General features: G+C 36.9%; 2 protein-coding genes across 6 annotated transcripts; one reads left to right on the top strand and one right to left on the bottom strand.

Annotated features, from left to right (window-relative positions):
* Window positions 1-768: 768 nt before the first annotated feature.
* AP5M1 (adaptor related protein complex 5 subunit mu 1) lies at window positions 769-24,757 on the bottom strand. Of its 5 annotated transcripts, XM_058567002.1 has the most exons (10): window positions 24,112-24,757; window positions 18,861-19,509; window positions 15,599-15,826; window positions 14,075-14,214; window positions 13,267-13,352; window positions 13,055-13,173; window positions 9,276-9,372; window positions 6,680-6,758; window positions 3,235-3,286; window positions 769-864 (listed from the first exon to the last, which is right to left on the bottom strand). In XM_058567002.1, the coding sequence occupies exons 1-10, from the start codon at window positions 24,183-24,185 to the stop codon at window positions 784-786; spliced, it is 1,605 nt and encodes a 534-aa protein (XP_058422985.1). In that variant the 5' UTR covers window positions 24,186-24,757; the 3' UTR covers window positions 769-783. The 5 variants fall into 5 exon arrangements, 3 of the variants coding, with proteins under 3 accessions (XP_058422985.1, XP_058422986.1, XP_058422987.1); XR_009223684.1 differs by lacking the exons at window positions 769-864; window positions 3,235-3,286 and adding an exon at window positions 7,477-7,646 and having other exon boundaries at window positions 6,694-6,758; XM_058567003.1 differs by lacking the exons at window positions 769-864; window positions 3,235-3,286 and having other exon boundaries at window positions 6,310-6,758.
* A 20-nt stretch (window positions 24,758-24,777) lies between these two features.
* EXOC5 (exocyst complex component 5) lies at window positions 24,778-76,932 on the top strand. The gene is made up of 18 exons (XM_058567006.1): window positions 24,778-24,882; window positions 42,551-42,645; window positions 43,285-43,432; window positions 45,289-45,483; window positions 49,408-49,472; window positions 51,533-51,561; window positions 52,723-52,832; window positions 54,129-54,173; window positions 54,282-54,422; window positions 55,442-55,524; window positions 56,556-56,765; window positions 58,025-58,172; window positions 64,988-65,096; window positions 69,038-69,158; window positions 70,385-70,471; window positions 73,077-73,185; window positions 73,378-73,593; window positions 74,664-76,932. The coding sequence occupies exons 1-18, from the start codon at window positions 24,856-24,858 to the stop codon at window positions 74,850-74,852; spliced, it is 2,127 nt and encodes a 708-aa protein (XP_058422989.1). The 5' UTR covers window positions 24,778-24,855; the 3' UTR covers window positions 74,853-76,932.
* Window positions 76,933-121,896: the final 44,964 nt, after the last annotated feature.

Here is a 121,896-nt window from a genome sequence, read left to right as displayed (position 1 = left end):
CTCTTCAAATAGAAGAAATATTCTTTCTAGTTAGAAGACCTATGCAACAAAAATACCAAAGCATTATATCTGTTCAATCCTTTGTTTAAATAAAGAAATTTTAAGAAGCCTTGTTTTTTAGCTTGAACACAAACATCACTCATATCACTCATCAACAAGATCGAAATAGAACTCTCATGTAATTTTAAAATTCTATATAATGCATACTGAAAAAGCAAGGCTTATTTCAAACATATAATATTCTAAAAATGTAATGGAAAATTATCAAGTTATTCTCCACGTTCAATAAATTTCAAAATAACTGAATGTTTTCCTAATCTCCTTTCTGTGAGGGAATGTGTATTAGCTCCAATGTGTATAGTTCCAACATTTAAAGCGCACCAGCTAAGTGATTTGGAAGATTCAATGGTATTACACTCTTCACACTAAACACAACTAAAAAACTGGCAAAGACAAGAAAACTCCTGTTTCAATCAGTTATATTGTTAATTGTTAACAAAGTTAACAATATAAATAAAATGGATCACATTTCCGCAGGCTATGCTTCTAAAAGGAAAAATCACAGGGTTTAAAAATGAAGATGGTCATTAATTATCTCTTTATAACCTGCAGAGGGCACTCAAGTCTCTTGAAAGAAAAAGTAAAAATTTTAAGCATGATCACAATAATTTTTTATTTTTCATTTTTATTATTAGTAATGTTAACCATACAATCATTTTTTTACAGACACTATCACTTAAAAAGAAGACATTTAAAAGAAACATACAGTTTGACTCTAAATGTTTAATGGGTTATTAAGATACACAAATTCTCACATGTCCTACTGGAAAAACAATTCAGCAGGTGGTTTCCATCCCAGGGCACCTGTCAATATATAAATGTTGTGCATCAGACATTAACACCACACTGTGAACAATCACACAGAAGAGCCAGGGCCTTAGAAAAATCAACCTGGACCTCAGAGTAACCTGCTTACAAAGCAGTAAACTAGTAATATGGAAAAGGCACTGCACTGCTCCAGGCTACATATGGACAATAATATCATCAATAGCCATAAAATAGTTGATGAAAAAAATTAGAAGCTAGCTGAAAAGCCTTCAGCTCAAAAGAGCTTTAACCATTTTGTAAGAGTAATCTCATGAGTTCTTTGGCAATTTTCATTTTAATGAACCTCTTCATTACAATTAACTAACATGGTGTTTGGAGGGAAGCTATTTGAATATTTGACTTTAAATATTCTTCTTCCTTTGACATGATACTGAAATATTTCATTAGGTAGCCCCCCAAGTCAGACACACTAACATTACATAAATACACACACGTACATATGTTTCATAGAGATTCTTTCTCTGATGGCATATTTCAAAATATATTGCAACATTTTATTAACTAAATATTTACCGCATAGAATAGCTATTTATAAAAAATATTAGTTTCCTGGAAACATAGCTGGGGGATCCTGCCTTCCATCTTGTATTTTTTCTGATCCTCAATTTTGCTGTGCTTAAGTAACTTGCTATCAAGAGATACTTAGCAACAGTTTTGGTTACTAAATTGAAACTAGAGAGGCTGGTTTCCCACCAACATAAGTTAGACATGCACTTCTTTGAGTCATTGTTTCAATTTAGAAATTGGATCACAAAAAGTTTGAGCCAAAAAAAATGTATAAAAAAATTATATAAATATGTAACTTGTACTGCAAACTGCTAATAGAATAATGAATAATTTTAAGCATTTAAAAAAATGCTTTATCTACAATAATAGAATTAATCATTAATAATAATTTAATATTTAAAAACAAATTTGTTTAGGAATCATTATGTTTCTTTTTTTAAAAGTATTGAAATATACTTAAAGAATAAATTCCCAAATTTGACATCTTGCAATTTAACATCGATATTGATAATAGTTTTTAAGAGAATTCTTTGAGAAACTTAGCATGAAACACATCTTAAAATTTTATTCTTAAAATATTATGCAAAATTCCATAGAATATTTCAAAGTTTAAAGTTATGGAAGACGTGGTACCCAGTTAAATGAGAAAAAAGCAGAAAAAATAGTAAACAATACTGTGGAAAATGGTTGTTTTGATAATTTAAAATAATTACTTTGAAGTATTTTTGTAATGGCATCATTTACCGTTATGAAAAAAACATTCATTCTAAAAATGAATGCAATTATTCTTATGATGGGAACATAACAAGCTCCTTTTCCTCAATAAAGGACAAAGTTAACAAATAAAGCTTTGAGATCAGAAGTCTTAAGATGAATAACTGTGTATTAGAACATGTTTTCCCCAATGGGATTTCTTCACTACATGGCATGACATTTTTTAATGGGGGGACGGTGGGGAGAAATCGTGCAGTTTAATAAAACAGAAGTTGGGGCCACTAGTTTGATTTTTAGGCTATCTCAGGGCCAATAAGTATACACTCTAGTATACAAAACAAAACTAGAAGATATACTTAGAATGTAGTCTTTTCTTTCTTCTTTCTTCAAAGCCTGTTTCCTAAAATCATTGTTCGGCAAAGCAAAAAGAAATGTTTGCTCTATTACGTAAGAAATAAACTTCATTTGGTATTCAATTGACTTTCTAACTTAGCAGACAGGACTTTACATCTTCAAATACTGAAAATAAATTGCATTCTTGGCCCTTGCTTTAAAAGGTTAGAGAGAAAAAACGCACACCCTGGTAGTGTTCTAGTGATCTCCCTAATCTCAGTTGCACTTTGTCAGAACGAGGTAACTGGTAGTTAAGTGAAATACCCTAGATCAAAGGGGGATTAATCACCAACTGAATCCTTGCTGAATAAACCTGTCATTCAAGAAAATTATTTCCACTGAACTTAGCAGAGGATTGAAGGTATTTGCATAACAGGGACCAATGTACTTCAGCCAGGTTAAAAGGTTCAGAATTCATCCCATGTTTAGCTTTTTGCCTCCTTTTCCTTTCAGCAGCCGGGTACAATGGTTTTTAATCTGATAATACAGCTAACTATCTAAATGATGTCAGAACAGGAAAGTATTGCAAAGTTTGGATGAGGGATGGATCAATTTCACTTTCAGTAACTCCTAAATCTGATTTGTTGGAATTTAAGATGTAATCCTAAAAAAGTCCCTTAAACCTGAGGACTGTTTATTAACATCCCTTTTCTGACCTTTGTCTTAGAAACAACCATTCTGCTGTGGCAGCAGTCCCTGCAGAGGCTTTGGATGATAACTTGACCTACCTACCTCTCTGGGGTGGTACGCGAGTCTATGAATGTCTATAAAGCAGTTTGAAACACTCTAACAGAAAATAGAAGAAAAATGTTAGCAGTTGTTACTATGTATAAAATTGTGCTTTGAAACATCTTAAAGCACACAATGTATAACCACAATAATTTTAACTCTTTATAAATATTGAGTTGGTGTGAAAAAATTAAATTTTATGAGACTAATGTTTAATCAAAAAAATTTTTTTAAACAAATAATCCTCTTAAGAATTCCTGACAAGGCTATTTACTTCAATCCTGACATTTGAATCAATTATTTAAAAAGTAAAAAGTATAAAACGCCCACCACTATAAAGGTATTGCCTTACACTGTAATGGTATTGCTGGCTTTAAAAAGTTTTAAAAATATTGTTTAGTAAAAAAATGAAGAAAGGAAGGGTTTTACCAAAATCATGAACCATTTTTCTGGAGTACATTTTCAGAAACCAAACACTTTTTGTACCTTTTGGGTCTACTAAAGTATAATTACCCATATGATAGACATCAGATTTCATAATCATACTTGGGCACTAAAAGGGAATTTAGCAATTTTGCATCTAGAGTAGGTCTGACACCATCCAAATCTTTAACTGGAAGTAGGTGCTCATATTCACTGCAAATGCAATGCATCTTTCAAGTTAAAAAATGCAAAGAATAGCTATCAAAGAAATGAATAAAATCCATAGTGAGATAATTTTTTAGAAAATGATTGAAGTTTTAACCCAAGAAAGGACTCTTAGAGTGTCTTATAGCTTAGAATAAGAACATGTCAATCACGATTAAGCTTCTGGAATCGGAATCCCTTTGAAATGCAGCTGTTTCTTCTTTAATTGTGGCAGCAGACTCTGAAGAAAAGAAAGGTCCAGCCTTAAAGATGAGTAAGGAATACAAAATAGCTCAGGATTAGTTGTGGAGTTCAAAGGTCGCTAATTACACTAAGGAGTTCCCAGACACAGGGAAAACATTAAACAGGTCACCTACCAAACGGGAAACAGACTTTGTCTTCAGAAATTATCCTGAAGTGACAGGTTTCTAGACAAAATCAAAAGCATCACAGTGTGCCCAGCTGATCTCAACGGGATGAAAACATGAGTTGGTTTTAGCTCTGTAGCGTTATGTTAGAATGGAATGGCAACAGATGGCAGCAGGTTCCCCATAGCCCCTATACTTTTCCAGTCGTCCCTAGATTTTCCTCAGGTTTCTAGAAATGTCAAATCAAAGATCCACTGGTTCTTCTGATTGCATATAAAGAAAGTTTCCCCTAAGGGATTATTATATGAATCTCTGCCTACTCACTAGATAAATTCCTCTTACCTATCCTTATGGTACTTTGCTAAACATTTATACAATCAAGATATCCAAATGGCTCCATTAAAATTAACATAAGTTAAATGTTAAGATTTCCTTGAGTTTAAGGGGCTGGCCCCGTGGCGTAGTGGTTAAGTGTGCACGCTCCGCTGCTGGTGGCCCGGGTTCAGATCCCGGGCGTGCACCGACGCACCACTTGTCAGGCCATGCTGTGGCGGCGACCCACATAAAGTGGAGGAAGATGGGCACAGATGTTATAGCTCAGGGCTGATCTTCCTCACACACACACACAAAAAAAGATTTCCTTGAGTTTAAGAGAGATCGAATAACTTAAGGTAAATGTTTTTTTCTTCTTTCAAAAGGAAAGTTTTTACTACTGATTATCTATGATTAAGCGAGAATAACAAGGTAAAGTCCTGGTCAGGCAGTTATTCAATTTTTTTTGTTACTCGGAAAAATTCTGAACGTAGAACATTATGCCATGATAATACCTTGCAGAAAGAGAGTTTATAATGAGTAGGACTGATCTGAATTAAAAAATCATATTTCAAATCCTAAATTTATATGCAACATCCCTTCAAACTATCATAGCTCTTTCAAAAGTTAGCAGCTTTTTCCAAGCTTTTCCTTAGGAGACTCATTAAAAAACAGAAACCAAGAGATAATTTAATTGAATATCAACCTGTAATGCATATTTCTGTAATACTTCTAATTCTGTTTTGTAAAAAGAAACTTGACATGGATTAAGTTTTGAGGATCTTGAGATTTCATCTTCTCTCTCTCTCTGTTTTTTTTTCGGTGAGGAAGAGTGGCCCTGAGCTAACATCCGCGGCCATCTTCCTCTATTTTGTATGTGGGATGCTGCCATCACAGCATGGCTTGATGAGTGGTGTAGGTCCGCACCCAGGATCCGAACCTGTGAACCCTGGGCTGCCGAAGCAGAGAGCGCCGAACTTAACCACTGTGCCACCGGGCTGGCCCCTCATCTTTTCTTGATGGTCGTTTAAAGTCTAACCTGACAATGAACTGCTTTGAAAACAGAATGAGAGATATAATTGTAAAGACAGGTAGAGAATAAAGAGTATGACTGGATGGCTCCTGAAGAAACCAAAAGAATGCTAATAAGAAAGTGTGAGTGACAAATTTAAAGAAAATATGCTACGTGAGACTGAAATAAAATTAAATGATACTCTCTAACCACAGAACGGCTTTTGAATTTTTACCTGAATTCATTCATTAATGAATTTCAATATAATACAGGAGAAAAGCAATATTACACCTAAGTTTATCTTTAAAAATTTGGCTGCAGACATTAAGTGATCACAAAACACTATGCTCATCTTCTGAAGGTATCCCACCCCTCTTAATATGCCTACTGACATCCTAAGCAAAATGTTATTGCGGCAGATTAATAAGGTCACCGGAAAAGTAACTCTAGAACAGAGATAAACACCTTAAATAGAACTATGCAGATTCTTTATTAGTCAATTCGATAGTTCTGATTAAGTACAAGTTACTATTTAAACAATTTTCCTTTGCTTTCATTGGCTGTTTTTTCAAGAGATTTACAAGAGATTTTTCAAGAGATGTTTCTAATGTGGTCTCTGGTATTCTGTAACAATATATTGTACCAGGAGCTTAGTACTTAGGTTTGGAAGAGCAAGTGGCTTTTTATCTTGTAAGCCATCCACAATGCACTGGGAGCGGCTGCTTGCAGCTCTGCCCTGAGAAGCAGCCCGAGCCAGCATCCAGGAGGAAGCAGTGGAGAAAGAGGGCTGTGACTGATTAGCCACGTCTGCCACAGGGGCAGGAAGGAACATGTGTGGCAGGATGACCCAGGACTAGTCCAAAATCAGCCTAAAGTGAATCACCTGTTTTATGCTCTAAATCACATTTGAGTAAAATCAAAGGGTAACAAAATTGGAGACATTAGTCTTCAAAATGTTGTTTCAAACTAAGTCAGACTAAAGACATTAAAAAAGAGCATTTTTATAATTAAATCATTCAATGATTTTTCATTCATAGGTTATATGCATACACATTAAAAAGGAAAGACTATGATTTAATTTAAGCTTTGTTACTATTGTATGAATCCCATTTAAACATGGGACAATTACAGTAATAATGATCCATATGTTACTGGAGCAGGAGCTTTAGAATTCCAGATGTAATAGTCAGAAGAGATTAGTTTCCGGTCTAAAAAAAAAAAAAAAAGAAAGAAAGAAATGATAAGACTATATTATCTTAACAAAAATTCAGTGAGAGAACAAAGTCATGATATTTTCAGATTGTAGAACACAATTATTTCAAGGAAGGCAGTAGTACTTTGAAATACTGATTTTAATTTGACTTTATCAAGGGATTATTATAACTTTTACCACTTTAAAAATACAGGTTTATTAAATATTTACAGAATCAATCTCTGAGCTTATTTATGCCCAATTTACACCAATATCCCTCATTTATGCCAAATCTGTTGATTTTTTCCCCTCACATTTTCCCTAAATTCTGTTTTTTATGGGCCATTACTTCAACTAAAGACATTAAAATTTCTTTTACTGGTTTCCCTTCTGTAACCTCTTCACCAGGTCCTGATTCTGATCTTGCTATTCTTTACCCATTCAAAGTTTCAGAGAGAGAAATAAACACCTGACTTTCCAGTAACGTTTTAAAAAGGTTGCTTTAGTGGTTTCTTATAGTTCTGATTAAATTTAGGCTTTTTGTTTTTAATAGCTTTGTACAAATGACAACCTCTTTGAACTAAAGTTTTCTGATATGTAAAATTCAGACAATAATGCTCATTTGGAGCTACACACATGTAAACTCTTATTATTACACACATCACTAGATAACCAATTCTGCCTTTTCTACCTTTCTTCTTCATAATGAAAAGGATAAAGGAAGGATATATTACCTTGCTGCCTTTTTTCTTTTTTTTCAGTTTGAGAACCTAGTAACATTGAAAGGCAACAGAGTAAACTAGTTAAGTGGGCAGAAGCCAGGCAGACTGCTTGGGTTTGATTCTCAGTTCTGCCATTTACCAGCTATGTGACTCTAATCTCTCTGTTCCGCCAGCATCCTCACCTGTAAGATGGACATAACAACACTTACCTAGGGTGCTGTGAGGATTAACGAGCTAACACACATAAAATACTTACAACTGTGCCTGGCACATACTAAGCAATAAATGCTAGCTATTATTATTTAAATTAACATTATTATTAGCATTACTAAACTATTTTCAGAACTAAGTTGTATATTGTGAATATAGATTTATTGTCAAGATAATGGCAAAATAAAGGTTTTACATAGTTGTACAAAGTGGTAGTCATGTTCTGAAACAGAGGAAGGAAATAAAAGACTGGTCATAATTATCCATTTAAAATGACCTCTTTCATTCAATATATTTTATATTAAGAAGCAGGTATACTACTGAAACATCCCATCCTGTATTATGCTCTCTGAGAATTACTACAATATGTTTAGTTAACATTAATAAGATACTTAAAATACTTTAGACATTATCTAAAGAGACAACATATTTCCTACAATCTAAAATAATGGTCTGTTTGCATTTGGACAAAACCACTGGTTTGTCCAAAATGACATAAGACTCTCCTATATATATGCACTTCTTTAAAAAGCAACCAGAAAAACGATGTCAGAGAAAACACAGGGAAAGCCCAGGGAGGTAAAGAATATGGCTTATTCTGGTTACATTAAATAGAATTTATTATTGCCATTCACAAGTAATTGCTTAGAATTCTGTAGTTCTGAGTTCTGTAATTCTTTTGAAACTTTCAAGTACAAAATCTAGTCCTATCCTACCTATTTTAGTTTAATCCTTAGTTTAAGAAATATTTATCTAAATATAATAGCTTTATTCTCCTTAATATATGAGGCAAAAGGTTTCTGCTTACGTTTAACTAACTCTACACCTCATTCTAGCTACTTTTCTGTTCTATCCACATATACATATTTGATCTGAATTAAATAATTTGAGTTCATTTATTAATTGCTTTTTATCTCTCTATATTTTCATATACACTATATATATATTTTTACAACCAAAAAACTCGCTGAAGGTAGGAAATCTTTCTATTGCCCTCCTATTCATAAAATAGAGGGGGGGGTTAATAACACTCATTGACTACAACATTTGCTAAAAATATTTAAAATTTTAAATAATAATTATATCTAACATTTATTGAATCCATGCTATATGCTAAGCATCATGCTAAGTGCTTGGTCCATATAATTTTTTTTAAACCTCATAACAATCTTGAGGTAAATAATACTATTATTTCCAGTTTATAGCTGAGGAAATTAAAACTTTGAGAAGTTCACTAACTTGCCCAGTTACATAGCTAATAAATTATAAACTGTCTGAGCCAGACTCAAACTCTTGTCTGTCTAACACCAAAGTCTCCGTGAACAACCTCTGAAAAAAAGAGTATATTATAACTAGAGCAAGACAAACCCAACTTTATACTAAAGCCCACCTCTATGCCAATCCTTGCTTGTCCAGACCATTTCATAAAGAAGGCAAAGGGCAATGTAAAGTACACAAACTGTTACACAGGACAAGATCAGGCCAGACTTTTTATAAATTGGGATTATTCTCTGACCTCTTTCTGTTACATTTTACCTTATGTAATAATTACATAACACCATTTTAATTCCCTCATGTTAGTTTGAATCTGTACAACTTACTTGTACTTATTTTTGGTTTTCCTGATGCAAAAACTTGAACTGAATGCTGATCCGCGTAACACCCAGTGAGCGTGTAATCTAAGATCTTAAAATGAAGCTAGAAAAGAAGAGAAATGTACCAAATTGAGGTGATCAGTTGGTAAAAATGATAGTCACATTTTTTTCCCTTGACACAGTTTGAGGAATTTTATTCCACATAGTTCACAAAATAAAAATCAGAAATATTAAACTTGAATATTGTGTGCATGTGTGTGTGTGCATATGTACACATATACACACACTTTTTCCCCTTTGCATTAGGGCCATTGCTTTGTAAGGTTGCCATTATGAAGTGCTTAACACATATCAGGCACTTCACTAATATGAACTCTAATCCATACTGCAAAGTCTCTCTGTTTACAAACAAGGGAACTGAGGTTCAGAGATGGAAGCAATTAGCATCCCAGCATGCAAGTAGCAGAGGTGGCATTTGAACTCAGACTCGACTGATTACAAGAGCTGGTGCTCCTTCCCCTATGGTGTCTGGTGTTCTATATATTCTCTTCTATCTCTTAAGGCTATGTGGTTGTGATATATTTCAGATCATAATTCTTTCTTTAACAGAAACATACACTTTCTAGCAAAACACAAGAATGCAATTACTAAAACAGAAACACCGGTTTCTGGTGTTTGGAATGAATGAGATGCTCTACTTAATTTTTCAGAAAACTAAAATTTAACTTTTATAGAACTAACCTTAAAAATCACCTGTTCTCTCATCTAAAAAACCTTTCTCAAATGTAATCCATAGTTCCCGGATTTAATTGATAATGTGGCGTCATCAGTATAAATGCCAATTATTACATTGTGCTATAATAGAGAGGGCCATTAGCACCTTGTCTGAAGGCATAGCGCAGGAGTATCTCTGAGCCCCAACGATATTCACATGAACAATGAAAGGTCTATGTCTTACAGAGCTCTAGTCTCCTTTTGCTGTGTTTCTCTTCATCTTAGCTGCTAAAGGCTCCCGGTTTTGCAATATCCTGATATCTTTTCTATACTTTTTTTCTTCTATCTCCCTTCCCTGCAAATTTCCCCTATTTCCTAACTTTCTCCTTTTGATTGCCAAACTAACTGATCACATGTATAGAATGTAATTTTTATGTCTTCTCAGCAATATTTTTCCTATTGCAATTCAAATTGTCTTTAATAGTATAGGGCTTTTGCTTGCTTGTTTGGGATAATTCTGGATGCAGGAAGTTATTACAAGGTTATTTCCATATAACTAGATATTGTAAGATTAAACCTATCCAGTTAACACAAATATTTATTACATGCTTTCAACGAGACTATAACTGGTTAGGTGATGGAAACAAAGCTTGTGGACACAGTTGAAGCCAAGACAGAAGAAATGAGTATCACTAGTATACTTCTGACTTCACCACCATTTCCCCTAATTGTTTTTTTTTTAATTTTAGTAATGTATTTTATATAACCCAATATATCCAAAATATTAGCATTTATTATTATTATTTTTTTATTGAAGAATAGTTGACATACAATATTGTACTAGTTTTAGGTGTACAACATAGTGATTTGACATTTATATACATTACAAAATGATCACCCTGATAAGACTAATAACCATCTGCCATCATACAAAGTTATTACAATATTGTTGACTATATTCCCTATGCTGTACATTACATCCCCATGACTTATTTATTTTATGACTGCAAGTCTGTACCTCTTAATCCCTGTACCTCTTAATCCCCTTCATCTATTTCACCCTTCCCTCTACCCCACCTCCTCCGGCAACCACCAATTTGTTCTCTGTATCTATCAGTTGGTTTCTGTTTTGTTTTGTTTGTTGTGTTTTTTTTTAGATTCCACATATAAGTGAAATCATATGGTATTCTTCGTTCTCTGACTTATTTCACTTAGGATAATACCCTCTAGATCTATCCATGTTGTCACAAACGGCAAGACTTCATTCTTTTTTACAGCTGAGTAATATCCCATTATATATATATACCACATCTTCTTTACCTGTCATCTACTGATGGACACTTAGCTTGCTTCCACACCTTGGTTATTGTAAATAATGCTGCAATGAACACAGGAGTGCATATATCTTTTCAAATTAGTGTTTTCATTTTTTTTGGATAAATATCCAGAAGTGGAATTGCTATGTATAGATTTCAATATCTCTTCTTTAATATCATTCTATTTAGCTTTTCCCACTAACTTTTTGATCACCTCTAATTTCCCTCATTGGTTCTTCTGAATCTTCTTCCTATTTTCTTTCCTGATCTTATTCATTTCCACTGCCTCAACTATTTCTTCTCCATGGATAACTCCTAAATCTTTATATACAGTTGAGCTCTCTCTCTTGAGAATCAGGTTTCAGGTTTTCAGCTACCAACCAGACACTTATACTGGGATATGTTGCTATCACCAGCAACATACATGAAGCCTACTTCCTCCCAACTTTCTCCATATCCGTACTTTCTTCTAGGTATATTCATCCATTAATGAAATATTTGTGGGCTAGGTACTAAACTAGATGTTAGTGATAAAACAATGAATGAATGAGATTCCCATGGTCTCTGTCCTCTTGTAGCTTTAAGTCTGGTTTTAAGAGACATTTTTTTAAATAAAACCATCTTTGACTTTTTTTTTTTTTTTTTTAGGAGGTGATGAGTTTTGGTTATTTCTTTCTTTTTTTTAAAATTAATTTTAAAAAATTTTTTGTTTATTGCAGTAACATTGGTTTATAACATTGTATAAATTTCAAGTGTACATCATTATACTTCTATTTCTGCATAGATTACATCATGTTCACCACCCAAATACTAATTACAACCCATCACCACACACATGTGCCGAATTATCCCTTTCACCCTCCTCCCTTCCCCCTTCCCCCATCTTTGACTTAAAACTATTTCTTGTCTCTATATTTAACTGGTGACCAAGGCCTTACCTTTATCACAGCTCTTACAGCAGTCTCTTCCTTTTTCTCTCTTCTTTTCTCTTTCTGTGACACTACACTAGCTCAGCATCATTAACTTTTTACCTTTCATGTGGAATACTAATATAGCTAAAAAGTAGTTTCTTTCTTTGTCTCTAGTTTTTTTTTTCACTCACCTTTCTCACATCCATTAGAGATTGAGCTTCATAAAGTATCGCTTTCTGGAAGACCACTCTCATACTCAAAAAAAGCATAACATTTTCTAACAAAGGAATAAAAATCAGATTCAAACTCTCTATGATCCAGACCTAAATCACTTATTCAGCTTTATGTATGTTTCTAGCATTGGTTCCTAACCATGCCTTGTTATCTTTCATTCCTGTGATTAAGTCATTTTTTTACCTATACAAATGTTAGTCACTCTTCAAGGCTTCATATTCATGCTTATATGGGCCTCAGAGTTTTGTTTAAACTCCATCTCTACTGCAAAGCTTTCCTTGACCATTGTGGTCAAGGAAAGACTACATCTTATATTTTTTGTATACAAATCTCAAATGTGATAACTAAAAACTAGAAGTAGGTTAAGTTGAAGTGTTTAAGTTATACTTAACTGTTCCACCTTAAAATTTTTTAAGTATTAAGTGAAATAGAAAGTGACTAATACTAAACAAAAACAGTCTCACAAAAATCTAAATAAGAACTTACCATGAACAAAAAGAACAGAAGCCCTTCCCCAAAAGACTAGAAAACATTAAAAATCAATTACATATGTGTAATTTAGAAACAAAGGAAAGGTTTCTAATGTGGTGAGCCACAAAAATATATTTACCTTTAAATATGCTGTACCTCCAATGCAAATCTGGTCAAATGGCTGCTTCTTGTGGCTCTTGGCTCCAAAAGTTACAGTTCCAGCAAGACTAATTTCCATTGATTTTGGGAACTTCTGTCCTAAAAACACAAACATGCCAATCAACTATTCTAAATTAAGTAGATTCTACAGCAAATAAATGAAAAAGATTCAATTAACAAAACCTAGCTCACCAATAATCCAGATCAATAAGCTTTTCTCTCGAAATACTTCAAGCTGGCCAAAACTAACTTTGTACTCCACATGTGTGACTGGACCTCTTTAAAAAAGAAAAGGACACGAAAGAAAAAATGATCACAGATTTAACAGTTTTAAGAGATCTAAGTCAAATCTTGCTACTGCTACTTAATACAAGACAGCATAAAAGCAGATCTGTATTCAAGTTTGAAGAATAGAGTAGAACAAATAATGAATATTACATCTCAAGAAACACCAGGAACACAATAAACATTTTTGGTGATGACATACATTTCATTATTAATTCTAAAGACAACTATAAAATCATATAGAATGTATTAATACAGCCACATGGACTGATATAACATTAAAACTGATTTTACTATATATTTAGGTTTTGAAAAGAAGTATGCTGTAGAACAAATTTAAAAGTAGAACTGATGAGGAAGTAATCTTATGACATTATTGGCTTAATTCACCAGGTAGTTGACAGTTGGGCTTGACTTGTATGTAGAGGACAGAGAAATTACCAGAAATAAAGCCAGGAGTGAAATAATCCCTGAGGAAGCTACATTGGCTTAAGTTTATATTTACTAGCAAGTTTAACCAGAAAAACAAAGACACATTTAAAGGTGAAGAGATTATTTTTATGACTATGTTTTAGTTCAGAATCAGTATTCATTTGAATACCATAAAATTTTTAGATCTTAAAAATAAGGTAAAAAACAAAGACAATTTATTGTAGCGCAGTGGGAAGGTACTAAGGAAGGCAGAAATCATGGCATCATGTTATTTTATTCCTACCTATTGTAAAAAGGTATATGAGCTTCACAGAATTCAAAATTATTTTTCACACTCTCATGAAGTTTTAAATTAACTGTTATTTTTAGTTGTACTTCTTCCTCTTTCACTTGATAAAAACCCAAAATTGGTGGGACAGGGACCTGGAAACAAACACAAACAAATTTTTATATAATTCTCAGGTTAATGGGTCTAAAATATCAATGGTGACTGAGAAAATAGCCTTGCAGTAATATAGTCACTATATACAGATGTCTTTAATGACTACTGGGTTACTCCAAGTTGTTCTGATAATAGATCATGGAGCTACATTTGTTCTAAGGGCAGGGATTCTCCCATCTTTGTTTCCAGAGATGAGAAAGGTGCCTTACAAAGGTGTGCAATCCATTCTTTTTCCTACTCTTGCTCGCCCAGGTTCCCTTCCTCCAGGTTCCCCATGACTGCAACATAGGACATGCACTAGACATAACACATCCATCACTGATGCCCTGCCCACAGTTCCTGCTGGCCCATTTGTATCTCGTGACTCCCCCACCCTCTGACTCAGCAGTAGTTTACTCAATTAGTTATCAATAACTGACTGAAGTGGAAACAATAGGTAGGCTGGTGTGAGCCAGTCACTCTTTCTGGTACATTTGAAGTAAGAAATAGAGAGACTCTACTTATACAGTACAGGTCCTAGAGGTGTAGGTCATGCGCAAGCAGAGAAAACCAGTTGGAAGAGGAGACTGAGAAGCAGAGAAGAAACAGACAGTGTAGACCTTGAGTACAGAGTGATTTTAATTTTAATTTTTTGGTTCTGGTCCCCGTACGGCCTGGGTCTACTTCTTATCCTTGAATGACAATCAGATTGCCTCTTGCATTCTCAAAAGAAATACTCTTTAGTTAAGCTAGCTTAAGTAGGTTTTTCTAAACTACTGATTCACAATTAGGACAAGAGATAAATGGTACAGTTGAAAAGAGGTTGGGTTTTTGAGTCTGGAAAATTTGGGTCCAAATCTAGGCCCTACTACTTATTGTTATATGACCTTGTACAAGTTATTTAACTTCTCTAAGACTCTCCTCATCTATAAAATGGGGCTAATAATATCTACCTGAAGTGTTCTGATAGTACTGGAGAAAATACATGTAAAGTGCTTAGGACAATGTCTGATAGACAGCAGTTATTCAATAAGCAATAAATAGCTATTAATAATATTACGTATTTGTAACCACAGTTGCTGGGATTAGAGGTATTTTATGTCCATGGTTCAAATCATGACTAAATCATACCAGGATCTACTCCTAATTAGCGAACATTAAAAAACAATAAATCCCATGTCTTTGAAAACCATTCAATGCTGATACAGACACCAGAGATAAGAAGCATCCTATTCAAAGAACTGAATCTTCATCTTTATTCATCAATTGTCTGGTAAATAACTCATGAAAAGTTTTCATTTGGACCAAAAGTATGAATGATTTGCTTACAATAGAATTCATAAATATGAAGATTAGCAAAGTGTCAACTTTTCCAAGGTTGTTTACCTGGGAAGTGTAGTAGCATAAGTTGAATGACTCTAAAGGTGGAGTGAATGGAAATTTATAAGGTCCACTAAATGCAGAATCATCCACTGCATCTATGCTACTAGAAGTCAGAATGGCAGAGTCAAGAGAAGTCACACAAGGATGAACTAGAATATCCTGAAGTGGAGATCCATTGGTGGGGAGACTCAAGCTGATGGTAACATTTGGCATGATTCCTTCTAAATCACACTGCAATACAAACAGAAACAGATATTAGATATTCCAAGATCTTAGAAGCGTATTCTTCTGGGTGAGGCTTTTCTGAATTTATCTGAGTCAATTTCCACAATGTCATTCACTTTTCTCTCAAAGTATTGCTCTCCTCGCTTTCTGTGTTCTGGTTAATGGTTCTATCATGCTCTCAGACACCCAAGCCAGAGACCAGGAGAGCCTTCCTAGAGCCCTCTGCTTACATCTAATACCCTTAAAAAGCTATTTTAAATCCACTAATTTCTCTCCATTCCTTTTGCAAACACATTGGTACAGGGCCTTACAATTACTGTTATAGCCCTCTACATGTATCTCGATTTGCTTTCCTCTAATCACTCTACCCTCCATCAATGTCAGAGCTATCTAATGAAACATAATTCTAATTATATTGTATCCATGCTCAACACCTTTCAATAGTTCCCCCTCGGTGTTGAATTACTTTTAAAAGCCTTTCATTGTTTGGCTTCCATCTACCTCTTTAATCGTTTTCTACCCTGCAACTTAGGTTGCAGACATATTGGATTCTTGAATTTCCCTGAATAAATCATAATGTCTTATACTGCCATGCTTTTGTATGTGTTAGTTTCTTCAGCTACAATCTTCTTTTCTCCTTGTAAACTCAGCTCATTTGATGCTTTGTGTAAAGCTTTACGTTCTGCATTGTCACCTCCACAGCCTACCTCTGCCATGTAGAGAAGCCCAGGATGTCCTTTCCCTATGTGGTCTGGGTTAGTTTCCCAATAAGAGGTACTCATCAGAGACATACAAGGTAGAAGGGAAAGGGAAGCAAGTATTCTTGGAAGGTCATGGAAGCTAGATATGACAGCTTCACAGACCTCTCTCTGAGCTCCTGCTTTACGGCTGTGGTGGCCAGATGCAGCACTTTCACAGACCTTTCCAGGCACTCCTGCTTTGAGGTTGTAACACAGATAGACGTAGAGGCTTCTCAGACTTCTCTGTGAACTCTGGCTTCTCTACCTACCTCTGTAAGTCATTAGTGACAATTTCTGGAAGGCCGCAGCCAGAGGATCAGAGACTTTTATTCTCTCAGCTCCTCCTACACTTGAGTAAGCCCTAATTCCTATATTAAACACCTTTACTCCCATAAATCTTGTAGTGGCTTCTGTGTGTGTGTGTGTGTGTGTGTGTGTGTGTCTGTGTGTGTGGTCAGGTTCTTCCTTTGTACCTCAACTCTAACTTGACATTTACCTCTATTAAAGCACCCAATTAAAACTAGTCAATTGAGCCATAAAATGCTTATTGGTATGTTTTGTTTGGCTAGACCTGCACAGTATTTTAAGTCAGTGGAACTCAGCAGGTATAATGCTTAGCTCCAAATGCAAGCAGTTAGTCTGACTATCATATATACAGTCTGGATCATGTAATAACTGTCCACCTCCATAGGTATTTCTCTGTGCCCCTGTTTGTTTCCCTCTTCAAGCTTTAAGTTCTTTGAAAGCAAGAATTGTTATATTTTTCTTTTTACTTCTAGTGCCCAGCACATTGCTATGTTTAAGAGACACTCAAAAAAATGGTTGCTGAATGGATATCTTTTTCTAATTATGGACCCTACCTTTGTTTTCCATTCTAATATGAAATGTTTCACTTTTTAATGTTTTATCTACTGCATGACATATTGTGTGAATTCAAGAATATATCCATTATACAATGTAAGCACTTAGAGAGCACGCAGGCATTATGTACAGTACCATGTATAATTAGTGCCTTATAAAGGTGCTTTGGTGAGTTACAATAAAGTCAATCACATTTGAAAATAAAAATGCCAAACACCCTGACTACAAAACTTAAAAATATTTTAGTGTTTCAACTTTTAAACCATCTGCTAATTCACTCCCACTATATGTGAACTAGTAAGAAAAAAAAGTTTTGGTTTTTTTTTTGTGAGGAAGATTGGCCATGAGCTAACATCCATTGCCAATCTTCTTCTTTTTTCTTTTTTTGGTGAGGAAGATTGGCCCAGGGCTAACATCTGTGCCCATCTTCCTCTGCTTTATATGTGGGATGCCGCCACAGCGTGGCTTGATGAGCGGTGCGTAGGTCCGCGCTGGGGATCTGAACCTGTGAACCCCGGGCCGACGAAGCGGAGCGTGCTAACTTAACCACTACGCCGCCGGGCTGGCCCCTTAAGTCACTTTTAAGGTTAAAAGGGAAAAGAAAGACCCAATTTGTCTGCCAGGACTGTTCTAATTCTCTGCTCTTAAAATCTACTTTTATCGATAGGATTTGTACACAGTCAATCAACATTAAGTTTGATACATAAAAAGTTTATATTCATAAGTGCACAGAGTAAAGGAAGATAGAAAAATAAAGACATCTGAGACTATTATTAACATGCACTTGTAGAAATTGTACTTGGAGGGTTTTTATTTTTGATCATTATTCAACATGGCTCTGATCACTGCTAACTGTATTGTTATTTCTATTGTCTTTTCCTATTTTCTAACCTTATTTCTCTCTCTCTCTCATCATTTGATCTACAAAAAGCCAGTCACCAAGTTGTGAGGCCATTCTTAAGCAGCTTGTTGAGAAGTCCACAAGGAAAGGAACCGAGGCCTCCCACCAATAACCAGCACCAACTTGCCAGCCACGTGAGTAAGCCACCTTGCAAGTGGATCTTCCAGCCCCAATCAAACTTTTAGGTGACTAAGGCTCCAGCTGAAATCCTGACTGTGATCTCATGAGAGACTTCACACTAGAAGTTCCCAGCTAAGCTGCTCCTCAAGTCCTGACCCACAGAAACTAGGAGAATAATAAATGTTTACTGCTGGAGTAATAAGGCAATTCATTATGCAGCAATATATAACCAATACAATTAGTAAGGAATGCACAAAGGTAATATTAAAAAATTTCACATGAATCTAACATCTAATGACTGCTGTTTATAATAAAAATCAAGAATGTCATAAAACAATGTAAAATAAAGTTAGCAAATTTTACTTTTCTCCATAGATGTTAACTGGAACAATAAAACAAGTACCAGAGAAAATCTCACCTTGCAAGTGACAGCACCATCGACTTGCCATGTATCTGCTACATCCTGTTTATCATATTGCATGGATTTTACCTTTTCAGTGATAGAAATAGAAACTTGTGGTTTTCCTTTGTATGTTCCAGCTTTCCAGGCTGGCTGTTTTTGTGGATGTTTTTGCACAGAAATAAAATTAATACTATCCAATGAATTCTGTAAGTTGGCATCTAACAAAGTTCCAAATGGACAAGCCTGTAGAAGCAAGTCAGGCAACTGGCTCAATTTTGTATTTAGCTCAGTGTCATTTTTTTGACCCGAATACAAAAAATCCTGTATTCCAAAAAGAAGTTCAAAGCCTTGTGAAATTCCACTAATGCTAATTAATGGTGGACGAGGGGATAAAGTTTGTTCAACTAGTGGAACACAAGCATATATCATGTCATTCTTCTGAAAAGCAACAACTGGCCAGAGTTCTCCACCTCCTCCTGGGAGTCCATAGATAGACGTTTTATTGATGCATGAACAGCTATCACGACTTTCCATGAAGTCCTTATCATCATCCAATAATCTAAGTTCGAAGAGTAGTGCTTTAAGAAAGGGATCATCTTCAGGAATAGGCACATAACTTGCTCCATTGAAGACCTTGGCTCGTTTTTCAACAGTTGGATACCGTCTGCATTATGGAAACAAAAACAGCGTAAACAATTCTTCCAAGTAAAATAAAAATGGAAGAATCCAAAAACAAAACAAACCCAAAACACAAGGCAAACAGTAATATCCACAAAACACACAATAACAAATATATACACATATCCACAAAAACCACAACCAAAAAAATACTACATTACATGTTAAATTCCTACTAAAGTAACTAACTGCTGCATACTTTGTATATTATCTCAAATAATAAAGTGTTATTATCTACTACTGAAAAAAATTCATTTTAGTTACTTTTTTAAATAGGTAGAGCACACAGTTCGAATTCAAAATCCTAGGCTCTTTGCCACTCAGATTCCTGCTTGGTTGGCAAGAAGTGTACACCTGAATACATTTTAGGCATCTTTCAGGACTTTATTTTCCTGATTCCATCTTAGTAGAGTAGGATCAAAAGAAGTGGCTCAATTTACCCTCCACAATTTTGGATTCACTAGTTGAGATGATACAGTTGTAAAAGGAATGTTTTATTCTACTCAACCTATAGTGAATAACAGGTACCCAGATCTTCTTGCCAACCCTTACAAAAATATGTACAATCATTTTAGTAATAATAGTTTATCTCTATGGCTCTGGAAAATATGATGAGGTAATAAAAAGAATAAAAGGTGAATAACTTTTTATGGTTTGCACGCTCTAGGCTGAATGGGAAGTTACTATTCACCTTTTTTTGGGGGAAACAGAATAGAAGATGCTTTTGCTTGTTTACAGAAATGTTAGATTACATTTTCTTAGTTCAAAAAAGTACTTTCCCTATTCCTTATCCCTCCACTCCAAAGTCCAGATCAAAGTCATCTATTGGCTATTAACTTCTGTGTAAATCACCTAACTTCCCTAAGTCTATTTTATTATTTGTAAAATAAAGAGGTGGCTGAAGACCATATCAGCAATTCTTATCAAGGATCAAGAACACACCTGGCCAAAATAATTTTTTTCACTAATATTACTAATACAATATTGATGTTTACTAATAATTTTTAAAAGAAAAATAAGAATATATTCAAAGTTACCTATGTATTAGTGAACCTCACTCATTTACATTCTGATGCATTTTCTTGATTGAGAAAGGGAAAGAATTACCTAGCACTTCAGTAATGGCCAGTAATTACCTAGTAATGGCCATTTCTTTGAATCTCTGGATAAGGATAGTTGAGAATTTTGGAGTAACCTCTAGTCTAGTATCTTTATTAATTATTTATTTATTTTTTCCCCCAAAGCCCCAGTAGATAGTTGTATGTCATAGCTGCACATCCTTCTAGTTGCTGTATGTGGGACACGGCCTCAGCATGGCCGGAGAAGCGGTGCGTGGGTGTGCGCCAGGGATCGAACCCCGGGCCGCCAGTAGCGGAGTGTGCACACTTAACCGCTAAGCCACGGGGCTGGCCCTCTAGTCTAGTGTCTTATTCTCGGGCCTCTAGTCTAGTGTCTTATTCTCTAGTTATCTACAGGATAATTAAAGTTCTTCTTAAGTGTCAGAATCTCATGATTGAATGTAAAGATAAGAAGTTAATCTGTGACCTTATACAATGCCTCAATATGTGCTCAATAAATATTTTTGTTGGATGACTCATCCTGTCATTTCAAATTTATTCTAGGCCTTTTCCAAAATAGGACTCAAACCTTAAATGGTCTGACAACTATGGGATACAATACCAACCTAAGCCAGACTTAAGCTGATGCTATTACTATCTATCCAACAGCAAATCTCTAAACCAGAATCTAAAACAAGTTTTGTTGTGGTGAATAAGTAGTTAGATACAGGAAAGATCATTTGCCTTTTTAAAATCTTAAATGATGGCCATTATCCTTTGGCATATATGTGGATAATATGATAGAGTGTATCTGTTTAGCCCTAACACCAGCCCCAAGAGGTCAGAAAACTGAAAATAATAAAACTTAACTAATTCATTTAATGATACAGAATTAATGTGACAAATGAATTATTTGAACCCAATTTTCTTGCTGTTTCCATAGAGATATTGAAAAGCCCACCCAAACATGTCTGAATTTTTCTTCTGAAATACATTCTGAGCACAGTGGGAAAAAATTCTGAAAACAAGCATGACTTCTTCAAGGGACTCATTTTTGTAAGCAGTAAAAAATCATACCCCTATGAGATAGTAAAATAAGTTACAAAGCCACAGATATAAATACAGTATGGTATTGTACAAGAACAGATAAATAAAGTAATAGAAGTGAGACATACCAATGTTTATATGGAAGACATAATAAACTAACAATAGCCCCACAAATCAATGAAGACAATATATACTGTTTGGAAGGTGATGTTAGGAAAACTGGCCCACGGTACAGAAAAAAACAAAATAGGATTCCTATATTAACACCACATCCAAAGATGGACTACAGATGGATTAAAGACCTAAATATAACAGATAAAACAATAAAGTTAAAAAAAGATAATGTAGGAAGCTATCTTTGGGAAATAACGGTAGGGAAAGACTTCAACAAATCCTCCAAAGTGCTAAGTACTTTGATTGCAATAAAAATCAGTGATTTCTGTTTAACCAAGGGCAACAGAAAGTTGACAATGATAAATTAGGAGAAAATATTTGTAATAGCTAAAAATGACATAGGACTAACATCAAGAATACACAATGAACTCCTGCAAATTAAAAGGAATAAACCACCAACTCTCAAAGAAAAAATGGAAATGAACAGGCAATTCACAGAAGGGGCAGCCCAAAGGGCTAACAATCATTGCTACGTAGAGAAAGGCAAATGAAAATAAGATCCCTTTACACCAATACTGGTAAAAATTGGAAATAAGTGTTAGGAAGAATGGAGATATAGGAACCCCGGCTCACTGCTGGTAAGAGTGTAGACTGGTAAAAGTATTCTGAGGAGCTCATTATTTGCCAATATTTAGTCAAAATGAGCAAAGATATGCCCCATGGACTTTTTGAAGACATCTGCAGCACTGTTCTGATGGTCGAGTTGAAGGCAACCTGGGATATCAGCACTAGGGGAAGAGGATAGGTAAAATTTGGAGGAGATAAACAAAGGAGTTACTACAGAGCAAGTAGAGGCAATGGCCTAGATCTGCACTATTCAATATAGCAGCCACTAGCCATATGCGGCTATCTAAACTTAAATTAAAATTATACACAATTGAGTTACAATAGCCACATTTCAAAAGCTCAATAGCTACATGTGGCTAGTGGCTACAATACTGGATAGAATAGATTTAGAACATTTCCCATGTCCCTGATTGCATGGATGCTTCTTAAAAACAGTGCTGAGAAATCTAACAAATGTAAGAAAGGGGAATGAAGTCTATAGCACACTTAATGACGTAATTTGAAAAATGCACACACCAACAGAAATAAAACGATAGTAATAATCATATGTTTGGGGGGAAGACAATGGCAGAAATAAAAAAATATATATATAAGGAAATATATAAGTAAAATGAGGAGTACCTTGGATGGACTAATGAGGCTGAAGAACCACACTAAAGAATATTATTAATCTCCTTACTTGAGGTACAACAACAACAACAGAAGCAAGCCAGGTATCCTGTGGGTAAATGGTCAACTCCAACTCTGATGCCCTCAGTAACAAAAATTGTTAGGTTGCAAAGAGGAAATTTTTCATATCCAACTACTTTTTATTTAAAATTACACTCATGTTTATCTGCCTCAATCTCAATTCAGAGCTATATTTCTTCACTATAGAGCTCTCCTCAGAGAAGAATGAATTTGTTGTCAAAAATGAACTGTCAATAGCCACTGAAAATAAAAGGTGAAACAGATTACTCAGTTACCATCCAAATTTTATAATCAGTTATTGTACTGTTCTCTTCACAGAGCTATTTCGATAAAATGTGGCAAATTCTACAAGTGGAACCAGATCAGCTTATGCAATCTAAGAAAAAGTGAAAACACTTTAATTTTTTGTACCTTTTCAATTTTCTTCAACAATTAGGAACTTTAAACTATTTGCAAATTGCTAGGAATGAAACATAAGATGAAAATAGTCTGATAGTGCTCAGCAAGGATTTTCCAGAAAAATGAGTTAAAATGTCCTTCAATGATTTTTATTAACGACAGCAGAGAAATCTGAAACGTGTTTAGTTCCTCCCTTTCCTTTCGTCATCTCCAGGGCAATCTTTTTTTGTGTGTGTGAGGAAGATCAGCCCTGAGCTAACATCCCTGCTAATCCTCCTCTTTTTGCTGAGGAAGACCGGCTCTGAGCTAACATCTATTGCCAATCTTCCTCCTCCCCCCCCCCCAAAGCCCCAGTTGTATGTCCTAGTTGCACATCCTTCCAGTTGTCCAGGGCAATCTTAGGCGAAGTTAATTTTAAGATAGAGTCACATTAATATCAGAAAACACATAATACGTAATATGTACCAGGCATCAACTCATTTAATTCTCACAACACTACGAGGTAGTATTATTAAAATCTCCATTTCACAGATGAAACAGAGGTTAAGCAACTTGCCCAAGATGACGGACCAGGGATACACCGCATCACAAAACTATGCTACACCATCCATCTCTCCGATCCATCATCCCCGAGGATTCAGACTTGCATTTACCTGGAGAATCTGACGGTGCCACACAGTGGAGTTCCCGGCTCGTGGCTGATGAGCCACACCGCCCGCTGGGCCATGCTAAGCCTCTAACGCATCAGCTCACTCTAAGGTCGCACCGAGGGAGAACACAGACTGGCTTTCTCAGATGGACTCTTCCGGAAGTCCCGAGGCTCGCTCACCCCGAGCCACCTTCCGCCTCACCGCAAACAGGTCGGGCTCAGAAGAGAAGCTAGCTCCTGCAGGGGAAGCGACTAAAACCTCCGAGTCTCTCCTGGCCAACACCTGCCACAAAGATTTCTGCGAATCCCCACCTAGACGCCCGAGAAACTTACTTATCCCCAGCAACCCCAGTACTTTCTTCCTCTAAAGTCTACTTCCGGGATGGTGGCCCGCAAGGATCACGGTTCCTCACTCGCCCGAGCGACGAGCCTCTCTGCGGTTCGCCCGCTGCTGGCTTCCCTCGCCGGCCCCTCCCCACAGCCAACCGTGCACGCGCAGGTCCACTTCCGGCGTGCGAGGCGGTGACAATGGGAGCGGCGCGGGCGGCGCCGGGAGGCAGCTGACAGGCGTCTGCGGCTTCCCTTCATGGCCGCTCTCCCGCCCCGCCTGGGCTCTGTGGGGAGCGGCGGAGCCCGCGGCGGCCCGGAGCCCGCGAGCCGAGCGGGGAGCTGTGCGCGCCGCCGCTGAGGCGCAGCATGTGAAGAGGCGGCGGCATCCAGCGCGAGGCGAGCCTCTCCGCCGGCCGGGATGGCTACGACGGCCGAGCTCTTCGAGGTGGGTCCGGCGGCTCTTCGGGGAGTGGCGGGCCCGGTGCAGGCGGCGGGGTGGGCGGGCAGAGGCGCGGGCGTCCGCCGGCTGCCCGGAGCAGCCCTCGGAAGAAAGGCGCGGACACGAAGGGGTGGGGTGGCGGCTCCGGTGTCGGCGCGGGCGGGGCGTGGAAGGGGGAGGGGAGGCTGAGGGACCCGGGTGGGGAGGTGGGCAGGGACGCGAGCCCGGGGCCCGGACGGGGAGGACTGGTGGTGTCCGCAGGGGTGGAGGGGCGCCCTGGGCGTCCGGGCGCAGGAAGATGCGCTCAGGGTGAGCGGTGGGAAGGGCTGACTCAGGGAGCGGAAAGAGGAGCGGGAGCCTCAGGTTGGGCGAGTCCCGTCTTGTCGTTTGGATCCTCGCGTGGTATTCTAAGGGGGGCCTCCTGAGATCGGGACGACTTGGGGGGCTCTCGATGTTGAGTAGTTCTTCCGTTAGTAAATGTCAGAAGTGGCACTCATATGCCTGCCAGTTAACTCTGACATTTGAGAAGCCTGAAGTATTTTTTAGGACAATAAAGGCCTACTTAGCTTTTCAGACTGAAGAGAGGCAAAACTAAAATTAACATTTGTGTTCGGGTCTTAAGAAATTTAAGTGTCTTGTGAAACCACCTCACTGCCAGCTGGAGAATCCTTGACGCGGGAGACAATGAGCATTCTCATGTGTTTCTTTGAGCGTTTTCAGTCTCTAAAACTTAAAATTTAATTTAGTAAAATGCGATGTAAGAAGCTGTGACGACTGAGGTAATAGAATAGGGAAATTCTAACTGGATCACCAAACAATGAAACGTGTAAAGGATCTTCTTTTGTGAAAGAAATGAAAACAGAGATGTGAAGAAAAAGGAAGGAAAGACCCTTTTTGTGTGTGCTTGTGTTTCATGATTAGTGACAGAAGTGTAATCACTGAGAAGACTGCAGTTGACAGAGAATTTCTCCATAAGTGAAAATTGGATCCTTTTTCTGCTTAAGATTCAGCAGGTTTTTTTTGGCTTAAAATTTGAATGCCTCAGTTTTTATAACAATTGGGAACTTTTCATTTGTTACTGTTTCTGTAGTTTGGGTTTCTCTCAGCTTTTGGATAGATAATGCTTTTGTTGAGAGTAATAACATATTGTTATAATAAATTGTAATAAAATAGTAATTTGTGAGTGAAGGATTACAATTACAAGAAAGAATTTGGAAATTGCATTTCCTTAGGTTTAAGTGTTGGGAGATATATTACATTGACTTCTCTAATTCCAACATTGCGCCATCTGGTTATTGATTGAGACAGGAGCAGGGAGACATTCGTTCTGCTAAAAGCTTTTGCTCTGTGTTCCTGGGCAAGACACTAAGTAGTTCTGTAGTTCCTTGTTTTCTTTTTCATATCTTATAAAGGTAGAAATCTGTCTATGAAGTTGAGATCTTTAATTTACTTAATGAAATACATGATTAGCCAGCTATTAAAAGCAAACTGTTATTTTGTCTTACAGTTCATAAGGCATTAACCTTTCAGTTAATCCTGCTCGACATTCCCAGTTGTATTTCGGACCATATTATGTCTGTTTTTCTTTAAATGTTTGACCACATGAGTCCACATAACTTATTTGAAAATATATTTGATTTCTCTTCCCCTCTCCCTAGGGGCATAGGGGAGGAGGTAGAGAAATATATATGTGTGTGTGTACATACATAGATGTATGTTTTGCTTTTGGGGTCCTGCCATTTAGTAAAGTAGTTAAACCAAATTAGGGTTTACCTTAAACTCAGTGACTCCAGTTATGTGATAGCAGTAATATTCATTTACTGACCAGTGATGATAGACTCAGACTATTCCTGTGGCCAGAGGGTTCATAGAGCAAGCTTAAACATGCTTATGGGTTTTAACTCATGTGACTTTCTCTTTCCTGACCATATGTAAATTGTTGCTTCATCAAAATTAAAACGATATTACATTAATAGTTACAATTAAATGTTAATAGTTATGATTAAGAAATGTCTTCATCTTTTCAGCCCTACAGTGGACTCTGTCTACTCTTGAGTAAGTTATCATCCCTAAGTGAAAAGTTGTTCTCTTTGCTTTAGAGGGAGGAGGGGAAAAAAAGCAAAAAATAAACCTCAGTCATCGCTGCCATTTCCTGTTGCTCCAGCCATATGATCTAGGTTGTAGGACAAGTCAGGGAGTGTCTTTTTCTTTTGCTTCCCTTTCTTAGTCACAGCTGGAGAACTGTGGGAAACAGAGGTCAGGATGTAGTCAAGGATATTTTGCTTTTATGCATCCTGGTTTTAATGCGCTATTAAATTGAATTGTGCTTTCGTTTTTCCACATTGAAAAAGAGGTTAAATCAATACAAAATTATGCTTTGAATCCATGAACTTTCATAAGTGTTTACTTCTTGTAAAATCTTATTAGTCCTACGAGACTTCATTTTTTAACATAAACACCTTCATCCAACAAAATCAAACTACAGGATATTTCCTTAGTTGACAAATGATTTAGTAGTAGATGAATCAGTTATTTTAATAGTGTGTATCCTGGAAATTGACCAGAATACCTTCTTAGTTTCAACCCTTGTTGACAAATCTTTCTAAAAGAATCTATCTGTAGTGTTTCTAAATAATCACCTCAGGATGAACATTCTAAACAGGAATTCCTATGTGGTTGGGATTAATTATGACCTCTACATATAAAAATTGACTGGGGTAGTAAATTCTTTTTCTGCTGTTGAAAATATTTCTTTTCTTACTGTACTGCTAAGGACTTTGTACTCCCTTCTCGCTTGCTCTTTTTCTCTCCTATCATTCTTCTGGAGTCTTTTCTTCTCTTTGGGCAAGCTACCTTTATGGGAGAGTTCTTTGTTAACTAGAGTCAATTACCCATTCATTCAGCAAATATTTGTTGAGTACCTATTAAGTTCAAGATAAGGTCCCAAAATTAATGAGGCTACATATCTCAAAACGGCATGACATAGAAATATTAATCCTATGAGATTAAAAGATTAAAAAGCCAAAACGGTAGAGAGGCCAAATAAGTTTTGGAAATGGGCGTTGTGTTTCATTAGAGATTTACAATATACCTTAGTATGTTCAAGATCCTGAGAAGTTCATTTCCCAAACTTTTTTGACCGTGAGACTTTTATTTTCTACTGCTTGTTAATTTTGTGAATTCCATGGAACATACTTTGGAAAATGTTGAATTATATATAGAACCTGCCATTTATTGTGAAATAGGGGGAGAGAAAATAGATATATAACTATGTACTCTTGAAATAAAGTTATGAATGGTGTCAGAGAGGTCTAGATAAAGTGCTGTAGGAGTTGAGAGGTTGGGAAGATTACCTCTAGAAGTGGGAGAGGATTAGGAGGTAGTATTTGAATGATATACAAAGGATAAGTTAGATTTGAGTTTGTGGAACTGGGTGGAGGGACTTGCCAGTAAAGCAGACAATGAAAGCCAAGGCATAAAGGGAGGTAAGTGTGGACCGTAGAGACAAGGGAAAGGTTCATTATAGCATGCATGAAGAGGAGTGGCCTGTAAGGTAAATTGGGGTTTAACAGTGGCCGTCCTAAAGCCAGGATTGGAAATTTGATTTTTTTCTTTCCTGTAAATAGGTTCCTTGATAATAGTGTTTGAGGTCAGGTAATTTGACTGTGGTGAACTGATGGCTGTTTGACTTCCAGATTAGAATTTGAATAGCCAAGAGCACATTTTTGCACACAAACACATTTCTGTCTCTTAGATTTTCAAACTGAGTTACAAAAACTATTTAAACTTATTGAGAAAGATCTCTCTTGTTCAATTACTAGCTAAATATGTATTAATGAATGTGAGATATACAAGGACCATTCCTTTACCTTTAAGGTGCTAAAATGCTACTTGTTTAGCCATTATTAGCTGTTAAATAAGTGTTTGTGGAAACTGGCTACCAATTACAGTATCATGTATAGGAGAAAGTGTATTCATTCAGCAAATATTTATTGAGTACCTTACCTACCCTAGGTCAGAAGTCATTCCATGTCCTGGAGTTAAAAGATGGTTTGAGTTAAAAATATAGGTGGGGGAGTGAAAGGAAAAGAACTGTTTCTTCTCTGGACACTCGACCGCTACTCTCAGTACTTCACTTCTGACACCAGATGTGTGGGGATTTTTCCCACAACAATTCATTTCAGTTTTCCAGCAGACACCAGCTGTGTCCTACAATTCAATTTAATTCTGACACTATTCACCTGGAATTGACATCAGATTCGCACAAATTGAGCTGCCCCAGCTGATGTCACATGGAGCAGAGACTAGGTTTCCCCCGAGTCCTGCCCAAATTGCAGATTTGTGAACAAAATAATTATTATTGTTATTTTAAGCCACTAATTTATTGTAGTGGTTGTTATGCAGCAGCAGATAACTGGAACAGGGGCTGATCAACTTCTTATCTGCACCAAGATCCAGTAGACTTCTACTATGCTTAGTAGAGTGGTGGAGGTAGAGGCAGATGCTTAGGAGTAATGGGTTTACGTTTAAGTATTTTGTATTCTGAGTTCTCCAGTCAAACCATCTGGGAAGTGAACTTTTGGAATAAGTCGTTAAATTGAGGATAATTTATTGGCTGCATGTGTGTGTAATTAGTGTAAAATATTGAGTCCCTGGCGTGCTCAGGAAATTGGATAGTGTGGTGTGTGTGTTAAAGAGTGATTTGAAAGATTGATTTGTACTGTTCTCTTAATAGCAGGTCTAAGTTTTATATAATATCCTCAAAAAACAAAAAACCCACAAGTTAGATGAAAGTTCTGGTTAATTGAGTGGTATATAGTTTAAAAGTTTTGATTGTTAAAAGTCTATATATATAAGATGTTTTAAAAACTTGAGCCAACTTTTCTGGTGCTATTTTCTTTCCTTGGAATTGAAATATGAAAATAATAATAAGAGAAAAGAGTTAGCTATAGAATATATACATCTTTGATCACTGAGGATATAATAAATCAAAAAAAGTGAGTGATTCCTTGGATTCGGTTGCTTAATTTTATCCCAGAGGCATTTATTAAGTGCCTGTAAATATATTTAATATGTAAATTTGTAAATACACTTAATTTAATTTGAAATGCTAATAGAAGGTTTTATTAGACATTTTAGGTGATAATTTTCATGGTCTTTATATAATTTTAAAAGACATCATAATAAAGTGGAAAAATCTCTGGATTAAAATACCGGTTTAGTGCCTTGAGAAGACTTAAATTTCGTTTCATCAGTTTTCTTGTATATAAAAATGAGATGAAAGGGCTGGGCTAAGATGATATTTAAAGACCATTCTAGTTTAAAAAATTTTAAATCTAATTCTATGATTTTGCTGAGACTGGTATAAAAAATACTGTAACGTTCTGTTACCTTTCTCTTTTGGGCATGGAAATCAGATATTACTTTATTGTCAGAAGTGAGATATAGTCTGTCCTGGAGAGAGATTTTGTTTAAGAGAATCTAAAATATTTTATAAAATTTTAAAGTACCACATTTAATAGTCTTCAAAACAATTTTGCTAATATGATTAATTGGCTAATTTTATCATAGTTTAAAGAGCTGGTGTCCCCTTCAAGACTGAATGTTAAAATTGACTTTAATTTAAAAAAGTAAAATTGTTCATCTCATAGTGTTGCAGGTAGTTTTCAAACATACTTTTTCAAAATTTGCATTAGTTGTGTTTAAGTGTCTTAATGTCCTTTATCTTTCTACCTTTCCATAGGTAGAATGAATCCTATTTTGCTAGCCTGAGACAAAATGAAACATTTTGTGGTGCTTTTCAAAAACATCAGTACTCAATAAATGTAATTCATTTATTAATCCACCATGAAACACATCGAGTCTCATGAAAACCAAATCAAATGGGGTTAAAAAGGAGAGGCCAAATGTAGTAAAATTCATTTAGTTCCAGTGCCAGAATTGCATAAGGCTCATATTTGGTTTCTATTAGGATCTTGGATTTATGGCACCATAGAATGCCTGTTCTTTATTTCTGAGGTGTGGGATGGTAATCTGCCTTTTTGGTTTTGGCTATATGGATCAAGGCTTGATTTTCAAGATCTTTTGCAGGGGATTTGGCCGTGGCTCCACCTAGCAAGTATTTTGATTTATTGTGCATCTGTGGTGTGCTCAACCTTATTCTGTTGACCACAGCTGGAAAGCAAGAGAAGTATATGACAGATCCTGCCCTTGCTTTCAATTTAAGTGTGGAGAAGAGTGAAATTTACAAAAGTTATTATAAAACGATAAATGACAAAATGACAGTAATATATTGTTCTGTGTTGGGATTTGAATTTTTAAACCTTATAGAGGTTTAAGAGTGAAGAAATTAGTGGAGATCATGTATGGGAGGAACTCTTCACTGAGCTGGGCTTTGAGTAATTTATAAAGGTGTTTGAATTGTTGGAGGAGAAAGAGTATCCTTGTGGGATGAGTTACCTGGTCATAGGTGAGGAAGCAGAAGTAGCATGGATTTGAAGAGAAGACTAGAATGGACTGATGATAATATGGCTGTCCATTTTGGGGTGCAAAGAAATTTAGGTAGGTTGTGTAAGATAAGAACCTTAAAGGATAGACATAAGAATGTGAACTTGGTAGTTTTAGAATTGCATAGGGAAGTTTCTGATTACACGGAAGCAATGTTTTAAAGATTAGTATGCCCAATAAATATAAGAAAAACACCTTATAGGTAGTACGTGAACCCATGGATTAGTTGGTTTAACAGGACACAGAAATACTTTTCTCTGAAGTCCTCTGAGCCTTTTACCTAGGCTATGGGAAAATATTATAGTTTCTTTGAGTTTGTGGGTGATTGTAACACATTGTATTGGATCTATTTTGGGGAAAGATGCTATAAGAAAATATAAAAGTTTAGTTTGATTTTCTCAAAGAAACAATGTTAAATTAGGGATTTATGTTTCTGTCCAAGGGCTTGATGTTTAATTTTTAATAAAGAAGACCACAAACCCCACGTTTTTCTTACAGTTGGTGGCATTTGTAGAGAATATGAAATCAGTTTAACAGAGCAACACGGTAATCAATTATGTAAAGTTGAATTTAATATGATAGTATCTTAGTCTATAGATAGTACATACTTGTTAGATTTTTGTTTTTGTTTTGGCAATTTTTGCTTTTAATTACTATAGTAAAACAGAAGGTAAAGATATACTTTTGTTAGGTTCATGAAATTCTAAAAGATTTTTTGGGGAATTGTTTATAAGTATCTTTGAGAATCCTCTTGGGGGCACTTGGTCATTTGGAGGTCTTAGAATTTGTTAATTTGGCTATCTTTTTCTCATTGTAAATGCCTTTGCAGCAAGGTTAAGTATTAGACAGCAAGTTATTGGGATTTGGTTTTATAAGCAGAAAGTTTTCTTTTTATTTTTTGCTTTTTTGGAACTTCCATTCCATTGAGTTTGGTAGTTGATTCATCTTAAACTTTTGTAAAAATTTGATTGCCTCTGAGGATGAAACCCGCACTTTGCTTCCAGGACGTGGTTCTCTCCTAGTTTTTCTTTCTCCGTCGCTGGTCTCTCCTGCTTTGTCTCTTTTGCCGGATCCTTTTCCTCCTTCATCTCCAAATGTTGGCGTATTCTTCTCCTTCCTAGATGATCTCATCCAGTTCTGAGGTTTTAAATCACTCTAAAATTATGTCTAGCTCCAATTTCTTCCCTTTAATACAAACTTATTTTTCTGACTATGTGCTCTACATTTTCGCTTGTATATCTGATAGGCATCTAAGAACAGATCATGTGCAGAACTGTTGTTTCCCCACTCCCTCTTCTGTCTGTCTTCTCAGTCTCAGTACATGGCACCACTCACCATTTACACAATTGTTCAGGCTGCAAACCTCTCTGAGTAATCATGATTCTCTTTTAAAATTTCTCTCCACATCCAATCCATCAGCAATTTGTATGGGTACAAATGTCACGAACCTGACCTTTAAAATGTCATGAACCTGACATTTCTCAGCACCCCCTCTGCTGCCACTTTCATCTCAGCCAATATCATCTCTTGAGTGGACTACTACAACATTTCAGGTTGAGTTCTCTGAGAAACAGACTTTGAGACAGAGTTTAGTGTTCAGAATATTTATTAGGAGTACCCTTGGGATGAATATCTGTGAAGGGGCAGGGTAAGGAAGCAAGGGCCTATGGAGTAGTAGAGCTTTATAATGCTGGCACAGTGACAGTGTTGATGGCCCCTCTGGGGACTTCTGGAACTAAAATGACCTGTCAGAGTTGTTCTGCTTTGAACCAGAATGATCAGGCCTTTATATCCCTATCTTAGTCAGTCATAGGAGATAGACCGCACTGGGAAAGGTATGACGCTGACTGCAGTGGCTCTCTGCAGCTGAGGGGATCCTTGAAAATACTGCCAGGTGAAGGCTGTCTGCTAGCAGCTAGAGCAAGTCCCTTCTTGAAGGGATATCTGGATGACACATCACTGTGTCCACCACAGACTGCCCCTGTGCTACTAAGTCTTCATATACGTTTGGGGAGCAGCTCCTACAAGCATTCCACTTGGGGTTCTTATCCTGGAGAAGAAATAGAAGTAGTTTAGGGAGCTGAACTACGTAAGGCCCTGACTGTTACAGCAGATCTGAGGTTGCAGCTTATACTCGTCCTTTCCCTCTTCTACTCTCCCATTCTGGCTCCCCTTTACCTTCAGCTAGTACCTTTGCTACTCTTGGTGGCTTAACTGGTTACCATACCCTTCTTAGGCCACGGTTGCTGCACTTGTCCATGTACTTTCAGAATTGGTCAAAGGAGTATCAAGAGATCCCCGTGAGGAGATCTATGTGTCAAACATTGTTCCCTGCACCCATTGTATAATAGCAGTCCTGCCTCCTCCTCATGATCAGAGTCAGTTGCTCCTGCCGAAGAGAGTCACTCCTCTTCTTGCCTTTTATTCCCTAGTTATAAGCCAAAGTACCCAGGCAGCACCGGTAGTTATAGTTTAATGGGACTCTTATTATGTTCTCAGGCAAAAGTGTTCTTCCTTTGGAGATCAAGACCTGTAACCCTGCAGACCCAAGAATTGCAGGAAGAGCAAGCGTAAATTGGGAGTCATGATAAGCAAGGCCCCTTCTGTTTTTATTCCCTGTTCCCAGACTCATGTGTTTTTCCTGTTGGGGGCAGAGCATCATATAAAGGTTTTTAATTCAGAATATTTACTGCATCTTGGAGTACAGTGTTCCATCTTTATAGACTATTGTTTCTGAGCTGGTGCTTCAGCTTTGCCTTCAGCTGGCTGTTCCAGTGCTCTGTTAGACTGGCAGCTTCTGGTTGGTGGTGTTTGTGATATGACCAGTGGATCCCACGGTCCTCTCCTTTGCTGTAAAATAGGTCTCTTAGTCTGATGTGAAATGTAGGATCCCATGCCAGGGGATCAAATACTCTCTCTGAAGAGAGGTAAACCCAACTTAGAATGTTTCTATTCCTGTCAAAATTAATTACTCTTCCAGAATGGAAAGAGCCCCGTGTAGTCAACTTGCCACCACATGGCTGATTGGTCTACTTGAAGGATGGGGCTGTTTTAGGGACTTATAGTTGGTCTCTGTCACTGTTAGGCTAGATATTAGGCTTTGACAGTAGCTGGATCAGCCTTGGTAAATAGGGCCTCATGCTGTTGGGGCCGTGTTGTCTCTGTACTGTATTCACTCTGTTCATGTGCCCAGTGTGCAAATGCTGGGAAGAGGCTGGCTGATGTCAGCTGGCACAGTCATTTTGTCTACTTGGTTGTTTAATTCTTCTTCCAGGGTGGGTGTCCTCTGGTGGGTGTTAATGTGTGATACAAAGATCTTCACACTTCATGCTCACTCTCATGTATCCATCCACATGCCTCTACCCCAGACTTCCCTGTCCTTGGTCTTCTAGTCTTTCTCCTCTGATAGCCAGACCCTTTGCTATTGTGTGTGAGTCCATATATATTCTAACATCAGGTCAATTCTCTCTTCACCCAAGAGGATGACCAGGTGTATTTCCTGAAGCTTTGCCTATTGGGAGGATTTTTTTCTTGCCATTGAATTTCAAGGCCACCTGTGAGTGAGGTTGTAATTGCAGCTGCTGTTCATTTTCACTTGGCACTCGTGTGCCTAGCCAACTCTATGAACCAAGCTCAGGCTTTTTCCTTCTTCATCAGCTGATTGTAGGAGATCCCTTATAAGACCATACCTGTGAGTTGAGGGAGGGGTGCTAGTTCAATAGTGGTAGAAGACATAGGAATTTGGGCTATCCACTTATGCAGTTTACTTTCTGGTCCTGTTCATGTTTGATCCTGGGTTTACCACTTCCATCTTATGATGGTTAGTTTCTGGGTTCACTTGACATAAGGACTTGGTGAGTCTTTTAGAACCTAGCTTGTGTTGTATAGTTCTGGATGCATGGTCACCTCGTGTCCTGTGATCAGGTCTGCCATCTCTACCAGGATCCAGTAGCACACCAGGAGTTGTTTTACAAAAGGTATATAATTCTCTGCTGCAGATGGCATGATCTTGCTTCACAATCCAGGGATCTGTGTTGTGATTATCACGCTGAGGCTTGCCATAACTCCACGTGACATTGTTTCCCAACACTGATACCTTTGATACTTTGGTAAACACTGATTACTTTAATACCATGGGGTCTTCTAGGTTGTGTGGCCCAGACAGCAGGGTTGATTGTATGGCCCTCACTTCTGCAGAGCCTTTTCCTGCTTTTGTGTCACCTGATATATGTGCCAGAGCGGGTATGGAATATGCTGCCTCCAGAACCTGAAAAGGCCTTCCAGGTGTTGTGTGTCCTTTCTTGTAGTGGTAGGTACAAGGTACAATAATTTGTCCTTTACTTTGGATGAGATGTCTCAGCATGCCCCTGACCACCTTAAAATTTTTACTGATTCAGTGTGCTCTTGAATCTTTGTATAGTATATGTCCCAGTCTCTGGAACACATGTGTCTTACCAATGCCCCTCCAATGTACTTGCCACTTCTTGCTCATTTGGCCCAATTAGCATGATGTCAATTATTATGATGGATCAATAAGATGTTCTTCAGGATGTCCATATGGTACAGATCATGTTATAATAGAGGCTAAGCGAGTTCACACAGCTTTGAAGCAAAACTGTAAATGTATACCATTGTCAGTTCTATGTGACTGTGAACTGTCTGATCCTCTTCACTGATGGGGATAGAAAAGAACGTATCCGCCAAATCATTGGCCATATACCATGAGGCTGGGAGATACAACGTCTGGCATGACAGATGTAACTGGGGCTACTTTTTGGTTGATTTTGAAGTAGTTATCCTCCAAGATTTGTCTGGTTTCTGCAAAACCCAGACTGATGAATTAAATGAGAAAATGATGGGTAACATTGCCCCTGCATCTTTTACACCAGGCGTCAGCAAACTTCCAGCCCACGGGATAGATGTCTATTTTTAAAGTGTTATTGATACACAGCCATGCCCATTTGTTTAGTATCGTCTATGGCTACATTTATACTACAAAGGCAGAGCTGAATGATGGTACCAAAGACTGTATGGCCTGCAAGCCTAAAATATTTACTATCTGGTCCTTTAAGAAAAAATTTGCTGATCCTTGCTTTAGAGCTTTAAGAGTGACACTAATTCTTTTGCCATTCATTCCACTTGATTTACTACCTCAAGTAGAGAGGGGCAATTTCAGAGACTTCTACTTGGACTTCCCCTACTATAATAGCTCTTACTCTATCTACCAAGGACCCAATGTGGGAGTTGCATCAACCATCAAGTGTGTCTGTCCCTGGTAATACATTTGCAGACTGGGGAAATGGTCACTTGTTGGGCTGATGGACCCATTGGAGCGATAGTGAGCTGGACCTTGGCTAGGAATCTGTATATTACTTGGCTCTCATATGTCTTCACTCTTTAGTCCATGATGCTTTGAGTTAATCAAGTGTCACTGTCAGCTAGGACCCTGTGTATAACAGACCTCAAAATAGTTTGAGTATTCCCCTTTTCCTAGCGTACAGTTACTCAAGTAAATTGTTGGAGCTCTTTTGGGGGGAAGGAATAGTAGAATCATTCCTGCATATATTTGCCAGCATATTGCAGAGTCCTTCCTCCTGGGAACCTGGTGTTTTCTTAATCAATCATAGGGAATATATCATAGTACATCCTACAAGATCTTGGTACAAGCTCTGGACTCTCACTCCCTCTCTTGACCTCATCTGCAACTCTTCTTCTCTTCACTGACTCTGCCTTAGTCACTGGCCTTCTGTCATTGCTTGCGTACTAAGTTTGCTCCCTGTACTTGGAGCATTCCTTCCCCAGATGGCTTATTCTGGAGCTGCATTCAGGTCTTTGCTCAAAATTTATTTTGTTAGACAGGCCTTGCTTGATCACTTCTACCAAAATCGTCCCACTCCTATCCATCGTTCTGGATCCTCTTCAGTTTTCTTCTTATTTTTTATTGCTTTATCATATATCTGCTCATTTGTTTGTCTGTCACTCTCCTCCCTGAGATCCATAGGAGCAGAGATTTTTCTCCTTCCTTGTTTACTGCTGTTTCTTGGGTATTTGGAATAGTCACTAGCATGTAGTAGGCTCTCAATATTTGTTGAATGAAGTAATACTGTATTTTGAGAAAATTGAAAATATTTCATATGGAAAAATGCATGCTTATTTTTCACCATGTCAGTTATATTTATTGATTTGTAAAGTTTTGGGCATATATCATTTAATAAAGCTAGTATATTGAAATTAATGAACAGTGTAACATGTTTAATTGAAAACCACAATTACTCAATAGGTAATAAATGAAATTAATAACACATAAAAACTAAAATTATTAAATATTTATACAAGTATGTATGCACAAAAAAATTGCAGGGAAAAGAACCATGATTAATATATAAAGTTATTTAATGGAAGTGTTGTGGACTTTTGGAAGAGCTGACTACTTCCTAAATTGATTTAGCATCTTTTAAAGGAAAAGCTCTTCATTTTACCAGAATTGAAGACTTGGACCTTTGAAATCAGATAAGTCTATGTGATCTTGGATTAAATAACCTTTTTGTATCACATAATTTCACAGGTATAAAATGAATCAATACTAGTAGAACCTACCTCATAGTAAGTATTAAGTGAGATAAAAGTGTGTAAAGTGCTAGGCGTATATCTGGCACATAGTAAAAACTTAAAAAAAAATTAGCTGTCATCACCACCTCATCATTATTTAGGAGTATTTCATGTGCTTGTCAGATTTTCTAAAGTTTCTGAGTAGCTCAGTTTCTAAAGTTCTAAGTAGCTCTAAACATAAATTCCTTTATCTTGAGTCAATGTTTTTCAATTTATTTATGTAAATTAAGAATTGTTAGACGTGCATCAACTCTTTTGTTTAAACAGAAGTGAGGTATGATTATCTAAATGATGATAGAGGGCCAAAAGTTTTACTTTGCAGAATAGCTAATTCTTCCTTAGGATTTAGTTCTCAAACATGTCAGCACATAGATAAACTGAATTTTTTTAAAGTAACTAGCAATCTTATTTACTTTTTATGCCTTGATCACATCAGCTGGCTTTCCTATAATGGAAATCTTATGAGAGAAACTGGATTAATATGACTGCTATTTTTCAGTTATTTGACCACTATGAAAGAGCCTTTTATAGTAAAAGGTAAAAAGTCTTTAAAAAATTTTTAATACCTACTTAATGTTGTTTTGTGTTCTTTCTGCTTGATGTTTTCTTATAAAATATGTACCAGTTTGAAAGTTGATAATGGATTTTATGTACAGATAGGCGTGTGACAGTTTATCAATTATCTGGTAAAATTATTGGTTTGCATTATGGATGTGTGAAATGATTGAAATGTTTATAAATATAAGTAGAAATTTTAAAAGACAAAATAAATGATGAGCATGTGCCTTCACGTGGCAATTTTCACCTTTTTAGCTTCACCTCTTATCCTCACCATCTAACTTTAGGCGCAAGGAGCTACTTGTAGTTTCCAAAGTTGCCATTCAGTTTTACACAGTAATAGTAGAACAGAATGATTTAAATGTCAACTCTGCCATATACAACTTGTGTTATCTTAGGCAAGTAATTAACCTCTCTAAATCTCAGTTTCCTCATCATAAAGTGGGGATAAAATAGGAGCTCTCTTATAGGTCTTATTGAAAGTAGTAAATGAGATAATGCATGTGAAGTGTTTATGTGAGCTGTTATTCTTTTTGGTATTCCTATTCTTCTTCTGATGGTTTTTCTTATTCTAACTGAAATTCATCCTCTCATTTGTCCTCTTCACATCACACTGGTGAACCATTCTCTCAAGTTCCAATATGATGATAGTAATGATTCAAAGGACAAGGTTATCATTTATTAGACTTAATTGTCACCTCTCTCTGGATCCTTCCATACATGGTCCCTGTGATCTAGTCCATGCTTCTCAGTTCTTCTAATGGGTTAAGTTCTTGCTTCTCTTTCTCTAGTGGTCTGGAAAACATCTGTTCCATTTTTGTTTGGCTGATTTTTCTTCTCCTGGTCTCAGCTTAAGTGTTATGTTCTCAGAAAGTTTGCCTGTTGCAGCACCCACTTCTTGCCCATCTTCTTCCATCCCTCACCTTCTTCCCATCATCCTTGTTCCTGTTATCTACTCTTAGAGTATCCAGGACTTTTCTTTCCCTCACATTTATTACAGTTGTAATTAGTTATTTCTGTAATTACTCGTTTAATGTTGGCATCCTTGCCTGTGAGGCCTTGCAGGGACACTGTCTGTTAAATTCATATCTGTATTCTTAGTGCCTACCACAGTGCCCAGCACATAGTAGTTGCTCAGTAAACATTTGCTGAATTAATGAATATCCCATTTCCATTGCCCAACTGCCTGCTGAGTTAACAACTCACTCAGCAATGTTAATCCTGAAGTTTGTGCACACATTTTTAATTTTACTTATCACATACTATTGCATTCTTTATTTATATTTTTTTTACCTATTAAGTAAGCTATGAGTTTCTTGAGGATGTAGTTTGTGTTCTATACATCTTTTTATTCAGAAGCCTAACAGAGTGCTTGGCACTGGAAATTTTATTGTTCAGTGAATGTTTATTAATGAAAATATGTTTTTGAAGTATGATTAACAAATGGAAAATTTTACAGATGTAAGAATTCAAACTGGAATTACCAGCAAATGCTACCAGTTTAAGTTACATACTGAGTGGGAGGCAATATATGATATCCATCTGCATGAAGGAGGGTAGTATGGACAATATGTAAATATGTATATTAGTGTATATTAGTCTAAAAAATGCATTACCAGCTGACAGTGAACAGCTGAATGTTTCCTTTTCTTTTTTCTGATGAGGAAGATTGGCCCTGAGCTAACATCTGTTGCCAGTCTTCCTCTTTTTACTTGAGGAAGATTGTCCCTGAGCTAACATCTGTACCGATGTTCCTCTACTTTGTATATGGGACACCACCACAGCATGGCTTGATGAGCGGTGTGTAGGTCCATGTCCAGAATCCGAACCCGTTAGCCCCCGGCTGCCAAAGCAGAGTGTGCGAACTTAACCACTATGCCACTGGGCCAGTGCCTGAATGTTTATCTTCTTGATTGGTCCTTCTACTCTAATATTCTTTTTTTTTAATAGTTGGTGCTTTTTTTATGAGAAAATTTAGAAACTTTCGTATCCTGCTTTTTCTATCAGATATTATATGTGAGCGTTTTTTCTCATTTCATTAAATTTTTTTACAACATTATTTTAATAGGAACATAGTTTTTCATCCTATATGTTTACCGTAATTTTTCAGTAATGATTTTGTTGAATATTTATGTAAATAATTTTTTAATATTATACATAATACTCAGTGAACATTCTGCAAACATTTTTGTGTTCATATCTGCTTTTTCCTTAGAATTTTAAAAGTAGAATTACTGGGTTAAGGGGTACGAGCATTTGTAATACTGTTGATGTTACCAAATTATTACCTATTGTCCTCCAAAAATACTGTACCTCTTAATATTTCTAACAATAATGAGAGTGCAAATTTAGGCTTACTCTCTCCTGTGTTGCATATTTTAATTAAACAAAAACCTTGTCAGTTTGAGGTGAAAAAAAAAAAAAGTGGTAATTTGGCCTTGTTTCATTATTAGCAAGGCCACGTGTATCTTGTGTTTTTTGGCCATTTGTACTTCTTCTGTAAACTGTTTTGTGTTTTTTGTTCATTTTTCCATTGGAGTGTTCTAACTGGTCATAATACTGTTCTAATATTTTAATGTCCTAATTTTGATTAAGTAATTTGTTAATTGAACATGTTTTAAGTTGGAAAAACCTTGTACATTTTAATAATGTAGAGTCATGTGCCACATAATGATGTTTTGGTCAAGGACAGACCACATGTATGACAGTGGTCCCTTAAGATTAATACCATATAGCCTAGGTGTGTAGTAGGCTATACCATCTAGGTTTGTGTAAAGTACTATAGGGGAGGAAGAAGTTTTCATCTACCCTTCTAGGCTCTTCTGGCTGGTCCAAGAATTAAATTGACTTGAGACAGATTAACAGGAGAAAAACAAACAAAAGTTTAATATATGTATACATTGGAGAAACCCAGGAAAACTAACTCACCAGAATGGCTGAAGCCCTCACCTTAAATACCATCCTCAGGGGCTGGCCCCGTGGCTTAGTGGTTAAGTGCGCGCGCTCCGCTGCTGGCGGCCCGGGTTCGGATTCCGGATGCGCACCGACGCACCGCTTCTCTGGCCATGCTGAGGCCGCGTCCCACATACACCAACTAGAAGGATATGCAACTATGACGTACAGCTATCTACTGGGGCTTTGGGGGAAAAAAAATAAATAAATAAAATTAAAAAAAAATACCATCCTCAGCTAAAGACAAAAGATGTTGGGAGTGGGGAGAGTCCGGGACTTCAAAGGGAAGGCAGGCAATTCACAGGTAGGTGAAAAGGAGCAAACATTTGGAAAACAAGTGTTTGGCCACATAGAAACAGAAGAACACAGAAGGGAACCCAACAGACTTTTCTAGGTTCCTCCCTGTCTACCACCTAGTTTATGTTATGCTAAGGTGATAGCTTGCTTCCTGAGACAGATTTTTTTTTTTTTTTAAAGATTTTATTTATTTATTTTTTCCCCCCAAAGCCCCAGTAGATAGTTGTATGTCATAGCTGCACATCCTTCTAGTTGCTGTATGTGGGACGCGGCCTCAGGATGGACGGAGAAGTGGTGCCTCGGTGCGCGCCCGGGATCCGAACCCGGGCCACCAGCATCGGAGCGCGCGCACTTAACCACCAAGCCACGGGGCCGGCCCCTGAGACAGATTTTTTAATCTGAATTCTTTTAGGCAGGTAAGGGGTAGGTAACAAGAAAAATCATCTGAGTCTTTTGTTTCTTAAAAATAATGAGCCTAAAATAATCCTTGTGTTAAAGAGTCATATTTTTGGGTGGCAAATTTTGTTCCCCTTCAAACTTTATGATGTTCACACAATAATGAAATCAACTAATGATGCATTTCTCAGAATGTATCCCTGTTGTTAAGCGGCATATGACTGTAGTTGTAGTTAAATAATTAATAATTTAATTTCATTTTAGTTCTCCCATATTAGAACCTGTTTCAATTTTTAAGTAGTATTAAGTTTTCTTCTAAGAAACTTTTTTAAAGAATGTTTATTTTGTAAACTAGGAGCCTTTTGTGGCAGATGAGTATATTGAACGTCTTGTGTGGAGAACCCCAGGAGGAGGCTCTAGAGGGGGACCTGAAGCTTTTGATCCTAAAAGGTGAAGTAAAAATGTTTTCTTCAAAGACACAATCTAGTACAAATTTGTGTTTGGAATAGAGGTGACTGTTGGAATTCCTTTCAACATTCATATAACGGGATTTTAGTTAACAATTGGCCAGTAAAAGACACAAGCATTAGAAATTTGGGATTCATTTTTTTCCTTTTACATTTGTTTTATTTTAGAGGAGGACTTTCACGGGTATGAGGGAAGGAATTTTATTGCATTATAAGAATTTAGTATTTTCTCCATAATTGGAGAAATTAGTAATAAATTAGAAAAGGTTGGTTATACTGCTAACATAAAAACATGTTGAATATGTTAAGTATATTTGTGAATCGGGGTAACAGAAAGTCACTGTACCCTGGAATGCACAATATTATTTTTATATACTCCATTTACCTTTTTGACTGTTTCTATAAAATTGTTGTCTCTTCTGGGGGTTAATGGAGATTCTGAGTGAGGTTTTCATTCACGTCAGAGATAATCCCTAACAAGACGCTGTAGAGAAAATTAACATGATCATCCCTACGTCAAGGAATGCTCATTAATACTTTATTTACAGTTATAAGTAAATTGGTCAGTTCCTAATGATTAATCATGGATAGATTGATACATATTCTAATTTTCCTCTGTTAGATTACTAGAAGAATTTGTAAATCATATTCAAGAACTCCAGATAATGGATGAAAGGATTCAAAGGAAAGTAGAGAAACTAGAGCAACAGTGTCAGAAAGAAGCCAAGGAATTTGCCAAGAAAGTACAAGAGCTCCAGAAAAGCAATCAGGTAAACATTTAGCTAAGCAATGAATAGTTTATATAGGCTATAATATCTTTATTTCCTTCCAGTTTTAAGTTCTTAAGAAAGTCTAGTCAAATGATAGTAGCTGTTGAGGTTTCTCTCTACTGCTTCCATCCCGTGGGGTAAGAATGTTAATGAATCGTTATCAGGAACTCTTGATGCTGGCTTGCTACTGAGTCTTGGTTTGGGATTGCAAAGAAGGGAAGCAAGGACCACCCCTGGATGGGGTGGTATCCAGTACAGTGTGGTCCTTGCTTCCCTTCTAACAATGCAAACTTTCAAGAATGACCCTTCAGCAGACCTGTATTTTAGGGGCTCATTATTAGCTTGGATATTTAGGTAGTCATTTGCATTCTCATTTAATCATGAAACAAAGTAATACCAGACCAACTATTGCCTCGGTCAGGTTTTTCCCTGGAGGATACCTGGTCTGGGAAGTTTCACAGACGTCATGAGGCATGTGCCCCAATGAAAATTCCAGTGTAACCATGGGAAAAGCAGGTGTAGAACTCTTTTAGAGTAAAACCAAGTCACTAGATTGGCCCTGGGGTAAGTAGACCAAGCTTCTTAGCCATTCTTAGGCCCTAGACTTAATCTGGAACCTCTAAACTCCTTCACAGCCTGGACCTGATCTGGAACTTGATTGCTCTTTTTAAGTGTAGTTTGAGGAGCATCATTTAGCGTTGCTGCCTCCCAGGGGCTGTTTTCTCTTTAGCGTTAGAGATTAGCAAGCCAATTTCTGCTCAATTTCATTTATTTAGATTCCTTCACTTAAGCATAGATGGCTGTGAGAAAATATTTAATAAAGTCAGTAATTTACATAAGATAGAGACTGTGTTTTTAAGTAGTTTAGGTGATAGATTCCAAATACTTCTAATGCCGTTTTCCCTGGGTAATAATAATAGTATTAATAGTTTAGCAAGCTCTGGAGCCTGTCTGCTCTGCCACTTATTAGCTGTGTAATCTCAAGCAACTTAACCTCTCTGTGCCTCAGTTTTTTCATCTTTAAAATGGGTTATTATAAGGATTAAATAAGTAAATACATGTAATATGTTTAGAAGAGTGTCTAGCACAGAGGAAGTCCTGAGTAAATGTTTGCAGCTTTTTCCCCCTCAATTTAAGGATAGAACAAAAGTGTAATACTGAATTATCAGTAATTTTGTTACTGGCCATTCTAAGGCATTTGTTGTACGTAATTTTCATCTACCACAGGACAACCAGTATACCCAGGGAAAGGAGGAAGAATATTCTAGGAAGTAATGTACCTTTGCCTCAGTAGAATAATTATTACAGTCTTTTCTGTTTTCAAGACTGGGCAAAAACCATTTTCCCTTATTTGTAATACTAGCATTGCTCTTTAAGTATTTAAAACAAATGTTAAATACTCTATTTTTAAATAGTATCTTTTACTTCTGACATATTTTTGACTCATTTTAGTATAGTAGCAAGCGAGTTGTTCAGATTACTGGTTCCTTTGGTACTTAGTTCTTTGTTTTCAGAATCATTAGTTAGGACTAAATGGTACTGGGAACTTTGTTAAACAGGATGACTAGTAGGTGGCCATGCTGTTCTGTTGATTAACATATGTATTCTTGATAAAATATGATTATTTTAATAGTTAAAGGTATAAAAGTCTGCAACTTGGTTAAAAAGTTTTCAGATCATGCAGTGCTAATGGGCATGCATTGGTTTTTGTGGATCGTCTCATATATAACTTCTTTGTTATCTTTAGTTACCTAACTTTGAGAGCAGTGATGAGATTGGTGATTTAGTTTTCATATGAATTAACTCATAAACTAAATTCTCTGGTTGTATTTTATGCTTATGCACATTTTTCCTAGGTTGCCTTCCAACATTTCCAAGAACTAGATGAGCACATCAGTTATGTAGCAACCAAGGTCTGTCACCTTGGAGACCAGTTGGAGGGGGTAAACACACCCAGACAACGGGCAGTGGAGGCTCAGAAGTTGATGAAATACTTTAATGAATTTCTAGACGGAGAATTGAAATCTGATGTTTTTACAAATTCTGAAAAGGTAAGCACTATCAGAAGGATAAAAGCAAATGACAGCATTAATAACAATGCCCTAATTATGAACTACAGTTATTACTTTTCAGAGTTAGACTTCAAATCACTGAGTAGCTGACTTATTAAAAAATTTTATTGTTCTGAAATGTAATTTAGTACACTTGCCTGCAGATTGCTGATGAAGTGTTTATATTCCAATTTTTAATTGGATTGCCATTTTTCTTTATGAAATTATGTGTGGTTTAGAAATGCTGAGGTAACTTTGTTAGTAAATATTTCTTTTCCATAATTGACTTTTAATATCAACAGAATTTAATAGTTACATTCCATTGAGTAAGGGGGTGGTCTGACCTAAATCAATAATAAGCTGAAGTATCTTTCTGTACAAGGAATTCAGAGCTTCTAGGGTTTTTTTTGTTTGTTTTTAAGTGAGGAAGATTGGCCCTGAGCTAACACCTGTTGCCAATCTTCCTCTTTTTGCTTGAGGAATGTTGTCTCTGTGCTAACATCTGTGCCCATCTTCCTCTATTTTGTATATGGGATGCCGCCACAGCATGGCTTGATGAGCGATGCGTAGGTCCGCATCTGGGATCAAACCTGTGAACCCTGGGCTGCCAAAGCGGAGCTCGGGAACTTAACCACTACACCACAGAGCTGGCCCCTGGAGAGCTTCTAGTTTTTATTACTTGAATAAAAATCTCTTGTAAAGAATTAAAGCATGGTTTGGACCAAAAAGAATTGAAAAATCTGAATTAATTGTTTATGTTAATCCTTTTTGTAGCACATGTCACTTAGTCCTGGTCTAAGGGTACATGGTATTGGCTGCCCTACAATCTTTTGAAAGAAGATTATTTAGCTCACTTTCTTCCACTCAGGAAAAAAAAATCAAAATGCATGAAAAACTAGACATTCTTATGGATAGTATATGCACATGGTAACATTGTCCACTAGTATATTAAATACAGTCTTCCTGAATTATTCCAGGATTACTCCATGGAATATCTCAGATAGTGGAATGTTAAAAGCTAAGTATTGCTGAAGTTCATTTTGAATTAAGCAGCACATTCTTTGTGAGTAGGAACTATATAGCTATAGAATTTATAATTTTCAGAGATCTTGGAAAAAATGGTTACATATGTATAGATAATAATTCCTCTAAAGAAAAGACAGTATTTTTAAGAATGAGTTTCAGGAATTATATTTGTAGTATAAAGTAGAACTGATAAGATGAGCATCAAGAATGTTATCATGCTTAAACACCTATAAAACACTGGCAATCTCTAGCTTTTGTACAGATGTGATTTTTATGTATAAGAGTGTGTATATATTACACACACACAGAGATGGAACACGAAATTGTTTTTCGGGACAATTATGGAATGCTTTTATGTTTCCTAAATATAATATTATATAAATATATAATATTTATATATTTATATTTCTAATATATATATTATATTTATAAATTATTATATAATATATTATTATAAATTATATTATATTATAAATTATAAATATAATATATAAATATAATGTGATAAAAGTATATATTTATACATATTATAAAAATATGTTTTATATATAGAAAGATTGTATATAATTCAAGTCTTATACCTCAGATTACCTTGGATTATACCTGCTGGATTGTATAGTGTATTTATGCTCTCTTATAAACAAAATGCAGATATTTTACCCAATGTGAGTTGGCCTGTTTATTTGAATGTAGCTCAAGGCAGCCATTTAGAATCTAGGGAAAATAAAGATTTTTAAGTTGACTAATTGGACATATTTTTAACCTTATTTGTATGATTTGTAATGTTTTGCATTATGAAATTATGAAATTTGTTCTTTACACTTAAAACATTTGAATTAACCTCAAGTAATTATATAGTTTTTGGTGTCACTATTGTCTCTTAATTTTTGTGGTTTTAGTTGAAAGAAAAAAATCTTCATATTCTTGCTAGTTCATTCACTTGGTCAGTCAGCCATCTATAATTTTTGAGGAACAAGTATAGACTAACAGTGTTTAAGCTGTTTTCCTCTTATTTTCTCTTCTTTGCTTCACTCTCTTCTGTATCCCATTTTCTTTTATCTTGTGTGTTTCTTTTTTCTTAGACTTTATTCTTTTTTTCCCTAATCGTCTTGTTTTTCCTCTCATGTCTCCTATAAGTTTTGGGTTACTGTTTGCTAATTGTGAATCATTATTTTTGGCCTGATACTATCACAGTTAACTGCTGTGAAATCTCAATTTCTGCATTCTGTGCCAGCCACCTTCCCAATGGAAAGAATAGGAAAATCACCCACATAGCTAGGGAGGTATATGATTGTGGAAGAAATTAGAATGGGATAAGATATCAACACATCTTATTCCTTTAGAATAGAGTAAAATATCAACATGTGTTATTCCTTTTTCTTCCTGTTCCATAGTCATTTTTGTTTTTTTAATCTTTAATTTTCAGAATCTTCTAATTTTCTTTCCTGGAAAAAACCTATTTTATATCCATATTATATATTCTCTCATAGCTCTGTCCTTACGAAGTATGTTAGTTGTTTTTCTCCCTAGAATTGCAGCTTATTGTTCTTCATGTAGGTAATGCTGGTGACTCTGATTATCTTTAACACTGTTTGCTAGCATGGGTGGTCTCTCCCCTCACCCCTAATATCAATTAACAGATGTGAGCAAATTATTGGATTGTGATTTTGACAGCTTCTCTACTTATTGTAGTAGTATATTTTAACTGACGGATGACCTTAAGAGCTACTTGTGCTTTAAACAATTTTTACAAAATAATTACCTGTGGGAATTCAATAAAATCAAGTATTATTTACTGCTGTACTCCTTACTACATTAAGTGAAATTTGAAGACAGCACATAATGGGGACTTCTACCTTTTAAAAGAATAATAACAAACTCCCGAAGGAAACAGAGCTCGCTGTGTACCAGGCTAGTCCTTTCTGGAGGGGTTATTGATGAGGAGAAAAGGATGGACATTGCTAGGATGACTAAATGGCATGGTGAAAAATGATACTGCAGTGGTACCTGTGCCCATATGCAGCAGGATAGAGTGAGTGAGTGGTAACTGAAAATGACAGTGACATGCTGACTAGGAGAAAAGAGATAACTGAAGCAGAAATGCTATATTCACTATCATTTGGCAATAACGATGTTGTTTGGCCCTGCTGTTGTTATCCACAGAGAAATGATCATAAAATCAGTTACTGAAGGTCTGCCAAAATAAAACTCAGTACTTATTTGAAATTTTTAAAAAAGTGAACATTATATAACTCCCCTACACATTAGTGTAAGTAAGCACAGTCAATTAACTGCATTTTAAGAATTTTAGACTCCTTGCCTAAGTCTATTAGTTCCGTAACTTGAATAAGTACATACACCATGTTTTATTCAGGAGACTTCATATTAAACTTTATCTCTGTTTTTAGAAGATGTTTTATAAATTTGTGTTCATTAAATGACAGGCATTTTTGTTGTTGTTTTATTCACTTAGCTTAAAATGGGAGGTGTGCAGCAGTATGATCTGAATTATTTTCATAAATCTTTTTTATCCTTTTTTGGGTTCACAAACTCAGGAGAGACTTGCACTTCTGCTTTCAGCAAGCAATGATTCGAATTTTTCAGAGTAAACTTGAACTGCAGGTTTCATTGGGAAGGGATTGTGACATTATAAAATCTCAAGAGTTCAGTACCAGAAAGACAAATGTTTATGTTTTATTGACTTTTTATTGGTGATACGCCAAATGTACTCCTGTTGCTCACAAGGTTTTATTTGTTGTGGATTTTAAAAGAAAATTGTTCGGGTGGGGTCTGTGTGCATACATGGGGGGAATATTACTGTTTTCAAATATAAGTTATTTTTTTTGATATGCATAAGGGTTTTTTTTTAAATTATTGCTTTTATTTATTTTTTAATAGATAAAAGAGGCAGCAGACATCATTCAGAAGTTGCACCTAATCGCCCAGGAGTTACCTTTTGATAGGCAAGTTTATTTCTCAAGAGCTAATTTGGATATATGGTGTAATTTATAGAATAAAATTGTATTTTCTCTGTATGATTTTGCTCATTAATTCAACAAGAATTTATTGAGCACCTCCTTTGTACAAGGTGCAGTATATAAAGGTTGATTGAAAAAAATATGTTCTTTTAATATCTAAATTTAATGATATATCTTGAAATAATTTCAGTCCTTCGTTTTTCTTCCGAAAAAAATTGAAGGAGAATTTTGAAATTGACTGGAGTGAGATTTTTGAGTTTTCATTTTTTGGACTTTGATAAGTAGGGTGGGCAGGGACAGGGAAAGTTTAAACATGGGGCCATTCAGCTGCTTTTTCCTATCTCTAGATGAGAGTTCTTAAGCTTTTTGGAGTCTTGGATACCTTTGAAAAGCTGATGAAAGCTATAAAGTTTCTTAAAAAAAAATCATATCCACAAATTATTGTATACAATTTCATGGAGTTTTAGCCTCTTTAGCCTGTCTACAGACTCCTCCCTGGGGACTTCCAGTTAAGAACCTCTGCTTTAGATGCAGGGCTCTAGGGCCATTGCTAAGTCAGGTATTAATGGTTTCATCCTAAAAGAAACTTCACTGAGAAGGAAATGTTTTCATGATTTCCTAGTCCATGGAATGTCAGACTCTAATAATATCTTGGTAGTAATAGTTCCCCATGTGAATATCTGAAAGAAGTATGTCTTCCCATATAACAGACAATGTATCTGTTATTCTTTTGGTAATGCTCGAAGATCCTCAGGGGCAAGTAGAATATCAATGTATTGCTATACTTAAAGCTTGACCATTATGTCCCAAATATAGAGTGAGAGTGAATTTCCTACCCCTAAAGTATATCTTATTTTACTCTCAATTCTGTATCATCATAAAGGATTAGCAGTAATGATTATCTATCATTTAGCTATTATTAATAATGTCATACTTGCCTAGTATTATATGATTTTCAAAGTCACCCACAAAAACCTCTCTTTGACTTTATCTCATTTCAGAGTTAGACCATTTACTTAAATGGGTAGAATGTGTGGCTCACAATAGGTGCATGATAATTGTTGGCTACATCTCCCACCCCTCTCTCCATCCTATTCTTCCCCTATAAAACATGTATGGGTGTACTCATCTTCTCCCACTTCCCAATTACAAACTTCTCTTACGGTTTTGTTTTAGCCTCTCTATTAAGCCTTGGAGTTGAATATAGATCCCAATCAGATTTAATTTTTTCACAAAGAACAATTTGGCCTTACATGCACTCTGTGATCCACCATGACTTTGATATATCAATTTTGTATAACTCTAAATTTTTTTACCTTCTTCGTCTTGTCTTCGGCATCTATTTTGCCAGCCACTCTCCTCTCTCTTCAAACTGATTGCATAGGGTCTCGCAACATTAATTTTCCATGATGTGCATTCCCCCTTGAATTTAAAATTTGAAAAAATTCTAGTGTATGGTAGTGATATTTTAGTTTCTGGATTTGCAAAAATTGAATGGTTACTCTACCAGGCACATTGCTGGGTCTCTTTTTATGGCTTTTCTTTTGTTTTTCTAGTTTTAAAATAACTCATTTATATATACGTAGTTTATCATTGTTTTTATTTTAAATAACAATAATGTAACTTTGTATGAAAAAATCTCAACAGAAGGGGGAAATAGACAAATATCAAGTGAATTTAAAATTCCAGTGAATATGAGTAGGGACAGTAACTCAGTGATGGGGCTGGCTAGGTTGTTAATGCCTCATACAGAACTCCTCCCTCCTTAACAAGGGAATTGGTTCTTCAATGTGAATTTCCTAAATGAGAACCAGCTACCCCATCTGAGTTGCCCAAATTCAGTTTTGTTACCTGGCGTGTTTCTTGTCAGTACTCTCTTCCCTCTGACTTTGTCTTTTTTTTTTCTTTCTTTTTTTGATGATGACCTTCAGTACTGAGGGTTCCCATAGACCTCCAAACCCAGTTTCTTCTTTTATGACCATCTTACATTACTATGGTACATTTGTCACAGCTAGTGAACCTTATAATTGGTTTTTATCTTTCAGATTTTCAGAAGTAAAATCCAAAATTGCAAGTAAGTGGGGTTCTATTTATTTAACTGTTTTGAATAGGTAATAAAGCTACTTGTGTAAAAGAAAACAAAATAGTAAAAGGAGAGATAGTGGGAACAATGTCATCACCCCACCCCATCCCTGAGTTTGAGTCCTCTTCCTTGAAACAACCATTACCAGTTTCTTGAGTATTCTTCCAGAGTATTCTATGGATATACAAACATAGAACATAAATCATGTATATATGTGTAGAATTTAGTTCTGTCCCCGTTTGTTTTTAAATAATTGGTAGCATACTATATAAATAGCTTTATACCTTGTGTTTTTAATTTAATAATGTATCTTGGAGATTGTTTTGTATCCATACATATATCTCTAAAGTAGGTTCTTTTTTTAAAAAGCTAAGGTCATATGAGCATTCCAGTACCTATTTAACTCCTTACATGATTAGTTTGATTCTTGCCAATCTTTGGATTATATTTTAGGCAGATCATTTTAGGTTTCTGAAAAAGCCACTATATTTGCAGGCTCCCATGGTAGCCTGAGTCACTCTTTGGGGGGCTATTGCACAGAAGGTTCAAAGAACCACTTATTTTCCCAAAAGTGTTAGGATAAAGATGACATAGCTAGTTGGACTTCCTGGCAATGTTTTTGATCACAATAGATTACTTCAAAGTTCAGATGTTCATTCAGAACCATAATAGCCTCAAGGACGTAGTGAATCAAATACCACATATTATCTTAAGGGGAAATTTGATGTTAAATACACCATTGTTCATGTTAAGGCATCTGAATTCTGGTAAAGAGTTCTATAGTCCTCCTCCCCCTTTCCACAGCTTCAGGTTTAAGATTTTTCCTATCTCTTGCTATCAGAAATGACATCCAGAAAGTTTTTCCCAGTCAGCTACTTTTTTAAGTAACAGTGGTAAATGGCAGTCAGACTGTGGGAGTTCAGCTGTTTTACCAGTTGGGAAGATTTTTTTGTCTTGAAAATAGAGATTTACATACCACAGTATATTGTAGGGGCTAGGCTCACTGCCTGTAATCTCATATTGTTTTTGTAATTCTTTCAAAAGAAGGCTAGATCCATAATCATTGTATTTGTAAATAATTCATATACTTGCAAATAACTTGGATACCTTGTCTGTCTCATTGTAGCTGAATGACTTTCTTTTTATTTTTAGGTAAATACCATGATTTAGAATGCCAACTGATTCAAGAGTTTACTAGTGCTCAAAGAAGAGGTGAAATCTCCAGAATGAGAGAAGTAGCAGCAGTTTTACTTCATTTTAAGGTAAATAGTAAAAATTAAAAATGAAGATTAGTTTTCAAAACTGTGGAGATTATATAAATTCTATATATTATAGCCTCTCATTTTCCCCTAGTAGTTGTGACTATGTCACAGTGATAATTTTCATTGTTTTGAAGAAGTTGAATGTACATTTCATATCTCTCTCCATAAATGATGTTAAATTTTTAAGTGTTTTAATATTTTTTAAATCAGTATTTTATATTCAATAATATTAATATTTTATCAATGAATTTTTATATAGTTTGAAATAGAAAATCATATTGTCTGCCTTCTTGGTTTTCAATGTATTCTTTTTTTTTTTTTTTTTAGTCAAACATGTTATGAAATAGGTCAAAAGCAAGAAGACTTGACCTTAATTATATGGTAGAATGTAGTAACCAGAGAGTAGATGGAATATGACTAGTAAAGGACTTAAATCCAGAGGATCTCAGGTGGTAATACAAAGGAATATTGTATTATGGAACTATCTTCCTGGAATTTGAATTAGGGAGAGAATCCCTGTATTGCAGTGTATTTCTGCAAAGAAAGTACTTGAAAAAAGTAGTGATTCCTTCAGTCTTTCTTTGTGTTTGTATCAGATTAGGAAAATAGAAGCCATTTGTTGGACTTTTCATTTAAATAACATGTCTGAATGAGTTTTGAGAATGACTCTTAAGCCAATAGTGTACTTTGTATTGCTTACCTTACTTGTTTTTATGTATGATTTGTTAATAGGCAAAAATCTCATTATAGTGGGCTTACAAATTATTGTGTTTAAACACATTCTATTAAAATGGATTCCATTTTAGAAGTAAATTTCCAGAGTGCCAGTTAAATACAGCTCTGTCGAGATTCTTGCAAGAGAAGGCAAATGCTTTGAATGCAAGAGAGGAAAGAAGGAAATATATATACATAAAACTTTTTCTCAAGACCTTGAATCTATGTATATGTCTGTGTGTGTGAAATGTATGTGCATGTTTTGGAGTTGAAGGAGATGGCTAGGTGATCATAGGGCAAAATGACTATAAAGAACTCAGTTATACCTCAGTTTTCTTCTTTCAGTCTAAAGTCCTGCAAGGATGTGAATTAGCTGATCAATTTGATAGTAAGGTACTGGGAGAAGATATTAGGTTTTTGGTTTTCTATGATTAATTTTATTTAAGTTCGACAGCTATTAGTATTGACCATTCATAGGGATATAGACATAGCTTTATTACATGTAATACCTCTTTTATTGAGATTATGAGTATTATCATAATTGAACCAAACAGTGATAATGTATTTCTTTCTTCTTCATAGGGTTATTCCCATTGTGTTGATGTTTATATAAAGCAGTGCCAGGAGGTAACATAACAGTACACTTTATTGGACTTTATTTTATTTTATGCTAATTTGTGTTGAAAACTGTTTAAAAATTATGTCTTCACTGTGTAAAATGCCTCTGCTATTTAGGGTGCTTTCTTGAGGAATGATGTATTTGAAGATGCAGCAATACTCTGTCAACGGGTGAACAAACAAGTTGGAGATATCTTCAGTAATCCAGAAACAGTCCTGGCTAAACTTATTCAAAATGTATTTGAAATCAAACTACAGGTAATTTTAAACGAGGACTAGTTCTCAAGGCAATACGTGATTTTTTTTTCCTGTGTTTTAAAAGTTTTTTAAAATTTAGTTTACTTATGTAATACCCTTAGGAATAGTAATCTACTTATTCAGTGAAGGGAAAAGAAATGACAGTGGCATGCTTTTTAAAAAATGTTTTGTTGCTCATCAAGAAAAAAGGTGCTAATCACTAAGTCTCATCAGAGCACTTGTTTGAAATTTGTGTAGCAGTAGTAATAGTAACAGGTTGTAGTAGGGTAGCCTCAGGTTTTGTTTATACTGGGTCCTCACCTTGACTAGTAGATGGCATTCGTGAAATTGGACAAGAATTACAAGTGTAGTCTATAGAATTTTTTATAATATGATAGCTAACATGAAAAGAAGAAACACAGGAATTTAATTTACAGCCTTGACTCCCATAGCACTATATCTTTAGCAACATTTCCTAAACTGTGTGTAGCCCTGGATTAAGCAACATTCAATAAGTTTTTAAAACACAATTCAGGACTTGTAATAGCCTTTAAAGGTACTGCTATGTATTGTGATTCTCTAGAAGTAGAGGTGTAATGTACAGCATTTCCCAGTTTTAAAGTAATGCCTGTTAATGTCTCAAGGGACACTAGTGTTACCCAGACCACAGTTTGGGAAATGCTACTTTAAGGAATTGACTCTATTGGTTAGCCTCAGGTTTTGTTTTTTGGATTTTTTTTTAAATGTACTTCATGAGGCAGAATAAGCCAGTTTCAAAAGAAAAGATATTTTGAATTTCTTAATACTTATTTACCCAAGACTGATAGAGATGTACAAATAAATATGGAAAGCAATAAAAATTAAAAACCTATTTTCCTATTTTTTTTATATTGGTCTATTTTCTGTGCATTGCCTTTTCCATTGGGTTTTAAGTCAGAACGGTTCAAGAATGTGGAGTAATTTTAGAGGAAAAAAATCTTGACTACATAATTTAGTGTTTACTTAATTGACAGAATGTTGACTTTTCTTTTTTTTTTTAGAGTTTTGTGAAAGACCAGTTAGAAGAATGTAGGAAGTTCGATGCAGAGCAGTATCTCAAAAATCTCTATGATTTATACACAAGGTATATTTTTAGTTATTAGAAAATTATAACAGATCTCATATTTCCTTTTTTGAATAGAAAATGGGGAAATATTCAGGTTTTTTTGAATAACACTTTGTCAGATAGCAGTATACCTTTTAGCATTAAATGCTTGGCTGTGTAGACTAGTATTATAAAAAAGCAACATTCTTAGTATGTTAACTTAAAGAATTGGATATTACACTTTATATAAATGTACTTTAATGAAACATAAAACTTCGTTTACCTGTTTAAACTAAGACTCGAGAATTTTGTTTCTGATTTTAATGGTAAGCTAGTTCACTATTCTTTAGTTTTTTTCTCTAAGAACTAGTAGAATTACATTTATCTGCAATTAAAACTTTAGAAATTGAGAAAGGAAGTGACAAATTCTTAAATGACAATTTCAGCCTTAAGTCTGTAGCAAGAATTTATCTTGTGCTTTTGTAAATGGCAGTGTTACATTTAGAAATATTATATCAGAAGCTTCATATGGAGTTTTTTTTTGAACCCTAATGCTATTCCTTAGTGTCATCATTTTGGGAGGAGAGCTGTCAAGAGTAATCATAGTCAGCAAGTCCATCTCAACAACAACAGTATTGTGAGCCTATCTTTAACAATGGGAAACAATGTGTCTCTCTCCACATGACAGAGACAAAAGAGAATGAACAGAGAGCAGACCTCTCAGTATTGTGACTTGAGTACCGTGTCATGAATGGCATTAGAGCATGCTTGAAGTCATTCTGCCACTGTTGCCCTTTCTAGACTGGTTGGTTGCCTCAGTTTCCTCTCCTAAGTCATCCCTAGGAGTTTACGGCAGTTTTCAAAACCATAATATTGTTTGTAATATCCATTCTACTTTATATGTAACCCTATACAGCTGCTCTCTGCATCCTAAGTACCTTCCCAAGGTTTAAGAAATGGTGCTTTAACATAAGTTATTAAAATCACATTGTAAAAATATATATTCCTTAGTACTGTTGCTATACCTAAAATATACATTAATCTTTTTTTCCCCCCTTTTCCTTGAAAAGAACCACAAATCTTTCCAGCAAGTTGATGGAGTTTAATTTAGGTACTGATAAACAGACTTTCTTGTCTAAGCTTATCAAATCCATTTTCGTTTCCTATTTGGAGAACTATATTGAGGTGGAGACTGGATATTTGAAAAGCAGAAGTGCTATGATCCTGCAGCGCTATTATGATTCAAAAAACCATCAAAAGAGATCCATTGGCACAGGAGGGTGAGTGTTTTTGTTAAATGTTATAGTTAAAATTAAGGATATTAAGAACTTTGTTATATTTGGACAAACTTGTCAAATGTTGCCAGTCATTGGAATTTTTTATGAAGAACTCTTAACCCAGTTTGTTTATACCTTTGATCAATCCTGCCTCTTGAACCACATGTTGAAATGACTTACCATAACATGATTAAAATGTAAAGCAGAATACAAGTAATATAAAGAGTTCTATGGGTTTTTTTTTCAGACTGAGTAAATTATTCTAGGTTATTGACTAAGAAGCACATCATTTTTTGTTGTTGCAGATGTGGAAAAAACAGCAAATAGTTCACAATTTAGGCAGCCTGAGCTTTTTAATAACTTGGGCAAAAAATTGTTTAATACATGCCTTAAAACCTGCGATTACTCACATACTAGAAGAAAATGACTTGCTGTTAAGAATTAGTGGCACCTCAGTTATCCAGATCTCGACTATCTGGAACCCATTTGATTCTAGGGTGAAGCAGAATGACTTCTGTGGAGTCATATAGTCAGAATCCAGAGTCCACATGCATACACACCCAAATCAATTTCTTGTTTTTCAGTTTGTCATATGTTAAATAATGACCAGGGAGAGGTTATAATTAGGAGTAAAAAGTGACATCTGAAAGGCAGTATCAAGTAAAGGAAGAGAAAACTAAAGAACTATTATTAGAATTAAAAAAAAATTAGTTCACAGTAGTCTGGGCCTGTATGTTCTGGGAGCAAAAAAAAATTCTAACGTTCTAAAGGTACCCTGTAGTAAATGTTCAAAGTGACCCCCAGTCTTTTAGAAAAGCTAAATTATATTTAATATATCTTGTTTAATAATAGTGATGAAATGTGCAACATGTTTAAATGGTTAAATATATTAAAAAAGCATTAAAATTTTAAAGTTTATTTTAAGCAGGACAGTTTAGTTATCTGGAATATTAACTTATTTGGAATAGCCTGCTTTCTAAGGAAACCAAACAAGGAGTTTTGAGCTGTTGAGTCAGAATTGTAGATCTGAAAGAGATCATAACTCTAGATCTACTCATTTTTCAGATGAAAGTCTTCTGCTTAGAGATTAAGGCTTGCTTCAGTTTACAGAACTAATTATTGGAATTACAACTTTTGAGTCTCCTAGCTATTGGTCCATTTTTCTTTGTTGATGTATACTAAGTTTGAGAGTACTTGAAATTGAAATCTGTGTATAATAAGGTGCTTTTTTTCTTTTTTTGTCTGTTGATGTGATACACTAGTATTCAAGATTTGAAAGAGAGAATTAGACAACGTACCAACTTACCACTGGGGCCAAGTATTGATACTCATGGGGAAACTTTTCTATCCCAAGAAGTGGTGGTTAATCTTTTACAAGAAACCAAACAAGCCTTTGAAAGATGTCATAGGGTAAGAGTCATTGTAAATTTATTTTATTTATATATACTTGTGTATTTTAATTTTTTCTGTATTTATACTAAGATATAAATCTGCTCTCTGGTTAGGAACAACTGTTTTTTGTAATACAAAAGATAGGATTTTTGTTTTGGAGAACAGAATTATTTTAAAATTATTTAGAAGTATATTTTAATATAATTTTAAAATTCAGCATACTAAATTTTTCTTCTGTAAGATATTAAGTCAAGATCTAAAAGGGAGAGTTAAACCTGTCTCATAAAGAGCGTTAGGGAGAGAAGGATGTTTTAGGAACAGAGATATCAAAGGAAAAGAATGAAAAATTGACTCCATTAAAATTTAGAATTTCTATCCAACAAACACACTTTAACAAAGGAAACAGATAAATCACAGCCTGTGAGAAGGTATTTGTAACCAATATTACTAGCAGATTATATAAAACAAATAATAGTGGCTAATAATTATGTAACATACCAAATTCTAGGCACTATTCTAAGCACTTTAGGTATATATTAACTCATTTACTTATCATAACAATCCTGTGAGGTTGTTATTCCTGTTTTACAGATGAAGAAACTGAGATACATACTTCTTAAGTAGTGGAATTGGGAGTTGAAGCAGTCTTAATTGTTTATTGTATTGATGTATATGGTCTATGTATTTATATTGATGGATAGTAATTCAATATAAATTATACATGTAAATTAAATCAATAGAAAACAAATCAAAGGCTACACATAAATGTGGAAAATATAAATTACCAATAAGATAATTCAATCTCACTAGTAGGGAAATGAAACTTAAATAGGGAAAATACTATCTCATTCTCATTAGGTTGGCAAAAATTAAGAAATCTGATGATACCAAGTGTTGGCAAGGATGTGGAGCAATAGAAATTGCCATACACTGCTAATGGAAGTAAAAATTGGTATAGTTCCTTTGGAGAGTATTTGGAAATTCCTTAAGAGAAATTCATAGGAGCACTTGACATGTCTAACATCATAACAGCGTTGTTTGTCATGGTGAAAAATTACAAACAAAGTAAGTATACCTCAAAAAGAGAATTGATAAACTGACCTTGTTCATACACTAGAAAGCTATACAACAATTTAAATGACTAAACTAGAGTTACATGTATCAACATGAATAAGTCTCAAAAATACAATGTTGAGTGAAAAGAGCAGGATGGGAAAAAATATATTCAGTATAATTCTACTATATAAAGTTTTAAAAGATAAAACAATGTATTTTTTAGGGATTTGCACAAGCACAGCATGATAAATTCAGAGTAATGGTTGCCTTGAGGAAGGAGTACCCAAGAGTACTCCGTATTTGACCATATTTATAATGTTGGATTCCCCCTGGCCCCCAAAAAGAAAAAAATCTGAAGTACATTTGGAAAAATGTTAAGATATGACACAACTGGGTGGGTGGTGGATATACTTGGTACAGTAATATCCCTACTTTTCTGAATGCTGAAAATATGTTAAAATATTTCTAAAGCCTCAAATCATCAAACATGAAGCTATCAGCATTTATCGTTTGAATCATAGCAACTAGCTCTAAATCACGACCTTCTGTCTAGAAAGTCATGAAATTGAAATTCAGTGAAATTCAGTGTGATCTAATTCAACAAAAATTATTATGTGTTTGCTTTGTACCAGCTACCATGTTAGGCATTGAGGATATAAATATAAGACGTATATTACTTTTGAAGAGTGTGGAGAAAGAAGTTAGATATATAAAGAATTAGTGCAAGGGAGGTATACACTGCAGGGACCAAAGAGGAAGCAACTAGCTCTGCCTGGTTAAGGAATTGAGGAAGAGTATTTATCAGGAAAGGTTTCAAAAAGAAAACATTAGAGGTTAGGGTCTTGAAAGCTGAATAGGATATCTTCAAGATGATGCTGGCAGGCTGTTACAGGCAGAGAGAATAGTATATGTACAAAGACATATACAGAGATCAATCCTGCAACATGAAATGCTTGAAATAAAAGTGTACACGGGGAGAGTAATAAGAGAGGAAGTGAAAAAGGTAGACAAAAACTCTTTGTATGCCATGCTTAGAAATTTGGACTTGACTTCGTAGATGATGATGGAAGCTTAAAAGATATTTAAAAAGGAAAGTGTAATGAGCAGATTGGTGTTTTTTTCCTTTTGTAAAAAATAACTTAGAGATAAAATTGGTATTCAGTAAACTGCGTATATATTTAAACTGCACAATTTGATAACTTTGATAAATTATGTGTACACTTGTGAATTGTACATTCAAGAAGTTGATTAATTTTCTAGAATTTTTTATAAATGGGATTATAGTATATTATAGTATGTACATGTGTTTCTGGCTTCTTTCACTCAGCATAATTATTTTGAGATTCATCCATGTTGTTGTGTGTATTAGTTGGTACATATCTTTTTATTGCTGAGTAGTATTTCATTGCATGAATATACTGCAATTTGTTTATCCATTTATCTATTGATGGATATTTAGATTGGTTCCAGTGTTTGACTATTATGAATGAAGTTGCTATGAACATTCATGTATATGTCTTTATGCAGATAAATGTTTTCATTTCTCTTGAGTATATATTAAATATATACAATGTGACCGAGTCATAATGGTCTTTCTTTTTAAGAAACTACCAAACTGTTTTCCAAAGTTTTTGTTTCATTTGACGTTCCCACCAACTGTATGAGAATTCCATTTGCTCCATATGCTCTTGGACATTTGATATGATCAGTCTTTTTAATTTTAGACAATCTAATAGGATATGTAATGATACTTCATTATGGTTTTGGTTTGCATTTTCCTAATGACTAAGGATGTTGAGCATCTTTTCATGTGTTTCTTTGCCGTCCATATATGGTCTTTGGTGTATTTTTTGTAATTTTAAAATTAGATTGTCTATTTTCTTATTATTTTTTGAAAGTTCTATACAGTCATGTGTCACTTAATGTTGAGGATACTGAGAAATGTGTCATTAGGTGATTTTGTAATTGTGTGAACAAAGTAGATTATACTTACACAAACCTAGATGGTATAGCCTCTACACACCTAGGCTGTGTGGTACTTGTCTTATGGGACCACTGTTGTATATGTGCTCCGTCGTTGACTGAAATGTCATTATGCGGCACATGACTCTATTCTAGTTAAAATTCATTTATCAGATATTTATATCTGCAAATGTGATTTGCAAATGTTTTCTTTCAGCCTGTGGCTTGTCTTTTTAATCTCTTAACAGCATTTGATGAAATCCAATTTAACACTTTTCTGTTATGGATAGTATTTTTGGTATCATATATAAGAAATCTTTGCCTAACTCAAGATCACAGATGTTTTCTCTTCTAGTAGTTTTATAGCTTAAGGTTTTACATTTCAATCTATAATCAGTTTTGAGTTAATTTATGCATATCATGTAATATATGGATCAAAGTTCATTTTTTTGCATTTAGGTATCCAATTGTTTCAGCATTATTTATTGAAAAGACTATCCTTTCTCCACTGAATTGCTTTAGAACCTTTGTCAAAAATCACTTGACTATTTATATGAGGATCTATTTTTGGACTCTGTTCTTTTCCGTTGACCTATTTGTCTGTCTGTATGCCAATACTACACTGTCTTGATCACTGTAACTATAAGTCTTGAATCAGGTAGTGTAAGTCCTCTAACATTTCCATGAAGGTCATTTTTCATTGTTATATGTGTCTTATAATGTTTGTTAGTTTCTGGAAAAAAAAGTTTGCGATTTTGGTTGGGATTGCATTGAACCTATAATTTTGTGGAGAATTGACATCTTAACAATATTGAATTTTCAGTCCATGAATCCAGTGTATCTCTCCATTTATTTAGATCTTTAATTTTTCTTAGCAGTGTTTTGTAATTTTTAGCACACAAGATTTATCCCCAAGTATTTAATATTTTTATGCTATTTTAACATAATGTAAATAGTATTTTTTTAATTTATATTTTTGATACTTTGTTGTTAGTGTATAGAAACAGTTGATTTTTATGTGTTGATTTTGTACCTGCAACCTAGCTAAACTCACTTATTAATTCTAATAGCTTTTCTTGTAGATTTCATAAGATTTTCTGTATAGACTATCATGTTGTCTGTCAATGAAGAGTCCTTTCCAATATAGATTCCTGTTATTTTGTTCTCTTGCCTTTTTGTGCTGGTCAGAACCTCCAGAACAATGTTGCATAGAAGTGGTAAGAGCAGACACCTTGCATTATTTTTAATCTTAAGAATAAAGTATTCAGTCTTTCACCATTAAATATGATTCTAACTGTAGGTTTTTTGTAGATGCTCTTTATTGGATTGAGAAAATTCTTTTATTCCTAGCTTTCTGAGCATTTTATTTATTTATTTATTTTTTTTTTTGAGGAAGATTGTCCCTGAGCTAACATCTGTTGCCAGTCTTCCTCCTCTTTTCTTCCCAAAGCCCCAGTAGATAGTTGTATGTCATAGTTGTACATCCTTCTAGTTGCTGTATGTGGGACACCACCTCAGCACGGCTTGATGAGCGGTGCATAGGTCTGCGCCCAGGATCTGAACCGGTGAACCCTGGGCCGCCAAAGTGGAGCGCGCGAACTTAACCGCTACGCCACCAGGCCGGCCCCTCTGAGTGTTTTGTTGATTTTCCCAAAGAATAAGCTTTTGGTGTTGTTGATTTTTCTCTGTTTTTGTTCTGTAGTTCATCAGTTTACACTCTTTATTACTTTTCTTCTGCTTCCTTGGATTTCATTTGCCCTTCTTTAGAAAAAGAAACGAGACAGTTTTTTAGAAAACGAGACAATTTTTAAGGTGGAAGCTGAGGTCATTGTCTTGAGACCTTCCTTTCTTTTGTAATACAGGCTTTTTTTTTTTTTTTTTTGCTGAGGAAGATTGGCCCTAAGCTAACATCTCTTGCCAATCTTCCTCTTTTTGCTTGAGGAATATTCACCCTGACCTCACATCCATGCCAGTCTTCCTCTGTTTTGTGTATGGGTCGCCGCCACAGCATGGCTGCTGATGAGTGGTGTAGGTCTCTGCCTGGGAACTGAACCCAGACCACCAAAGCAGAGCACGCCAAACTTAACCAGTAGGCCATGGGGCTGGCCCCTCTAATACAGGCATTTAGTTTTATAAATTTCCCTCTAAGATACTGCTTTAGCTGCATACCACAAATTTTGATATATTGTGTTTATTTTCATTCAGTTCAAAATACTTTAAAATTTCCCTTGGCTCAAGGGTGATTCAGAAGTGTGTTACTTAGTTTCCAAATATTAGGGGATTTTTTAGATATCTTTCTGTGATTGATTCAAATTTGATTCTATTGTGGTTAGAGAACATGCTTTGTATGATGTGAATCCATTTTAAATTTATTGAGACTTGTGTTTTTGGCCTAGAATATGATCCATCTTGGTAAATGTTTTGTGTATACTTGAAAAGAATATATATCCTGATGTTGTTGGATGGAATATTCTGTAAATGTCATTTAGGTCCAGTTGATTGACAGTGTTTTATGTCTTCTATATCCTTACCAATTTTCTGTCCACCTCTTCTATCAGTTATGCATAGAAGTATGGATGTAAACAAGAGGAAAGTGAAAAAATAAATTTATTCTTTATGGCTTGTTGAGGACGTCTGTTGAGCATCAGTGAGCAAAGAAGGGAGGTGAGGGTTGTGGTAGAGACACTGATGGAGGGTGAAGGTTGGGGTGGTATTAAGAAGACCAGGGAGGGAATTGAATAATACCAAATCAGTGTTTATAGTTAGTGGAGATTTAGGGGATTTAAGGTGGGTTATGCACTTCAACTCCCAGCTGTATATATCAGATAATAAGCATTACTCTAAGAGGGTACATGAATGGAAACTACAAATAGGCAACAATCAATTGATAAATAATATAGGAAGCAATTATAAGAAGTCAAGAGGTAATTTTCTAACTTTTGAAGAGGGATTTCATTTTCTCAGCATAACTACTAATAATTCCTTTACTGAGTGTTTAATCAGCAGCAGCAACATCAATATCAAAACAAACATTTATTATTGTGAGCTTACTATGTGCCAAACACTGTGCTAAAAAGACTTTACATGTATCTTCATATTTTATTGTCGCCTCAATGCTAGAATGTAAGTACTATTAATATTATTCCCACCTTACAGATAAAGAAATTGAGGCTTAGTGGGGTTAAATAACATCTCTAGGGTTCACTCAACCAGGAAGTCGTGAAGCTGGGATTTGAGCCTGTCATGGTTTATAGTGCATTTGTTATTGATTTCCCCATCCCCACCACCCAATAAAATAAAGAATCGTTTTTGTTCTAAGTTTTGCTAGAATAGCCTTTGTTCAGTCGGTGGCTCTCAGACTTCTTTGACCATGATCCACAATAAGAAATGCATTTTACATGGCAGCCAAGTGTACATTTGTTATACATATATGTGTGTGTGTGTGTGTATTTCATGAAACTATGTTTTACTGTGTACATCATACTTTATTTCCTGTTGGCTCTTTCTCTCTTCTCTTCTCTCTTTCTTTCTTGTCACAATCCGCTAATGGATTGCAATCCAGGTCAGAAAGCCATTGATTTAGTCTAAGCCAGGAGAGTTATAGACAAATATGGAGTATTATAGCTATATGTATGTGTACGTGAAAGAGGCTTTGGAGGTGGGAAGGAAGAGGTGTAAGTTATCATTTTGATACCTGAATACTGGTACCTGAATACCGACTACAAAGTCTTTTACAAAGTTGATAGCTAAAAAAAAGTGTTGCCTTTTTTTAAAGGTAGACTTGAGGAGTGATGCGTTTGGTTTTTTTTTTAAAGCTCTCTGATCCTTCTGATTTACCAAGGAATGCCTTTAGAGTTTTTACCATACTTGTGGAATTTTTATGTATTGAGCATATCGATTATGCTTTGGAAACAGGACTTGCTGGTAAGTTTATTTATTTGTCTTCAACTTTTGTTAAATTCCTTTGATACTGCTTGGTAACAACTTAATGTTGTTTATATATATTCAACTCTGTTGAATTTAGTTCAGTGCGATGAATAATGATTTTTGACCTTCTGTAATGCAAGAATTTGTCAGGTGCTGAAAGCTATACAAAGACACAGTTCTCTCATATTGCTTACATTGAGCAGGGCAGGGTATGTACATAAGCCACTACAGTGTATGGCAGAATGTAGTACAATGCTATAAGTTATAAACTGCCAAAGGAGCAGAAATGAAGATGATAACAATTCTGGTTGATGCATTTGGGTAATGTAAGGTTTAGAAAGGAAAATATTCCAAAATAAGCTTGGAAAGGAATAGATTCATATTAAAATTTTTCTTTTGCTTTTGGTCTTACTGGTATTAATAGGAGAATAATGACTTCTTCCCTAAATTGCAGTCCCATTAATCCAGTTGCTTCCTTGACCTCTCCACCTGTTCAGTGTGCATCTCAAATTTGGCATATCACAAATGAAACTCTGTCTTCCACCTAAAGCTGTTTTTCTCCCATGCTTCCCCATGTCTTTAAAAGGCATTACTGTTTACCAGTTGTTCAAGCCCCAAATCCAGGAGTTGCCCTAATTCTTCCTTTTCGTCACCTCTGTTAGCCAGTCTGTCAGCAAATCCTGTCAGTATACTTCCAAACATAATTCAAATTCATCTGCTTTTCTCCATCTCCACTGATGCCACCCTAATTTAAACACGGTCATCTGTATTCACTACTAACTGATCTCCCTGTGTACATTCTTGCCTCTCCAAATTACTGCCTCCATTATCATTTCCTTGTTTAAGACCTTTATTGGCTTCCTGTTACTCTTAGGGGGAAAACAACAGCAAACTTTTTATAAAAGCATGGCTTTTGATCTGGCCTCCTCTCATTGCATTTCCCCTCACTACCCATGCCACTCTGGCCTTCCTTCTTTTTTCTCACTCAGGCTCTTTGCCCTTGGTGTTTCCTCATCCCCCAAATCCTTTTCCTTCTGCTCCTCTCACGTCTGGCTTTTCAACCTTCTAATCTCAACTAAGATGTCACCTTCTCAGGGAAGCCTTTGCTGATCACCCTGGCTAAAGTAGCCCTCCTCTCCCAGCCTATTTCTCATTATTTCATCATTGAATTAACTTTTTTCAGAGCACTTATCACAATTAAATTTTCCTCTGTTAATGTCTGCCTCCACTCACCAGAATTCATTCCTTCAACACATACTTTTTTTTTTTTTTTTTTTGGTGAGGAAGACTGGCCTTGAGCTAACATCTGTTACCGATCTTCCTCTTTTTGCTTGAGGAAGATTGTTCCTGAGCTAACATCTGTGCCAGTCGTCCTCCATTTGTATGTGGGATGCTGCCACAGCATGCTTGATGAGTGTTGCGTAGGTCCGCACCCAGGATCCGAACCTGTGAGCCCAGGCCGCCGAAGCGGAGTGCGCGAACCCAGCCACCACGCCACCAGGCCAGCCCTCAACACGTACTTATTAAGTGCCTACTCCTGTACTCATGGAGCTTTCATTCTTGTGGAAAAGATAGACAAGTGACTACAAAGTGCATTGAAGAAAAATAAAATTGAGTAAGGGATAGAGACATGTGAACCAAAGAGCTGAATAAAGTGAAGGAATAAACTGAATATTTGGAGAAAGAGTATTTTAAGTAGAGAGAACAGCATGTAAGCTCTTGTGGGTAGGAATCGTACCTGTCTTCTTTGCTGTCATAGTCTAGCACCTAGAAAGCACATAGCAGATGCCCAAAAAATGTTTATTGACTGCATATAATAACATCATTCCATAAAGTTTCTAACATTGAAGCAAAATTACCCATAATTCAGTAACTTTGTGGTTTATTATTACTCATTTTTTACATAGTTGCTCTCATGATGTAGATAAGCATTTATATCCTGCTTTTTTTTGTACTTAATTACAGCAGACTCTTGACATCATGTATTTAACATTTTCCATTTGCAAATGACTTAATGTGGTAATTTGTATTGGGATAATAATACTCATCTCAAAGATGTGAAGATTGAAGAAGATAATGAAAAAAAGTAACATGAATTTGAATCCATGTGGTATGAAGGATTTGTTACAGGGTTTAGCTAGTATGGAAACCTAGCATCTTCCTTTTAGTAGCAGAATTCACAGTTTGGAAGGGCTTAGGAAATTTCTTGGTAGGATGAGAACATCCCTTATATTCATAAATATTTTCTCTGCAGCTATTTAGTTAGTACCTACTGCTATTATTTCTAATGATTGTATAAAATTTGGTCATGGATATATTTTATAAAGTTAACCATCCTCTATTACTAGACATCTTGGATCTTTTCAGCAATTTAGTGATATAAATAATGCTACCTTGAACATTGTAGAACTTTAAGTTTTTTCCTTATTTTGAACTGTTTGCGTTGGATAAAATCCCAGAAATGAAAGTGCCAGACCAAAGTGTGTTACAAATTTTTAGAATTTCTATGTATGTAAGCTGTTTTCCTAAAGGGTTTTTTTGTCACTGATTTACACTGCTACTGGCATGCATCACTGTACCAGTTTTTCTGCGTGTCATTGAATGTTCTTTAAAAATTTAATAATTTAGTGGTTAGAAACATAACTATTGCCTTAATTTTCATTTCTTTCGTTAACAGAAAGGATTAGTTGTTTTTTTTTTTTTTTTTTTTTTGTGAGAAAGATCAGCCCTGAGCTAACATCCGTGCTAATCCTCCTCTTTTTGCTGAGGAAGACTGGCTCTGAGCTAACATCTATTGCCAGTCCTCCTCCTTTTTTTTTTTCCCCCAAAGCCCCAGTAGATAGTTGTTTGTCACAGTTGCACATCCTTCTAGTTGCTGCATGTGGGACACGGCCTCAGCATGGCCGGAGAAGCGGTGCATTGGTGCACGCCTGGGATCCGAACCGGGCCGCCCGTAGCGGAGCGCACACTTAACCGCTAAGCCATGGGGCTGGCCCCAGGATTAGTTTTTTGTACGTGTGTATTGACTTTATTTTTTTCTGTTGTAAGTTTTTCTTGGAGCCTTTAACTTTCTTAGTAATTGGTGATTTTGTCTTTTGTGGGAAAATAAAACACCTTTGTTTTCCATTTTTAAAACTTTGGAAAAAAACCATCATCCTGTAAAGAACTCTAGGTATTAAACTTTTTATTTTCTCAATGCTGTGAATAGTTTTCCTAACCCCTTATGCTTTTTAATTTTAGCTAATAAAAACGTAAGTATCTAGGGTGACAAGGGACACTAGAGTTTATGTATCACTCTCTTACAAAAAAGAGGAAACAAATCTGGAGAGGTCAGCTGTCTTTTGGGGGGGGCCAGAATGTGGAGTGGCTTGAATACCATGCTGAAAATCAAGAATTTATTCTGTAGACAGTCAGAAGACTTTGAATACTTTTGAGGAAATAGTGGATAGCATGGTGAGTGAAATGTGTAAGTTTAAGTACATTACTGTGGCAACAATATATTGCATAAAAGATAAAGAGATTTGAAACAGGAAACTACTAAGAAAATTATTTTAACTGTCATCGGAGATAATGAGGCCTGGTTATAAGAAAAATGGTGGAAGTATATTCATGGCTCATGTGAATCATTGGGCACGAGAGAGTGGGAAAGGAAGGGGAAGGTATAGTCCAAGATGGTTCGTTTATTGATTTGTTTTTCAGTTTGTCTCATCAAATAATGAAAACTGAGTAGATGGCGAAAATTTGCACATCAAAACTTTGGATGAATTTTATTAAGTTATTAACAAGCTTAATTTTACTCTTCACAAAAATCATTGCTGGTTTGTTAAAACAACAGTTACTTTTATTCATGTTGTATATGTAAAACTACTTTCTTTTTTTATTACCAAGATGAATTTCTTCAAATATGACTGTAACATGTACATTGCTTCCAATTTTAGGAATTCCCTCTTCAGATTCTAGGAATGCAAATCTCTATTTTTTGGATGTTGTGCAACAAGCCAATACTATTTTTCATCTTTTTGACAAGCAGTTTAATGATCACCTTATGCCACTAATAAGGTTAGTCAAATTGTATTATTTTCATTGGTATTTCAATGACTATTATAATATTCTATATATCTTTTTGTTAAGTTTTAAAAGTAATACATGTTCATAAAAACATCAGACAAGACAGAAGGGTGTGAAAGAAAAAACAAAAGTCCTTTTTATTCTTCCTTGCCTTCCTGTTTTCTCTTCCTACTGTGGTATTAATTTTGGTTTATTTGAAAAGATTGAATCTGTCATAAACCTAAATCTGATGTGAAAGAGGACCTCTAGCTTGTACCCACTTGTTATGATATAAAGACATACAATAAAAATTTTATGAGATTAATAGGATATATTTTGATGAGGGAATTGGTAAATTTTCGTTTATATCTTCCTATCAAATTTATGTGAACTTTTAAAGTATGTGAGGATTAAATAAGGTAGTGTATATTTGAACATGCTTTGCAAAATTGTATGTGTGGTACAATTTGGGTGTTTTTGACATTTAGGGAGCATTCAGAAGGCAAATATGATTGTCAAGTTTGTTTTGTTTTTTTTTTTTTTTTTGTGAGGAGATCAGCCCTGAGCTAACATCCGCCAATCCTCCTCTTTTTTTGCTGAGGAAGACGGCCCTGGGCTAACATCGGTGCCTATCTTCCTCCACTTTATATGGGACGCCGCCACAGCATGGCTTACCAAGCAGTGCGTCGGTGCACACCCGGGATCCGAACCAGCGAACCCCGGGCCACCGCAGCGGAGCGCGCGCACTTAACCGCTTGCGCCCCCGGGCCGGCCCCAATCAAGTTTGTTTTTTTTAACATAGGAAAGCCAAATACAACTGGATTGGCTCTTAGTCTCCAAATTTTAATTAGTATAATTTACTTTATTATTAAGACTCGTGATATCCTATGACTTTTCTTACTTTTATACCAGATATTAAATTAAAAAGGAAGCCAAATAATTCCAGAATTTCAAAGTCACATGTTTATATTCTTAAGGTATATCTCCTCAGAGATGAAAGTAACAAATCTAAATCTTCATCTTCCTTCTCTTTTAACTGGGTAATTTTTCCTAGTGTGACTATTATAATGAGTCGGGCATAGTGAATACTAAATAATTACTATTTGTGTGCTTCTTGGATTTGTGAGCACATTAAAATAATGTATATGTGTGTATATAACAATACACATATGCATATGAAAAACTTGTAGAATTGTGAGGCTACTAATGTGATTTTCTTCCCTTTAAATATTTACTAGCTCTTCTCCTAAGTTATCTGAATGCCTTCAGAAGAAAAAAGAAATAATTGAACAAATGGAGATGAAACTGGATACCGGCATTGATAGGCAAGTTATTAGTTTTACTTTTTCTCTTGCATTTTTTTAAATTGTAAAAACACCATGATCGCAGAATGAAAATGGTCAGAAAAGAAAAAGTCTGTCTTAATTCCATCATTCTTCTATAACATTTGATTTTATTTTTACATATTGCTTTCATCCATATTAGTGATTTTTATTGGATCCCTAAGTTTATTATTTCTGGGAGTCAATATGTTTAGATTTACTTTTAAACCAGATTCAGTTAAAAGCCTTTTTTTGTAAGCCTTCCCCTTCTACACACACATACATTTCAAACTCCTTAAAAATGGTATATAATGTAGAGGATTTTATTTTCATTTAGAATTTTCAGGCTTATATCTGAAATGATTTAAATAAATATACTAATTTTCTAAAAGTAACTGCCATTAAGTGAATGCAAACTCTACATTTAAAAAATTTTGTGATGTTTATTGTAGTTAATTACCTGTTCATAGTATAAAGCAGTGAATCTCTACCTTTTTTTTGAGATGATGGTGGGCATATATTTATTGATGATGATAATAGCTACCATTTATCAAGCATTCACTATGTGCCAGGCACAGTGCAAGGAACTTTATTTGTATTATTTCATTTGTTAGGTAGGAAATTGAATTTCCATTTTATAGATGAGGAAATGGAGGCTTACAGAAATTAAGTAATTTGCTCAAGATCACACAGTTAATGGTGGTAGAGTTGTGACTCAAATTCCAAAGCCCATGCTACCAGGTGTGGGCAGATCTTGTTTATTTATTGTAATTCTACTCCTTTCTCTTCTATTCAAGAAAGCATATTTGAGTGCAAGTTAGTTACAGTGCTGTTGTAAGGATAACCTGGAATCCACCCTAATTTATGAAAAAGTAAATCATTTTTACTTTATTAGTAGTAACAAGCTCTCTAGTCACTTCCCAATTATCTTCTCAGTAAGATAACTACCATAGAGTATGTGGTGATAAGGGAAGAAAAATAAAATTGAAGAATAAAACTGGAAGAAATAAGGATTTTATAGAATTAATTACTGAGACTAGTTTACTGAAGAATTATATGCTTAGAAGAATTCTAAAAACTGGTCTCTCCCTTTATTTTTAGTCAGGATCACATGAGATTATACATACGTAGAACTTCATTTAATATAATGTGTACATATACATCATATACATTATAATCATCACTTCAAGAAGTACATATTTTCCTAACCTAAATCTCCCATATTAACTTAAGTTGTTTCTTCTTGTTTTGTCTTAGAATACCTGAAAATCACATTTGGTAGGTGGGGAGGTTGGATATGTTAAGCCTTCAAAGGTATAGGAAATATATATTTCCTAGTTGCCTTCTTAATATGTATATATGATCATTTCTTTTCATCTTTCCACGTAAGCCTTAGTCTCGAAGTCTTTGCATTAGTTGACTAATTGAAGGCACAGTGGTCTGTGGTGGTCTCTTGAAAGTGAACTTCTAATTCTCATTTACCCATGTACCATAGGGCCAAGAGGTGAGCTCAGCATTCACCTGCATCCCTGCTGATATTTTCAGACTAGTATGCATCTGCTATTAGGCCAGAACCCCTTTGCCTTTGGAGCTCACATCATGTTCCCTTGCTTATTGCTGCTGTCTCTCAGTCATTTATGTCAGTCTCCTACGTTTGTTGAGGATTTGGGCATCTGGCTCACAATTTTTCTTTTAACCTTAAGTCTTAGGTTATTTGTACTTTCCTGTGTGTGACCCATTCATTTTCTTGATCATCTTCACTTTGGCTACCTACTAACATATCCTACTAGATATTGTTATCATTGGTAACAAAAAGCTTGACCCTGAGTATCCCAGTCAGTGCCGACAACCTCCTTTCAACTCCGTATACCTGTTTTCTGACGTCAGCAGGAACTCGAGCCCTTAATATCTTCATCCTTTGCCAATCTATTATCCTTTTCGTAGCTTTACTTTTGATTCATTGTCATGCTTAGATTGCTTGGTCCATTTCTTGAATTACTCCCTCATAATTACTCTAAAATCCATTTCATTTAACCGTAACTATCTTACAGATCCTAAACTCTGCATTAATGCAGTCTCTTTTATTCCCATAACTGGGTTGCTGATTGCTGTTGGAAAATATGACATAACTCAAACGTTATTGGTCCCATTACAAACCCATGCTCTCATTTCTCAGCTGGGTCTTTGGTACCACGTATCCAGCCTCCTGCTTGTCCTTAGACTGTGAAACCCATGTACTTTTCACCTCTTCTTCCAAACTTTGGCCATTCTTTATAAGCCCTCTATTTTGCCCCCTTCCTAAGCATTCTCTATGTATAGTTATTAAAGACATGAATTAGTGACAGGCTTCTAAGATCTTTAAGATTTCTTTAAATAAAGTATTGGGCAAATGAATCTTTGCCCCATGTTTTGAGCAGGAAGCTAATAAAACCAAGAGCTCTTTGCTATCAAGACCTAGAATTTACTTTTTCTAAAATCTAACATCTACCAATAGTAAAATAGTGGTGACATGAAATTAAGTAATTTTCATTAATTTAGTATAAATAATATAACAGTAAATATACAATAAATTAAATGGATCAAATATATGGTGTTCTCAATTCTCTAGGACATTAAATTGCATGATTGGACAGATGAAGCATATCTTGGCTGCAGAACAAAAGAAAACAGATTTTAAGCCAGAAGATGAAAACAATGTTTTGATTCAGTATACTAATGTGAGTAAAATGATTTTGATAGTAAGAATATCTGCTTTGTTAATACTTTTGTTAACGTTTTCATTGGTGTATCTTACTGTGCTCTAAGATTTTTTCTTTTATACTTAGAGATTAATGAGAAACTATATGTATTTTCTCCTTAGCAAAGCTGATATACATTTCTATGTAATAAATGTAGAAAAAATTTTACAGGCCTGTGTTAAAGTCTGTGCTTATGTAAGAAAACAAGTGGAGAAGATTAAAAATTCCATGGATGGGAAGAATGTGGATACAGTTTTGATGGAACTTGGAGTACGATTTCATCGACTTATTTATGAGCATCTTCAACAATATTCCTACAGTTGTATGGGTGGCATGTTAGCAATTTGTGATGTAGCCGAATATAGGAAGTGTGCCAAAGACTTCAAGGTCTGTATTCACAAATATCAAACTTGTAAATAGGCTCAAGAACATGAGTCAGACCATTAAAAGTCTGTACTGACTTGTAATCATTAGTGAAAAGTTTATAACTTTTGTTGATATTGTAGTGAGACAGATCTAACATTCCTAACTGAAAAAGTGTTGTACCAATCATATTTTTAATATTAACACACTTTTGCTTTGTGCTTTATTTTAGACAAGGCCATATTTCAGTTCCACAGTCCAAATGACCTTGTTGACTTCCATAACTAATGCTGTACATGTCACACGTCAGGAAAAGATGTGCTTTCTTTTTTTTTTAGATTTTATTTATTTATTTATTTCCCCCTCAAAGCCCCAGTAGATAGCTGTAGGTCATAGCTGCACATCCCTCCAGTTGCTGTATGTGGGACACCGCCTCAGCATGGCCGGAGAAGCGGTGTGTCGGTGCGCGCCCGGGATCCGAACCCCGGCCGCCAGCAGCGGAGTGCGCGCACTTAACCGCTAAGCCACGGGGCCAGCCCAAGATGTGCTTTCTTCATGTACATCTCTCTGAAATCAGTTTTCCTTAAGGTTTAAATTATTTAAGAAAAATGCTAAATTAATGATAACTAGTTGTAGTCTATAAATGTATAAATGATTGTTACTATTGAAGAAAACTGACATGAATCTTTTCAAAAAGATTATAGCAAGTTTATGTCAAGTCTGAAATATTTGAGTTTTAACACTTGAGGAGCTTTTAAATAGTCTAGTACAGTCATGCGCTGCATAATGACGTTTGTCAATGACAGACCACACCCCATAGGATTAGTACTATACAGCCTAGTGTGTAGTAGGCTATACCATCTAGGTCTGTGGAAGCACACTCTGTGATGTTCGCGCAACGATGAAATCACCTACCGACACATTTCTCAGAACGTTTTTTATCCCCGTCATTAAGCAACGCATGACTCTATTGAACTCTCCCACATTAGTGAGTCCTGACTAACAGTATATAAATGAGAATTTACAAACTAATTGTAAAACTAGAAATTATTTTGTTTCAATGTTATTTTTTTCCCTCTCTTATCTCAATTCAGATTCCACTGGTATTACAGCTTTTTGATACTCTGCATGCACTTTGCAATCTTCTGGTTGTTGCCCCAGATAACTTAAAGCAAGTCTGCTCAGGAGAACAACTTGCTAATCTGGACAAGAACATTCTTCACTCCTTTGTACAACTTCGTGCTGACTACAGATCTGCCCGCCTTGCTCGACATTTCAGCTGAGGTTGAATTCACAAGGGAAATGTGTTGTACGTCAGCAGGCCATGGTTGATAGAAAGCACAGGAGATTTCTTATGACACAGCCAACATTTTATGGAAAAATGACTGTTTGGAAAAACAGCAGCCATACTTACCCTTGAGATTTTATTTGAAATTTGGACACTACTGGCCATATTTTGCTTTTTCCCCTTAAGTTGAATTTTAGTTTCATTCTTGAACTTAAAAATTTCAAATTCTGTGAAACTATATATCACTGTTTTCATCCTGGAAAATCTTGGTGGCAGAAGGCAAATGAGATGTAAGCAGCATTCCAGTTCATGTTCTTTAACATATTCCACTGGGAAATTTCACCATCCTGTTTTGCATTAATAATGGGTAAAATACAGCAAAACTGCGTTTATTATTTATCAATTTTTCATGACCTTTTCAGCACTGGCAATTGTTAATCAACTTATTTTAGGTTTTCCTAGAGAACTTTTTGCCTCTTTCAAAAGGTTAACAATTGAGCATATTTCTGTGGTTGGTTGATTGGATTTTTTTCTGAGGTACAACAAAAATACTATTCCAAGAAAAATGTTATAAACTAACTAAAATGATGAAATATTTTAATGTAGATATTAGGAGTGGATCAGAATACATCTGCTTTTTGGGTAAAAAGACTTGAGAAAGTTTACTATTTCTTATTTGGCAAACAGATTTTAAGCCAATGCTAGCAAGAAATTAATAAAACTACCTTATTTTATATTGCACTTAAGATAAGGTGGAGGACCTTAACTAAAGGACCATATTTATTCATTATTTTAATAATACAAGGGAAATAAAAAAGTGAGGTATAGTCTAAATGGTGCATATGAGAAATATTGGCAATGTTTAGCAACAATGCAGTCTTTTAAGATTTCTGTCTTAATGCTAAACTGGAATAAAATGGGATGACTAAACACGCAGGTAGTCTTCTATTTTAAGAGGAATTGGGAATTGATAAATACTGTATGTTCTAAGTCTGGAGACGACCTTTGCAAAGACTACATCCTTTTCAAATCTATAGTTTTTGCATTATGTTTTTCAAGGCATTTCTGAAGCAGTTCTTACTGAATGTAGTTAAATGAATTGGCTTAATATGGTGACATAATAAATCACTTATAAAATTTTAAACATCAAGTGGAAATTTAGAAAGTCCATTACTCTATAAACTCTATGAACTTGCTCTGAGAGAATGCATTCTTAACTATATGTAGTGTTTCAGCTTCCATTGTGTTGTTCAGTCTTCTAGGAACAGATAAACTTTAATGTTGAACTCATTATTGGCATTTTTTTCCTTATTAAAGGTAGGCTTTTTGGCCTAATTTTGGAAAACTACTTTTCTTTTAAGAAAATGTTTCTGAATGTTCATCAGTTTTACCAAAATTTCCAGGTCCAGAGCTAGCTGCTGTTTAAGTTACTGTTGACTGAATTTTCTTCATTTTCTGTTTAGCCCAGTGTTATCAAGGTAAGCAAGAGAAATGAAGTATGCCAACTTTTATCAAAGCATTTTAGGAAGTTGTGGCAGCTTTAGAAGGCTGTCTGGTTTTCTATTCCTTAGCCAAGGGAAAGCCGGAACAGGTTTTGGCTACTAGAGAAAGTCATATGCTTGTACTATTGCCATTTTAGAAAGCTCTGATGTGAATTCAAATTATACCTCTGTTACTTAAAGCCAACAATTTTAAAGCAGTAGTTTTACTGGCCATTTGAACTCTTTGTACATAGTATCAATTTGTAAAAAAAGGGAAAAGAAATCTCAAATAAAATATGAGAGAACATTTTAAGACTTGCAAATCAGAAAAATGCTTCAAATTATTTTGTTTGGATTAATTTTTAAAATGTAAAGCATATACTTGTTGCTTAGATATTTTGTTTATTATTATTTCCATGCTTGAGTTCTGTGCAATATTTTCCATTATGTCCATTGACAAGGCAGTGACAAAGAAAACTCATAAATGAATACTTAATTTAGAAATGTTAACATTAATGCTCAATAAACAAATTCCCTGCAATTGTTTTTTTATTTCACTCCATTTTTACTTTTAAAGGACATCCATACTGAATCTTATAAATTATTTTTTATTTAAATGTTTAAGATGTTCCTTATTTTTCATAGCATAGGTCTTCTCACTTCCTTTTTTAACAGAAAAATAATTGACTAAGATTAGATATTTAGCCTAAACAGATTGTCTTTCTCTAAGAAAAAAAAAATTGTATAAACCAATGTGCATTCTTTGTGTTCTTTGTATTCTGATTTTTAAAGTATTTTTCATATTTATGGCCACTACAAAATTTTGCCAAATATTTATGGCTCAAAAGAGATGATCAGTAAGTAAAATGTTTTTCATGTGCGCATGGTAAAATTTTAGGTAGTGATAATGGAACTTTGTATATTAGTAATTTTAGCCAACATTTGAATAAGGAGAATCTTTATAATTTTCCACAGTTCCATATGAGCTAACATGCAATATTTAGATAATGTTTTGAAGTTGAAAATATGCTCTAAAACACTGCAGATTATTTTTCTAAAACTTGGCATGTTTGCATAAAATGGTACAGAAAGTGAAATACAGAACACAGGTTTTAGAAGGATGTCTAGCTTTTGTTAGTTATGATATTGAAAATGACAGTCAACCAGAGTAGATGAATAGTTCTTATAGACAATTATTAAATGACAGCTGGATGGATCACTAGACAGTTGACTATCCGGCTATTCCACAACAATTACTAGCCTCATTTTGAGTATTGCCATTGGTTGCAAGTCCTTAGCACCTTCCTTGTTTTAAAAAGAGCTGCTAAGTAGGCTAATTTATGATTTAGACCATTTTCTTTCCCCTTTTACTTTAAATATTTCACTCTCTGAATATCAGCTTTCTGACTCACAGTGAAATAATTTAATTATCAGCCAGTAGATTGCTTCGAAGTGGAGAATTTACTGCTTTCTGAAAATGCCTTTTTCTCATCTGTGATAGTGAATATTTACACATATTCAGATAAAGAAATTTTGGTTCCTGAAATGCCACAAAACCCCTTAAGGTGGTCATGTTTATTAGGCAGTGCCTAAGACGTGCTTGAACTGTATGTGAGAGTAAGCAGCATTCACTCCGTGCATAATTTGTTAGTGACTTAAAAAGCTCACATCTAGGAGTTTAACTTTTTTTTTTAATGCAAAAATATTTTGCATATTACCCATATGTTGCCCGTTGACTCAGAAGTGTGAGATGTTTTCTAGAAGCTTACTGAATTCTCCTGATTTCTAATGGAGAATTTGACATACAAAGCATTCTGTGCTTCCATCTAATGGTTTCCATCTAATGGTTAAACTAGTGTTTAACTTGATTCAGTTCCTGTAGTACTTCTCTCTGCTTGAGAAAGTCTGTCCTGAAATACATTGTGTACTTTGGAGAAAAAGACCAGTCCATATTAATTTTACATAAAGTAAAAACAGCAATTTTTAAATTTTGATGCATAATAAAGATAATTATGGTTACATTTATTGACTTTAAGTCCCATGCGCTATGCTAAGCCTTTGCGTGTATTATCTCAGTTGATCCAAGGCAACCCTAGGAGTTGGGTACTATTGTCTCCATTTGACAGATGAAACACCTAAGGCACAAAAAGGTTAAGTAGACCTGCTCAAAGTCTACAGCTAGTAGAAGACCCAGGTTGAAACCTAAATCTTTCTTGCTCACTCTTTATGTTCTATACACTGTTCTCCTTATGTAACATTAAATAGGTCCTTTAGTTTGATAGGCTCATTAGTTTTGCTTAATCTCATTTTCTTTTCATCTGGTGTTTGGTTCTCATTTTAGTGTTCAGATTATAAAGTTTGTATACAGGATCTGTATCTAATTTACTATTGGATTTTTTTAGTGTGTCCAATGTGTGGTCATACTTTTTTTAATTTGTTTTTTAAAATTTTATTAGTGGTCATGAAATTTTAATTGAATATAAAGTTTGTACCTAATAGAAATCTTTCCATCGAAAAGTTCTCCTTAGTGAGTATTATGTTATGTAATCATAATACTATTTCTGCTTAATAATTTTTAAAGTAGGAAGAGTCCAGGTATTTTGTACCATGTTTTTTAACATAGCAGTAAATGACAACTCTACCTTGGAAGATTTGAGGAAATCAGTATATCTTCTACCTTCAAAAATAGACTATTTCAGTGTCATAAGTTTGCCAATTCTGTTAATTATTTAGTGCATTGGTAGTTTTTAAATGGCTAATGCTAAAGTGAAAATGTAGGGGAAAATGTACTCAGTCATTTTCATGTAATCAAAAATGCACGTTTACTCTTTTGAAAGTTGCCTTAACTCTTAACTTTTATTCCTATCACTGATCAATCCTTTGTCTTTCCAAATTTAGGGGAGGAACAACCCCACAAGTGTATATGGGAGAGAAACCTGACACATTAGAGAGTAAGAATTTTAATTGGTGATTTGGAGCAGCTAGGCTGATAACCCTGGGCTGTTTTAACAAGATTGATATTTTTATTTTTTTATTTTATTTTATTTTTTTTGTGAGGAAGATCAGCCCTGAGCTAACATCCATGCCAGTCCTCCTCTTTTTGCTGAGGAAGACTGGCCTTGGGCTAACATCCATGCCCATCTTCCTCCACTTTATATGGGACGCCGCCACAGCATGGCCTGACAAGTAGTGCATGAGTGTGCACCCGGGATCCGAACCTGGGCCGCCAGCAGCAGAGCACACGCACTTAACTGCTACGCCATGGCGCCGGCCCAATAAGATCGATATTTTAAACTAGGCCCTGTATACTTTAACACTCTTATTTGAGAGATAATAGTAAACTTCAGTTCGTGTGATTAATATTGCTTTTTGGGGAAGAGACAGGTAATTAAACACACTCATTTTCTAAGTGGTTTAGAATGTTGCAGTCTGCCTCACCGTACAAAGCCAATTTAAATATGAATATATCACATACTTCAAATAGCAAACAACCTCAGAGGAAAGTCATTTATTCAGAAGGCATAGATTTCTGCCAGACTGCAGTGATGCATTACAAATATATAATTATTTGCACTAATATTTGAGCAGGTGGAATGGATTAGAACATGGTCAACATTATGCTGCTGATAACGTATTTTTCTGTATTAATATGTACTGTGCAACGTGTATTAAAATGGTCAATAATTCATTTTAGCAAAGATACTAATATTTATATTACTGTGTTGAGGGGACAGTATCCAACTGAGCCACTTTTAATTTAAAAGTCTAAAACTGGAATTAAGTTTATTTTCAAAAACCACTTAGGGGCTGGCCCTGTGGCTTAGCGATTAAGTGTGCGCGCTCTGCGACTGGCGGCTCAGGTTCGGATCCCAGGCATGCACCGACGCACCGCCTGTCCGGCCATGCTGAGGCCGCATCCCACATACAGCAACTAGAAGGATGTGCAGCTATGACATACAACTATCTACTGGGGCTTTGGGGAGAAAAAGGGAAAAAAAAAGGAGGAGAATTGGCAATAGCTGTTAGCTCAGGGCCGGTCTTCCTCAGCAAAAAGAGGAGGATTGGCGTGGATATTAGCTCAGGGCTGATCTTCCTCACAAAAAAAAAAGATGGGAACATCAAAAAAAAAAAAAAAGATAAAAAAACCCCACTTAAATTACTTTATAATCACGGGAAGGTCAGTGACTGGTGACTTAATGGGAAGAAGTGTGGAGGGTTGAGAATAGGTAGGAATAGGAATCTGGAATGACTGAGTTTCATTATAGCTCAGATGAGTGACTTTCTTTTGTTTTCACCATGGGCAATCTTAAATGAAGGAGAATGTCTTATCCCTGCCAGGGTGTCTTCGTATTAATAAACTAAGTCTGAACACTGGGTAGAATCAACTCCAAGGAGCTAATCTCCAATGGTGGACTTGCAAATTTTTTAGGTTGAACTTTGAGAGGTAGGAAGTCTTCTTGATGTCTCTGTAACCTTAAATAGGCAGGTGCCTTTGAATGAGGCCATTCCTTTTTACCTGCCTATTATTTTAATCTTTATACCGTGGGTGAATTTGGTTCCTTTGAACTCTGATATTTTGTTGTGGCAGTTTTATCAAACTTGCAGCTTTTTGCTACAGAGAATATTACCCAGATAGAATCTGGACAATGCTGACCCAAAGAAAACTGTGAAACTACCTCTAAGTATATTGTTTGCAAATGCTGTGTGCTATTTAGAGGATTCACATGAAATTTTGTGAAAATACTTTATAAGGTCTAACTCTAAGTGCCTCTTTATTAGGATTCTCTGGTACAATGTATTTTTAATTTTTGCCACAAGGGGGAGAAGTTATTTTTATAGTAATACCTATATTTTTGTTTGATTTTAAAAATAGAACTCACATAGCTTCTCTCTACGGAACAGCACCTGTGAACATATGACTATCCTAACTAATAGGAAGAGTGTGTATGTGTTTAAATAAGATTCTGAAAGTCATGTATGAGAATTCTAGGTGAATTCATGCTACAAAACTCAAACAGTTTTGAAGAACGTGTGCACAGTGGACCCAGGAACTGGCCAGAGTTCATCGTAATTAAAATTATGTTTTTTAGAGTTATGTATCTCATTGAATTTCTTTATCAACTCTTTAAGAATAACAAGAATCTATTGATTAGTTTTCTGCATTCCTCTTTTTAAAGAAAAATTTTTGAAACAATCTCAAACTTACAGAAAGGTTGTAAATACTGTACAAATAAAATTTTTCCACTTTGAGAGTAAGTTGCTATCATAATGTCCCATCACCCTCCAGTACTTTTGTAGTCCCAAAAAGAAGGAATTCTTCTGTATAACCACAATACAACCATCAAAATCAGGAAGTTAACGTTGATATATTACTCCCATGTAATCCTCAGGCCTCATCCAAGTTTTACTAATTGTCCCAATAATGTTTTATTAGAATCCAGTTCAAAATCACGTGTCGTCCTAGGTTGTAGCATCTCTCCTTTCTTTCACTCTGGAACAGTTCCTCGGTCTTTCCTTGAGTTTTGCCACCCTCAGCACTTTTCTTGATTATAGGCCAGTTGTTTTGTAAAATGTCCCTAAATTTAGATGTGTCTGTTTCCTCATGATTAGACTCCAGTTGTGCTTTTCTGGCAGGGATATTACAGAAGCGATTCTGTGTTCTCAGTGCATCTGGGTAGTGCACAATTTGAATTTTCCCATTTCTAATGGTGTTTATTTTGATCACTTGCTTAATGTACTATACCTATCAGGCTTCTCTACTGTAAAATTACTGTTTTTCTCTTCGACGTATTTTGTGGGGAGGTAGATTGAAGCTATGTATATATCCTGTTCCTAATCAAAATTTCAATTTATTAATGTCAGTATGGATTCATAGTTTTCTAGTCAATGGATTACAATCTGTTATTTTGAATCTCAAATTGTCCCACATTTGGCCAGTGGGAACCCCTTCAAGTTGGCTCCTGTGTTCTTTTGGCATGTTGCCATCATTTTTTAAGCACTTTCCTACTTTTGGGCACACAGGATTTTCCAAACTCATCTTGTACTTGCCATGCCCCAGCTCTGGAATCAGCCGTTTCTCTACCTTTTAGTGGAAATTGGTCTTTAGAAACCACAATTTGTACGTGAGATGTGCTTATTATGATTGGGATGTCACTGCCCCCACTCCTTCTCAGTGGACATTGCTAGGGGGCTTTATGTGTGTATATGCACACGCATGTATATATTTTAAATTTACACACACATACACATACACTCCATCCCCTATGTGACACCCTTCTCACCCTACTTGAGCTCCAACACCCCTTATAGGGTTTCTGTCCTCCCCTGCTCATGAGGAGGGCTTCCTCACCCCACTCAGCCACCAAAGCTTTGGCTTTGGGACAAAGTTGGGGGAATGAAAATGGTCATTACAGAAAAAATGTAAAGATTTAAAAATTCTAAATAAAAATTACTCATAATTTCATCATTCAGAAACAACTATATTTTGATGTGTTTTCTTTTACTGTAGTGAGCAAATTAGTAAAGCTGAATTGAGAAGGGTAAAGTGTTTATGCCAAAAATACAAAACTTCATTTTGAAGGAATTAAACTTGAAATACATACCATATGTTTTTCTATAATATATCTCCTTGCTATTATGAGTAGTTGCTAATTAATGATAGAGTATATCAGAGAAACTGATTGTGTGAATGGAAATCTGACCATTAAGGACTGAATACCAATAGAATCTTTTTACTAACAAAGTTGAAAGGAAAAATGATCAAAATATTGTTGTTTTGTAGGGCAAAAAATAAAAATACATTTAAGTAAGATAGACTTTATGTGTAAAAGGAGTCTATATCTGGGATGGATTTAAAACTTCATGTGGGGGCCGGCCCTGTGGCTTAGCGGTTAAGTGCGCGCACTCTGCTACTGGCGGCCCGGGTTCGGATCCCGGGCGAGCACTGACGCACCGCTTCTCTGGCCATGCTGAGGCCACGTCCCACATACAGCAACTAGAAGGATGTGCAACTATGACATACAACTATCTACTGGGGCTTTGGGGGGGAAAAAAAAAGGAGGAGGATTGGCAATAGATGTTAGCTCAGAGCCGGCCTTCCTCAGCAAAAAGAGGAGGATTAGCACGGTGTTAGCTCAGGGCTGATCTTCCTCACAAAAACAAACAAACAAACAAAAAAACTTCATGTGAAATAGAGTCTGTACATGAGCAAATTACTCAACTCTCAGTTTCCTTGTTAGGTCTATGATCACTCCTAGGGCTAAAATTCTACAATTCTAAATGCAAGAAAATGCAGGCATTCCATTAAGAGCTGATTGGGATGTCAGAAATAGACTAGCTCAAGAAGTCGTGTCTGAGCCCAACTGAGAATATCTGAAAGCTGAAGCGCCCCCTAATGCTACCAGCAGGCAATGACCGTGTAATTAAGAGCTAAGGCATCTTAATATGCATCTTGGCTTTCTCATTGACTATGTGACCTTGTGCAAGTGTTGTAAAGTGGGGAAAAAAGACATTTGTGATAGTTTTTCATCCTTACCACTTCTATCAGCTTTTTGAAGGTGTTTCCGGTCCTGTGTGGGATCACCTCATTCATTCATTCTTTATCTGACAAACATTTATGGAAATTCTAGTCTTTGCGAGGCACTGCATTAGAAGTTAAGGATATTAAGATAAATAAAAAGATCCTGCCCTCAAGAGTCTAGCCTGGTGAGAGAGTTAATGTATGCAACCAATTATAGTACTCTGTACTAAGTGCTGTAATAGTGGCGTGGAGCTAGGTGCTCTGACAGCCAAGAGGGAGCTGTTATTAAATCTGTGGGCTAGTAGGGGATGGGGTAGGTAATTAAAGCTATTAAAGTTATCTTTTATTAAACACCTGCTAAGTGTCAGGCACCTTGCTAATAAATAGATTTGTTACTGCACTTAATCCTCACACTGGAAGGTAGGTACTGTTATTATCCCCATTTTACAAATGAGAAAACTGAGGCACAAAGAAGTTAGATAAGTTGACCAAGGTTATATGTCTAAACGGTAATAGTAAGAATTCAAACTGAACCTGCAGGCTACCAGAGTCAATGCTTTAACCATTTTGGTCTGTTACCTCTAAGAAGATTTCACAAAAGGAGGTTACATTTCAACTGGGCTTTAAAAAGGTAAGGAGCATTTCAAGAAGTGGGGCAGGGGAAGGGGCATTCCAGGTAGAAGTGACACACTTTCAAAGGTGTGGCACATGAGTCACTGGTCTATTAACTGAACGGGAAGACTCCTGTGAGTAGAGCTCAGGGTGTGTGGTCTATCAAAAAAGGCAAGTAAAGCTGGAATACTTGGGTCAGCGTTAGCTTAATAAGAGTCTTAAATGTTATGCTAATTGTTCAGGCTTTTTCATAAAGATAACAGAGAAGCAACCATTGACGATTACATAGGTAAAAGACATGAACAACTCTTTAAAAAGATGACTGACAGGAATGTATACGGTGGATGAGAGGAGAGGAGAGCAGAAGCTAGGCTGCTACACTGATCTGGATGGTGAAGGCCTGAACTAGGGGAGTAGCACAGGAATGAAGCGGAGGTGATGGCTTCAGGAGACACTTGGAAGATTAAATCTTATCTATTGTTGCTTATTGGATGGGGAAGGCAAGGAAGAGAAGGAATCAAAGATGATTCCAAGATTCTTAGCTTACATATCTTGGTGAATACCAATATTATTGACTTACATTATATATATTTGCAGAAGTAGGTTTGGGGGAACGTCAATGAGTGTTGGGAGGACATCTGCTCTTTTACCAGGAGAACTTAGTTAAGGTCATGTAAAAGAAATTAAACTTTTTAATCTTCTGCATTTTTTTCTGAAATACTAGAAATTGTGGCAGAAGAAGAAAATCCATTCTTCCTCTATGGCTTTGAAACACAGGAGAATGATTTTGAAATTTGAATAATCCATTATTTGATAAATGTATAATTGTTGAGTTTTTGTTTTTTACTTACAGCAAAAAACAAAACAAAACAAAAAAACTTTCTAGCATCTTGGTGTATGGATATAATGACTAGACTCAAATGGAATGACACCAGTTCCCCCCTGAAGTCAATCATTTAAAAAGTTTAAGTTGGAAAGTATATAGATGACTTCCTATAGTTGGACTGTTTACATGCTAGGAATGCCTTATATCCTGATTCCCAATTCTGAGCCAGAATTTTCCACTTTAACTCTGAGGATGTCAAGTAGCTCCTTCTGGGAAGACACTGCAGATCTAGAGACACTGCAGATCTGTAACATAGTTTTCAGTCATTATATTTAACTGTAATCCCGAAGAATGCATGTTTATCTCAGTAATGTTACCAAAAATGACACCTTGGGCAATAGTCTGTGGAAAGTGTCATTACAAATTATGGATATACCACAAACTTTTTTATTGTTGGATTTCAGTCAGGTGTTTTGAAAACATATTTTTGGATTTTTTGGAAGTTTGACATAACTGGGTTGTCTAAAGTGGGCTACTAATTAACCAAGGGATTAGCAAAATCTAGAGGTCATTTATTTCTGAATCTGATAGAAAAAAACACCCCACACCTTGTCATCTTTATATTTTAGACACTTTCTGTTCTGCTTTAGCAATTTATTAACACAATGAAATCAAATTATTTTTATTGTGATTACTAATAGCTTTGATCAAAAGAGAGCATTTACAGAATATTGAGTATTTTTATTAATTAAGAATTATGGATACAAGTTTCATTAAAATTCTGAAATTATATTTAGTAAATATTTTAATTTTAATACTTAACTTTTATCAGTAAAGAGAAGTGTGTTTTAAAATAGATTTTAGTATTTTTATTTTTCTATAAAGAAGATTATATATAAGTGAATGGTAGTCATACATAACCACAGAATACACATTCATTTCATATAGGAAATTTACAAAATTGACTATATGCTAGACTGTAGTGTCCTAGCAATTTTCAAAATTTTGAAATTATTCAGAGTATGTTCTGTTACTACAGTGGAATTAAGCTGGAAATAAAAGTTTTCCATACACTTGGAAACTAAAGAATTTCTAAATGACTTTGGAGTCAAAAAAAATTACAATGGAAATTAGAAAATATTTTAACTGAATAGTAAAATTACAACTAATCAAAACTTGTGGGATGCAGCTAAAATAATGCGTAGATAAAAATTTAAAGGCTTAAATGAATATATTAGAAAAGAAGGAAAGCTGAAAACACTTATTTCAATATCCATTTCAAAAAGTTAGAGTAAATTATCAAATTAAACACATAGAAAGGAAAGGAGGAGGGAAAATAACAGAAAAGAATAAAATATAAAACAAGCATACCAGGAGAGAGGATCAATAAAAACAAAAGTTGGTTTTTTATAAAGACTGACGAAACTGATAAACCTCTGCAAGACAGATCAAGAAAAAAAGAGAAAACACAACCAATATCAGGAAAGAAGAGGGAAACTTCTGTATATGTTCCACAGACATTAAAAGGAAAACAAAATGTTAATATGACCAACTCTTTGCCAATAAACTTGAAACTTTAAGTGGTTATACTAAAAAAAAATTTTAAAAACTTAACAGTAATGATATGACAAAATAAAAAACATTAACAATTCTATATCTATTATAAATAGTGAATCCATAAATAAAGATTTTCCTGTGAAGAAAACTTAGGCTCAGATGACTTCCCTGATTAATTCCTCCAAAGAATAAAGGAAGAAACAATACCAATTGGTCGCAAACTCAGAGAATAGAAAAGGAGGAAGAACTTTCCAACACTTTTATGAAGCCAACATAACCTTGATGCCAAAAACAAAGACGTTAGAAGAAAGGAAAATTATAGAAGAATCTCAGAGCATGGTTCTAAAATCCTAAACAAAATATTAGCAACACAAACCCAGTGACATATAAAAAAGGAAAATATATCACAACCATATCAGGTTTATTTCAAGAATGATAGGTTGATTAAATATTTGAAAAATCAATGAAATTTACCACATTAACAGTATTAAAGGGAACAATCATCTCAGTAGAAGCAGAAAAAACAGTGAAATTCAATATCCATTGATAATAGTAATAACCACTTTGCAAAGTAGGAATCAAAGGAATTTCCTTAATCTGGCAGAGTATCTACAAAAAAATGTATAGCAAACATAATAGTGATGAAATACTGAAAGCTATCTTCCTGAGATCAGTAATGAAGCAAAGATGTTTGCTATTACCACTTTTGTTTAACATTGTAATGGAGATCCTAGCTAATGCAAGAAAAAGAATTATAAGGCAGAAAAGAAGAAATAAAACTCATTATTTGCAAATGATGTGATTGTGTACATAGAAAGTCCAAAGAGTCTACAGATAAGTTATCACAATAAGTGAATTTAGCAAGGTTGCTGGATACAAAATCAATATACTACAAATTAACTATACAAATTATTCTTTACACCAATAAACAATATGAAAATAAAATTTTTAAAATGATAACTTTCACAAAAATATCCAATACCTAAGAACAAATATAGTGAAGGACGCAAGACATCTATGCATAAGTCTATAAAACATTACTGAGATAGAATTTACAGGGAGTGAAAGGCCATATTCATGAATCAGAAGACTCAATATTATAAATCAGTTCTCCACAAAGCGAGCTACAGATTTAATAAAATCCTAATCAAAATGTCAGCTGGTTTGTTGTGGAAATTGACAGGCTGATTCTAAAATTCATATGGAAATGCAAAGGTCCAATAATAGCCAAGATATTCATAGATAAGAAAATGTTGGAGAACTTTCATCACTAAATACCAACACTTATTACAAAGTTCCAGTAATTAAGACACTGTGGTGTTGACAAAAGGATAGAAAAATAGACCAATAGAGCAGAATAGAGGGTCCACAATAGACTGACACGTTCATGGATACTTGATTTATGATAAAATTGGTGCTGAGAAGTAGTGTGTGTATATATATATATACGTATATATATATATATATGAAACTTGATTTCTCCCCACACACCTACTACCATACACAAAAATAAGTTCCAAGTGGAATTATGCACCTAACTGTGAAAGATAAAACAATAAAGCTTCTAGAAGTTAATAAGCAAATATCTTCATAATGGTATAGGCAAAAATATCTTTGCAAGTAACAAAAAGAATGAACTCTAAGTTGGATTACATTAAAATTAGGAACTCCCAATCACACTAAGGCAGAAAATGAAAGGCCTTTGCAATCAGAAGCGAGGGGGTCAGCAAAGAAAGAGCCCCTGAATCTCTGGGGCCTAGAGGTTGGGAAACTGGATTTAAAGGTATGAAGATTATTGAAGAAATTTGTTGATGGGAGTTAAAAATTAAGAAATCGAAAAGGCAAAAGAGTAGGAAAAATATTTGCAATGTGCATAATTGACAAAAGATTCATACCCAAAATATATGAAGAACTTCTACAAATCATTAAGAAAAAGACATTCCAGTAGGAAAATGGGCAAAGGATTTGAAACACATCCACAAAGGAGGGTATCCAATGCCCAATATACATATGAATAGGTGTTCAACCTCATTGGTTACCAGAGAATTGCAAATTAAAACCACAATGAGATACCATTACACATTCCCCAGAATAGCAAAAATTAAGAAGCCTTGACAATTCCATGTGTTGGCAAATGTGAAGCAAGTGGAATTCATATATGTTTCTGGTGGGAACAGATATATTGCTATTTGAATACTATTTGCTGTTTTCTACTGCATATGCATAACTAGCAATTCCACTCTTTGAGGAGAAGGAAAGGTAGTGTCTGAGGAGAGTAGTGTCTCAAGAGAGTAGCTTCTGGGGTGTTGTTTTATTTCTTGATCTGGGTACAGTTACATGAGTGTGTTCCCTTTGCAATAATTCGTAGAGAAGTACATTTATGATTTGTGCACTTTTCTGAATTCGTTATATTTAATAAAAAGGTTATTTATAAGAAAGTAATTGAATGAGACAGCACTATTCAATTTTGTATTCATAGCCATTAATGGTGCTGTTAAAAATATTATAGAAGCCAGAGGCATATTTTCTAGAACTTTCTGGATATACTACAACTCTTGGCTTGTGCTCTTTGTTGAATAATTAACATCTCTGACCTCAAAGGATAAGAACTACTAGAGAAATTCCTGTGTAGATGGATTAAAACACGTGTATATAAAATATTTTTTCTCATTTCTAAAGTAATGTATACATGTTATGAATACTCCAAACATTACAGAAATATACAATGTAGTATAACCAGAAATAGTGTAGTTTACTCCTGCTTTACTAGCGTGGTCTACAAAAGGTCAATTTTTTAAAATTATTAAAATTTTAACAATTCAGTCCAACACCTTGAATTCCCCCAAACCTAAGGTCGTAGTGGTTAATAAAGCTTTTCTGCATCCTTGGGGGTAACCAAAGAACAGCTCCAAAAGTAATATACTGTGCCATTGGAAGTGATTTTTTTCAGGTTCATGAGCCCCGAATCCAATATCAGGGACCCTGTGGAGTTTCTATCAGGCTCCCAGATGTTGAGGCCAATTTAACGCCCGTCAACAAAACTCTCCAAGAACTTTCATGCTCCAAATCCAGATTAAAAGAGGCTTTCTGCCCCACCCCCACACTCTTGATTCCAAGGCCCATTCATTTTTCTGCTTTAAAATGACTGAGAGAGGGACTAGAAGGCCAGTCACAGTAGAATGGGTTTTTCAAAGTCCAAGTCAGTTCATTTTAATACCACTCCATAGGAACACTGAGGGTCCCATCCAAATCTACGTATAGGAAAGCATTTCTCTAACGCTTCAAGAGCCCAGCATAGCCAACACTACATTCAGTTACTAAACAGAACTCCTAATGATGACAGCTAACACTCATGGAGCATTTACTTTGTGTCAGATGTTATTTTAATGATTTTACATTCAATCTACACAAAAACTCTATGACGTAGATACTAATATTGTCATTATCATTTTATGGATGAAAGAGTCGAGGCATAGAGAAACCCAATTGAAATCCACCCAGGTAGGGGAAGGTAGAGCCAGGATTGAACATGGGCAGTCAGACATTAGTACTTGTACTCTTAACTATCATGTTACATTTCTTGGAAAATCAGTTGCTCAGATTATAACATCTGAATTTGGACTTCTGATGACTTCCCATGTTTCTCCAAGATCAACTGATGACTCTTAATATCGTGTAACCAAAGAGTCTATCCTGGATAATTTTCTCCAAACAAAGGGTACATCTCAGAATATAATGGATTTATCTACTACAAACAATCTAAACTATCCAGCAACCCCTAAAAGCCAGATCATTTCACAAAACAAACAAACCAGAACATTTAAAAAGTGAACAATCCCAATAATCTCTCTCAAAGCTTAACTCTGTAGAGTCAAGCCATGTCCTGGCATGGATTTTGACTGGTATAGCTTCTCAAACTTGTTCTCACTCTTGAAGAAATCCATACTTCTCACCCTTAAATGTGCACCAAGTTGAACATTGATGCGGCCCTTCATAGCATGAGCAGAGGTTGGAAATGCCTGAACCAACATGAAGAGTTTAGGGAGTAAGCCTTTCCTTTGTTATTTAGAGGCAGTGGGTAAGAATTCATAGGCCAGTTGGTAATAATGTTGCCTAAATATTGGGCTAGGCCAGACCCAAAGCATGGTCCAGGTTCAAAGATGGGCAATAAAGACAACTTGGACCCATTTTAAGGTTACTTTTACCCAATTGCAGGTATGTAAATGGAGTTGCCCCAGTGTCTCCTTTGCTGTTCACGGAAGATTGCCCAAAGTTCAGAAGTCAACGCAACACATTTCTGGTGAGGAATCACCACAAAACCTCAGAGAGTTCTATTAGCCTAGGATATAGGCCCTGTCAGCACTGAGGGTTTGCTTTACCATTCACTTAGTTCCATATATATTTACTGAAGACCTACTGTGTGCTAGGCACTGTTCTAGGCATGTGGGATACATCAGTGAACAAAGTCTCGGATGTTATTTAACTTACATTCTAGTAGCAGAAGCCAACTAATTAATGAGTAAATTCTTCAGTACATTAGAAAGTTGTAAGTGCTTTGGGGAAAAAAGTAGATCAGTGTATCGAGAAAAAGAAGAGTTGGCACGGAAGCGTTTCTGTTTTAGATATGGTGGTCAGGAGGCAGAGTCAGCTTTATATGTGTGCAGTCGGTGCGGCGCCACAAGGCCCACACGCAGTAAGGACTGCACTTGGTTTAATGCTCTGCTGACATCATCTTGAAGTTCTTAATAGTTTTATCTTTGAACTTAATGTTTTTTAAATGAAGTCTGATGGGACAATGGAGTATGTGTATAAGCAGAGGAGATATGCACAATCTGCATGTCTGCCATGTCTGTTGAGATTATAATTGAAACTACATTGCATTGGTATATTAATTTGGGGAGAACTGGAATTTTTAGAATATTAAGTTCTCTCCATCCAAGAAGATGGTGTGTTTTTCTGTCTGGTTTTATGTCCTTCAGTGATATTATATAGATATTTTCTATTAAGGGTCAACATATTTCTATTTTAATTTATTTGAATTTAAATTCTGTTTGAATTTATTCCTAGGACTTTTCTGGGGGGACAGCAGTCTCAATGCAAGGCACATCTTCATCTTAAAAACCAGCATTTTGTCCTTTGATTTATAATCACAGGAGAAGGGAGAAAGTTTTGGAGCAACATACAACCAGAAACAAAATAGTCTATTGTTTACTGGCATGTTGTATTCCTAGCTGTCATTTGCTTGCAAGTTTATTCTTCTCTCTCAAACCCATTGGAATTGGATAAATCATCCGTTTCGGGGGAAAACAGAGGGCTCAGTGAGCCTCAAAGTTAGAGTAGTAGTGGACAAGACAAGGCCTGTCCTGGCCACGAGAACAGACTACTCTGTGTCATTACTTGTTGCGACAGCCATGGTTGTCAGCAAGACCAAAGAGAAGTAGCCAGAGAGGTCAATGACCCCTTGGCCTCTTGCAGGGTTTATATATGTACCTTTGACACTGACGGCCAATGAGGACTGAATGCAAAGAGCAGCACAAGCAGGGACCACAGGGGCTGATGTGATGTGTGGTCCAGGCCTGATTTGTGCAAACCAGGGGAAATGGAGCTCGTCTCGGATCAACAGGGCTGTAAATCTTACTGCAAACCACAACAGACACATTTAGTCAGCAGAAATATGTCACCGGCAGTGCAGAACTTGCAAATGCACAGAGATGCTAGACGAAAAATATGTGCAAAATCTGAAAAATAGCAACGGCATCGTGGCAGAAAGAGGTGAACATTCTAGACTAAAATTGAGTGGACACAGAGGTGTTTGGTATGCTGCTACAGCCACAGCATCCTGCTGGAGACACTGTGACTCACAGAAGGCAGCAAGGACAAGCATGGATCCAAGAGGAGACAAGGCAGAGGGAGGAGGCACAAGACTAGGTCTGAGGCTGCTTCTGTCCACTTTGGGCTATACGAAAACACCCGGCCCTAGAGAAAATGTGCAGAATATAGTGAATTAGTTGTGCCCAAATGAGCCACTTTAGTGTACCCACATGCCATTTACTTGTATCGATGTAGTTTCTTACCAATTCATTCTTTTCTTTACAGTGGCCAAGGAGATCTTCATTCAGGTATTAAAACAGAATAGACACAAAAGAATCTTCTGCACCCAGCTAAATTTCAAGCCATGATATTGGTTTCCACGAGAACACTCAGTTGACAGGCCCCAGTTCCGTAGAGCACTGCAGTCTTGAGGTTATGGGAAGGTAGAACAGGAGGCTGTTGTTTGGATCCAGAATGGCAACACTGCTCTTGAGCATCCATTTTCTAGCTGAGCATTGTGTGAACCACAGACTGGGAAAGAGTTAAGTAAGTCAGACTGCGCACACAAATGAGAAAGAGGGAGAAGGGAATGTTACCAGCATATTTTTAAACAAAAGACATGAAAATGACAGCTCTTCTGGAAATTGAAAAAAATTTTCCTTTTCTTACATATTGACAGCCAGAGGCGGTTATTATTGAGAATATGGGTAAAGTTACTGCCAGTTTCTGCTGGTACTCATTTTTAAAAAGAAACTATGGAAACCAGGAGAAGGAATATTAATTAAGTTCAAATTTGGAATGTCTTTGCCAGGAGTGGATGAATGAATTCAATGAAGCAACCTGTTGGGTTGTAATTCAGTGTTTTGTTAGCAATTTAATAGAATACTGACCTGTTCATAAATTAACACTTTATTTTAATAATGTTATTAAAAGGTTATTTCTTGATAAGATTAGTACTGGAATGTGGTTTTGTTTTAAATTTAAAGAGTTAGTATATATTTTCTTTCTTTTTCACAATTTTAAATAATCGCATTATTGGTTATTACTAAAACGTATTTAATATATTTACGTGTTGAAAATAGAAAGCACAGGTTTTAAAGGAAGTTTCCGCTTTGCAATGTGAATACGTTGTGGTCGTCTTAGTTCTCAGACTGTTTTGCTTCTTTCTGGTGGGGAGGATAGCAATGTGGAGAAAACACTGACTAAACCGAAAATCAGCTCCATTTAAACATGAAGCTGCCTTCTAAACACGAGCACAGTCTGCTGAAAGGCTCTGAACGGTAAGCTGCGTGCCTTGCTGAGTTTTATTCCAAATAGACAACAGCAGATGGTAACAATGCACTTCTCATAGATGGTAGGAGGGAGGCAGTCTTGTTTCAAGTAATACTATTTCTGGGCGATAATCCAAAATGCGCAGTAGGCAGAAGTTAAAAGGAAGCGCTTGCTTTTAGGTTTTTAAAATATATCCTTTAATCCTGGGTGATGATTGACAATCATGATTTAGAGTATGAGGGGCTTCTCTTTAATCTGGCAAGTTTGATGTTATTTGCGTATCTAGTAGGGCTTTTATTCAACTAAAACTAAGTGGAAGCCTGTGCAATTGATGCCACATTTCGGAATTGATTCCTGGCCTGGTACTCTATTTACAGATTAGGAAGCACACGGGGTCTGTCCTCCTCAACATCTTTTTGAAATTTAAAGGCTCTAAAAGGCACATTTACAATTAAAATGTTTCTTGCTGTGCAAGACTATGACCAGGAGATGACGTTTTTTTCCCTATAATTTAATTTCTTGAGAAAAGAAGCAGTCTGTAAGATTATATTAATCCTGATTTGATTCTTAAAATATAATATTAGCCATTGGTATTTACAAATGATTAAAATGTTGTCGTTACTGGCTTCGTGTGGTTTGTTATAAGTTTTTGGAAGAAATTTTAGTGAATTACCTCCCAGCCACCTGTTCTATTACAAGGTTTCTAGTGAAGCTTCTGTAAGGAGTAGATCAACGTTCAGCCATTGTATTCCTATTGTTTTATCAGTCGTGACAAAAAATTGATTTAAAAGCACACATTATTGCAATTTAATTAATTAAATCACAACCTCCAAAACAAGATATAACTAAGAAAAGAAAATGCCTGGGAATGAAAGTTAACAGATGAATTTTCCAACAGTAACAATAAACAGTGATTTTCATCGAGGCACTTAGGCACTCGCGTTAATGTCTCTGTCACAGTTGCATTAAACAAAGCAAAATGGGCTTATGAGAAGTGAGAGAGAGCAATATGTGAACCCTAAGTGATTTAGTGTTTGACCTGTGTTCTCATGTTTTTAATTATGTAATTTTGGAAAAAAATTAAGAAGTAAAATACATTCATTACAAAAAATTTGGAGAATACAGAAAAGTATAAAAAGAAAATAAATATTACCCTCAGTCCCAGTTTTCAGAGACAATCACTGTCGTGTATAGTCATCAATTTTTTTCCCTTATTGTGTTGCAAATGTCCAAATTTAAGGGCTACAATACACTTCGCAGGGGACATCCTGGCTGCTAGGAGCACACAGAAGCGTTCAGAAAGCGTTCCCTGCGTCCTCCAGGGTGGGGGCAGCGACACCAAGTGCTACAGGTTTGTCTGTTTTGTGGCTGCGCCAGCAGAGCTTTCTTCCCATAGAAACCCGGGAGATGGGATCCGTAGTGTTTAGAATATATTCTAACCTAATAAGTGAATGTTGATAATACCTCTTTCTGTTAACATTTCAAAAGCCCATTTTTGCTGCAGAATCATGTGTTTGATATTTAAAGACTAACAAAATAAATCCAAGTGATAGAAAAATAGTTTGAAAATCATACTGGAATATCCATTGCAAACAGTTATTAAACCCAAATTTCCTTTTTGCCTTTGGACTTGCAGTTTCTTGCCAGTAAATGATTGAGTGATTGTGAAAATGAAAACACTACTTGCCTACATCTTTGCTCAATTTATTCATAAGATCTGCATAGGTAGCTCATCAAATCTTAACAAGGATTTTCTGAGAATAGTAGGTAACACTAAGTCTACAGGCTCACAAATTAAATCCAAACCCCTCAGAATGCCAAATCCAGGGAAAAGTCAAGGACCTGCCTCTCCAGTTAGCGATGGCCATCATCCCAGAAACCTATCCTGTCACATGGTTCTCCCTCCGCCTGGCACACTCTCCCCTCCCTCCCTCCCGCCTTCACATCACGGGCTGTACTCTTCCTTTGAGATGCTGCCCAATGTCTCTTGTGCCATGAAACCTGTGCCTGCTGCCCCCCGCAAGGTCCCTGGCCCCTCCATCTGTGCTGCCAGGGCGTGTCACACACACACCTCAGCTGCAGCCCTCCTCACCTCCGGCTTCCGCTATTGATTTACTCTCTGTCTCCCCCTTACCCATGAGTTCCCAAAGCGTAGCACAGCATTAAAAAGTGATTTGTTGACTTCTTAAATAGATGAATAAACAAATGGGTGGGTGAATTTGCTCTTGAGATAAAGGTGTCCAGCATCCAGTCTAGTAGCACAGTTAGTGCGCGTAGTAGCAATGATATTAGTTTCCAATGCAAGTTCTCAGGTACTATATTCAGTGCTTAATGAATTACTCATTTATGGTGATCTTATTAGTATCATTATTTTACAAAGGAGGAAACTCTAAGGTTTGGGAGTAAATCACCTATCCAAAGGCATACAACCAGTAGCTCACAGGGCGGGGACTCAAATTCATGCTGTCTCATTCCAAAGCCTGTGTACTTAACCAATGTCAAATACTACATTTTTCTGCAGCAGGCAGTCAATACTTGTTGAATGAATAAATGATTGAATGAATGGGTACTCTTCCTATACGTGAGAAGTTTCGGTAAGAAACAGGTAAGATGTTATAGTGAGACTGAGCACCAGATGTATAGTAAGCGCTCAGGAAATGGCAGTGCTATTGGCTTTGTTATTTTATCACACAGTCCACCTGGAAACAACCAGCCCAGCCAAATAGCATCAGTGAAAATCTGACATGAAATTAGGGCTGGATAGATGTACATGAGCACTGTGGATGCTGAAAATATTTCTTCAGCATTTGTTTAGTGGGGAGGGGTCAACACTGGCAAAAATACCTTCTTTTCTCCCTCAATTTCTTTTGGAAGGTCGTCTGCCTCAGTAGAATGGGACTGTGTTACACCTGCCCTTTATGTTAGGAGGCATGTATAGAGACCTGCGTTCACTAGACACATTCCATACTGTTTTTAGGACTTCTAATATATTGGTACCACAGGCATTGGTCTGGTTGGCCCACCCCATAATCTGGGTCTGTATAAAGACTGACATTATTATAACAAGTGCCGAAAGATGTCACTTCCAGGTGATCTACATGGCTCAGCGATTCTCAACCCTAGTTTTGAATCAGCTCATTTGGGGAGTTATAACAATTTTTAGATTCTCAGCACCCAGTCTCAGAGTTTCTGACTAAATAGACCTGGGAGGGCTATGGTTGACATATGTAGTTTTAGGAAGCTCAGCTCCGTAGATTGGGATGTGCAGCCCTTTGTAAAGAGACAAAGCATGTAAAGACCTAGTCAGTGTCTGGCATATAAATATAATATAAACTTTCCTTACCCTGAGGGGTAAGGAAAGCAGGAGGGCAGACAAAAAAGGGAGTAGGGGTTTATTTCCAGCCCTGTCTGAGGGAAAGGGGAATCTGACTGGGGACATGCTCATTGGTTTAAGAGATTTAGTTCAGTGGTTCACAAACTTGGCTTTTCTTTGGACTCGCCCCAGGGTAGTCCAAAAAAAGAACCTGAGTTCACTGGCAACACATTTCTGTGGTACTTTTAGAACTCCTCATATATTGGTGCCATCGGATCCCACCTCTAGGGACACTCAGCTAACCGGCCTGGGGTGTGGCCCAGGTATTAGGACTTTTTAAAGCTCCCAGGTGATTTTCTTGTGCAGACAAGTCTAAGAACCACGAGTCTGGTTGCAGAGTCTGCCTCCGACGATGGATGATTGACTCTCTTTGGCCACATCCCTTCAACAAAGGTGTCCTCTTGGACTGTTCCTTCTGCCTCTCCCGAAGTCTGCTCTCGTAAAGCAGGTCTCTGTTTCAAAGGCAAGGAGAAGGAGAGGCAGTGAGTATGGCTAAAATGTAGGAGCTCTGGTTTTCTAGAATTGCCAGATGGGATCTCAGGAAGCGTTTTGTGGAGGCAATTCTTTGTTGCACACCTTTGCTCTAACTCTATTTTCACCGTGAGAGCTCTTGACCTGAATTTAATTTCCTGAGCTGAGGTGTAGGCTGGCCCCCAGGAGTAGTCCATTTGGCAATCAAAGATCTCACTAAAAATGAGTATCTTGGGGTTATGGCTTGTGTGGTAGGTTAGTATGGGCTACCTCCTGAAGGCCTGATCCCTCTCGGTGCAATGATAACACTGTGGTTCAGATCCCACAGAGCTGAGAACCAGACCCTGCTCTCTCGGTGACCTACCAAACTGCCACCGCATGAAACTTGTCCAGAAAGACAGTCAGCTTTAATCCATCTCTTTACAGGGAGACCCAGGAGCCGTCGTCATAGCATTACCGTGTTAAATAAGTCAGGGTCCCTTACTCCCTTAGCTGAATGTGGAAATCGTGGGCGGGTATTTGAATCAGGCCTAAGAAGGAAAATAATCTGACAGCAAGGAGAGAAAATAGAGATAACTGAAGGGTCTCAGTGCAGGCTACATGAACACCAGTCAGAGGGCGGTGTGGCTGAGAGGCAAACTATGAGATAGAATGATCCTAAGCCAAATGACACGTCTGAAGGACCCTCCAGTGACCAGTCCCACGAAGCTCGCTAGTGGAGATGAAAACCATAGGATACGGGGGCGATTTCAGCACAGCGGGCTTCTCCTCTCCTTCCAACTCTCCCTCTACTCTGCATCCATCTTAGGCCTGCTTGAAAATCCCACCACTTAGACTTTGTTATTTGATATAAGATACAAATATCTCCAGAAAGGAGATAATAAGCCTTCCTGTTAATGTATGTGCAGTGATTCTCAACCCTGGCTACATGTTAGAATCACTTGGAGGTGGGTTTTTTTTTTTTTTTTTTTAAATACTGAAGCCAGAGCTCCATTGTTGGAGATTCTGATTCAATTGATCTAGAGTGGGGCCCAGGCATTAGTATATTTTTTAAAAAAATAAAAGATGATTTTAATGTGCAGCCCAAGTTGGGAACCACTAGTCTAGAGCGTGAAAAATTCGATCATATCCTTTCTGGAGGGCAGCTTTTTATTGGGAAGGAAAGAAAACCAAGTCCTTGGGTGAAGGGAGGTAGGAAGAAGTACCTGGAGTTTTTACAGGAAGATGAGGAGAGTGGAGATTAGGAATGAGGAGGTGGTGCTGAAAATAAACTTTTATTTGTCAGATTTGCCTGGGGCTAGCTCTGACCCAGGACGTAAGAGAGATAAGAAGCGAGGGAGGAGGAGAATGGGCTTATGAGAAAAGTGCATCTTCGTGAATGCATATTTAAAAACTGCCTCAACAAGCATTCTCAACATCTCTGGGTTTCAGAAATTGACCACCTCTAACAAAGCAGTTTTAGTTCCTGTAGGACTGATTCTTCCTAGAAAATTCTAAAATAAAAACTAGTGCAAAATTGAGTATTAAAATATATGTATGTGAGTAGTGGTAGGAGGGCTATCTGCTTAAGGATGCCTCAGGATAGTTGATGTCAGAACCTTGAAGTGTGTCCTCAGAATAGTGAGTCTTATTTTGTTATTGTGAAATCACTGTGTAAATGACTTACTTTTTGAAAAAACCAGTCCAATTTTATCTTGTTTTTGCTTGTTTCTCCATCATTTGTTGGCCAAACAGGTTGCCCCTTGCCCTGTCCACTTGTCACTTTGCTCAGCATGAAGAATTTTAATTAGTTTTGGTGGTTGTCCTGACTTTTGTTGAGAACATTTTACAGGGCTGCTGCCGTCCATCTGTTCCACGGCCTCTGAGAGGCAGTGTGGGGTCATGCATCAAGCTCAGGCGGCCTGGGTTTGAATCTCAAGTCTTTGCTCTTGGGCAAACATTATTGATTTCCATTTCATCATCTGTAAAATGGGAACGGTGCTAATACACCAGGAGAATTATTAGAATCGAATGACAAAACGTTTGAAAACTGCTTTGTAAACTATAACATACTGTGCAAGGGATTTTTTTCCTCTTCTTTGTTCCTCTCACAGGGAAGGCCTGTTAAAGCTCTTCAGCAGAGCATGAATGAGGGCTGGATTATTGGGGATATTTTTAAGGCATTTGCTCTTGGTCTATGGATCATCTCAGAACAAATGTGTGGAGATCATCCTCTGGCCTGGCGGAAGCCTTGGCTCAAGAGTCGTGGTCACCAGCTTCTAGGCACATCACTCATTGGGTGCTCTGCCCCAGAATCTGGCATCAGAGAGGTTTGTATGGACTGCTGGGTTGGTGGACATTGGGTAGGGCTCTAGATTAAGCCACTTCAGTTTGCGATAATCAGAGGGAGCCATGTGGCTTTGAGGATACAGGACAGAGTTTCCTCTCAAGATCATTATCTTAGCTTTGGGTCCACCAAACTCTCAGCCCTTAAGGGGCCTCTTTCTTGGTCTGTAATTCCCTAGGGATATGAGAGTCTCCCAAAACATCAATCCAAGGCAATCTCTGAGCAAGAGCTTTATTGGTAGGACTTGTGGTTGTTCATCAATATTGTATGATAGAATCTGCTATGCAAATACAATTCAATAGGAACTATGGGGGTTTATTTACCCTTTCTTGCTCTAGGACTGTCCTAGTCTTGATCTAGGACAGTGATTCTCAAAGTGTGATCCCCAGACCAGCAGCAGCAGCAGCACCAAGGGAATTGTTAAAAATGCAAATAAATCATCAGCTCCACCTCAGACCTTCTGAATTAGAAACTCTGAATATGGGGGCCAGCAATCTGTGTTTTAACAAGCCCTGCAGAGACTGTGATGCTCACTAAAGTTTGAGAACCACTGATGGAGAAGTCAGCTACCTAGGAAGCTGTGACCACCTGTGTTCTTTCCTGGGTTCACTAGACGTAGAAATGACGATCTTCAGGGGCTTCTCTTAGGTCCCCTCATTGTAGTCACCCAATGAAGGAGCCATTATCAATGGCCTTGTGCTCTGAAAGCAGTCTGACTGGCTGCCATTGGGTTCTCCATCCAGCTGGCTGCACTCTCTGAGTTTCCCCTCATCAACTTCCTGGATTCAGCTGCTTTTACTTGCAGACCTAACAGTTTTGGGAAGAAAAACCTATGATTTTTCTTCCTGGGTAAATGTGCGTTTTGTTATCTGACCTCAAGAAATAGCATGAAATTAACTTATTTCCCCCACCCGTGGTGAAAAGAAATGCAATTTTGTTCTGTGGCTCTTCACACGTTTGGTAATATCCGACCATAAATAGTTTTAGGACTAGAGAGGGTCAAGCAAATAAAACAGTCTTGCCCATAGGCTGGGGGAAAAAATTCTGCCCAACAAATTTAAATTGCCTTTCCTTTGATCATAACACGTATTGGTGGCCTGAAGGAGGATAATACCAGCATGCTGAAGGCTAAAATTTCCATTTCTATCACTTTTTCTTTACCTGCTCCAGTGGCTATCTGAAGGTCCGTTGGCCATACTCACTCTCTAAGTAGGGTTCTGTGTCAGTTTCTACTTTCAAAGTGTGCTTGAGATCTGTGTGAAATGGCACTTTTTACCAATAGCCAGTAACGTATATTTTCTTGTTTTGCTTATGATCACTACTATGATATTAATATCTGAGTCGTCACCTTAGGGAGACATGGGAAAAATATTTTCCTTACCTTATTATTGGTCTTGAGCCATAAAAGGTTGTTTCTCAGGTTCTAATTGTTAAGGAAAAGAGACATTCAGGAACTACAAATTCAAATGTGGTTTCCGACTACTATTCAGCTCTAAGATTCAATGAGCTAGGCCCCATACTAGACAAAATTCTCTCTTTCTCTCGTGATGAACTCAAGATTCTACTGTGTGGCAATCAGCCCTTCAGCAAAGCTTTATAAGTAAGCCAATACACTAGATTTTTTTCATTTCCTCACCACCAAATACTTCAGGGGAGGGCCAGTGATTTTTGGCTTTCACCCCATTTTAAGCCAATTTTTGTCATCATGACTCATTATAATGTGACAAGTGGCAGCTGAAAAAATAAATTGGCTGAAATATAAGTGACAGTGTGACAAGGAAACGGCCAGGGCAATCCTGTTCAACGAGCTGCGGGGTACTGGGTAAAAATGAACCATCCAAATTTATCCCTTTCTCAACTTTGGTTGGCATCACCTGTGGCAATTTTTCGCCCTGGCTTATATATCAATGGGTCTGAGTCTTGTGGCTGTCTGGGACTGACAAGACAATAGCAGTAATTCCAAATATCTCCCAGATATTTGCGTTCGTCCAGTGGTGGGAGATTGGGCGGGGAAGGGGTGGGACTGTGAGACCCCGTGCTCTGCTTCCCTGTTAGAACCTTAACCAGCCCCGATTGAGAATTGCTGATCTTGGTATATCCAAACTACACTAATACTTTCTGTATGAAGATTGTCAGCACACTCGAAGTAAGAAAAGCTTCAATTCATGTTTGATAAATTGAATTGAAAACACAAGTAACATACCCCTGGGGGAAATGCTAATTTTAATTAAACCTTTAACTTTTTAAGAATTATTCTTTCTTCTACCTCATTTTACTCCTGCAGCTTTGCATTCTGGCAGGTTGGGGCTTCTTTCATGATCTACATTTTTCAGATGAGGAACCTGAGACACAGAGCAGGGAAATAACCTGAAATCACACAGCTGGACACGAGTGGAGAGGAGACCCAAACCAATTCTTGTGATTTCCAGCCCGAATCCCTCTCTACCTCTTCCTTGAAGCAAGGAGTGTTGGACAGTGTGTCAGTATATCAGCTGAGATGCTGCAAACTTTACTCTCCTTCCCTTAAACCAAAAGAGTAATCCAAATAATGGTCTAGCATCAGTAAAACAGAACCACCTTGTTAAAAGAGAGTAAATGAACAAAATGAGAATCAGACTCAAAAGAGGACAGAGGTTTATGTATGTGCACACGGTTTCGGAGATGGTTTTACTCTGTCATGAGCCCAGCACATGCTTTATTACTTCTCAAGCTCTGCTTCTTCAACACTGGTACAGTGTGGGCTGGAGAAGCCCCCTTTTCATCCTCCTTAAGTTCACAGGGAAAAGTGTGTTTCACTTTGTTCACTGTGCACGTTTTGGAATTATATTCTGTGTCTAGAAGAGATTTTCGAGGGGCAGAAACCACTAACTTACAGACCTATCTTATTATTACACAGTCAAATTCTATTTAAATGAGTAATTATTTAAATTGGTGGGAAGCAGTATTTTTTTCCTCTAAGAAGAAATAAATTTTTGTGTGTGTGTGTGTGGAGATCAGCCCTGTGCTAACATCTGCCAATCCTCCTCTTTTTGCTGAGGAAGACTGGCCCTGGGCTAACATCCGTGCCCACCTTCCTCTACTTTATATGGGACGCTGCCACAGCATGGCTTGCCAGGCAGTCCGTCGGTACGCGCCCGGGATACTAACCGGCGAACCCTGGGCCGCCACAGCAGAGCGCGTGCACTTAACCGCTTGCGCCACTGGCTGGCCCCCAGGAGAAATAAATTTGTATCACTATTTCTTTCCCCGGCTCTTTTCTCTTCACCTCCAAAGAAATGGAGATTTTATATTAACCCTGTGAGTTTCTTTTTGTCATTTATTCTGCATTATTTAAATCAACCAGGCAAATATGTACTCCTGCTAGTCTGAGACTATGTGAATAAAGAATGATGATTTCATTTTACAGCTTGAGTACCCCCTGGAGAAAGTAACTGGCAAAAATGTCTTGGTATTTAAGTTCAAGGTTGAGTTTTCAATGATTTGACTGTGAAATGTATGAATTTAAAAGTTAGCTATTTGGAACAGTCTGTCCTGAATTCTGGGCATCAGATATGGTGTTTTTGCTAGTCTTAGAGTAGACCTACCAAGAGGCTTCTTTTTGGTGGTAAAACTTATGTTATTCATCTAGGACAGGGGGTGGCAAACTTTTTCTGTAAATGGCTAGATAGTGAATATTTTAGGTTTTGTGGGTATGATATAATACGAAATATGTTTGATCTCTGCCCCTGGTTCCTGGCACAGAGCTCCTAAAACCCTTGTAATTTCCCGAGCGATAGGGGTGCTAGGAGCATCTTCTGCTCTAATATTTGGTCTGTGACGCAGGGTCCTGACACAAGAGCTTCTAAGACCCTTGGAATGTCTGGACTGATAACAACGTCTTTTGCGTGCTAATGAGATGACTCGTGGCTGGGAGCCCCTAGACAGCTTCAGGATGGAGGCTGGTCACCAGACCAAGCCAGGATGAGAAGCTTGGAACTCTCAGACCCACTTTCCAGTCCTCTGGGGCTGGAGATTGAGTGAATAATCGATCATACCTACATGATGAAGCCTCCATAAAAAGCTAAACTACAGGCTTCAGAGGGCCTTTGTGTTGGGGAACACATCCTCATGCTGGGAGGGTGGTGTACTCCAACTCTGTGAGAACAAGGATCCTGCTCTCGGGACCAGCCCAGACCTCGCCCTCTGTACCTCTTCATCTGGTGTTCATCTATGTCCCTTATTACATCCTTTATAATAAACCGATAAACTTGAGTGTTTCCCTGAGTTCTGTGAGCCATTATAGCTGTTATAGAAAATCTTCGAACCTGCGGAGGGGTTTGTGTAAACCCCCGATTTAAAAGCTGTTGGTCAGAGGTACAGATGACAACCTGGGACTTGTGATTGGCATCTGACGCAGGGCCAGTCCTGTGGAACTGAGCCCTTAACCTGGGAGTCTGTGCCAACTCCGAGTAGATAGTGTCAGAATTGAATTGTAGGACACCCAGATGGTGTCTGGGGAGTTGGAGAACTGGTTGGTGTGGGGAAAAACACCCACAGATTTGGTGTCAGAAGTGTTATGAGTAGAGAAAGCAAATGGAGTTTTTCCTTTAGCGGGCCATACGGTCTCTGTTGTGATTACTCAACTCAGCCATTTGTAGTGTGAAAGTGGCTGTAAACAATAGTAAACAAATGAGCGTGGCTGTGTTCCAATAAAACTTTATTTACAAAAATAGACAGTGCGCTAGAGTTTGGCCCGAGGGCTGTGGTTTGCTGACCACTGGTCTAGGAGCTTCTTGGGATAAATTTGTTATTCTCAACTGTAGAAAATTATATCAGATAAAAAGTAAAAAGCTCAGTCAGTTGTAAACAAGAAGCTCTCACTTCATGATGCCGACCATGATTCAGTCTCCGGAACTACACCTTGAGAAGAGGGACTTCTGTCCTTACGTCAGGAATTAGGATGAGCAACTAAGAGAACTTGATTTAAGTGCTTCATTTTAAAACACAACTTTTAAATGGGATACGTTCCTCATGAAAACATATTGTATGTGTGCATATATATATTCATATGTATTGTATCTATATATCTAATATATCTATGCTTATATCTAGTATGCTGTGAAAACCTACAGCTTTTTCAAACTTTATTGTTAGTAGCTACTTTCACAGATAATGAGACTGGGTCTCTCCTTGTCCTTCTTTAGACTCCAGGTGAAACAAGCATCCCAGATCCGCCATATGTCTGTTGGTGGTTCCAGGGTTGGTCTGTTCCAGGTGAGAGCTCTCCATGGGAGGAGGCATGGGTATCTGTGGCTCTAAGGTCACCCCCTGCTAAAAGGGTTGTTTGCCATGTTGTTAGATCATGGTAGAGGGATGGTAATCAGAGCCCGGGTCATGAAGACCAAGGCTGGATTGGCAGGTTAGGTTGAAGGACAGGAGAGGTTAGCGCAATGAAAAAGAGATGGAACAGGTGTAGATCAGGCAAGAGGGCAGTTGGGAGGCAGATTCTGTGAATCCCGGGCATCTGCTGGGCTATCCCTTCTCAAGGGCAGCCTGGCACCCTTTACTGGCTGGAGGTATACTTTTATGGTGACTGAACCCTGTGGGTTACTTAGTGACCCATTCTAGGAATTTATAGTGTATGGAAGGGTCAATCACCTTGGATTCCACAGCATGAAGCTCACTGGCAGAATGAAGTCCAGTAAAACTGTCATTAAATGAATATTAGGCACAGAATCTCCTTTAATTGTGGCATTTTCAACATGAGTTAGGGCTTTAGATATGCTAGGAGGCAATCAAGGTTAAAAGAAAGGGCCCTGAAGTCCAACTGTCAGCGTTCAAACTTCAACTCCACCACTTGTTAGCTGTGTAATGGGACTGTGTAAGATACCTGATCTCTCTAAAATTGTTGACTCTATAAGATAATCTGTTCCTCTTTCTAGAATGGTGTGTGCTCCTGCCTGCCCTCTCTGCTGCCTTACCCCCATCCCACATGTTTTTCTCTGGCCGCCACAAATTGCTGGATGGAATCATATGAATTCTAAATTACTTTTAAAAATTGACATTACTTTGCTGGAAGCCAACTACTTCATAAGCTGTGTCAGCTAAAGGTCTCCCCAACAGTTAGTCTGAAGAAGTTTTTGCTGTCATATCTGTCCCGTTAATTTAAGCAGAAACTGTAATTAGATGTAAGTGGTCCTGTTCCCACAGAAATGAATGGCAGCGTCTGTAGAGAGACAACCGTTCCAAACCCTTTTGGCTACCACAGCTCTACGAGTGCGCAGGATGGAGCGAGGCCCAGATCCAGACTTCTGTCGGCCTAATTTTATATCTGTGGACGCACAACACTAAATCCAATATTTCTAATGCCTTGCTGTGATGGGTGCACAGCCAAGCACATTCCAGACTTTTATGCTGTGGCTCCTCCTGAGAAGGGCACACTGTGTGTGTGTGTGTGTGTGTGTGTGTGTGTGTTTTCTGTTTTCCTCAATTGCTTAGCAAAGATAGGAAAAATAAGTAGAGGTTTGATAAGTAGCTATGTGCAAAATGAGAAAATCAGAAAAAGTAGAATGTGTGTTTGTAACTGAACAATGGAATCACAAAGATGTTTTGGATAAAGATGTTTTGTTCCTTTGTTTACTTCTCTGATAAAAGCATAAATTGCTTGTATCCTGAAAGTCTGGCCAATGATAGAGCCAAGCGCAGGAGGCTCCCGTGTATGTGGGGGTGTATGGTGGGAGGAGTATCTGTGGAACATAGTTTATATCCAGGCAGTTAAAGTCACACTGAGACAATTCATACTGTCCTAAAGCTTCAATAATGCAATAAAACTGACAGTTGTTGAATATCTACCCTTCATCCATAGCACACTGTAGGGTAAACAAGAGAGATAGAAACATGGTTCTTCTTCTCAGTGAACTTGCAATTTGGCTGGGGTTGAAATATACAAACTCAAAAATAATACCATATAAAATTGAGTACAATAACAAGTAGATTAAAACTCTCTCCACGATGAGAAAAGCACAGTCCAAAAAATTCACTTGCTTAAAACCTGGCATCATATTACAAGATTAATGAAACGACCAGAATAAGGTTGCCCAACTAGCCATCTGGGAGTTCCAGGGGTCTGTGCCATCAGAGTCCATCCTGGTCCTGGCTGAAGTGTGGCGCCACCTGGTGGCAGTTGTCCACTCCAGCTTAAACATACGTGGAATGATTCTGGGCCCTGTGGTTGATGGACTTCCAGGAAAAAGGCAGTGATTCCCAGAATCTCCCAGATAGTTGGCACCCATCTCACTAGCTCGATCCAGGGAAATTGGGGCCATGGAGCCCACCTTTGGCTTCCCTGCTTACTAATGGGGTTACCAGCATACGCTCCCCTTTCCCTTCCAAGCAGCCCATCTTCCCACCCACCAGCATCTTGGAGAACAGTGCTGGGCAGGCAGCAACAGCCAATCATCACTTTTGTCATAGTCAAATTTACCTTTCACTGTTTTTTAAATTTTTGTTTGTTTCTTTATTTTACAAACTTGGAGAGGAGTTATTCCAATATACGTTGTAGCAGCAAAGGTTTCTTGAAAGAAGTTAGGCGGGCACCTTAATGGAAATGTGAAATAAAGTTGTCTCAAGGGGTAGTGAAGGCATTTCAGGAAAGACAAACTTTGTAATATCAAGTAAAGAATATTCTCCTACCTGATTTTGCAGTTTTCTAGAAACCATGTACCTGATTTGGCATGTATTTGACCAAATAAGATATTATTTGGGGAACTTGGGAATCTTTTTGGGTGGTAGTGAGGGACAAGAATCTGTATTGGTACCTGATGGTGTTTTCTGTTTTTGAAATATTCAGTGGCTCCTGAGTACTTTTGGCTGTAAAGAAAAAGCTTCTTTTCACAGGTACATGTTTAGCTGTACTAATGCATGACTGAAAACACCATCCACTGTGACTTGTTTGACTGTGAAGGTCAACACATGAGAGAGAAAGAGAGAGAGAAGACAGAGAGGGAGAGAAAGTGCCCCAAGGCTCACCTAAGAATTGTTACTTCGGATTTTTCTAATTTAAAAAATGGGCTTGCCCTTTATGTAAACACAGCAGCTTTGCCTGAAACCTTGATTTTAGTTAAGTCTCAATCAGGCAAACCGCAGATACTCCAGGGATCAAGGCAGAAATTTAAGTTTATATGAATTGTGTAGCCCATTTTCCGCAAAGGCTTACCTTCTGGTTGATTCACTTGTTATGACCCTTCTCTTGGTGATTCTCCTATTCCTGCCTATGACTAATGCTTTGCTTTTTCACATAGTGCGTTTTAATCTTTAAAGTGCCATGCAGGCAAGAATTAATCTCGGGTGGAATTTTTCCATTTTGTTGATGGAGGAGATGTAGATAAATTGTCTGGGCTCCAAAGTGGAAGGTGTTCAGAGCTGGGATTTGGTGAGCAGTCCAAGTCCAAGAAATCCTGAGGCAGCATTAACGTGTCTATTTGCTCCTGGATTGTAGATTCTCTCGAACACATTTGTGAGTATGTGTGTTTGTATGATGTTAGGGGAAGGCGATGAGGGGTGAATGGTAGATAGAGTTAAAATGATGTGTTTTCAATTGGTCCAACTATAAAAAACCTACACCCAAACAAGAAAACTGCTGATGGCTTCATATCTCATAAAAGAGCTCTGGGCAATTACTTTCTCCCTTTAGGGTGCCGTGCCCTCATCTATAAAAACAGAAACAAAGACAAAAATATTTACCAAGCAACTGTGCATTGACATATGCCTGCAACTGAGTTATGTGCGTTCGTAAAGGTCACTGAATTTCCCCAAAGTCCAGTATCCTAGAAAAAGGAGACTCAGAGAGACGCCATGACTTATTCGTGACTTTTCATAGTTCATTTAAAGATGAGGCAGAAGAGTCTAGTCCTTGGACCTAGATCTGTTGCTCTTTCTGTCACATCATGGCTGCCTCAAAAGAGAGAGCAAGACTAGCTGATCTTGCAGGTCCTGGATCCTCTCGTGTAACAGGGTCCCATGATGTCTGAGAGGGTGCAATTCAATGAGCCTGAGTGGAAGAGAAGAAAGGATTAAAGAGCAGATCATCATCATGATAGCTCCCTGAGTCTAGAGCAGTGGTTCTCAACCTCGACTTCACATCAACATCACCTGATGAACTTTAAAAAATCCTGATCTTAGGTCTATCCCCAGACACATTAAATCATGGGGGTGGGGTCCAGATATCAGCCTTCAGATCTCCCCCGGTGATTCGATGTGCAACCAGGTAGTGTACAACTGCTTTAGACTTAGGAATTTGTACCAACAAACTTCCTTTTGTGAGGTTGTTTGATTCACTCCTCTCCCCCTCTCCTTCACCTCATCTGCCTTTGCTCTTGCAAGCCAACGGGAAAGACAGCAACCTTCAGCTTCCTTGCTCATTCTCCTTAGCATTTACAACAGAGCATGATGGCTCTAGGGGAGGGGAAGAAAGAAATTTAATAACAACAGGCATGAACAACAAACATTGGCAACAGGTCTGTTCCTGACAAAGACTTAGCAGTGCATAATCGTGACATGCCAAAACATTAGCAAGGAAACTACTCACGCGTGACTTGCTCGGGTGGCTTTGCCAGCAGATATCAACGGGCTCTTGGAAGTAGCTTCCACTCGGTGCAGTTCCTCAAATAGAGGGTGTTGTGGCTTTCCTGTAGGGGGAGAAACAAAAGTGATGTGCAGTGTCAGAGTATTCCCATGTTCAAAATGACCCAACACCATATGGGATTCTATGAGCTAGAAAATAGTTGATTAAAATTTCAACCCTCTTCACAGACCAAAAGGGATTTTATCCCCAAATCTGGCATACTTAAACTGTGGCTGCTTCTAGAGTTGGATTATATCCTCATGAATGTGGATCCTAATAATTTCCATGGTTCTTTTTCAGAGTTAGGCCCACTGTTTTGGAATCTGATTTCAAACTCCCTGACAGATGAAAATCCACACTTCTTGAAACAATAAACATGGCAGAGTTATAAGCAAATAACCAGATCACCTTATTAAGTTTAAAATATATTTACATTTCAATAGGAAAGTGACAAAAATGTGTCTGGGTAGTATTTGGTAAAGTATTTCCAAGATTTTCCTAAATTCTAAACATGGGAAGAGTACTTTTTAAATGAGTTAATCATATTCTGAATGTTTTCAACTGGTCAAGAGAGGAACAGCGAATGTGGAAAACTTGGTGTTTCCAAATTTAGCAGCTGTTCACTGAACTCCCAGATTAAAAAGAATAAAGGTGCACTTTCATTTTTCCCCACATTTTAAGTTGAGTTTCAGTTATTAGCGAACAACACAGCAGAAAGAAATATCTCTAATAGTTTTTAAACTTTTTATTGTGAAATACACACACATCAGAAAACTACAAAAATAATGTTCAGCCAATGATCTATCATGAAGAACATTTGTGGATCCACCACCAGGCCAAGGAATAGAATGTGGCAAGCCCTCTTATGGTAAATTTTCAGATAGATACAGGCCATCATTTTGAAATTCTATCTTTCTTCTTGGAAAAGTAAGAAAATAAACACTTGAAGCCAGCTTTGAAAAATTCCTAAGAGAAAAAAGAAGGACAGCATGTCAGTGGGAAATCCTGAGTTCATCTGAGGTGTTGAGGACCCATCTCTACACCTTCTAGAACTCTCACTGTTGCCTGAACATATTTCTGTGCCTTTGCCGCAACTCTTCCCTCTGCTTGGAGAGCCTTCACTCTGTGGAATGTAAAAGGGGATTTGATAATACCTTTCCAATCAGAGGCTTATATAATTTGTAACTTAAGTATTCACTAAGGCCCAAGTAGCCCAAGGTCTGTGAGGAGTTACGTTCTGAGAAGCCCAGCAACCAAAAGAAATTAAAGGAATTCTAGTTCTTGCCTGCAGCAGTTACAGAACATTATAGGGGGTATGTTTCATATCCCACAGTGACAAAAATCCCCTCCCCCCTTCTTCACACCCTGCAGCAGTTCCAGAAACTCTCATTTACCAACCGTACCCCAGAAATAATTTCTAGACACCTCACACTGTGGTATTTTCTCCTGTCACCTCCCTCCTCTTTTTCTCTGTTCTTTATTGTGTAGACCAATTAAACCGTTCATGCTTCTTTTTAAAAAAAATTCCTTTCAGCTTTCCCATCCCCTAGCTTTTTTACAACTAAGGAGGACAATGGAAGTGGCCGTGCTAGCAAGATTCTTTCCTATTTTCCTCTTTCGAGGACCTGTTTGGGTCCTTTTGCTGTCTACTCATTCCTCAAATTCTGTCTTGCAAAGAGCTCAAACTGGTTTGGCAAAGGCCAAAATGTGCTTAGAGGATGAGAGAGTGGGGAGAAGTGGACCACAGCCTTCTAGCTGGTGGGGGTGATATGCGTGTGTGAGTGGGCGGGAGAATGGGAGTGGAGACTGGGGATACTCACATTAGTAAACCCTATCCCAGAGATGATTAATTGACTTGGGCTGAATTTAAAAAACAGCATAAATTGAATGTGAGTAGGGGTTAGGGATGCCACATCTTAACTTCATATAATGAGTAGCACAGTATATTAAAGGGTTAAAGTATTGAAAGACTGCCCTATGTGGTCAGAGTTGCAGAAAGCATTACTTTAACCCTGGGAGATTCCTGAAGACTTGGGTGGTGGTGGTTGGGAGTGGGGTGGGGACAGAGGGATCTGAAAGGAAGGAAAAGGCTGAGTTACCTGTTTGGGTGGCGGTGGTCTGCCTCATGATTCTTTGCTGAGATCCTCCTCTTTCTCCACTCAAATCTGTGGGGACCACATCCAGACCTGCATCATGTAGGGCAGAGCTGGAGGAGCTTGAGATCAGTCAGATCAGCAGGATGGAGGCCTTGCAAACAGTTAGTATGTGGCCACTACAGCCACTGGCTGTGACAGCCTGGGCGGTGAACGTGATGAGAGAAAAAGTGACCAGTCAGGTCATAGACCTGAGGCCAAGTAGACAGTGGTTGGTTGCTTTTTCTAAAGTGTCAGGTGACCTAAGACAAAAATGTAGCCTTGATAGAAAATGTAAGGAACATGAAGATAAGGGTCGACTGAGCCCATATAATTTAAGACGATGCCCAGATGCACAGGCTACTTAAGAGAAAGGAAGTGATTTTCAGACTACAATAACAAAAAAGATCTAGATATTTTATTTAATAAAATTTGCTTCTAACAACCCTGTGGTGTGATTCAGAAATTCTGAAATAATGCCTATGTTTCTGAGATCTGATTCAAGAACTACTCTGGAATTGTCCATAGTAGTAACAGCTACATCTGAGGCCACCCAACAGAGCATCTGCTCACTCCAGCCGCTGCCCATCGGGGACTGCCACACAAGTGGAGTCCTGACGGGGGTGATGCCAGCGTCCTCCTCCTGTTGCTCCTGACCGATGGTACTGCTTCTGAATTTAGTTCCTCAGTTTACAAAGACTTCGGGTTTATGACTGATTGCAACTACTCATCCTCACGGCTCCACGAAAGGATGATGAACTCAAGTTGCCCTCTCCAAGTTCCCCCTTTTTGTCTGTGGGACCACCAGATTCATAATCGTTTTTGTCCTTCAAGTCTCCACTTCCTTTGCTCCCTGTATCCTGTATGCTCCCCATGTCTTTCTTTCTACTGTCTGGAGTCCAGGACTGCCCCTATCATCTGAGAGATCTGGGGCAAGAATAACGTAACAGCGGCCCACATACCCTGTGTCTAAATACTTAAAAGTTATAAAAAATCTAGCTCGCAAACTATTGAATAAAAGACGTTTCCTTTTGCCTGGACAAATAATACCTTCATAATGACACAATAGAAAAATATGAGTAAAGCTATGGTTTATATGTGACTGAAAGTTGGCAAAATGTCAAAGACAACTGAATTTAATTATAATTGCACATGTCTGGGTGTATTGTTGATGGGCTGGCAACGTTTAGATGAGTAATAAAATAAAGACATACATACTTCATAAGTTATTATACATGTATTCAATAAAATTTATTTTCTTGTCTTCTTTTCAGTAAAATCACCAATTATGTTGTTATAATCAATATTTTCACATAATTTGCATTCTATTAACAGGGATGATCTAAAGGATTAAAAAATAAAATGTAATTGTATTCAAGTATACAAAATTTGAATATATTTTCAGTAAAATGTAAATTAAAAATAAGCATCGAAAAATTAAAATTAATTTGAAAAATTGAAATTATTTTTCAATGTATTCTCAAAAAAGTTATTTTCTTCTAAAATATTTAAATTTGTCTCTTAAAGTTAAAAAGGCAAAATACAAATACTAATGAATTTCAGTATTTTAAAGCAAAATTATTTAGATAAAGCTAACCTTTTTATTTATTTTGTAAAAAGTGAATTCAATTTCATTAACTATTCCTGTCAAAATGAAACTATTAGCAATAATGAAAAATCTTTTTATTACATACATGTTACATCTAGATCCTCAAGCGTAAGAGTAAATGAGTTGTCTAACGTTGCCAAACGTTCTTCAGCTCCCACGTGCAATTGTTTTAAATATACGTGAGTTCACGAGGGCTCTAGAAGCACAAACGGGAACACGAAGAGAAGCAAGAAAATGGACACTCAGCACTCCCAGAAAAAGAAGTATTCTATGCAAGAATCTGCTGAATTCACGCTGAGAGGAAGGCTCTTGTAGTGATTGTCTTCTCTTGAACCTAAGCCCTGCTCTTCTCCAGAGCGGGGCCGGCTGCCGGTATGGGCAGTAGACAACCATCACCATCAGATGCCTGAACACCACAGCATTTTGTTTTAAGGGCCTGGGGCGAGAAAGGTGGACAATCATTTCCCTGGGGCCTAGGAGGTGTAGTTGGCAGAGCGGGTGTGCGAGTTATGGGTTGTGCTGTGCCAGTCAGAGCTCTGGATCCAGAAAAACATGTCTATGTGCTCTTTACTAAATTTAATTTTTTTTAATTTTGTGATATGTGGGGCCCCCTAAAGCTTGGGATCCCAGCCCTCTTGCCTGGATCTAAGGGTGGGACTGTCCTGATACGTCTCTTCCTCTCCATTTCTTAGTCCTGTTTTCATTTATCTTATGCCTTGATGTTGAAAAAGCTCTAACCACCTATGGGTTCTTCTCCTGCCGAGCCATCGGAAACATCTATAAGATGAATTTTCCTAATATTTGATGCCATACTATGTCATTTCTTTGACCTAGAACTTACAGTAATTACCTGCTGCTTACTGGATCAAGTCCCAAATGTTAACAGACTATCTCGCCTCATCAAATTAATTTCCTTTGTTTACTAATAAATACCCTTTGCTTAACCAAGATCTTCTCTTTGTAGCCCCCAAGCTTGTAGTTCTCATTCTTCACTGAGTAACTTTGCTCACATGCATCCTCATTTATTTATCCATATAATCTTGGCTAAGCTGATATGAAGCATCTTTTGGCTTATGACATCAACTTCTGTTAGGTTCCTTGTGGATTTTTTTCCAGCTGGGCTGTATTTTGTCTTCCTAAGTATTAGATATACAAAAGTAGGGTAATTTTATTCTTCTTTGTTTTTTTAAAACCATAATTATATTTTAATTACAACAGTAAATATTTATTACCTTTTTTATGTACAAATTCTTACAAAAATTTTTGTATGCCCCTTTTTTAAGAACAAAAAAGATAATCATCCTAGGGGGTGGCCCGGTGGCACAAGTGGTTAAGTGCACACGCTCCGCTGCGGTGGCCCGGGGTTCGCTAGTTCGGGTCCCGGGCATGCACCGACACACCGCTTGTCAAGCCATGCTGTGGCAGTGCCCCATATAAAGTAAAGGAAGATGGGCATGGATGTTAGCCCAGGGCCAGTCCTCCTTAGCAAAAAAAAAAAAAAAAAAAGAGGAGGATTGATAGATGTTAGCTCAGGGCTGATTTTCCTCACAAAAAAAGATAATCATCCTAAATATTCTCTTTCATGATTTTCTTTATTTGCATAGTAGTATATCATGGACATCTTTCCATTTCAGCACATCAGACTACCTCATTCTTTAAAAGCTGGATATAATGAATATTACATGAATATAATATCCCAACTATAAATGGGGATAATAATAGTATGTATTTCAAAGAGTGATGGTGAGGATTAAAAGGTTAAGACGTTTGAAGTGCTTAGAACTGTGTCTAGCACATGGCAAGAACCAATAAAAGTTACCTATTTAATGACAAAAACAATTGTAGCAATTATTATTATTAATTTATTTGCCCATTTCCTGCTGATAGACATTTATATTTTCTCTAATTTTTCACTTTTACAAGTAATAATACATCCTTACATAACACTCTTGCACACTAAATGACACTAATTCTTCTTTCCATCAACAGAGTAAAAGAATCCAGTGTTGAAATTTTTAAAAGTTTGTTGTAGTTCTGTTTATAAAACTAATACACGCCCATTGTAGAGAATTTGGAAAATGTGAAAAGTGGCAAAAGACTAAACCCCTGCATAATTCTACCACAGAGAGACAAAATCACTATTAACATTTCAAGGTATTTCTTCAGGGATCACTTTCTTGTATCAGTTTCTGTCTTTTTTCACTCAGGGTTATGCAGAAAGCACTTGCCCACGACATTAGCTATTTTATCACACAAATATGCCATCATTTACTTAACTGTTTTCTAGTTGTTGGATATTTAGGTTACTCTTAATTTTCACCATATAAATAAGTCTGCAGTTAGCTTTTGAACATAAGATTTTGCCCACGTTTCAGTTTTACTTAAAACATGAAGGATACAGACTTTTGATTGCCAAGATCCTTTGCGGGAAGGTTGTCAGCAACGGAAGAGAATGCCTGTTCCAGGAATGGCCTGCAGAAGTCAGCCTCCACTTTTCCAATCTGGGAACATCCCCCGGATCCCTGCTGGTCCACCTTCCCCATGCCAGACAGATCCAGGAGATCTCAGTCACAGAAAACGCGCTGGATACTCTGTTCTGCCGTTAAGACGATGGTCCGTCTGCTGGACTCTCACTCTGTAGTCAGGGCTTAGCTAATAATATCATTTCTTGCTCTGTACAATCTTCCTTTCAAATTCTTTATGGCTACACTTCATCCTCTTTTTGGATATCACTTCAGTGAACCGTAAAAGATTGAAATCTCAGCGAATCTAAATTCTATTTTCTGCTCGGGCAGGGACTAGCTGTGTGACATTGGGAAGTGATTTATCCGCTCTGTGTCTCAGTGTTCTAATCCATAAACTAGAGGTGTGTGTAATCGGCCTTTTTGCAATGTGGTATTTATGATATTTTTGTAGTAAATAAAATCACTAGAAGATGGTTTGGAAGGTAGAAACTCACATGTGGCCATGCCTAGAATGTTAATGTCTGGCTCGTAATTTTCCGGTCAAAGGAGAGGCCTGCCTTGTTGACCAAGCTGATTTTAGTGTTTCTTTCCGCTCTGAAGGAAACACTAGCACTGCCTTTACCCTCTGGTGGAACATTGTAACGAGGCAGGCAGCTAGAAGGGCGTTAGAGAAGAGATGGGGCCTCTGAGAATGACGGAAGGAGCTTGAAGCACAGCCTACCTGTCAGTGATGTTGATAGCTTTGGTCAAGCGTTCACATAGCAGGAAGTCAGGTACAAAATACCACAGTTTCTTCAGCCATAGGTGGAGAGTTTGTCGATGCCTTTCTTCCTGTTTTCATCTGTATGCAAGCAAGTGATAACATGTACTAAGTTAAATAATGCATGGTACTGCAACTATTCTTACTGTCTATCCTTTGGTTACTGTAATTACATGTAATTTTGTAACGGATTTTCTATTTTTTAAGAAATTGCACTTTTGTACTTGATCCAGCTAACAGGATTTTCTTACATTACTTCATAAAAAGACCATCTTTTAAACTTCTAATGTTATTTCTTATTCATTAGTACATTTGCCTGTGGGGTACGTTCATAAATGGGTTAAAGTTACAAAGTTATGCTTATAAAAGCTCATGGTAATTTGGAGTATCAGGGGGATTTATTAATTTTGAAATCTTAAAAGAGCAAAAGCTAAAATGAGATTGGATTAAGTATATTCTTGCATGCAGTTATTCTAAACACCCTTAAGGACCAAAGACTAACTTACAGAGGACATTATGCAAATGTGAATATATCTCTAAGTGCCCTGTAGGCTTGCTGATGTAATATTTTACATGGTTAGTTAAGTACATCAAGTAAAAGGTTTGACCTTGATAGAGTAGCAAGGTGCTATTTCAAAACAACTCAGTTGTTTTCCAGGCCATTGCAGAACAATCAACATAAAGTGAAAGATCTAGAATCTCATCATCAGTGTCTTAGTCAGCTAAGTTTCTGCTTCATAGGAAACCAAATATATGCTTTATAATACACCCCTACCTCCTGTCCTTGTGTCTGCCATCTAAAGATACATGTGCTTGAATGCTTCTGAGGGACCACGCTGTTGCAATGTGAAGAAATTGTTCCCAGATATGGCTGATCCCAAGAATGGAAGTTTAAAAAAAAATGTAAATCCCTGGATCTCCCCAACACTCACTTAATCAGATTTTTTTTTTGAGGGTGGGCCAAAGAAACATGAGCTTTTAAAAAAGGCTTCCCCACATGAATCCCATGATCTGGTTTAGGAACCACCCAGGGCCTCATAAACTGCAATTTGACAACCTGATATGCTATTTTTGTATCTTTCCTTTTGGCCATATTATCATCTCAATGTGATAAGCGGTAGATATGCTTTTATGGGATTTATAGTTTCTATATTAAAATGAGAAGAAGAAAGTGTTCATGGGGGTATTATGACTTAGACTCTAGAAACTGGCAACAAAGGGGCCGTTCTGGTACACTTTGGCTCGCCCATTATTAATGGGCATCTACCTGTGATACCCATACCTAGGGTTGGCTGAAAGTAAGGAAAGAGTTTAGAGAGGAAGAGATAAGAGAATGTTACAAAGAAACATAGACATTCATTACCTTACCTTTGCCTCAAGTGGAGTTTTTTCCAAAAAGAACTTAAATAAATCCATTAATTCATCATTAATCCATAATTGATCACTAATTTGTATATGCATTCACTTCTTAAAATTTAGTCAACAAATATTTTTAGAGTATTTATATGGTACAGAGTTCTATGCTTGCCAAAGGATCAGTGGTTTTAGGAACTTTCTAAATATTCTCTGCCCTGCTCATTAACAACGGACAAGGAGAAAAGCAGAACATAAGATCTGATCGACAAACTTATTTCAGAAGGAATTATTCTGAATCTGAGTGGACCAGAAGGGATGCAAATTCATTTTGAGCTAATTACATTCTTCCTCAACTTAATAAGAAATGTTGGTATTTCTTTCTGATCATTGTAAGCATCACTAATGCTCCAGCAGACGAAAATGGGGACAATTGGCAGGTGGAGAAAATGGATGATGGTAGAAGCGAAATGTAATTTCTTCCACCATAATTCTCCACAAACTGTGTAAACTCTCCTCAGTTAAACAAACATTTTTAAAGACAAAGATTTTACATTTCCACCCAAACGCTGCCGGTAACAACTGCTCACTTTCACTCCTTTGGAGCCTTCCCAAACAGCCGGGGGATTTGCATTTTCTTTAATAGTCTCAGCAGCATGCTTCCTTCCAAAAAAGAGAAAATGAAAACCTTGCATTTCCCTGAGTGCTGAGTAAAATAACATGACTATATTCCAGGTGGCTTAGTGGATAAATATGCAATTATTATTATTATTTATTGATATATATAGCAAACTTCCCAAGCATTTGAACTTCACACATTACCATTTGAAATGACGTGGGAGAGACCTTGAGTTGACTCTTCACAATAGCCAGTGGATCACCAAGCATGTCCTCAAATTGGAGTCAGTGGGGCAAATCCTATACTGAGAGCAGGTGAAAATTTGAAAGATGGACACATGCATGGTGTGTGGACTTTTATTTCTGTGAAGGGCTGTGGGTTTCTAAATTTCACACTTGTATTATGCGAAATAGGATATCTACAGAGAATGAATGCAGATATTTAATTTCTCCTCAGGAAATATCAGTTACATTCCTAAAATGAGGGACCAAAGTGAGCAAAATGCAAAGGAGAGGAATGGATTGCGAGTGACAGTGTGGATATCACATTGTGGTGGGTGTCGGTGTGGTTCAGTATGGGCCTCAAATCTCCGTTCTATTATTGACTGGCTGTGTGTCCGTGGACAAGTCACTTAACATCTCTGTATGTTATTTTCCCCATCTAAAAACGGGGACAATATATGAGGATAAAATAAGTTAATGTGTGTACGGTGTTTAGGACAGTGCAGAACACATCATAAATGCTCAATACACCTTAACTATTAATTGCTACCATATAACTAGCTTCATGACATATTTTGAAGAAACTAAATGATTACTAAAAAGTAACCATTCTGGTTGGCCTGGGGAGTTGCATTGTTCTCACTCACCAGTCTCTCCAGAGACGTTCTCCAGGTAGCCCTCCAAACCCCAGGATAACAAGGTGTATAGCCTGGAGCTGGCCGTATGGTGGTCCTCGAGGTTGATGCCATGGAGTTCTTTCAGTCCCTCCGTGAATCACCCTCCTGGGGTGGCATGTACCCTGCAGGGGTGTCTGCACCCCCTATCACCTTTCCTGTGCATCCCTTTCCCACTTAGAGCCTTCCTTATTCCCTTCCCTGAGGGTCCACCAGCACACGAAACTGAACAGGAGCGTCCCAGTCCATACTGACTGGTTGGCTAATAAAATATAATTAAGAAAAACTAAGGCAAAACAAGCACTGGGTGAAATTTCGAGAGTAATTCTAAAGATAAAGAACAATGAGGAATGCCTAGAAGGAGGATGGGGGCCTCAAAATCATTTTTAAGTGGTATCAGCTTGTGTTTCTGTATATTCTTTGTATTTGAGTGTGCTGTAGGCTACAGGTGTCCACAGCATCAAAATTCAAACTAAATCTTGAGGCCATGGTATAAAGATCTGATGAAGAGGAGCCTTTTGTCTAGTTCACAACACACCCCAACTCTAAGTTCTCTACTCTTTGGCATACGTTTTTATTACTGATTATTTTTGTGTCAGTGAACAATGAACAGTGATGAAATCTTCAATTCGACTCAGTAGCATCCAGCGTGAGCTTATTGGAACATCCAGTGGCATGTTCACTGTATTTGAAGAGAAATTAAAAGTTTGAAAAACCAGTTTAGGAAAATTGGGGGAGCAGGGGGCACACAGCAGAGGGTAATTTGTTCGAGATCACAATGACAGTCAGTGGCAAAATCTGGATATACTGGCTCCAAGAGAGCTGGCACAACTATTACCAAACAGTTAATACTCTTGTACTCAAAGGTGACACCGCAAGAAGTAAGTAACTCAGGGCCTGGATATTCAGAGTAGCCAGTAAACAGCTTCTGTTGGACACCCTGCTGGATGTGGCTCTTCTGGGCGTGACAAAAGAGGCTAGCCTGTGAGTATAGAATGTTGAAATTCAGAGACCTACTACAAAAACTGAACTGGCATATTTTTCTGTGGAGTTGGTCCCTCTGGCTCTCAGCTAAGAATTGACAACCTGACCTCTCGGTTTCCCACCTATGCTCTCTGCTTCTGTTCTAGGTTCCTGGAGCAGGAGAATTGGATGGAGCCAGGGAGAGCAGCTCATAGTGACTCTTTGGTTGCAATCAGCAGAATTCCAGCTTCAATTAGATTAAACAAAAATGCAAATCCATGAGCCACTCCTGATAGTCTAGTGGTTAAAGTTTGGTGCTCTCACTTATTCGGTGGCTCAGGTTCATTCTGGGTTGCAGAACCATACCACTCATCTGTCAGTTGCCATGCTGAGGCGGTGGCTCACATAGAAGAACTAGAAGGACTTATAGCTAGGGTATACAACCATGCACTGGGGCTTTGGGGAGGAGAAAAGAAAAAAGAAGAAGATTGGCAACAGATGTTAGCTCAGGGTGAATCCTTCACTGCAAAAAAAAAAAAAACAAAAAAACAAAAAAACAAAAAAAAAACAAATGTAAATCCATTAACTTATGTTACCTGGAAGTCAGGCACTGCTGAATCCAGGACCTCAATGATGAGGTCTGTTCTATCTCTCTCTGTCTCTTGACTTATGCATTTCTTCTTCTCTTTGTATGTTAGTCTCATTCTTTCCTGCTGCCCAGAAATTCTTACCATGTGGAGGAAAGAAGTCTATTAGCAACCTTAATTCCATAGTTTTGCATTTCATGATCCAAAAGGAAGAGAGCCTCTATCTCTTTCAGGGCTCACATATCAGCTCCTAGGGTGAGACTCCAATTGGCCCTGCTTGTGTCACATGCTTATCTCATGGACCACTCAGTATGGTCAGGGCCAAAGGATACCATAATTGGCCAAATCTGAGTCACCTGTTCAGCGTTGAAGCCAAAGGGAAAGTGAGGTGCAATGACTGAGAATTCCACTAAAGATCATTTGAAATAAACAAGGAGCTAAGGAAATAGGAGTGCTTTTCCCAGGAAGGAGGGGGATGAGGGAAACATACCAAACAGATGAAAACAGGAGTTCCAACAGCCACTCAGAACATGTTTTGGAATAAAACTGTGCAGCGTAGGGGTGGGATGCCAGGGTCAGTTGACAGGGAGGAAAGCTACTGATAGCATGCATCTTGGACTCGGTGACCCATATTGCATCCAGTGCTGGGCATTCAATGGCACTAAGTACTGTTTTTCCTAGCCCAGCACAACTCAATCCACTCAACTGGTTGATTGCCTCTTCTCCGCACACATGCCCCCTCCTGGGGGCCTATGATGAATGTGAGTGAGTGGGGTGAGCTGTGAGAGGGAACCACAGGGTAGGTTT

Source organism: Diceros bicornis, chromosome 24, assembly GCF_020826845.1.
Source record: "Diceros bicornis minor isolate mBicDic1 chromosome 24, mDicBic1.mat.cur, whole genome shotgun sequence".
NCBI classification, from domain to species: Eukaryota; Metazoa; Chordata; class Mammalia; order Perissodactyla; family Rhinocerotidae; genus Diceros; species Diceros bicornis.
This window is presented reverse-complemented; position numbering and strand designations above follow the sequence as displayed.

Excerpts from the sequence above, each read along its gene's own strand:
- AP5M1 (XM_058567002.1), bottom strand. The coding sequence starts at position 24,185 with ATGGCCCAGCGGGCGGTGTGGCTCATCAGCCACGAGCCGGGAACTCCA. Across the intron at positions 9,373-13,054 it reads GAGGTACAGCATATTTAAAG|CTTCATTTTAAGATCTTAGA; the intron begins GTAAATATATTT and ends CTTCTTTTCTAG. Across the intron at positions 3,287-6,679 it reads ACATATGGATCATTATTACT|TGTTTCAAACTGCTTTATAG; the intron begins GTAATTGTCCCA and ends TTTCTGTTAGAG.
- EXOC5 (XM_058567006.1), top strand. The coding sequence starts at position 24,856 with ATGGCTACGACGGCCGAGCTCTTCGAG. Across the intron at positions 49,473-51,532 it reads CAGGAGTTACCTTTTGATAG|ATTTTCAGAAGTAAAATCCA; the intron begins GCAAGTTTATTT and ends TTTATCTTTCAG. Across the intron at positions 58,173-64,987 it reads CCTTTGAAAGATGTCATAGG|CTCTCTGATCCTTCTGATTT; the intron begins GTAAGAGTCATT and ends TTTTTTTTAAAG.